The following is a 144,179-nucleotide window of genomic DNA, read 5'->3' on the forward strand; positions in this document are numbered from 1 at the left end:
TCAATTGATATTTAGGTAATTATATATTTTTACCCATTTAAATACCACCTAATTGTAATTAAACAGTTTTTTTGCAGCGAAATTAGAAAATAATTTTACCAAACCAAAAAAAGAAAAAAAAAATTGTTTGACGTAATTGATATTCCATTTTATAATTTCTCTTCTCAACAAATATTGGTTGGCTTTCTCCAGTCAACATCTTTTTTTGAATTTTCAACCAAATGTGGTTCTACAATAGAAGATCCATATATATATATATATAGATATATAAATATAAAACAATAATAATAAAAACAGAAATTCTATTGACAACCTAAATTTTGGATAATTTTCTTCTCTTACCATTGTCAAAAACTTTCCATCTTCATTCTCTAAATTTTGAAAACATCAGCCACTAGAAAATCTCTTAGAAAGTAAAAAATTGGGTCTCTTAATATATATAATTTCTTTCATAAATCAAATACAAAAATAAATACTAAAATCGTTTTAAGATTTCTTCTTCAACAGTAAAAAGACCCAGACAAAATTTTTGCGGGTTTAGATGTTGGAAATCTAATTTTGCTGAGATTATCCTAAAGATCTTTTGAAAAATATGATATCTAATTGTTGTGCAGCTTGCACGTATTTGAGAAGGTGATGTCCTTCAGATTGGTTTTTCTCCCCCTACTTCTCTTCTAATAATCCTAAAATATTTGCATGCATTCATTGAATCTATGGTGCTAACAATGCTGGGAAAATGCTCCATTTAATAGATGTTTTTACTTTTGTTTTTAAGAATAAATAATAGAAAATAAAATTTATAACATTTATTAGTTTTTTCAATTTATAATAGCTTTAACTTATTAAATGTTATATAAAGACAAAATTGTGATTTATAATTAAATTTAAATGGGTTGTAATAGGTACATAGTCATGTCGGGTTGAAACTAACATGTTTAATAAATAGATTATAACGGATCACTTTTGAGGTAAACGGATCAATTCGAAATGACAGACTAATAATCGTGTTAAATGTGTTAACCCAATTATGATCCGAACCCATTTAATATATACCCAAATCCGTTTATTCTGTGTCGTTTTTGAGTCCTATCACCTTATAGCCTTCCCCCCCCCCCCCCCCCCCCCCAAAAAAAAATTTAATATGATAGTCTGCTGTAGCTTAAGGACCCAATATATCTAATTGATGAATATGTTATATATATATATATTGAAGAACAAATATGTTTTATATTTGATAATAATATAAACATAAATTATGTTTTATTAGTGTCTTACATCTGAATACTTCTTTATATAGGTTGAATTTAAATAGAACTTGATATATAAACCTTAATTTTATATTGCTTTATGATTATTTTTATTATTAATATTGAAATAAGTCAAGAGATAATTCTTTTTACATATAGCTGCCAGCGAAATTAGAAAGTACTTTTACCAAACCAAAAAAAGAAAAACAAAAATTTGTTTAACGTAATTGACATTCCATTTTATAACTTTTGATGTCTACAAATATTGGTTGGCTTTTTCCAATCGACATCTTTTTTTGAATTTTCAACTAAATATTGTTCTACAATTGAAGATCCATATATATACACATATATAAAACAATAATAATAAAAAGATAAATTCTATTGACAACCTAAATTTTGGATAGTTTCTTTCTCTTACCATTATCAAAATCTTTCCATCTCCAAGATCTCTAAATTTTGATAAAAACTAGCCACTAGAAAATCTTTAAGAAAGCGAACAATAAGGTCTCTTAATATATATAATTTCTTTCACAAATCAAATCCAAAAATAAATGATAAAATCTTTTTAAGATTTCTTTTTCATGACCAAAAAGATTGAGGCAAAATCTTTGTGGGTTTAGATTTTGGAAATCCAATTTTGATGAGATTCTTCTAGTGATTATTTAAAAAATACGATTTCTGATTGTGCCACTTGCAAGTATTTGAAAAGGAGGTTTCCTTCGGATTGCTTTTTCTCTCCCTACTTCTCTTCGAATAATCCTGAAATATTTGCATGCGTTCATCGAATCTATGGTGCTAGCAATGTTGGGAAAATGCTCTGGTGAATAAATGTTTTTATTTTTGTTTTTAAGAATTGATATTAGGAAATTACTTTTATAACATTCAAAAGTTTTTTAATTTATAATAGCTTTACTTATTAAATATTATATTATGGATAAAATTGTAATTTATAATAAAATTAAAATGGGTTGTAATAAGTATATAATCATGTCGGGTTAAAGTTGATATGTTTAATAAATGAGTTATAACGGATCATTTTCATGTTAAACAGGCTAACCCGAAATGACATGATTAATAATCATGTTAAACGGGTTGATGTGATTATGACCCGAACCCATTTATAATAAACCCCAATCCCTTTACTCTTATCATTTTCTAGTTGTGAAACCTGCCACCTCTATCAAATAGTGTGTTGTAGCCTCTTTTTTTTTTCTCCCTCATTTTAATCGAATAGTTTGTTTTAGTTTAAAGACCTAATATATGTAATTGATGAATATGTTATATATATCTATATATTGAACAACAAATATGTTTTATATTCGATAATAATATAAATATAAATTGTGTTTTATTAGTGTCTTAAATCTAAATATTTTTTATATAAGTTGAATTTAAATAGACCTTGATATGTAAATCTTAACTTTATATTGTTTTATTATTATTATTGTTACTATTTAAATAAGTCGAAAGGTAATTCTTTTTGCATATAGCTACCGGCTTGAGCTTGCAATTCAATTGATACTTAGGTAATTATATACTTTTATCCACTTAAGTACCATCTAGTTGTAATTAAACAATTTTTGGCACTTACTTAACTTAGGTCGATTTGCTCCTAGACCCGTATTATACTATCTCAGATCGAAATTAAGTTTAGATTCTAATGGTCACCTTAGTCCCTAATCAACTTATGATTAGAAACCTTAATATATAATGAAAACACCACAATAGGTTATGGATGTCCTATTAATATGTCAAACTAAAACACTCGATCTTTATTCGAGGTATTAAGTGTTCAAAGAGAACAAAGAGAATTCTTCTCATGAATAATTTTTAATATAATAATCTAAGTTGCCGTACCATTAAAAAATAAGACTTTAAATTATTAAAGTTACAATAAATCAAACCCTAAAACAATTAGGTTAAATTCAGCCAACATAGAAAAAGAATAGGAAAGTGGTCGAATTTCAAAGTTTTTTCCTAAACTAGTTTTGAATAATTAATTCCTTAATTTTGAAATAGGAATTAATTAACTTACAATCAAAATAATAAAATATCAACCTTCCTAAATTGATTTGTCCAGCAAATAATTAAATAAAAACTAAAATAAAAGACTATTTTCTAAAACAAAAGTCAAATTTCAAATTAGGATATTAGTTGACTAGCTTGCACAATAAGCTGTTTTTGTCCAATCATCAGCTACTTTAAGCTCCAAATCAAATTCCATATGCCATCTAGGGTGCCAAATAGAATTAGAACTGGTTCCCACACTTTGCCATTGATTGGAATGATTAAAGCTTGCTTGGACTACAAGGAACCACCTTTCCAATGCCAAAACAAGCAAAACCGACCAATATTGAAATGTGTGCACAAATGTGGCACCTGAACAGCTTTGCTTCTACTTTGGCATGATTCCATGATCCCTTGGTGAGCTTAATCATGTTCACAAGTTAACAAATCCATCCCTTGCTGCCCGAAGTCCATAAATGCATCAAAACAGCTTCCTAGGTCCATTTCTACCTTCACAACTTGGATGCTCAGCGCAGACTTTGAATCTTTGGATATAATCATGCCTTCTTGAGATTTAATCATACCTTGTATGAAGCTAATCAGATTTTCCTGAAACCTCTTAGTTAGTGCCCTTGTAATTGGCCCGGTCTTCAATTGTATAGGATCAGCACTCCCAGCGGGTTGTAGGTTATGCAGGTGTAGGTAGATTCTCATCATTATTAATATTTAAATAAGTCAAGAGATAATTCTTTCTGCATATAGCTGCACACTTCAGCCTCCAATTCAATTGATACTTAGCTAATTATATACGTTTACCCATTTATACGTTTACCCATTTAAACACCATCTAGTTGTAATTAAACAGTTTTTAGTAGTGAAATTAGAAAATACTTTTACCGAACCAAAAAAAGAAAAAAAATTTGTTTAACATAATTGACATTCCATTTTATAATTTTTAATGTCTACGAATATTGGTTGACGTTCTCCAATTAACATCTTTTTTTTGAATTTTCAACCAAATGTGGTTCTACAGCTGAATACCCATATATATATAATTGTAATAATAAAAACAGAACTTCTATTGACAACCTAAATTTTGGATAATTTCCTTCTCTTGCCATTATCAAAATCTTTCCATCTCCATGATCTCTAAATTTTGAAAAAAACTAGCTGCTAGAAAATATCTAAGAAAGGCAACAATTAGGCCTCTTAAAATATATAATTTCTTAGTTAAATCAAAAAATAAATACTAAAATCTTTTTAAGATTTCTTCTTCGATAGCAAAATGATTGAGGCAAAATCTTTGTGGGTTTAGATTTGGAAATCTAATTTTGCTAAGATTCTCCAAAAGATCTTTTGAGAAATAATATTTCTTATCGTTGTGCAAGTGTTCGAGAAGGAGGTGTCCTTCAGATTGCATTATCTCTCCCTACTTCTCTTCCAATAATCCTGAAAGATTTGCATGCATTCATCAAATCTATGGTGCTAGCAATGTTGGGAAAATGCTCTAGTGAATAGATGTTTTTATTTTTGTTTTTAAGAATTAATAATGGAAAATTACTTTTATAATATTGATACGTTTTTTAATTTATAATAGCTTTTACTTATTAAATATTATATTATGGATAAAATTGTAATTTATAATTAAATTTAAATGGGTTGTAATATGTATATAATCGTGTCGGGTTAAAACTGACACGTTTAATAAATGGGTTATAACAGGTCATTTTCGAGTTAAATGAGTCAACTCGAAAGTAACACGAGTAATAATCATGTTAAGCGAGTTGACCCGGTTATGACCCGAATCCTTTTATAATAAATCCAAATCATTTTATTTCTTATCGTTTTCGATTCGTGCCGCCATGTATCATTACCCAAATTGCCCCCCTATCAAATAGTGTGTTGTAGCCTTTTTTTTTTTTTTTCCTCATTTTAATCGGATAGTTTGTTGAAGCTTAAAGACCTAATCTATTTGTTCAATTAATATGTTACATATATATATATATATATATATATATATAGATATGTATATTAACAACAAATATGTTTTATATTCAATAATAATATAAATATAACTTGTGTTTTATTAGTGTCTTAAATCTGAATACTTTTTTTTTATATATGTTGAATTGAAATAGATCTTGATATATGAATCTTAATTTTATATTGTTTTATTATTTTTTTTATTATTAATATTTAAATACGTCAAGAGATAATTCTTTCAACATATAGCTGTAGGCTTGAGCCTCCAATTCAATTGATACTTTGGTTCTTTCAACATATAGCTGTAGGCTTGAGCCTCCAATTCAATTGATACTTTGGTAGTTATATACTTTTACCCATTTAAGTATCATCTAATTGTAATTAAATAGTTTTTGGCAGTGAAATTAGAAAATACTTTTACCAAACCAAAAAAGGAAAAAGAATTTGTTTGACGTAATTGACATTCCATTTTATAATTTCTGATATCTATATATATTGGTTGACTTTCTCCAATCAACATTTTTTTTTTTAATTTTCAACCACATGTGGCTCTACAATTGAAGACCCATATATATATAAGACAATAATAATAAAATTAGAAATTCTATTGAGAAGCTAAATTTTAGATAATTTCCTTCTCTTACCATTTTCAAAATCTTTCCATCTTCATGATCTCTATATTTTGGAAAAACTAACTGTTAGAAACTCTCTAAGAAAGCAAACAACTAGGTCTTTCAATATATATAATTTCTTTCACAAATCAAATCCACAAATAAAAACTAAAATGTTTCTAAGATTTCTTCTTCGATAGCAAAAAGATTGAGACAAAATCATTATGGGTTTAGATTTTGGAAATCTAATTTTGATGAGATTCTCCTAAAGATCATTGGAAAAATATAATTTCTAGTCATTGTGCAGCTTGTAAGTATTCGAGATGGAGGTGTCTTTAGGATTGCAATTTCTCTCCCTACTTCCCTTCCAATAATCCTGAAAGATTTGCATGCGTTCATCAAATCTATGATGCTATCAATATGATTTCTGGTTATTTTATTATGTAAGTATTAATTTTAATTTTTTTGTATTTTTCTTATTTTGAATAAAACTAGTTTTTAATCCATATGTCGCAAAATTAAAGCACGCAAATTAAAAATAAAATAAAATAAAATAAAAGGCGATGATTTTGACTAAAAACGTTGCCTTAGATAAGAGATTGTTGCACTTTTAACAACGCTTTTCACAAAGTGGCTCATTTTTCTTGAAGTTTTTGTGACACTTTTTAAAAAGCATAGCTTTTTATCTAATATTTAGCGAGACTTTTGAAAAAACATTGCTAAAAGTCCAATCTTTTATTCATACTTTTCACCACGGTTTTTTAAAAACATCTGCTATTTTGCAAACTTTTAGCGATGCTTCACCAAAAGTGTTAGCTATTATCCAGACATTTAGCAATGCTTTTACTAAAAGCGACGGTAAAAGCCAACGTTTTTCACAAAAGTGTCACTAAAAATTTAAGCAATAGCTGATGCTTTTTGGAAAAGCATTGGCTTTTCTCCTATCTATTTTATGCTTTTAGCATTTTTTGTAAAAGCGTCGGATATTATTCAATATTTAGTGACGCTTATTTTAGGAAAGTGTCGATTTTTTTTTATATTTAGCAACGCTTTTTATTTTTAAAACATCAGCTTTTCTTCAATTTTAGGTGACACTTTGAAAGCATCGACTTTTGTGTGCATGACGCATTAATTGCGTTGGCTATCGTTGTGATTCTTGTGGTGCAATAAAAGTATCTTAAATCAAATTATAATTTATAAGCTATGTACAATCTCATATTGTTGATAGGCATACAGTATGTGATTGTTTAATTATATCTTTTTTGATTATGTGATGGGTCCAATAAAAAAAAAATGATAATAAAATTAACCTAGTAATAATTTTCAATAAAAAATTTAATCTAATAACAATCATTCAATAATCACCATATAAGCTATCTTGTTATTAGTGATTATCACCAATACTGAGAAGGAATTATAATATGTTTGTAATATGTTTGAAAGAAATATCACAAAAAGGAAAGAAATTGGATAGAGTAGTGTCAAGATTTTGCATCATAGAATTCATGGTATACGAATATTGAGTTTGTTTTACTTCAAAAGTTGATTTATGAGGTAATTAATATATATTTATAGACATCTAGTATACATATATAAAACTAATAAAAAATAATAAAAATTAAATATTCCAATTAAAATTTGCCATATAGAACTGTGATCATTATCAATGATGAAAAATAGTAAAATTATATAAGCATTTTTCATTATATATATACACATATTATTAACAAAGAGTATCCTCTTTACATTGGTAACTAATTAGTTAATTATAATTGTTAAATTGAAGATATTAGATAATTAGATAATTATTTAATTTGCTATATATATACATTGTACCGGACCTAGGTTGTAATCCAACTGTCCATGGTAATAAATTAAGTGTGTTTAAAATGTACACCTATCACATTTTATTACGCATTCTAATTTAGGTATGATTTGCCACCTAAGCTAATAAATCACTTATATATTAGGTATTTTTCCTATTTTCCTTTCCTACTTTTTATTGATAAATTAGCCTTCAGTTACGTGAACAATGCATTTCATCAATTTATGCAGAGTACTTTTTTTTTCTTTTTTCTTTTTTTTAAATATAGTGCTTTGGGTACTTTGAAACACGGAAATAAACTATATTTTTAACTTATATCTGTGGTCAAAAAATTTGAGAGTTTTAATTAAAATCTTCTCAACAGCCTTATTTAGATATTCTATTATTAGTAGAGTCTAATTAATTTTGATCGTAATCAGATAGGCACAATACTAAAAGAGAATATTGAAAAATATTTGGTTAGTCAAGAAGATCAGGAAATTAATTATACAGTGGACACTGAAAGTGCCACTGAAAAGTTAAAATGCTCTAGAAGTTTCCTCTTAATGAGAAGGAAGAGTTGGGAAGCTACTATAAAGTTATCACCCGTGTTTACTATCATATTAGCTGTTTTAAGAAGATAATTTGGCAATTTACTAGAGTGACATTCCTACATTGGTTAGGAGACAAGTGTTTAAATTGTTTATAACCAAACAAATCCCTAAAGCAAAGTTACAATGCCTAAACAGAGCAATTATGTTTAAGCAATAACTACCATGTAAGGTGATGTATGCCCCACTCAAACTCCCCTTTGTTATAATTTTGTATTTTGACATAAAAGTCCAAGTCAATAACAAAAAAATGGAGTAAACTTAAGTAAAAAGAACATCATATTGTTGATTCAATTTTATAAACATAAGGTAAAAACAATCTTTTATAAACAAAACAAAAATATCTAACATTAGTAATAAATATACAATTTCTAAATCTAATGACCATACACACATATTCCAATTAGTGGAAATTATATACATGATGATATGTTCTCTTGACTTTCAAGGTGTTTTGTTTTCGAATTAAAAAAGGAAACGTATTCTAATCTAAATAGGATCCTTTTTTGGTTTTGGGTTTCTTATATTATTATATATGCATACATATATATATATATATATATGTGTGTGTGTGTGTGTGTGTGTGTGTGTGTGTAACATATGCCAGTTCCAAATTGGCATGTTCTTTTCTTGAGTACTTTCTTCTTTTCAGCTGCTTTTATAAATTAGTGTAATTCCCTACAAATGGTTGTCAACCTCGAAGAGCTTCGATTCGGCAAAGGCCTTGTTCCAGTTTCTTCTTCAGATCGCATTACTCCTAAGCTAGTCATGCCAATGTTATTAACTCCTCAGGATTAACTCACTAGAGCGTTAGGGTTTAGACCTCAAATTACTACCATTGCTCAGCTCACCACACAATTAGTGGAAACTGCAAAGACTAAGAGATTGAATGAGGATGATGTTGTTGATGATGATGTTGGTTTTGTTGCTAATTTGGAGATTGCAACTCTTGATGACATTGAGATAAGTGATGGGGATATTATTATTGGAGAATATTTTGATGAAGAAGATGATTATTCGTTTGATGATGAGGAAATAATTACTACTGGGACATCGAGAATGGCCATTGAAAAATTAAAGGCTGAAAATTTTGTTGATGAGAGAGAAAAGCTGGGAAATTGCTGCATATGTTTGGAAGAGATGTGTGGTGGGAAAGAGCAGCTTGTGGGTTGGCCTAAATGCAAACATGTTTATATGAACACTGTATTATTCAATTTTAGCGACGCTTTTGGCAAAAGCATCGGGTTTTGTTCCACTTTTAGTGAAGCTTTTCAAAAAGTATCTCCTTTTTCTTGAAGTTTTAACGATGCTTTTTAAAAAGCATCAGTTTTTATCTAAATATTTTGTGACACTTTTGAAAAAAACATCACTAAAATTCCAAACTTTTGTTCATACTTTTAACAACAATTTTTCAAAGTGTCAGCTGTTATGCAAACTTTTAGCAACACTCTACCAAAAGTGTTGATATTACCTAGACATTTAGCGATGCTTACAAAAAACATCGCTAAAAGTCTAAGATAAAAGCCGATGCTTTTCACAAAAGCATGGCTAAAAATTTAAGCGATAGCCGGCGCTTTTTAGAAAAGTGTCAGCTTTTATCGTACCTTTTTTATGCTTTTAGCGACACTTTTTTCTAAAAGCATCGGATATTGTTCAATATTTAAAGATGCTTTTTTTTAGGAAATTGTCAATTTGTTTTGATATTTAACAATATTTTTTATATTTAAAACATGTGCTTTTCTTCAATATTAGGCAAAACTTTTAAAACCTCGGCTTTTCTTCAATATTAGGCAACACTTTTAAAGCATCAGCTTTTGTGTTATGCTTTTAGTGACACGATGTTAGGCGGTGCTTCGTAAAGCGTCGATTTTTATTTTGCATGATGCATTAATTGCATCGGATATGATTGCGATTCTTGTGGTGAATTAAATTGTCATGCAAGGAGATTGTATAAGATGGCCATGAAGAATTCAATGTAAATAAAAGTTGTTGCTAAAACTCTTCCTTTTCTTCCAAAAGCATGTTGACCAATATTTGACTCGCTTCTTGCTTTTGGATTCTTGTCTAAGCATTTCTCAAGTAAATTTGAACCATATGAACAAACCATCCCAAGTCCTCTTAGCACCAATCCTGAAATCCAACCTCCACTTTTTAGAGCATATGGAGTTGATAGTTGTCCCAAACTTGTAAAAAGATTAATGCGGATAATTATTTTGGATTATTTTTTAACAAAAATTATCACATCAGAATATCTTAACTTTATAATTAAAGTTTAGAATGTTGTAAAAATAAAGTATAAATAACCAATTTACCCTGATTGATTTGTATTGTATTTTAATTTTATGGAGTCTAGTAAACCCAAAATATTTTAATTTTAATGCATAAAAAATATAATAAATAATTATTTTACCTATGAGCATGCCAATCATATTGATGACAGCATGAATGAAAGAACAATTGGCCGCTTGGTTTCCATGGTGATGATCATCATCAACATTTGTAGTTTGAAGATCACACTTCCAAGCTTGGTTTTGCTCTACACAAACATTGCAGGTTGACAAATATTGCACTACCAAATCTGAACCATGAACTAATTCATGACTAGCAACTTGATGCTTCTGGTATGAAAGACAGTTTGATGAGCATAAGCATTTTGACCTGCCAATTATGGCTTTGCAAATTCTACTATTCATTTGCTCTCAAAAGTAGTAGTACTTCTAAAAAAGCTGTTAGTTTCAAAGCCTCTTTGTACCAAATAATGGGCTAGAGTTGCTAAGAAGTGAAAGGATGAATATATTTATAATATCCCAAAAAGAACTATACATATATTTAAATGTTAGATACTGTATATCAAAAACCATATGTTATAATTTTAGCATGGAATATAAAGGTACTTTGTAATAGTGGTCCTAGAAAAGAGGAGGGAAAAGAAAATGGTATATTTATCATACACACAACCCTTTTCCTGCCATTTGAAAGAATCTTTATTATTTTATTGAGATGTAATGTCTTTACCTAATTGATACTATGAAAAGTGGGATATTTTTTATGTGCATATGTTAATGGCTTAGTGGGTTTCCCATAATAGCTTATTGGGGAAATCTTGATATCAGAGTTGGCAAATGGAACAATTCACCAAAATGAAAGAGTTGGCAATGCTGCAATTTGCCAACTCCCACATCAAAATTGATATATATATATATATATACTTAATCACACTCAAATCAAGTCTTTAATATCATAATTAATGTTAGAATATTTTTTCAATTATTAGATCATGATTTAAAATTATATTTATCAATAGTTAAGTTCTAACATGGTTCATTTTCTCTAAAATAGAATTTTAATATATTATTAAATGAATATTTTATCATTTTTAAATTTCTAAATCCTAACCTTAATGATGTGATCAAAGGAGTAATTAAAGAAGATTTGATATTAAAAGCATTAAGTTAACATAAGTGCACATATCTATATATATATATATATATATATATATTTATATATATCAGTTTAAGGCCATCTAAATTAAATTTAGGGAATCACAAGATAGCTGTCACGTTTATGGAACCAAATATGATCCAATAGTAGTCACAAGTTTATTTTCTTTTTGTAATCAGTAAAGATATAGGCCGACATTGCATATAGAGGAGTGGTGCTGATAACTGATCTTATCAGAGCATATGTACCAGCCTATGACAGAAGCTTGGTTTTCTAACCTTGAAGCTTAGCCTCCACTTTCCTCTTTAAATCTTCATAAGCCTTAGTATTATTCCTTCCTAAAAACATTGGATTTCCAATGTATTTAGCATCCTTAGGTAATTCACTCAAACCCATGATTTTCTTGATACCAGCCTTGATCTTTCCTTAGACACTCTTGGAGAAAAAAAACACCCAGACTTCACTTAGTTCACCTTTTGACCCGTCCACTTGCAATAAAGGTTTAGGCAATCACTCAATTCCTTCACCTCACCGATATTGGCCCTGCAAAACAAGAGCATATCATTTACAAAGAAAATGTGGGATATGGCTGGACTGGTTCTACCAATTTAAATTCCATGAATTTTCCCCTCTCTTTGCAACTTCAAAAGCATCCTGGAAAGCAGTTCAGAATATTTTATGAAAATGATAGGGGAGAGAGGGTCACATTGTCTTAAATATCTTTCCATATCCACCTTGCCAAAGATGTTGCCATTCAAAAGCAACTCCACAGATTCTATTGAAATGCAACCAAGCACAAGAGCATTCATCTTACTAGAGAAACCAATCTTCGATATAATTCTTGTTAAGACTTCCCAGTCGACCAGATTATATGCTTTTATCATAGCTAATTTGAACCCCACAAGGCCATTTCGATTGTTCTTCCTCTTCATGGTGTGAATGATTTCATTTGCTAAAATTGAATTTTCTCCAATCCATCTGCCATGACCAAAGGACGCTTGGGAGGGGGAGATGATCTTATCCAGGACATGACTTATTCTTCCAACTAATATCTTGGAATTTTAATACCACATCAACATGCCACCTTAACATGGCCCAACATAACGTTAGAACATGTTCACAACAAAACATTTATCAATATCTATATATTTACATTTACAATATAATTTTTAGGTACACATTTGATATTTTTTTTGTACAGGGAAATTTTGCTAGGAAACCTCCTCATTTCTCTTTTTTAATCAAGGACAAAGGTTCTTTTTCCTTCTTAAGGAATCTTTACTAGCCCATTAGATCATTGTAGCTGAGAGAAAGAGAGGGAGAGAGAAAGTAAGTGGGGAATCCCATAGGGAGAGAGAGCATGGGGAATCCCATTTGGATCTTTTTCCTGGTTTAAATTGGGATAAAGGTGTCAAGCCTCTTCAGATGTCCATTTTCATACACTAAACTTTTAATTTTTATTCATCTTATTACCAAATATGGAAAGCAAACCATCCCAACCATTTTCTCTCTTTTTACAATCATTATTATCAAATTTCTACCTTTTTTTAATGGATAGTACAAATTTATTGGTTAAAAGAGTAGTTTTAGCTTCACTATTTAAGGGAAAGCCTCTCTTTAAAAAATGATCTCTTCTTATTAATCTTCTTGGAGCTATTACACATTAGCACAGCCAAGCTCAGCATTAAGATCATTTGGATGACCATTTGAACGACCCTATAGGCTTAGTGAATACCCATATTGCATTCATAAATTCATACACCCATGTTTTCCTGTGTAAAAGATGTATAGCTTCTCTTTGTGGTCATAGCATATCAAGTTATCATCTTCAGCTAATCATTCTAGAAAGCATCATTCTTGAACAGATTGTAAAGCTTTGTCCCACAATTTTTAAAACTATTTTCACTTATTTTGCTTGATTATGGATATAATCTGGTGTATGTTGACATTACGTAAACCTCCTTATTTTATATAAAGGAATAGTGTGCATTTCTACTATACCATACTAACCCTTTTTAGTGAGCTACACATCATATTACTTTTTTTCTTATTGTGTATGTGTTTTTTCTAAGTTTGTAATTAGATATTCTTTCAAAATTAATCTATGCTTCAACAGCTCAAAAAATTAAAAATTCAAAGAAGCTCAATCCTATTATATGAGATGACTATCCATACAAGCTAATACACAGACAAATGTATGAAGCCGAAATCAAATTTTTGCCCTCAATAGGTTTTAGACAATTTAATGTTTTAAAATTCCAAAGATTTTGCATACAATAGAAGTTTGTTATATTGTGTTTATTTCTTTTAAACATAGAAGTGTGTGCTTAGGTAATTTTAAGTCCATCAACATATCGTATTAAATCGTGTTCGTATCATATTATGTCATGTTCTTGTCGAATTTAATTAACCCAAATACGATCCGTTAAACTTTCGTATGAAAATGGATGAACCTGAACCCATTTGATATATTATTGTGTAACCCATTACCTAACCCACTAACCCATTAACAATAAGAACAAATTTGAAAATTTAAATTTGGCTTAACTTTCAAATAATAAAACAATATTTTTTAAAAAAACTTACAAAGATTTTGGTTTGTTTTTAGATCTTTTAAAAATTAAACTAAAAAAGAACAAATTAATACATGTTTAACAATAAATTAAGTAATTTTAATATTATAAAACTTGTGTGATTACAAATATCCTTTTAATGAGTCTAATGGATTTATCGTGTTTCATCTGTTAAAATTCGTTAATTTATTATGTCTTATTAAATGACACTGGTACAAACAAGATACGATATTATCAATTCAAACTCGTAAATTATTATGTGAATTTATACCATATTATTGTATCATGTGATATTTTATCATGCCTAGATATTTTATAAGATTATAAACATAGATATGTAAAATGGTCCAAATATATAAAAATGTTATGAATTTTCCCTTTCAAATAATAATTTTGTTCCAAAAAGAAAACTTTTTTCCTTCATTTATTTCAGTTACTTAATAAAATTATCATTTAAAAAAATTAATAGAATTACCATTTAAAAAAAAAATAAGAAAAAAATTTTATATATGGAACACGTGGCAGTAGCTGTTCATTTTTGGCCCAGCAAGTATCCTCTCCCGCGCGCCACCAGGTTTCCACCAACAGTCCAAAATCTACACTCCACAGCATCACTTCCCACAGATTCCTCTTCTTCTTCCTCTAAAACCCATTTCCATAAATTTATTAAAATTAATAAAAAAAGTGTTAATGTTTTCATAGAAATTTTGCATAAATTCATTGAAAGTGAAAAAGAGAGTGATTGGAAATTCTAACTCTGATTGAATTTCAATGGTCTCCCACTCTGCTCTTGCTCTGTCAATCCCATTCTCTTTCGTTCCTTGCCTTTCCTATCATCAAACACTTGGTGTGCGTACAAAACCTTCTTTCGCTCTCTTCAAGCTCGCCAATCCCCTCAACGGGGCGCTAAACCCACTGGATTTTCTTCAAACCACACCCTGTTTTTGAGGAGATTTCGCGCCCGGAGCTCCCTCGGAGATGCCGCCGACGATGAGCCGCCGCCGCTTGTAGGTGAGGACTCTGCGGTTTTTGAGCTGGCGAAGCAGAAGATAGCTTCTTGGGTTTACTTTTCTGTTATTTTGGGGACAGTTCTTTATGTTCTCGATATGGTTTGGATTGATAACTCTACTGGGTTCGGTAAGGCTTTCATCAATGTGGTTTCGGGACTTTCAGATAGCCATGAGGTTAGTTTGGTTACTGATGAGATGAGAAAATGAAATATGGAATTAGGAAATGAATCGGGTTTTTACTGATCAAAAGAGAAAAATAAATCATGGAGTCTCATATTTAGCATTGTTTTGGATAGGAACATAAATTTTGTGTTAAACTAGTTGGAAGTGTTGCTATAGGCTAACAAAATTCCTTATTGCTAGCTGAACTACTCGAGGCATATAATTGATCTACTAGGTTATTATGATTAAGACTGCATGAACTTGTGTTAAGAATAAGGGTAAACAAACAGTTGGCCATACGTCAGATGGCTGATATGAACACTATCTTATCCAATGGCTCGAATTGCCATCGGAGTGGAGCGTGTGAGAGATCTGGTGAATTTTTCAATATTGATAAAACACAAATATTTATACATGGATGGACATGGTATTGATGTGACGGATGCATAACTTGTTGTCAAGAGGTGACATGATAGTGCCCCACCAACATTATTGGCATGCAGCATCATGTTAGCTTTGTGGTCAGTGAGATGTCATTTCAGCATTGTGTCAATTGGAATAAAAATGCTTGTTGAATAAGTTGATTCTGTTGTATTATTCCTCCTGATCAATCTAAGTAGTAGTGTTGTTTGAGCTCTAATTAGTCATTTGGTTTAATAGTTTCCAAATTCGCTTTCTCTTATGGAATTTAGATGATTGTATTCTTTATATTTGTGTTGTGGAAGAAGACTTGAGTTGATGGATAATGTGGTGTGGAAAAGAAAAGAAAATTACCATCATAAAGAAATTTCTAGTACTTCTGAGATCCGGATGTTCAAATGGACCTTTACGTCTGTACATGGCCATTTGGTAATTAGATATAACCGATTATCTAGAGCAAAGAAAGCTATCAACTTTGATATGCATCCCTATTCTGAAATGCTTTATTTTAAGTTTTGACGTTACCACATATCATCTCTTAAAAGTTGAACATGGCCAATGGCAGACACTTAGGGGCCAAGAGCAGCTCTTGCCCAGCCAATGGTAGATGCTTAGAATCGTCTTCTATGCATATATATTCTTTTCTTTTGCAAACATTGTTATATTCGTCAGACTAAGATTTTGTTCGTTGGATTTTTTCGCACATGATACTAGACTTCTTTAGTTTTGCACTATGTTTAAAATTGAATTTTCATAATTAAAAGGAATTAGTGATCTTTCAAAACAGTGATAGATAAAAATAAATAAATAAATTTTAAATTTTTTTTTTTTTTTTTTAAAAAAGGAAGAAGATAAAGCTTACCTATATATTATGTGTGTGACATTTACACTAATCCTTCCTACTAGCTGCAACCCTCACTAAAGAAAGGCTACTTTTGCCCTTCATTTTGTGAAATAAATTGATCCAGTTGAATGAGAGATTAATGGATGAATGCTACTTTGGTTGCATATTTTGAGAAAATTGTTCAACAGCATTGATAATGAGTTTGGTATGCAAGAAGTTAAAAACATGGCAATTCATCACGTTTTTTGTGGATGTTGAGAAAAAAAAGTTATCAGCAAAAAATATAGTTTTTTATATCTTCATGTGTTCAACCACTTTTATGTTATCGCCCATAAGCGCCCCACTTTAAGTGAATTTTTGATTTCTTACATCCTCTCAGTTTGAACTCATTATTCCTGTTTTCATGCCTAAATCCATAGCCTGCTGATGTCTTTCATTTGAGCAAAGGAAGCCTAAATGAACTAATATGCTGCCCACATTAGACATGGAGCTGTTTTAATTGTAAAAGTTGATCAAACAGTATTTTCAAATTGGATAGCCTTTCAATTATCCTGGATCAAAACATGCAATGATCCAATATTTTTTGACCAGTATTGCTTAAAAACACATTTCTGCAAGTGAACCGAAATTTACCCTAGGTGGTCACTTGATAATTTTACCACTCTTTCTTCTTGCTTCAACTGAACAAGTTTATTGGGGAATATAATCAAGCAGTGACTGGGGCCATAGTAATCTGCTAATTTTCTAGTTGGTCTTTTAAGATTGGATTATGTACTTCATCAAAAAATTCACTTTATCCAGTTTTACAGAGCTTATTTACAAAAGCTTTTCCATGAAATACAAAAAATATGTTAGTGTCAATTATGGAACTCAGCAGTCTTAAATACATTTAACGGGTATGCTTCAAGTACCAAAATGCAGCTTGGGTCTTCTTGGCTCCATCTGAACTGTTTTAAATTTGAATATCTCTGTCTCTCTGCAAAATGTTATCATGAAAATTTAGCTTGGATTTTCAAGATTCAATATCTAAACAATTGTAGATGCATGTGATTTCATATGTATGAGAGGCATTGTGCATGATATCCATTGTTCTGCTCTGCATATGTTCACCGTGTCTTTTTTCCTATTTCTTTTTCCATTTCTACAGTGCAAAGCTGTTGATGAAATGTATAGGGGTTATGGTTTAGAAAGCTTAATTTTAAATATTATTTTGCAGGTTGTAATGTTGATCCTCATTATGATTTTTGCTACCGTGCATAGTGGTTTGGCCAGTCTAAGAGATTTGGGTGAGCAACTAATTGGAGAACAAGCATTCCGTGGTTTGTTCGCTGGGATATCTTTGCCACTGGTTGTCAGTACTATTGTGAGTTTTCCGTCTATTCTGGAGAAAAAATTTCTAGAAGAGCTGCTTTCTACAACTAATTGCTTTTACATTTCCTGTTTTGGATTCCTGGCTAACCAAATTGTTGACTTTTAAGAGTTTGTGATTCAGGTGTATTTTATTAACCACAGATATGATGGACAACAGTTATGGATGCTTCAGAATGTTCCTGGGGTCCATCAGTTGGTGTGGCTTTCTTCTTTTATCTCCTTCTTCTTCCTCTACCCATCAACTTTTAATCTATTAGATGTGGCAGCAGTTGACAAACCCAAAATGCATCTTTGGGAAACTGGAATCATGAGAATCACAAGGCATCCACAGGTAAAACTTCCAATCTTTTCTTATTTGGATATGTGCTTATATGGGTGGAGAATTCATTCACCAAACACTTGGAGAATCTCTACATATGGGATAAATGCTAGTGTGGTTTTTGATGAGCAGACATTCTTGAAATAGAATCAACCATAACCTGTAATTCCCTTCCATCAATTAAAAAATATATGTTTTTGCATAGCCAATGTTATATAAAAGTATACATGGTGCATGTTGTCTTTTCAAAGTCGGTGGATTTGTCAGTTTTCTTGTCAGAAAGATGCTTTAGGATTTTGGATTAGAAATGAAATAAAAATATTTATATTGTTTTCATAGTGGAGGTATGGGTGGTCCATTATTGAATGATATCTTTATGAAATCTCATATTTTGATTGCACGAAAAAAATAAAGGCACATGAAGTATTACCCCAAAAGAATGAGATCTTCCTTTTCCTGCTGTGTTTAGCTTTCTCAAAATTTTTTTTTTTCCCTTAAAATCTAATCTTGATTTTCTATTTCTTTTTAGATGGTTGGGCAGGTAATTTGGTGCCTGGCTCACACAGTGTGGATAGGAAATTCTGTGGCGGTAGCAGCCTCGGTTGGCTTAATTGGACATCATCTATTCAGTGCTTGGAATGGTGACAGGAGATTAGCCCTAAGATACGGTGAGGATTTTGAGGTCGTAAAAAGTCGACCAAGTATCATACCATTTGCAGCCATCCTTGATGGCCAACAAAAGTTGCCCAAAGAATGCTGTAAGGAATTTATCCGGTTGCCATATCTGGCAAGCACAGCACTAACATTGGGTGCATATTTTGTGCATCCGCTGATGCAAGCAGCAAATTTCCAGCTACATTGGTAATAAGGTTGAGAATCTACATATCTATCTCAGTAGATGTTGTGGATGATAAACATGGTTTTTGTACGTGAGAATGTTTTTAGATGCTGCAGGAGGTTCATTCGGATTGTCAGTCTTGATGTTCAAAGCATCCATCAGGAAATATAGGATCCATAAAAATTACTTTTCCAAGTCATTTGCAATGTTTAAATGCATAGTTTGTCAAACGACATTGGTAAATTTACTCTGAATGCCCAAGCGTTAATATACTAATGATCTGATGAATACTATGATTGTCTTCCTGGAAACAAAAAATGGAGCATGATAAAAGTATAGTTTTAATGCAGTAAGTGGAAAAGATTAATGACCAAAAGATAGAAGAATTGATAACGTGGGAGTTTTATTTCTTGATGATTTCTTATGCTTGGACTGCCTACTTACATCGAGTGAAATGAGCTTTCCTTGCATTGCATGTAAAATTTACAAATGGAGTTTTGCAGGTATCAAGGGTAACTTTTTCTGAGCTTCATCACGAAGAGTATTTGCCCTGTTATGCATGTGTTTTTGCAAACTTGTTACTTGATCATTGGACCAGCCTCTTTTTTCCTTACTTTTTGTATGTTTGTTTAATGTTGGAGAAAATATATTATGAAACACTTTTATGTTTGGCTACAAGGTCTGAAATTTTTAAGCTTGATCGTTCAACTTGAATATTCTGATCCTTTTGGCCTTGTGACACTCTCAGGAAGCAAAATGAATTGGAAGTCACTTTCACCAGTATCATCGACCAAAGCCTAAAAATGATAACAACGGTTGAATCTTAATTGGAAATCAGACACGTGGCTGACTCTTACTTCTATGTATTGCATATTTTATTATTTTTATGAATTTGGTAGTGAACAAAATCTTAAATGGATCCCACGATGCCTGATTTACTCTCATCTGGTGTCATTTTTCGTAATGAGGGAGGTTCCTATTGGTCGGTTGAAGGTTGAAAAAAAAAAAAAAAAAAAAAAAAAAACAATACAAAACAAAACTTTCTAATACAGTAAATAACTTCGAAGACAATTCATTAAATATACTCTATAAAGAAAAGAAATGCTTAAAAATGTTTATAATGTATTTATTTGTAAATAACTTCGAAGACAATTCATTAAATATACTCTATAAAGAAAAGAAATGCTTAAAAATGTTTATAATGTATTTATTTGTAACGAATAACAACAAAGGCTTAAATATAATAATTTTATTTCTAGTGGACAATCCAGTGGCAGCCGTACTGCTTATAAAGCTCTTCTAATGCAATTTTAAAACTTAACTATATTGCAAAGTGAAGGATCTCCTAAAGTTTTGCACAATGATATTAAAAATGTATTAATCTGAGCCGTGTTATTAAGTAAAAGACATATTAATGATTCTAGGTTGACTAGGGAGCTTGAAATTGAGACTACCCAATATTGCTGTGTCCCTGAATAAGATTGTTGGTGTTGGAATCCATTTCATGTGCATTAAAATTGAGGAAGGCAATCTGTGCTCTGACTTTTGCTACTTGACTCTCTGCATTATGTATTTGTTGATGTAATTGAGAAATAATCCCTGCACAACCATACACTGGATCTTCAATTCTACATTTTGCTTCATAATACAATGACTCTGCTGCTTCAGCTCGCAGATGAATTGGCAATTGCTGATCGATCAAAACAAAATCAAATTAATTAATTCAAAAAAAAATGTAAGAAAAATCTGTGAAATATAAAGTTCCGCTTTTTATGATGAGGTCTCATTTTTAACAGTAAAATAATTTATCATTAGAGTAATAAATAATTATTAATATTAATTTTATGTGGCATTAAAAATAGTTAGGATGATAAATTACCTGGAATATATTCCCAATATTGCTAGATTATAAATTACCTGGAGTGTATTCCTAATACTGTTAGCACCATAGATTTGATGAACACATGCATATCTTTCAGGATTATGAGAGTGTGTAGTACCATTTGCAGCCATCCTTGACGGCCGACAAAAGTTGCCGAAAGAATACTGTAAGGAATGTAATCGGTTGCCATCCATGTCTGGCAATCACAGCACTAATATTGGGTGCATATTTTGGGCATCCGCTGATGCAAGTGGCAAGTTTCTAGCTACATTGGTAATGAGGTTGAAAATCTACATATCCATCTCAATAGTTGTTGTGGCTGATAAACATGGTTTTTGTACATGAGATTGTTTTCAGATGCTGCAGGAGGTTCATTCCACGCAGAAAATTAAGTGCATGTTGTATGTGTATGTATTTTTTGTTTTGGTGAATATGTTGTATGTGTATGTATGTATGTAATTTTGAAAGACAATGATTCGGCTGACTATTAATTTTAAAAGCTAGCCAGCTTGGCAAATTAATGCCTTTGGCTTTCCTTGTATTGATTCATTCATTTTACATTGTTGCTTAGTTTATCTGTATGTGCCTAATATATGCTGCTTTCTGTGGTTCAAATTGATTTTTTCACTTTGGCCCAACAAGGCAGATGCAATTTATCGATTCATTTTTTACCCTTTCCTTCCAAATTTTTTATTTTCCTTTTTTTTATTTTTTATTTTTTTCTCTCATGGATTTTAAATTCCAAATATAGTTCCAAATTGTGCATACTCCATGGATTTAAAATTCCTAATTGCTATTACATTCAGTAATGCGATGAAAATTTTGAATGTTGATAAGGGTGAGATTGACAATAAAAACCATGGAACAATAATTTCTGAAAAAACAAAACGACACATAATTTTGTGAGAAAACTATTTTCTTTTCAATCTTTGTTAATATTTTTCAGACACCTGAAATTGTATTTTTCTAGGAAAATATTATATTTCAATCAACTTTTATTCAAACCAAACGGAATTTAAAACTAAACCAAAAGAGAAAAAAAAAAAAAAAAACAATTACCCAACTTTAGAATTGCGAACTTACTCAATCTTTAGAGCGAAGTAAAGTATCTAAAAATTTCAGCAAAAATAAAAAAAAGTTAAGTATCTGAAAGGTTTGGCATTACGTACATTCTGCTTATTTGTTAAATAATGAAGAGACCAAAAAAAAAAAAAAAAAAATTTCACCCCAAAAAGAATTGAAAAAAAAAGGACAATTAACGAATTTAAAGCTCTTTAAGTCAGGTTAAGACTCATTATTTCTCATGATCTCTTTTCCAAATAGTAATAATAACAAAAATAATAAAAATAAAATAATAACATATGATGCTAAGATATTGCTAGGCTTTAAATTCTGACTTCATTAATATATCTAATAAATTTTAATTACTATGAATGAATATTAATAATATTAAAATAAAAAAAATTATACACAGTCAATAAAAATAAATTTAAAAAAGTAAAAACTATTTGATAATTTTATTATTTTCGTCTGTAGTAAAGCTGGAAATATTAATTAAAAAAATTAATGAAAACAAAAAAGAGGGAAGCACATAAACACATGAACATGTTCACTTTGGATTGTCCCAAAATTCTTTTATACTGTAGCCATTTGGATAGACTCCACGACTATTGAAAATGACTTGATATACATATGAATGTGCAAAACAGTGTTGCAGAATAAGTTCTCCAAATTTTCTGGAAATACCTGACGTCACTCGGTGAATAAAAATAAATTGATATAAACACTTCATTTTCAACGTGTAACTTTGATTCCCATCAACACATCCTAGTATATTGTCCTTCATGAGCCATACATTTATATTTATGAGTATATACTTTAGGTATCTTTTCTTTTTTCTTTTCTGTTGCCAAATATTTTTTTTTTTTTGATCCTCTATTTGGAATCGCTTGTAGTTTACCTTAAACCTTAATTACATCAAATATTTTCTTGAAATGATATACCAATATTGGTTTGTGATTCTCATTGTGTTTAATTCCTTTACAAAGATATATATTATATTGATTACAGGACCATATAATATATATAATATATATCAATTCAAGATTGATACGTATATTTAGCTGCAATTGGTTACTTAGTTAATTAGTAGAGCTTGTTTGAAAATGAGTGTTTTTGGTTGTCATTTTTTCACTAGAGCTTTGACTATCTTTTGGTAAACTCTAAAGCTTTTGCTTTATTTAACATAGGTTAACATCACATTCTAATGATAGTAACTAGGTACTAATACTAGTTACAACACAAAATTGAAAACCATTTTGGTTTCCAATTTTGTATTAACGTTTTTCTTATTTGTTTTTGGTTTTTTTTTCTTTTTTTTTTCCTTTTCTTTTTTAAGATTATGAACTACTAACTAGGTTAGAATATCAAACTATCATGTAATAACTATAATTTATTTTCCCTTCCTCTCCAAAACAAAAACCATTATTTTTTAGACTTCATTTTTAATTTTTGAGAACATAGAGTTCGTAAATATATGTATGAAAAGTTCACAGTGGTACTCCATGAAGAAACTCCATGCTAATAGGATATTACAAATTAAAGTGTAAATAGGGAACATCCAAGAAAAGAAAAAACTATTATAAGTAAGTACGAGGAAAACACTAGTCATCGTGGATGCACCGTCTTCCTGCCAGCCTTTTATGTATCTACGTACTCTTACACTATTACAACACATATCATCATTCATCAGTCTCTTTTCAAATCGATATAATAAAATACTAATTATATATATAGGACATTTGATCATAATTTTTTTAATTTTTATCTCTCAGGTTGAGTGAGCTTTCATGGATGTCTTTATGAGAGATTTTGATGAAGAAATGGTTCCAAATGCCCCAAGAAAAGGACCAAATGCAACGAAAATGAGGCTAAAAACCAGAATAGATTTTGGTATCTGATCCCAATAGATCTTGATGTAGAAGACACAAGGTAGAATCAGGCATACTCCAACACTGTCCAATGAGCCTTACTGGCCAAGAACATGCTCAAAGTATGGCACAGAAAGGGCCAAAATAAGTATAATAAGAAGAAGAATTGAACCAACACTTCCGCGAATCATGCTGGTTCTTGAACTCATGAATTGGGGAAGAAGGTTGTTCTCAACTTGAATAGCAAAGGGTGCAAATTCCAATGCATATTTGGTCATTGGTGTTAGCACAGTTGCCCATAATGCAATCTTGGTTGCAATTAGATGCCCATAATGCAATCTTTGTCACAATTAGATGTGGAGGCATGCTAAGGGTAATTTGGGGATTTACTTCTAGTCCAAACAATTTTGCACCCATGAGAGCTAGCGGTGTGTAGAGTAGGATCACCTATAGTGAAGCTGACTATAGATACCTTCATGTAGGATTAATAAAAAAACCAATTATTCAAAAGAACTCATGTTACCATGTGTGGCCTTGAGAATCCAATTTAAATTGTCTGATAGAAATTTAATAGATAATTTTTTTGTGTGTATTACTATACAGATTTTTAGTTGTAACACGTTTTGTCACGTACAAAATTTATGTTTGGTTAATATACGACATATATATAACTAAGTTATACATTTGTATACACCTAAAGTTTCAATTAGATATTATGTTTTTTAATCAGTAACTTGTTAAACAAATGCTATATCTGTCATTGTTATAGAATTTTACAACAAAAAATTAGTTTCATCTAATAAAATATATCATCTTAAAAAAAAAAAAAAAGACTAATGAAATAAATTTTGACTACGAAAACTTTTACAAAAAATGGTATCACTTTTTATATCCTAGCTACAATATATATATAATAAATATAACTGTTAATCACAAAATTTTATATTTTAATTATCTCAAACTTAATCAGAACCTAAGATATTCTATTAATCACAAAATTTATATTTTAATTACCTCAAACTTATTCAGAACCTAAGATATTCTATCTTGTAGCTAAGACACATATACAAGAGAGAATATATGAGATCATATGAGCTTATTCTTTGTGGAAAGAAAAACAGAACAAACTTATATGTACTCACCTTGGTAGACTTTGAATGATCTTTCATGGCTTCGCACATGTCAGGAAAATAATATGTCCTGTATAGCCGAATATACAAAGCCTAGAAATTGAAGGAATATTGTGAAGATTAAGAGTTGGTATCTTATGGTTAGGTTTAACACCTCCAAAAACGGCAGTGCAAGCCATAGTTGAGAAAATTATAATTGACATGAGAATACCACCAAAAGAGAGAAAAGAAATGGAAGAAAGATTTCTCAGCCATAGACTTGGTAGTGCTATTAAAACTACAGTAAGAAGCTGGGAAGTGGACAATTTAGCCCAAGCCAAGTTTAGATGAGTTCCAAAAAAGACTCTAAAACAATTTGAGGGAAAGAATAAGGGAAAATCTTGATGGAAAATGAAATATTTGAAAAGTACAAGATATGGGAATGTTTCAATGCATGCTCTTTTAGTCACTTCACAAGGCATTATCATTATTATGTAAGGGCCACTTTGATGATCTTCGTAAATCCAGTTTTATATACAGGGGAACATATATGTGCATGTGCAATATTTATGCATAATTAATTAACTAAACGAAGGGAAAAAGTGGATGAATGAAAGGAATTTATGCATTTTATTTAATCTAAAATGGAAAGGACTATATAAAACTCGAGGTTTATATAGTTAATTTATTACCTACAGTTTAATTTAATTTGCAGTAGTTTTGGTTTATGTGGATGAACAGCAAAGTAAACTTAGATGCATACTCTTATTCTTAATTTCTTTCTTTTTTTATTCTTTTTTTTTTATTTAAAGGAATGAATAGGAGAAGTTTCTTAGTGATTCTTCTTAAGAATAAAAAATAATTAGAAAAAATAGCTCTATACAGATGATTGTCTAGATATTTAATTTATCTAATTAATTTTTGAATTTTTATATTATTTTGTCTCTGTCTTTGGGAGGAAAGATGTAGATGAAGAGGATATGACTAAGACGTTGCTACATATGCAGCAGATATGCACATCAAGCTCTAAGCTGAAAACTTTTTTTTTTCACAGCAAAAAAAGAAAACAAAAATGTTGTAAACATTGGCAATAACATATATAATAACATATTCTTATTATTATCTTAATCTGAAACACAATTTCTACTGAGAAAAGTACTGTTTTGAAAATTATGTCTAACTCAACCTATAGTTTGTCATTTCAACATCTAGACATACAAGACTTTTTTTTTTTTTTTTTATCTATTATACTACTTTGTAATTTAAATGATAATTCAACTCCGGCACCCCTTGGACAGTTTGGTCCTCAATTTGTCTTCCTCGTAACTTTTAAACGGTAGCTTCTTTTTTTATGTGCTACTAGTCTATAAACTCGGATCGATGTGTACTCCGCAACAGTGCCTCAGCCAATGTGAAATTCTATCCGGAACAAAAAGTCAAAATTGTGACCCACTCGGTCAACGATCAACCTTGGTCAATATGCAAAAATTCTGATGTATTTCGGGACATGGTGTTACAGTTATCATGGAGCACTATGATATAATGTAGGTTGAAGAAGCTTTGGCAATATATTGTCAATTGCATTAGTACTTTTTAAGAAGCCAAGCTGAAGAAAGAGCGACGCCCCAAAAATACAAAAGCTTAAGGATTTACATTTTTATCTTCATCATACCATCTTGATCCTCTTCCTGAAGAAAAATAATTAACCAAACATACATATATATATATAGCACATATTGGAAAAGAGTATATATATATATATATATAGTACATATTGGAAAAGAGTTATTTCAAGTATAGTACTTTATTTTAGTTGTGTTGAGAATCAAAACATTAATGATTCAATTTAATTATAACTTGCGAAAACTAATTATATCCAAAGACTTCAAAAAAATATATTTTTCAGTAGGTTGCTAAATCATTATATACATTTTGATTCTTTAGCTTTTAGAAAAACAAAATAATAATAATAAGTGGGATAGTAAAATCAAGAAAGCTATTATCTTGTATTGTTTCATGAGAGCCAATCTACTTGAAGTCTTTGGAATATTTTGAATTTGTAATTTTTTGTCTGCAGGTATATGGACTTCGATGCAAAGTTCATATTCCCAGTTCACACTATTATTATCCCAAAAAAATAAAAAATAAAAAAATAAAACTCTGTCCCCATCGCCTTGATATTTATTTAGAATTTATATACATATATTATCCGAAAGGCCCATCCAAGAATAAGCCCATTTAAATGTTGTATTTGCATTTTGACTAAACAAAGACAAATATATCAAATAGGCCCATAGCAATTTTAGAAAAATAGGCCCATGACCATAAGTGAATTAAGAAGCCCACCCATGACTATAGATCTCTTACTACGTATAATTTCTTTCACAAATCAAATCCAAAAATAAATACTAAAATCTTTTGAAGATTTCTTCTTCAATAGCAAAAAGATTGAGACAAAATTTATGTGAGTTTAGATATTCAAAATCTAATTTTGCTGAGATTCTTCTATAGATCTTTTGAAAAATATGATACCTGATCTTTGTGCAGCTTGCAAGTACTTGAGAAGGAGGTGTCCTTCAGATTCATGCGTTCATCAAATCTATATGCTAGCAATGCTGGGAAAATGCTCCAGGTAATTTATAATCCATACTATTTTTAATACCATATAAAATTAATGATAATATTTATTTATTACTCTAATGATAAATTATTTTGTTGTTAAAAATGAGACCTCATAATAAAAAACAGTGCTTTATAACTATAACTATAGCTTGCAATAAAAATGTTTTGCAAATTGTCCTTGCATTTTTTTTTCTTTTCTTTGGGTTAATTAATTTGATTTTGTTGTGATCTATAAACAATTACCAATCCATTTGAGGTTGAGGCAGCAGAGTCATTGTATTATGAAGCAGAATCTAGAATTAAAGATCAAGTGTATGGTTGTGTAAGGATTATTTCTCAATTACATCAACAAATATACAATGCATAGAGTCAAGTGGCAAAAGTCAGAGCATAGATTGCCTTTTGCACATGAAATGGAATCCAACACCAACAATTTTATTCAGGGACAGCAATATTAGGCAGTCTCAATTTCAAGCCCCTTGGTTAATCTGGAATCATTAATGTACCTTTTGCTCAATAACACGGTTCAAATTAGTGCATTTTTAATACTCATCATACAAAACTTTAGCAGATCCTATACTTTGCGATATAGTTTAAGTTCTAAAGTTGCATTAGTAGAGCCTTATAATTAAATCTAAACATAAATGAAAATCTATGCATATACATATTCAAATTACACAATAATTTATTTAGTGAACTTAAACGGCAGGCATACACGAAAAATACACTGTTAAAACATTACTAGTGTTCAAACATGAAAAAATAATAATAATAATAATAATTTATCAACTAGATTTACTGAGAATTTTTTCTAATTTAATTTTATCAAATTGTAAACTCATTGTAAAAAATAAAGTGATATTACATACAATTTCATCTTAATTTTGGAATGGACTCCAAACGTTTTGATGAGGACATGACCAAGAGCACTTCAAGATGGAGTCCAGATCCACTTCAAATCTCAACAGGACCAATAACCAGAGCATGAGCAAACAAATTTAAAGAGACACTAAATGATTTAATCTAGGAGGTATCTACAACCCAAGGAAGTAAGTTCATTATTGAAAATGACCTAAAATTGGTCCATATGATTGGAATGGTGGATGCCAACGTGAAAGAGAGCTTAACGCATGGACTCATACAATATGGTGATGTGGCACATTTTGATGACATGGATGGTGATGTGGCATCATATGGTGACATGACATCCAAACTAAGCTTGGCCGAATTTCATGATTAGGAAAACATTAATTTTTATTTATGTCTTGATTGGATTTTGGCATGTTGCCTATTTACTTTCCTAATTTAGTTTTATTAGAATTTTAATTTGCTTTCCTAATTTTATTAGAGTTGAATTGATCAAAAAAATAAAGGCCATTCAAATTAGGAAACTAGTAGCTACATTAGGTTTCCTAAACCTAACCAAATTAGGTTTCCTAAACCTAGTTTTCGGCCACCTTTATTTTTAGTAAATTTAGGAAAGCTTTGTAATTTGTTTTGCCTATTTAAAGGCACATAAGTAGGATCACCTTAAAATATTCAACTTTTGATAAAGAGCTATATGCATTGGTTAGAGCATTGGAGACATGGCAGCACTACTTATGGCCTAAAGAGTTTGTGATTCACATAAATCATGAGTCCTTGAAACACATAAACGGACAAGGAAAGCTAAATAGGCGCCATGGCAAGTGGATGGAATTCCTTGAGACGTTTTCATATGTCATTCGCTACAAGAAAAGTAAGGAAAATATTTTAGCTGATGCATTATCCCGCAGGTATGTATTACTTTCTACTTTTGATGCTAAACTACTTGGTTTTGAACAAATTAAAGAATTATATGCTTTAGATCACGACTTTGGTGAAATCTACAAACATTGTAAAAAGCATGCTAAGGGAAAGTTTTATAGATTTGAGGGATTCTTGTTTAGGAAAAATAAACTTTGTGTGCCAAGTTGTTCTTTGCGTGACTTACTTGTTAGAGAATATCATGGTGGGGGCTTAATGGGACATTTTGGAATAGCTAAAACCTTAGCTGTTCTACAAGAGAATTTTTATTAGCCACATATGAAAAGAGATGTAGAAAGAATTTGTGATAAATGCATTAAATGTAAGCAATCTAAATCACAACTGCAACCACATGGGTTGTACATGTCACTTCCTATACCTAACCACCATTGGATAGACATTTCTATGGACTTTGTTTTAGGGTTGCCTAGAACAAGGAAATGTAAAGAATCAATTTTTGTGGTTGTGGATAGATTTTTCAAAATGACACATTTTATTGCATGTCATAAAACCGATGATGCATCTCATATTGCTGATTTGTTCTTTAAAGAAATTGTTAGGTTGCATGGAATGCCTAGAACAATAATATCTGATAGAGGTGTAAAATTCTTGAGTTACTTTTGGAAAACATTATGGGCTAATTTGGATACTAAATTGTTGTTTTCTACTACTTGTCATCTACAAACTGATGGACAAACAGAGATAGTAAATAGAACTTTGTCTACTTTGTTGTGTGCATTGATAAGTAAGAATATCAAAACTTCGGAAGAATGTTTACCTCATGTTGAATTTGCTTATAATACATCTGTACATTCAGCCACTAAATTTTCACTTTTTGAAGTTGTATATGGTTTTAATCCTTTAACTCCATTGGATTTAACACCTTTACCTTTGAGTGAGCGTGCTAATTTAGATGGAAAAAAGAAAACTGATTTTGTTAGGCAACTATATGAGAAAACCAAAGCTAATATTGAGAGGAAAATTGAACAATCCATGAAGCAAGCAAACAAAGGGCGCCAACAAGTTGTTTTTGAGCCTGGAGATTGGGTTTGGTTGCATTTGAGAAAGGAAAGATTTCTGACACAACAAAAGTCTAAACTCATGCCACGTGGAGATGGTCCCTTCCAAGTGTTGGAGAGACTTAATGACAATGCCTACAAATTGGATCTTCCAGGTGAGTATAATGTAAGTGCTACCTTTAATGTCGCTGATTTATCTCCTTTTTATGTAGGTGACGATTCAAGGACAAATCTTTTTGAAGAGGAGGGAAATGATGAGGACATAACTAAGAGCACTTCAAGATGGAGTCCAGATCCACTTTAAATCTCTGTAGGACCAATAACCAGAGCACGAGCAAAGAGATTTAAAGAGGCACAAAATGGTTTAATCTAGGAGGTGTTTACAACCTAAGGAAGCAGGTTCATTATTAAAAATGACCTAAAATTGGTCCATATGATTGGTATGGTAGATGCCAATGTGAAAGAAAGCTTAACGCATGGACTACTGCAACATGATGATGTGGCGCATTTTGATGACATGGATGGTGATGTGGCATTATATGGTAACATGGCATCCAACTAAGCTTGGCCGAATTTTATGATTAGGAAAACATTAATTTTTATTTATGTCTTGGTTGGATTTTGGCATGTTGCCTATTTACTTTCTTTATTTAGTTTTATCAGGATTTTAATTTACTTTCCTATTTTTATTAGAGTTGAATTGGTCAAAGAATTAAAAGCCATTCAAATTAGAAAACTAGTAGCCACATTAGGTTTCCTAAACCTAAATACATTAGGTTTCCTAAACCTAACCAAATTAGGTTTCCTAAACCTAATTTTCAGCCACCTTTATTGTTAGTAAATTTAGAAAAACTTTGTAATTTATTTTGCCTATTTAAAGGCACATAAGTCATGAATAAAGATCATATTACAATTTTGATTTAAAGCAAAAGTGATTCTCTTCGTTCTCTAAGAAGTATATCGAACTTTTCAAGGTTTGCTTGTAGAGTTCAAATTTAACTTATCAATAGGTTATTCCGCATCTTATTGTGGTATCTTCACCATACCAAAGTTCTTACCTTAAATATAGGTAAAGGGTTGAAGTTTTCCATTGATAATTTGTAGTTAGATAGTTCAAATCAATCTTTGTTACGGGTTTAGGAATAGATCGTTCTAGGTTCGTATCAATTTTACTTTAACTTGCGGTGATAAATGATGATAATTTTATAAAATAGTTTCGTATTTATTAACAAAAATAAACAACCATAAAAAATAGTGACCTCCCATCTCAACACAGTGAATAAAATAAACCTCCTACCATTGTAGGATTTTTAGAAAATTTGAAGGGTTAATTATATTTTATACTTTTTAGTTTTGAAGTTAAATTTAAATGCTCAGTTTTAAAATTTTTATACCGATACATATTGATCAAATTGGTATGACATTGAGTTGACATGATATTAATAATTTAACATGAAAATTATATGGGTATGATTTATTTTGAGTAATAAACCCTTTCCTTAATTCAATAAAATCCTAAATAAAGTTTGATGGTGAGGTCTTGCTCTGTCAATCCCATTCTCTTTCGTTCCTTGCCGTTCCTATCATCAAACACTTGGTGTGCGTACAAAACCTTCTTTCACTCTCTTCAAGCTCGCCAATCCCCTCAACGCGGCGCTAACCCCACTGGATTTTCTTCAAACCCCACCCTGTTTTTGAGGAGATTTCGCGCCCAGAGCTCCCTCGGAGATGCCGCCAACGATGAGCCGCCGCCGCTTGTAGGTGAGGACTTTGTGGTTTTTGAGCTGGCGAAGCAGAAGATAGCTTCTTGGGTTTACTTTTCTGTGATTTTGGGGACAGTTCTTCATGTTCTCGATATTGTTTGGATTGATAACTCTACTGGGTTCGGTAAGGCTTTCACCAATGTGGTTTCGGGACTTTCAGATAGCCATGAGGTTAGTTTGGTTACTGATGAGATGAGAAAACGAAATATGGAATTAGGAAATGAATCGGGTTTTTACTGATCAAAAGAGAAAAATAAATCATGGAGTCTCATATTTAGCATTGTTTTGGATAGGAACATAAATTTTGTGTTAAACTAGTTGGTAGTGTTGCTATAGGCTAACAAAATTCCTTATTGCTAGCTGAACTACTGGAGGCATATAATTGATCTACTAGGTTATTATGATTAAGACTGCATGAACTTGTGTTAAGAATAAGGGTAACCAAACAGTTGGCCATACGTCATATGGCTGATATGAACACTATCTTATCCAATGGCTCGAATTGCCATCGGAGTGGAGCATGTGAGAGATCTGGTGAATTTTTCAATATTGATAAAACACAAATATTTAAACATTGATGGACATGGTATTGATGTGACGGATGCATAACTTGTTGTCAAGAGGTGACATGATAGTGCCTCAACAACATTTTGCTGGCATGCAGCATCATGTTAGCTTTGTGGTCAGTGAGATGTCATTTCAGCATTGTGTCAATTGGAATAAAAATGCTTGTCGAACAAGTTGATTCTGTTGTATTATTCCTCCTGGTCAATCTAATTTGTAGTGTTGTTTGAGCTCTTATTATTCATTTGGTTTAACAGTTTCCAAATTCACTTTCTCTTATGGAATGAAGATGATTGTATTCTTTATATTTGTGTTGTGGAAGAAGACTTGAGTTAATGGATAATGTGGTGTGGAAAAGAAAAGAACATTACCATCATAAAGAAATTTCTAGTACTTCTGAGATCCGGATGTCCAAATGGATCTTTACGTCTGTACATGGCCATTTAGTAATTGGATATAACCGATTACCCAGAGCAAAGAAAGCTGTGAACTTTGATATGCATCCCTATACTGAAATGCTTTATTTTGAGTTTTGAAGTTACCACATATCATCTCTTAAAAGTTGAACATGGCCAATGGCAGACACTTAGGGGCCAAGAGCAGCTCTTGCCCAGCCAATGGTAGATGCTTAGAAGTGTCTTCTATGCATATATATTCTTTTCTTTTGCAAACATTGTTATATTTGTCTGACTAAGATTTTGTTCATTGGATTTTTTCCTCACGATACTAGACATCTTGAGTTTTGCACTATATTTAAAATTGAATTTTCATAACTAAAAGGAATTAGTGATCTTTCAAAACAGTGATAGATAAAAATAAATAAACAAATGAATAAATATATTTATTTATTTTTTTTTTAGAAAAAAGGAAGAAGATAAAGCTTACCTATAATCCTTCCTACTAGCTGCAACCCTCACTAAAGAAAGGCTACTTTTGCCCTTCATTTTGTGAAATAAATTGATCCAATTGAATGAGAGATTAATGGATGAATGCTAGTTTGGTTGCATATTTTGAGAAAATTGTTCAACAGCATTGATAATGAGTTTGGTATGCAAGAATTTAAAAACATGGCAATTCATCAAGTTTATTGTGGATGTTGAGAAAAAAAGTTATCAGCGAAAAATAAATTTTTAAATCTTCATGTGTTCATCCGTTTTTATGTTGTTGTCCATAAGTGCCCCCCTTTAAGTGAATTTTTGATTTCTTACATCCTCTGAGTTTTCACTCATTATTCCTGTTTTCATGTCTAAATCCATAGCCTGCTGATGTCCTTCATTTGAGCAAAGGATGCCTAAATGAACTAATATGCTGCCCACATTAGACATGGAGCTGTTTTACTTGTAAAGGTTGATCAAATAGTATTTTCAAATTGGATAGCCTTTCAAATATCCCGAATCAAAACATGCAATGATCCAATATTTTTTTTACCAGTATCGCTTAAAAACACATTTCTGCAAGTGAACCGAAATTTACCCTAGGTGGCCATTTGATAATTTTACCACTCTTTCTTCTTGCTTCAACTGAACAAGTTTATTGGGGAATATAATTTTACCACTCTGATGGACAAACAGAGGTAGTAAATAGAACTTTGTCTACTTTGTTTCATGCATTGATAAGTAAGAATATCAAAACTTGGGAAGAATGTTTACCTCATATTGAATTTGCTTACAATACATCTGCACATTCAGCCACTAAATTTTCACCTTTTGAAATTGTATATGGTTTTAATCCTTTAACTCCATTGGATTTAACACCTTTACCTTTGAGTGAGCGTGCTAATTTAGATGGGAAAAAGAAAGCTAATTTTGTTAGGCAACTACATGAGAAAGCCAAAGCTAATATTGAGAGGAGAATTGAAAAATACATGAAGCGAGCAAACAAAGGGCGCCAACAAGTTATTTTTGAGCCTGGAGATTGGGTTTGGTTGCATTTGAGAAAGGAAAGATTTTTGACACAACGAAAGTCTAAACTTATGCCACGTGGAGATGGTCCCTTCCAGGTATTGGAGAGACTTAATGACAATGCCTACAAATTGAATCTTCTAAGTGAGTATAATGTAAGTGCTACCTTTAATGTCACTGATTTATCTCCTTTTTATGTAGGTGACGATTCAAAGACAAATCCTTTTCAAGAGGAGGGGAATGATGAGGATATGACCAAGAGCACTTCAAGATGGAGTCCAGATCCACTTCAAATCTCTATAGGACCAATAACCAGAGCACGAGTAAAGAGATTTAGAAAGGCACAAAATGGTTTAATCTAGGAAGTGTTCACAAAATGGTTTAATCTAGTAAAGAAATCTTTATTTATTTCTTGATTGGATTTTGGCATGTTGCCTATTTACTTTCGTAATTTAGTTTTATCGGGATTTTAATTTACTTTCCTATTTTTATTAGAGTTGAATTGGTCAAAGAATTAAAAGCCATTCAAATTAGAAAACTAGTAGCCACATTAGGTTTCCTAAACCTAAATACATTAGGTTTCTAAAACCTAACCAAACTAAGTTTCCTAAACCTAATTTTCGGCCACCTTTATTGTTAGTAAATTTAGGAAAGTTTCGTAATTTATTTTGCCTATTTAAAGGCACATAATTCATGAATAAAGATCATATTACAATTTTGATTCAAAGCGAGAGTGATTCTCTTGGTTCTCTAAGAACTATATCGAACTTTTCAAGGTTTGCTTGTGGAGTTTAAATTTCACCATACCAAGGTTCTTACCTTAAATGTAGGTAAAGGGTCGAGGTTTTCCATTGATAATTTGTAATTAGACAGTCCAAATCAATCTTTGTTACGGGTTTAGGCGCAGGTTGTTTTAGGTTCGTATCAATTTTACTTTGACTTGGGGTGATAAATGATGATAATTTTATAAAAAATTTTCGTATTTATTAACAAAAATAAACAACCATAAAAAATAGTAGCCTCCCATCTCAACATAGTCAATAAAATAAACCTCCTACCATTGTAGGATTTTTAGAAAATCTGAAGGGTTAATTACATTTTATACTTTTTAGTTTTGAAGTTAAATTTAAATGCTCAGTTTTAAAATCCATAATATTGAACCTTCTATTCTTAAATTGGTACATATTGATCAAATTGGTATGACATTGAGTTGACATGATATTAATAATTTAATATGAAAATTGTATGGGTATGATTTATTTTGAGTAATAAACCCTTTCTTTAATTCAATAAAATCCTAACTAAAGTTTGATGGTGAGGTTTTGAGAGAAGTGAAGACTAAGCAAATGATTATTCTGAGAAGACTATCCAAGAGCAATGTCTGAGAAACAATTTACAATTGCTTCATCATGACTTATATTGGAGCTGGCATTTGTAAAAGCATCGCTAAAAACTTAATTGAAGCTGGCATTTTTTCTTAAAAACATCAACTTTTCTTATCTTAGGTGACGCTTTTAGTCAAAAGCATCGCCTTTTATTTTATTTTCAATTTGCATTTTTTAATTTTGTGAAATATGGATTAAAAGCTAGCTTCATTCAAAAGAACTAAAATACAAAAAAATTAAAATGAATATTTACATAACAAAATAATTTCAAATAAATTAGTTATTAACTCGTGTAATATTTTTACAATTTTGTAAATCATTTTATATGCAAAAGAAAAAGCAATATTAAATAAACATCCATCGATACATAATCGATGCCCATTTAGCTTTAGATTGGTTAACATCCTATTGTTGACGAAATTACACCCTCATACTGCACATGTAAAAATTATGTTAATAAATTATTAACACATATGCAAAATAAATAACTATTACTTATTATGAAGTAATTTAGTAAATAAAAATTTTAAAATTACCATTATTTTTGACGAGGCACATTTATCCTAAGAATGGGAAACACATAATATGGAAGGAACAAAAAATTAATTAAATGAATAGTAATAAATGTAATTAAATAATATATTAATTAAGCACAACTTCATCAAACACTAATTAATTGACAACATTACCAAAAAAATTAGTCTAATTGCTATTAGGGTTATGGGTAAATATATGCATAATTAGGGCAATGAACAAGTAAAGTATGGCAATAGTACTCTGCAACCTACTGGGATCTATAATCCCTGCTCAAGTTTCCAATACTTGATCATCATCATTAATATGTATCAATCTTCTTCTTTCTTTCTTTCTTTTTTTCTTTTTTTTTCTTTTTTTTTATATGAACCAAAAGGATTCAAAATCATAATATTGTTCAAACAAAATAATTTTTACCATTGGGCTTTCCTTGCAGGGACAAATACATACAAAATCGTGAAGTTTCCAAACCATTGCCATACATATATGTAGAAACAAGGCAGCATAGAAGCCGTGAACTATGAACTTAGAGATATGTATCATGTATCTCTATATAACATTACAAAAATTCACAACCATTTGATGATCATAAAAATAATTTATAATAAAAATATTATCTGCTTTGATGCTTTGTTGCAGGATTGGGAATATTTCATGGATTCCTTGGTGAATGCAGAGTGAGAACCAAGCAAAAATAGATTATCTGAAATAGTTCTAGTCAGAAAAATTTAACCAAACATAGTAGCTTTATTGGATTGGTAGTACTTACCATATGTAAGGGATTATAATATAGGATATCACCAAAAAAAAATTTGATTCTAATATAGGAAGCCTACTTTGTTCAAACAATTTTATTTTTTTCCAAAAGATTAGGTTGTCATTTTCAAATAGGGTGTTGTGGCCTTCATCCCCCCCCCCCCCCCCTCCTCTTGTTGTAGCTTAAAAGGCCTAATATATCTAATTGATTAATATGTTTTATATATATATATATATATATATTTTTTGAACAACAAATACATTTTATATTTGATAATAATATAAACATAAATTGAGTTTTTTTATTGTCTTAAATCTAAATATTTTTTATATAAGTTGAATTTAAATAGGACTTGATATATAAATCTTAATTTTATAATCTTTTATTATTTTTTTCAATGATATTTAAATAAGTCAAGAGATAATTCTTTCTGCATATAGCTACAGGTCTGAGCCTTCAGTTCAATTGATACTTAGGTAATTATATACTTTTACCCATTTAAGTACCATGTAATTGTAATTAAACAACTTTTGGTAGTGAAATTTGAAAATACTTTTACCAGACCAAAAAAAGAAAAAAATTTGTTTAACGTACTTGGCATTCCATTTTATAGTTTCTTATATCTACAAATTTTGGTTGAAAATCTCTAAGAAAGAAAACAATTAGGCCTCTTAATATATATAATTTCTTTACAAATCAAATTTAAAAATAAATACTAATATCTTTTTAAAATTTCTTCTTCAATAGCAAAAAGATGAGACAAAATCTTTATGTTTTTAGATTTTCAAAATCTAATTTACTGAGATTCTCTTAAAAATCTTTTAAAAAATATGATTTCTGGTCGTTGTGCAATTTGCAAGTGTTTAAGAAGTAGTTTTCTTTCAAATTGCATTTTCTCTCCCTGCTTCCCTTCCAATAATCTTGAAAGATTTGCATGTGTTTATCGAATCTGTGGTGCTAGCAATGTTGGAAAAATGCTTCAGGTAATTTAGGATCCATACTATTTTTAATACCACGTAAAATTAATGTTCATAATTATTTATTACTCTAATTATAAATTCATTTGAAAATGAGACCTCATCATAGAAAGCAAAGCTTCATAAATGTAGCTATAGCTTACAATAACAATGTTTCGTAGATTTTCCTTGCCTCTTTTTAGGTTAATTAATTTGATTTTGTTGTGATCGTTCAGTAATTACCATTCCATCGTAGAGCTGAAGCAGCAGAGTCATTGTATTATGAAGCAAAATGTAGGATTGAAGATCCAATGTATGATTGTGTAAGGATTATTTCTCAATTACATCAACAAATACGGAATACAGAGAGTCAACTAGCAAAAGTCAAAGCAGAGATTGCCTTCCTCAAGTCTAATGCACTTGAAATGGAATCCAACACCAACAATCTTATTCAAGGACATAGCAATATTGGGTAGTCTCAATTTCAAGCCCCTTGGTTAATCTAGAATAATTAATGTATCTTTTGTTCAATAACATGGTTCAAATTAGTGCATATTTAATTTTCATCATACAAAACTTTAGCAAATCTTTCACTTTGCGATATAGTTAAATTCTAAAGTTGCATTAGAAAAGCCTTATAATAAAATCTAAACATGAATGAAAAGTTATGCATATATATACTTTCAATGAATTTATGCAAAATTTCAATGAAAAAAATTAACAATTAACAATTTTTTATTAATTATTTTTTGTTTTTAATAAATTTATGGAAATGGGTTTTAGAGGAAGAAGAAGAGGAATTTGTTGGGAAGTGATGTTGTGGAGTGGAGATTTTGGATTGTGGGTGGAAACTTGGTGCGCAGGAGTGGTTACTTGGTGGGCCAAAAATGAATAGCTACTGGGACGTGTCCCATATATAAAATCTGTTCCTTATTGTTTTATTATTAAAAATGGTAATTCTATTAAGCAATTTTTTTTTTCTTTTTGGTAATGATAACTTTATTAAGTAATTGAAATCAATGAAAGAAAAAAGTTTTCTTTTTTGGAACCAAATTATTATTTGAAAGAGAAAATTCATCAGTATCTCTATAGTTGGACCACTTTACAATCTACGTTCATAATTTTATAAATTATCTAAACACACACTTCTATGTTTAAAAGAAATAAATACAACGTCGCTATAATTTCCTTCTCTTACCATTTTCAAAATCTTTTCATGTCCATGATCTCTAAATTTTGAAAAAACTAGCTGTTAGAAAATCTATAAGAAAGCAAACAATTAGGTCTCTTAATATAAATAATTTCCTTCACAAATCAAATCCAAAAATAAATACTAAAATCTTTATAAGATTTCTTCTTCAATAGCAAAAAGATTGAGACAAAATCTTTGTGGATTTAGATTTTGGAAATCTAATTTTGCTGAGATTTTTCAAAATATCTTTTGAAAAATATGATTTCTAATCGTTGTGTAGCTTGCAAGTATTTGAGAAGGAGGTGTCCTTCAGATTGCATTTTCTCTCCCTACTTCCCTTTCACCAATCTTGAAAGATTTGCATGCGTTCATCGACTCTATGGTGCTAGCAATGCGGGGAAAATGCTCTAGGTAATTTATAATCCATACTATTTTTAATACCATATAAAATTAATGTTAATAATTATTTATCACCCTAATGATAAATTATTTTATGTTGAAAATGAGATGTCATCATAGAAAGTAGAGCTTTATAAATGTAACTATAGCTTGCAATAAAAATGTTTTGCAGAATTTCCTTACATTTTTTTCTTTTCTTTGGGTTAATTAATTTGATTTTGTTGTGATCGATAAACAATTGCCAATCCATCTGAGAGTTGAGGTACCAAAGTCAAAGCAAAATGTAGAATTGAAGATCCAGTGTATGGTTGTGTAAGGATTATTTCTCAATTACATCAACAAATATACAATGTAGAGTGTGAAATAGCAAAAGTCAGAGCAGAGATTACCTTCCTCAATTCTAATGCACATGAAATGGAATCCAACACCAACAATCTTATTTAGGGATACAGCAATATTGGGTAATCTCAATTTCAAGCCCTTTGATTAATCTAGAATCATTAATATACCTTTTGCTTAGTAACACGATTCAAATTAGTGCATTTTTAATATTCATCATGCAAAACTTTAGCAGGTCCTTCACTTTGTGATATAGTTAAGTTCTAAAGTTGTATTAGAAGAGCCTTATAATAAAATCTAAACAGAACTAAAAAGTTATGCATGTACCTATTCAAATTACACAATAATTTATTTGGTGAACTTAAACGGTAGGCATATACGAAAAATACATGTTAAAACATTACCAGTTTTCAAACATGAAAAGGTAATAATAATAATAATAATAATTTATCAACTAGATTTGCTGAGAATTTTTTAAATTTAATTTAATCAAATTGTAAACTCATCGTAAAAAATAAAGTGATATTACATACAATTTCATCTTAATTTTGAAATGGACTCCAAAACTTTTACTTTGACTTGGGATGATAAATGATGATAATTTTATAAAAAGTTTCGTATTTATTAATAAAAATAAACAACCATAAAAAATAGTGGCCTCCCGTCTCAAGACAGTCAATGAAATAAGCCTCCTACCATTGTAGGATTTTTAGAAAATCTAAAGGGTTAATTACACTTTATACTTTTTAATTTTGAAGTTAAATTTAAATGCTCGGTTTGAAAATCCATAATATTGAACCTTCTATTTTTAAATTGGTACATATTGATCCAATTGGTATGACATTGAATTGACATGATATTAATAATTTAATATGAAAATTGTATGGGTATGATTTATTTTGAGTAATAAATCTTTCCTTTAACTCAATAAAATCCTAAATAAGGTTTGATGGTGAGGTTTTGAGAGAAGTGACAACTAAGCAAATGATTATTCCGAGAAGACTATCCAAGAGCAATGTCTGAGAAGCAATTTACAATTGCTTCATCATGACTAATATTGGATTTGGTTTGTATGAGAAAATGTGAAATCCATGTGTTGGTTGGTCTCGAATGTTGGTTGGGTATTAAATTCCATGAACTTCATTCAACAAGCTCTATCAAATTGTTCAAATTAGGAAAGTTATCACTTTCCTAACTTGAATATGTCAAGTGTACCAGATATAACAATTTAAATTTGTGTAATCACAAATATAAAATCGTACACTGATTACAATTTACCATAATCGTACACTGATTACAATTTACCATAAGAATCACAATGATAACCGATGATAATTAATGCATGGTGCAAAATAAAACCCAATGCTTCACGAAGTGTGGCGTAACATCGTGTTGCTAAAAGCACAATCCAAAAGCCAACGCTTTAAATGTGTCGCCTAATATTGAAGAAAAGCCGACGTTTTAATTATAAAAAGCATCATAAATATCAAAACAAACCAACACTTTCCAAAAAAAAGCATCGCTAAATATTGAATAATATCCAACCCTTTTGCAAAAAAATGTCGCTATAAAAAAGATAGGAGAAAAGTCGACGTTGGTTGTTGCTTAAATTTTAGCGACGCTTTTGTGAAATGTGTTGGCTTTTATCTTAGACTTTTAGCTACGCTTTTACAAAAGGCATCGCTAGTAGTCTGAGTGATACCGATGCCTTAGGTAAAGCATCGCTAAAAGTTTGCATAATAGCCAACGCTTTTGAAAACTGTCACTAAAAGTTTGAACAAAATTTTGGACTTTTAGCGACATTTTTCAAAATCCTCACTAAATATATAAATAAAAACCGATGCTTTTTAAAAAAGAGGAGATGCTTTTTAAAAATGTCCTTAAAAGCACAACAAAAGCCGACTCTTTTGCTAAAAGCGTCGCTAAAATTGAATAATATAGTTTTCATATAAACATGTTTGCATTTAGGCAAACCGACAAGCTGCTCTTTCCCACCACACATCTTTTTCAAACATACGCAGCAATTTCCCAACTCTTCTCATCGACAAAACTTTTAGCCTTTAATTTTACAATGGCAATTCTCGATGTCCCAATAGTAATTACTTCCTCATCATCAAACGGATAATCATCTTCTTCATCAAAATATTCTCCAATAATAATATCCCCATCTTTAATCTTAATCTCATCCTCATTAGCAATCTCCAAATTAGCAACAAAACCAACATCATCATCAACAAAATTGTCCTCATTCAATCTCTATGTTTTTGCAATCCCCACTAATTGGGTGGCGAGTTGAGCAATGGTAGTAACTCGAGGCCTAAATCCCAACACTCTAGCGAGTTCCTCTCGAATATGGAATCCGCAAAGCAAAGGGTCTTGAAGCACTTGGGAAGTGAATAACATTGGCATGACTAGCTTTTGAGCAAGGTAATCTGAAGAAGAAACTGGAACAGGGGCTTCACCAGATCGAAGCTCATCGAGGTAGATAGCCATTTATAGGAAATCACACTATATTGTAAAAGCAGTTGAAAAGAAGAAAGTACTTAAGAAAAGAACAACTAATTTGGAACCAGCATATGTTACACATATATGCATGCATATATAATAATATAAGAAACCCAAAACCAAAAAAGGATCCTTTTTAGATTAGAATACGTTTCCTCTTTTGATTTGAAAATAAACCACCTTGAAAGTCAAGAGAACATGTCATCATATTTTGTTGTTATTGACTTGGAGTTTTATGTTCAAAATACAAAATTATAACAAAGGGGAGTTTGGGTGGGGCCTATGTCACTCTACATGATAAGTATTGCTTAAACATAATTGCTTTGTTCAGGCATTGTAACTTTGCTTTAGGGATTTGTTTGGTTATAAACAATTAAACACTTGTCTTCTAACCAATGTAGGCAATGTTACTCTAGTAAATTGCCAAATTATCTTCTTAAATAAGCTAAATATGATCGTAAACACTGGTGATAACTTTTATAGTAGCTTCCCAATTCGGCCTTCTTATCAACGATGAAACTTCAAGAGCCTTTTAACTTTTATTGTGTCTATCTGATTACGATCAAAATTAATTAGAATCTCCAAATCAACAATAATAGAATCTCTAAACAAAGTTGTTGAGAAGATTTTGATTAAAACTCTCAAACTTTCTGACCATGGATATAATTTAAAAATATAGTTTATTTCCTTGTTACAAAGCACCCAAAGCACCATATTTAAATAATAAAAAAAAAAAAATACTCTGCATACATTGATGAAATGCATGGCTCACATAACTGAAGGCTAATTTATCAATAAAAAATAGGAAAGGAAAATAGGAAAAATAATTAATATATAAATGATTCATTAGCTTAGGTGGCAAATCATACCTACGTTAGTATGCATAATAAAACGTGAGTGGTGTACATTTTAAGCGTACTTAATTTATTACTTTGGACAGTTAGACTACAACCTAGGTCCGGTACAATATATATATATATATATAGCAAATTAAATAATTATCTAACATCTTGAATTTAAAGATTATAATTTATTAATTAGTTACCAATGTAAAAAAGGATACTCTTTGCCAATAATATATATATATATATATATATATATAAAATGAAACATGCTTATATAGTTTTATTATTTGTCATCATTGATAACCATCACTGTTCTATGTGGGAAATTTTAGTTGAATATTTAATTTTTATTAGTTTTGTATATGTATACTATATATATATAACCTCATAAAATCAACTTTTGAAGTGAAAGAAACTCAATGTTCACAAACATAATATAATTCCTTATCATTACTGGTAATAATCATTAATAACAAGATAGCTTCTTATGTGGTGATTATTGAATGATTGTTATTAGATTAAATTTTTTATTGAAAATTATTATTAGATTAATTTTATTATCATTTTTTTTATTGGACTGATCACATATTGACAAGAGACATAATTAAACAATCATATATTGTATCCCTATCAACAATATGGGATTGTACATATAAATTAAAGTTTGATTTAAGATACTTTTATTGCATCACAAGAATCGCAATGATAGCCAATGCAATTAATGCGTCATGCAATACAAAAATTGACGTTTTAAAAGTGTCGACTAATATCGAAGACAAGTCGATGCTTTAAAAGTGTCGCCTAAAGTTGAAGAAAAGCCGACGTTTTAAAAATAAAAAGCGTCGCTAAATATAATAAAAACTGAACTTTCCTAAAAAAAGAGTAGCTAAATATTGAATAATGTCCAGCGCTTTTATAAAAAAGTGCCACAAAAAGCATAAAAAGATAGGAGAAAAGCTTACGCTTTTCTAAAAAGCTTCGGCTATTGTTGTGAAAAGCATTGGCTTTTATCATGGACTTTTACTGACACTGTTTGCAAAAACATCACTAAATATCTGGATAATAGCTGATGCTTTTGGTAAAGCATCTCTAAAAGTTTGCAAAATAGCCGATGCTTTTGAAAAACCATCGTAAAAAATATGAACAAAAGATTGGCCTTTTAGCAACATTTTTTCAAAAGCATCGCTAAATATTAAGATAAAACCGATGCTTTTTAAAAAAGATTGCTAAAACTTCAAGAAAAAAGAGGCACTTTTTGAAAGGCATCTCTAAAAGAGCAACAAAAACTAACGCTTTTGCTAAAAGCATGGCTAAAAACTTAATTGAAGCAAGCATTTTTTCTTAAAAACATCGACTTTTCTTATCTTAGGCAACTCAAAAGCCTCGCCTTTTATTTTAATTTTAATTTGCATGTTTTACTTTTGTGAAATATGGATTAAAAACTAGCTTCATTCAAAAGAACTAAAATACAAAAAAATTAAAATGAATATTTACATAACAAAATAATTTCAAATAAATTAATCATTAACCCATGTAATATTTTTATAATTTTGTAAATTATTTTGTATGCAAAAGAAAAAGCAATATTAAATAAACATCCATGCATACATAATCAATGCCCGTTTAGTTCTAGATTGGTTGACATCGTATTGTTGATGAAATTACACCCTCATACTACACATGTAAAAGTTATGTTAATAAATTACACCCTCATATAGCTTAAGGCTTGAGCCTCCAATCCAATTAATACTTAGGTAATTATATACTTTTACCCATTTAAAAACCATCCAATTGGAATTAAACAGTTTTTGGTAGCAAAATTAGAAAATACATTTTACCAAACCAAAAAAAGAAAAAAAAAATTCTTTGACATAATTGACATTCCATTTTATAATTTTTGATATCTACAAATATTGGTTGACTTTCTCCAATCAACATCTTTTTTTGAATTTTCAACCAAAATGTGGTTCTACAATTGAAGACCCATACATATATAAATATATATATATATATATATATAACAATAGAAATTCTACTAAGAACTAAATTTTGGATAATTTCCTTCTCTTACCATTCTCAAAATCTTTCCATCTCCATAATATCTAAATTTGAAAAAAACTAGCCGCTAGAAAATCTCTAAGAAAGCAAACAATTAAGTCTCTTAATATATATAATTTCTTTTACAAATCAAATCCGAAAATAAATAATTAAATATTTTTAAGGATTTCTTCTCCAATAGCAAAAAGAATTAGACCAAATATTTATGGGTTTAGATTTTGGAAATCGAATTTTGTCAAGATTCTTCTAAAGATCTTTTGAAAAATATGAAACTTGCAAGTATTTGAGAAGGATGTGTCCTTAAGATTGCATTTTCTCTTCGTACTTCCCTTCTAATAATCCTAAAAGATTTCCATACGTTTATCAAATCTATAGCGCTAGCAATGTTGAGCGAAAGGTTACCCTATGGGTTAGGTCAAACCTACTCCACTAGTACCAATAGGGGGCATAGTGGAAGAGGCACCACTATTTAGTTACTCCATTTAATTTATTTTTTTTTCCAACAAATTCTGATTTTTCTAATGATCTAGATTCATATCAGAATCAATAAGTGTAAAGGCTAAGTACAAGAGTAAAATAAAGAAAAACGAACTGTTGGTGAGGCAATAGCTTACCAAGGCGATGATCAGTAGTTGGTCCGAGAGGATGATCAGCCACACTGGGACTGAGACACGGCCCAGACTCCTACGGGAGGCAGCAGTGGGGAAGAAAAAAAAAAGAAGGGCTTTTTTCAAGCCTTATTTTTGTGATGTAACATAGTAATTACCTCCTTTCAATTGGGGAAGAGATGGCTGAGTGGACGAAAGCGTCGGATTGCTAATCTGTTGTACGAGTTTTTCGTACCGAGGGTTCAAATCCCTCTCTTTCCGTTTTCATCGATATCATCTCTAGTGGACCTCTTAGTAGGATTCGAACCCAGATGAAGTTCTGACCATCTGTCAGAGAAAAAATAACGAATGGATCTTCTAGGATTCCCAAGAAATTCTTCGATTTCTTCCAGATAACTTTTGTTTATACACCTTATTTTGCTTATTCGGACCCACCACCTAGTTACGATATCACATTGATAGCCTCTACTCATGTCCTAGCTCGTCTGAGAGCGAGATTTACTTCAATTGTTTGTCTCTTGCCTTCAGCTTTCCTCAAGTTAGCTTCTGCTATTTCAAGAGTTTGTTGAGCTTCTTGTGGATCAATGTCACTACCCTTCTTCGCATCATTTACTAAAATAGTGATCTCATTATTGCCTATTCTAACAAAACCACCCATCAGAACCATCGTTAACCATTGGTCGTTAAGGCGTATTCTCAAAACACCCCACAGCTTCGGCAGATCGCTTAGCCCCGTTCATCTTCGGCGCAAAAGCGCTCGATCAGTGAGCTATTACGCACTCTTTCAAGGGTGGCTGCTTCTAGGCAAACCTCCTGGCTGTCTCTGCACCCTTGCCTCCTTTATCACTGAGCGGTCATTTAAGGGTTTTAGCTCCACTGAATAGATGTTTTCAGTTTTGTTTTTTAAAAAAAAAATGAAAATTACTTTTATAACATTTACAAGTGTTTTAATTCATAATAGCTTTTACTTACAAAATATTATATTATGGAGAAAATTGTAATTTATAATTAAATTTAAATGGATTGTAAAAGGTATATAATCTTGTCCGGTTGAAACTGACATGTTCAATGAAAGAGTTATAACATGTCATTTTCGAGTTAAACAGGTGAATCCGAAAATGACACAATTAATAATCGTGTTAAATGGGTTGATCCGATTATGATTTTTAACCCATTTACAATAAAGCCAAACCCCTTTAGTCTGTGTCATTTTCGAATCATGTTGTCTTGCCACCCTTATCAAATTGTGTGTTGTGGACCCTTTTTTTTTTTTTCTCCTTATTTTAATCGGATAGTTTGTTGTAGCTTAAAGACATAACATATCTTATTGATAAATATGTTATATATATATATATATATATATATATATATATATATATATATATGTATGTATACATATATATTATGAAACAACAAATATGTTTTGTATACGATAATAATATAAATATAAATTGTGTTTTATTAGTGCCTTAAACCTGAATACTTCCTTTTATAAGTGTAATTTAAATAGACCTTGATACATAAATCTTAATTTTATATTGTTTTATTATTATTTTTATTATTAATATTTAATTAAGTCAAGAGATAATTCTTTCTAAATATAGCTGCATGAGCCTCCAACTCAATTGATAGTTAAGTAATTATATACTTTTACCCATTTAAGTACCGTCTAGTTGTAATTAAACAGTTTTTGGTTGCGAAATTAGAAAATACTTTTACCAAACAGAAACAAAAAAAGAAAAGAAATTTGCTTGACATAATTGACATTCTATTTTATAATTTCTGATTTCTACATATATTGGTTGACTTTCTCCGATCAACATCTTTTTTTGAATTTTCAACCAAATGTGGTTTTACAATTGAAGACCCATATATATATATATATATATAAAACAATTGTAATGAAAACAGAAATTCTATTGAGAAACTAAATTTTGGATAATTTCCTTTTCTGAATATTCTCAAAATCTTTCCATCTTCATGTTCTCTAAATTTTGGAAAAACTAGGCGCTAGAAAATCTCTAAGAAAGCAAATAATTAGGTCTCTTAATATATATAATTTCTTTCACAAATCAAGCCCAAAAATAAATAATAAAATCTTTTCAAGATTTCTTCTTCAATAACGAAAAGAATTAGACAAAATCTTTGAGGGTTTAGATTTTTAAAATCTAATTTTGTGAGATTCTCCTAGAGATTTTTTGGAAAATATGATTTATGGTTGCTGTCCAGCTTGCAAGTATTTGAGCATGAGATGTCATTCAGATTGCATTTTCTCTCCCTACTTCCCTTCCGATAATCCTGAAAGACTTGCATGCATTCATTGAATCTAGAGTGTTAGCAATGTTGGGAAAATACTCCAATGAATAGATGTTTTTGTTTTTCAGAATTAATAATAGAAAATTACTTTTATAACATTTATAAGATTTTTAATTTACAATAACTTTTACTTATTAAATAATATACAATGGATAATATTGTAATTTATAATTAAATTTAAATGGGTTGTAATATATATATAATCGTGTCATATTAAAATTAAAATGTTTAATAAATGGGTTATAATGGTTACCTTCGAGTTAAATGGGTCAACTCAAACAATAGTGTTAAACAGGTTCACACGATTATCATTTGAACCCATTTATCATAAACTCAAATATATTTATTGTATGTCTTTCTTGAGTCCTTTCGCCTTGCCACCACTATCAAATAGTGTGTTGTAGCCTCTTTTTCTCCTCCCCCCTGCATTTTAATCAAATAGCTTTTTGTAGATGAAAGACCTAATATATCTAATTAATGAATATGTTATACATATATATATATATATATATTAAACAACAAATATGTTTTATATTTGATAATAATAGGTCTCTTATTTTTGTTATTAATATTTAAATAAGTTAGGAGATAATTCTTTCTGCGTATAGCTGCAGGCTTGAGTCTCCAATTCAATTTATATTTAAGTAATTAGATACATTTACCCATTTAAGTGCCATCTAATTGTAATTAAACTGTTTTTGGGAGCAAAATTAGAAAATATTATTACCAGACCAACAAAACAAAAAAAAATTTGTTTGACATAATTGACATCCCATTTTATAATTTCTATTGTCCATAAATATTGGTTGGCTTTCTTCAATCAACATCTTTTTTTGAATTTTCAACCAAATGTTGTTTTACAAATGGAGACCCAAATATACATATATATATATATATATATATAAAACAATAATAATAAAAACAGAAATTCTATTGACAACCTAATTTTTGGATAATTTCCTCCTTTTACCATTATCAAAATCTTCCCATCTCCATGATCTCTAAATTTTGAAAAAACTAACTCTAGAAAATATCTAAGAAAGTAAAAAATTAGGTCTCTTTTATGTATAATATATTTCACAAATCAAACCCAAAAATAAATACTAAATGTTTTTAATATTTCTTCTTCAATACCAAAAAGATTGAGATAAAATCTTTGTGGGTTAAGATTTTGGAAATCCAATTTTGCTAAGATTCTCCTAAAGATCTTTTGAAAAATATGATTTCTGATCGTTGTACAGCTTGCAATTATTTAAGACGGAGGTGTCCTTTAGATATCATTTTCTCTCCCAACTTCCCTTTCAATAATCCTAAAATATTTGCGTGCGTTAATCGAATCTATAGTGCTAGCAATGTTGGGAAAATGCTCCAATGAATAGATGTTATTATTTTTCTTTCTAAGAATTAATGATAGAAAATTACTTTTATAACATTTATAAGTTTTTAATTGATAATAGCTTTTACTTATTAAATATTATGTTAAGGATAAAATTGTAATTTATAATTAAATTTAAACGGGTTGTGAAAGGAATATAATAATGTTGGGTTAAAACCAATACATTTAATAAATGGGTTATAGTAGGACATTATCAAGCTAAATGAAACAATCTGAAAATGACACAATTAATAATCATGTTAAACGGATTGACTCGATTATGACCTAAACCTATTTATAATAAATCTTAACCCGTTTATTTGTGTCATTTTCAAGTCCCATCACCTTGCCACCCCTATCAAATAGTGTGTTGTAGCCTTTTTTTTCCCCCTCATTTTATTCGGATAGTCTATTGTAGCTTAAAGACCTAATATATCTAATTGATGAATGTGTTATATATATATATATATATATTAAACAACAAATATGTTTTATATCCGATAATAATATAAACATGTATTGTGTTTTCTTAGTGTCTTAAATATGAATACTTCTTTGTATAAGTTGAATTTCAATAGACCTTGATATATAAATCTTAATTTTATATTATTTTATTATTACTTTTGTTATTAATATTTAAATATGTCAAGAGATAATTCTTTCTGCATATAGCTGCAGCCTTGAGCTTCCAATTCAATTGATACTTAGGTAATTACATACTTTTACCCATTTAAGCACCATCTAATTATAATTAAATAGTTTTTGGTAGAGAAATTAGAAAATACTTTTACCAAACCAAAAGAAGAAAAAAAAATTTAACGTAATTGACATTCCATTTTTTAATTTCTGATGTCTCCAAATATTGGTTGGCTTTCTCCAATCAACATCTTTTTTTGTATTTTCAACAAAAGGTTGTCCGATAATTTAAGACCCATATATATATATATATATATATGTGTGTAAAACAATAATAATAATAATAATAATAACAGAAACTCTACTAACAACCTAAATTTTGGATAATTTCCTTCTCTTAACATTATCAAAATCTTTCCTTCTCCATTCTCTAAATTTTGAAAAAACTAGCCGCTAGGAAATCTCTTAGAAAGCAAACAATTTGGTCTCTTGATATATATATAATTTCTTTCACAAATCAAATCCAAAAATAAATACTAAAATCTTTTTAAGATTTCTTCTACAATATCAAAAAGAATGAGACAAAATCTTTGTGGGTTTAGATTTTGGAAATCTGATTTTGCTAAGATTCTCTTAAAGATCTTTTGAAAAATACAATTTTCGATCGTTGTACAGCTTAAAATTATTTGAGAAGGAGGTGTCCTTCAGATTGCATTTTCTCTCCCTACTTCCTTTCGAATAATCCTGAAAGATTTGCATATGTTAATTGAATCTATGGTGCTAGAAATGTTGGGAAAATGCTCTAGTGAATAGTTATTTTTATTTTTGTTATTAAGAATTAATTATAGAAAATTACTTTTATAATATTTATACGTTTTTAATTTATAATAGCTTTTACTTATTAAGTATTATATTACAGATAAAATTGTAATTTATAATTGTCGGTTGAAACTGAAACATTTAATAAATGGGTTATAATGGGTCATTTTTTAGTTAAACGGATCAACCCTAAATGACATGATTAATAATTTTGTTAAATGGATTGATCCGATTATGACTGGAACCAATTTATAGTAAACCCAAACCCATTTATTCTGTCATTTTCAAATCTTGCGCCTTGCCAACCCTATCAAAGGGTGTGTTGTAGCCTCCTTTCCCCTCACCACCGCCGCCCCCTCCCCCCCACAATTTTAATTGGATGGTTTGTTATTGCTTAAAAACCTAATATATTCAATTGATGAATATGGTATATATATATATATATATAGATATATATATATATATATATTGAACACAAATATGTTTAATGTTTGATAATAATATGAACATAAATTTGTTTTATTAGTGTCTTAAATCTGAATACTTCCATATAGAAGTTGAATTTAAATAGACCTTGACATATAAATCTTAATTTTATATTGTTTTATTATTAATATTTAACTAAGTCAAACAATAATTCTTTCTGCATATAGCTGAAGGCTTGAGCCTCCAATTCAATTGATACTTAGGTAATTATATACTTTTACTTATTTAAGCACCATCTTGTTGTAATTAAACAATTTTTGATAGCAAAATTAGAAAATACTTTTACCAAAGAAAAAAAGGAAAAAAATGTGTTTGACATAATTGACATTCCATTTTATAATTTCTAATATCTACAAATATTGGTTCACTTTCTCCAATCAACATATTTTTTGAATTTTCAACCAAATGTGATTTTACAATTGAAGACCCATATATATATATATACATATAAAACAATAACAACAAAAATAGAAATTCTATTGAGGAACTAAATTTTGGATAATTTCTTCTCTTACCATTCTCAAAATCTTTCCATCTCCATGATCTCTAAATTTTGAAAAAACTTACTGCCAGAAAATCTCTGGGAAAGCAAATAATTAGGTCTCCTAATATATATAATTTCTTTCACAAATCAAATCAAAAAATAAATAATAAAATCTTTTTAAGATTTCTTCTTCAATAGCAAAATGAATTAGACAAAATATTTGAAGGTTTATATTTTCGAGATCTAATCTTTTTTAGATTCTCCTAAAGATTTTTTGAAAAATATGATTTATAATTGTTGCGCAGCTTGCAAGTATTTGAGCATAAGGTGTCATTCAGATTGCATTTTCTCTCCCTACTTCCCTTCTAATAAACTTAAAAGATTTGTATGCATTCACTGAATCTATGGAGCAAGCAATGTTGGAAAAATGCTCCAGTAAATAGATGTTTTTATTTTTGATTTTAAGAATTAATAATAGAATATTACTTTTATAACATTTATAAGTTTTTTAATTTATAATAGCTTTTTCTTATTAAATATTATATTATGGATAAAATTGTAATTTATAATTAAATTTAAATGGGTTGAAATAGATATATAATCGTGTGGGATTGAAGTTGATACCTTTAATAAATAGGTTACAACGGAACATTTTCGAGCTAAACTAAAAAACCCGAAAATGACATGATTAATAATCGTATTAAATGGATTGAAGCAATTATAACCCGAACCCATTTATAATAGACCAAGATCCATTTATTCTGTGTCGTTCTCGAGTCTTGTTGCCTTCCTACCCTTATTAAATAGTGTGTTGTTGCCTCTTTTTTTTTTCCCATTTTAATCGGATAGTTTGTTATAGTTTAAAGACCTAATATATCTAATTGATGAATATGTTATACATATATATTTATATTGAACAACAAATATGATTCGATAATAATATACGTATAAATTGTGTTTTATTAGTGTCTTAAATCTTACTACCTCTTTATATAAGTTGAATTTAAATAGACTTTGATATATAAATCTTAATTTTATATTGTTGTACTATTATTTTGATTATTACTAAGTCAAGAGATAATTCTTTTTGTACATAGCTGCAGGCTTGAGCCTTCAATTCAATTGATATTTAGGTAATTATATATTTTTACCCATTTAAATACCACCTAATTGTAATTAAACAGTTTTTTTGTCGCGAAATTAGAAAATAATTTTACCAAACAAAAAAAGAAAAAAAAATTGTTTGACGTAATTGACATTCCATTTTATAATTTCTCTTCTCAACAAATATTGGTTGCCTTTCTCTAGTCAACATCTTTTTTTGAATTTTCAACCAAATGTGGTTCTACAATAGAAGATCCATATATATATATATATATATATATATAAAACAATAATAATAAAAACAGAAATTCTATTGACAACCTAAATTTTGGATAATTTTCTTCTCTTACCATTGTCAAAAACTTTCCATCTCCATTCTCTAAATTTTGAAAACATCAGCCACTAGAAAATCTCTTAGAAAGTAAAAAATTGGGTCTCTTAATATATATAATTTCTTTCACAAATCAAATACAAAAATAAATACTAAAATCGTTTTAAGATTTCTTCTTCAAAAGCAAAAAGACCAAGACAAAATTTTTGTGGGTTTAGATGTTGGAAATCTAATTTTGCTGAGATTATCCTAAAGATCTTTTGAATATGATATCTAATTGTTGTGCAAGTTGCACGTATCTACTTCTCTTCTAATAATCCTAAAATATTTGCATGCATTCATTGAATCTATGGTGCTAACAATGCTGGGAAAATGCTCCATTTAATAAATGTTTTTACTTTTGTTTTTAAGAATAAATAATAGAAAATAACTTTTATAACATTTATTAGTTTTTTCAATTTATAATAGCTTTAACTTATTAAATATTATATAAACACAAAATTATGATTTATAATTAAATTTAAATGGGTTGTAATAGGTGCATAGTCATGTCGGGTTGAAACTGACATGTTTAATAAATGGATTATAACGGATCATTTTTTAGTTAAACGGATCAATTCGAAATGACACGACTAATAATCGTGTTAAATGTGTTAACCTAATTATGATCCGAACCCATTTAATATATACCAAAATCAGTTTATTCTGTGTCGTTTTCAAGTCCTATCGCCTTGTAGCCTCCCTCCCCCCCAAAATTTTAATATGATAGTTTGCTGTAGCTTAAGGACCTAATATATCTAATTGATGAATATGTTATATATATATATTGAAGAACAAATATGTTTTATATTTGATAATAATATAAACATAAATTATGTTTTATTAGTCTCTTTCATCTGAATACTCCTTTATATAGGTTGAATTTAAATAGAACTTGATATATAAACCTTAATTTTATATTGCTTTATGATTATTTTTATTATTAATATTTAAATAAGTCAATAGATAATTCTTTTTACATATCGCTGCTAGCGAAATTAGAAAGTACTTTTATCAAACCAAAAAAAAGAAAAACAAAAATTTGTTTAACGTAATTGACATTCCATTTTATAACTTTTGATGTCTACAAATATTGGTTGGCTTTTTCCAATCGACATCTTTTTTTGAATTTTCAACTAAATATTGTTCTACAATTGAAGATCCATATATATACACATATATCGAACAATAATAATAAAAAGATAAATTCTATTGACAACCTAAATTTTGGATAGTTTCTTTCTCTTACCATTATCAAAATCTTTCCATCTCCATGATCTCTAAATTTTGATAAAAACTAGCCACTAGAAAATCTTTAAAAAAGCGAACAATAAGGTCTCTTAATATATATAATTTCTTTCACAAATCAAATACAAAAATAAATGATAAAATCTTTTTAAGATTTCTTCTTCACTACCAAAAAGATTGAGGCAAAATCTTTGTGGGTTTAGATTTTGGAAATCCAATTTTGATGAGATTCTTCTAGTGATTATTTAAAAAATATGATTTCTGATCATTGTGCCGCTTGCAAGTATTTGAAAAGGAGGTTTCCTTTGGATTGCTTTTTCTTCCCTACTTCTCTTCGAATAATCCTGAAATATTTGCATGCGTTCATCGAATCTATGGTGCTAGCAATGTTGGGAAAATGCTCTGGTGAATAAATGTTTTTATTTTTGTTTTTAAGAATTGATATTAGGAAATTACTTTTATAACATTCAAAAGTTTTTTAATTTATAATAGCTTTACTTATTAAATATTATATTATGGATAAAATTGTAATTTATAAAAAATTAAAATGGATTGTAATAGGCATATAATCATGTCAGGTTAAAGTTGACATGTTTAATAAATGAGTTATAACGGATCATTTTCAAGTTAAACGGGCTAACCCGAAATGACATAATTAATAATCATGTTAAACAGGTTGACGCGATTATGATCCGAACCCATTTATAATAAACTCCAATCCCTTTACTCTATATCATTTTCGAGTTGTGAAACCTGCCACCTCTATCAAATAGTGTGTTGTAGCCTCTCTTTTTTTTCTCCCTCATTTTAATCAAATAGTTTGTTGTAGCTTAAAGACCTAATATATGTAATTGATGAATATGTTATATATATATATATATATATATTGAACAACAAATATGTTTTATATTCGATAATAATATAAATATAAATTGTGTTTTATTAGTGTCTTAAATCTAAATATTTTTTTATATAAGTTGAATTTAGATAGACCTTGATATGTAAATCTTAACTTTATATTGTTTTATTATTATTATTGTTACTATTTAAATAAGTCGAAAGGTAATTCTTTTGGCATATAGCTACAGGCTTGAGCCTGCAATTCAATTGATACTTAGGTAATTATATACTTTTATCCACTTAAGTATCATCTAGTTGTAATTAAACAATTTTTGGCACTTACTTAACTTAGGTCGACTTGCTCCTAGACCCGTATTATACTATCTCAGATCGAAATTAAGTTTAGATTTTAATGGTCACCTTAGTCCCTAATCAACTTATGATTAGAAACCTTGGTATATAATGAAAACACCACAATAGATTATGGATGTCCTATTAATAAGTCAAACTAAAACACTCGATCTTTATTCGAGGTATTAAGTGTTCAAAGAGAACAAAGAGAATTCTTCTCACAAATAATTTTTAATATAATAATCTAAGTTGCCATACCATTAAAAAATAAGGCTTTAAATAATTAAAGTTACAATAAATCAAACCCTAAAACAATTAGGTTAAATTCGGCCAACATTGAAAAAGAATAGGAAAGTGGTCGAATTTCAAAGTTTTTTTCCTAAACTAGTTTTGAATAATTAATTCCTTAATTTTGAAATAGGAATTAATTAACTTATAATCACAATAATAAAATATCAACCTTCCTAAATTGATTTGTCCAGCAAATAATTAAATAAAAACTAAAATAAAAGACTATTTTCTAAAACAAAAGTCAAATTTCAAATTAGGATATTAGTTGACTAGCTTGCACAATAAGCTGTTTTTATCCAATCATCAGCTACTTTAAGCTCCAAATCAGATCCCATATGCCATATAGGGTGCCAAATAGAATTAGAACTGGTTCCCACACTTTGCCATTGATTGGAATGATCAAAGCTTGCTTGGACTACAAGGAACCACCTTTCTAATGCCAAAACAAGCAAAACCGACCAATATTGAAATGTGTGCACAAATGTGGCACCTGAACAGCTTTGCTTCTACTTTGGCATGATTCCATGATCCCTTGGTGAGCTTAGTCATGTTCACAAGTTAACAAATCCATCCCTTGCTGCCCGGAGTCCATAAATGCATCAAAACAGCTTCCTAGGTCCATTTCTACCTTCACAACTTGGATGCTCAGCGCAGACTTTGAATCTTTGGATATAATCATGCCTTCTTGAGATTTAATCATACCTTGTATGAAGCTAATCAGATTTTCCTGAAAGCTCTTAGTTTGTGCCCTTGTAATTGGCCCGGTCTTCAATTGCATAGGATTAGCACCTCCAGCGGGTTGTAGGTTATGCAGGTGTAGGCAGATTCTCATCATTACTAATATTTAAATAAGTCAAGAGATAATTCTTTCTGCATATAGCTGCACACTTCAGCCTCCAATTCAATTGATACTTAGCTAATTATATACGTTTACCCATTTATACGTTTACCCATTTAAATACCATCTAGTTGTAACTAAACAGTTTTTAGTAGTGAAATTAGAAAATACTTTTACCGAACCAAAAAAAGAAAAAAAAATTGTTTAACATAATTGACATTCCATTTTATAATTTTTAATGTCTACGAATATTGGTTGACATTCTCTAATTAACATCTTTTTTTTTGAATTTTCAACCAAATGTGCTTCTACAGTTGAATACCCATATATATATATAGTTGTAATAATAAAAACAGAACTTCTATTGACAACCTAAATTTTGGATAATTTCCTTCTCTTACCATTATCAAAATCTTTCCATCTCCATGATCTCTAAATTGTGAAAAAAACTAGCTGCTAGAAAATCTCTAAGAAAGGCAACAATTAGGCCTCTTAAAATATATAATTTCTTAATTAAATCAAAAAATAAATACTAAAATCTTTTTAAGATTTCTTCTTCGATAGCAAAATGATTGAGGCAAAATCTTTGTGGGTTTAGATTTGGAAATTTAATTTTGCTAAGATTCTCCAAAAGATCTTTTGAAAATTAATATTTCTTATGGTTGTGCAAGTATTCGAGAAGGAGGTGTCCTTTAGATAGCATTATCTCTCCCTACTTCTCTTCCAATAATCCTGAAATATTTGCATGCGTTCATCAAATCTATGGTGCTAGCAATGATGGGAAAATGCTCCAGTAAATAGATGTTTTTATTTTTGTTTTTAAGAATTAATAATGGAAAATTACTTTTATAATATTGATAATTTTTTAATTTATAATAGCTTTTACTTATTAAATATTATATTATGGATAAAATTATAATTTATAATTAAATTTAAATGGGTTGTAATATGTATATAATCGTGTCGGATTAAAACTGACATGTTTATAAATGGGTTATAACAGGTCATTTTCGAGTTAAACGAGTCAACCAGAAAATAACATGATTAATAATCATGTTAAGCGAGTTGACCCGGTTATGACCCGAACCCTTTTATAATAAACCCAAATCAATTTATTCCTTATCGTTTTCGATTCATGCCGCTATGTATCATTACCCAAATTGCCCCCTATCAAGTAGTGTGTCGTAGCCTTTTTTTGTTTTTGTTTTTTTTTTCCTCATTTTAATCGGATAGTTTGTTGCAGCTTAAAAACCTAATCTATTTGTTCAATTAATATGTTACATATATATATATATATATATATATGTATATTAACAACAAATATATTTTATATTCAATAATAATATAAATATAACTTGTGTTTTATTAGTGTCTTAAATCTGAATACTTTTTTATATATGTTGAATTGAAATAGATCTTGATATACAAATCTTAATTTTATATTGTTTTATTATTATTATTTAAATACGTCAAGAGATAATTCTTCCAACATATAGCTGCAGGCTTGAGCCTCCAATTCAATTGATACTTTGGTAGTTATATATTTTTACCCATTTAAGTACCATCTAATTGTAATTAAACAGTTTTTGGCAGTGAAATTAGAAAATACTTTTACCAAACCAAAAAAGGAAAAAGAATTTGTTTGACGTAATTGACATTCCATTTTATAATTTCTGATATCTATATATATTGGTTGACTTTCTCCAATCAACATTTTTTTTTTTTTTATTTTCAACCACATGTGGCTCTACAATTGAAGACCCATATATATATAAGACAATAATAATAAAATTAGAAATTCTATTGAGGCTAAATTTTGGATAATTTCCTTCTCTTACCACTCTCTAAGAAAGCAAACAACTAGGTCTTTCAATATATATAATATCTTTCACAAATCAAATCCACAAATAAAAACTAAAATGTTTCTAAGATTTCTTCTTCGATAGCAAAAAGATTGAGACAAAATCATTATGGGTTTAGATTTTGGAAATCTAATTTTGATGAGATTCTCCTAAAGATCGTTGGAAAAATATAATTTCTAGTCATTGTGCAGCTTGTAAGTATTTGAAATGGAGGTGTCTTTAGGATTGCAATTTCTCTCCCTACTTCCCTTCCAATAATCCTGAAAGATTTGCATGCGTTCATCGAATCTATGATGCTATCAATATGATTTCTGGTTATTTTATTATGTAAGTATTAATTTTAATTTTTTTTGTATTTTCTTATTTTGAATAAAGCTAGTTTTTAATCCATATGTCGCAAAATTAAAGCATGCAAATTAAAAATAAAATAAAATAAAATAAAAGGCGACGTTTTTGACGCTTTTGACTAAAAACGTCGCCTTAGATAAGAAATTGTTGCACTTTTAGCGATGCTTTTCACAAAGTGGCTCATTTTTCTTGAAGTTTTTGTGACACTTTTTAAAAAGCATAGCTTTTTATCTAATAATTAGCAACACTTTTGAAAAAACATCGCTAAAAGTCCAATCTTTTATTCATACTTTTCACCACGATTTTTTAAAAACATCTGCTATTTTGCAAACTTTTAGCGATGCTTCACCAAAAGTGTTAGCTATTATCCAAACATTTAGCAATGCTTTTACTAAAAGCGACGGTAAAAGCCAACGTTTTCACAAAAGTGTCACTAAAAATTTAAGCAATAGCTGATGCTTTTTGGAAAAGCATTGGCTTTTCTCCTATCTATTTTATGCTTTTATCACTTTTTGTAAAAGCGTCGAATATTATTCAACATTTAGTGACGCTTTTTTTAGGAAAGTGTCGATTTTTTTAATATTTAGCGACGCTTTTTATTTTTAAAACATCACCTTTTCTTCAATTTTAGGTGACACTTTGAAAGCATCGACTTTTGTGTGCATGACGCATTAATTGCGTTGGCTATCGTTGTGATTCTTGTGGTGCAATAAAAGTATCTTAAATCAAATTATAATTTATAAGCTATGTACAATCTCATATTGTTGATAGGCATACAGTATGTCATTATGTGATGGGTCCAATAAAAAAAAATGATAATAAAATTAAACTAGTAATAATTTTCAATAAAAAAATTTAATCTAATAACAGTCATTCAATAATCACCATATAAGCTATCTTGTTATTAGTGATTATCACCAATACTGAGAAGGAATTATAATATGTTTGTAATATGTTTGAAAGAAATATCACAAAAAGGAAAGAAATTGGATAGAGTAGTGTCAAGATTTTGCATCATAGAATTCATGGTATGCGAATATTGAGTTTGTTTTACTTCAAAAGTTGATTTTATGAGGTAATTAATATATATTTATAGACATCTAGTATACATATATAAAACTAATAAAAATTAAATATTCCAATTAAAATTTGCCACATAGAACTGTGATCATTATCAGTGATGAAAAATAGTAAAATTATATAAGCATTTTTCATTATATATATACATATTATTAACAAAGAGTATCCTCTTCACATTGGTAACTAATTAGTTAATTATAATTGTTAAACTGAAGATATTAGATAATTAGATAATTATTTAATTTGCTATATATATACATTGTACCGGACCTAGGTTGTAATCCAACTATCCATGGTAATAAATTAAGTATGTTTAAAATGTACACCTATCACATTTTATTCCGCATTCTAATTTAGGTATGATTTGCCACCTAAGCTAATAAATCATTTATATATTAGGTATTTTTCCTATTTTCCTTTCCTACTTTTTATTGATAAATTAGCCTTCAGTTATGTGAACAATGCATTTCATCAATTTATGCAGAGTACTTTTTTTTTTCGTTTTTCTTTTTTTTAAATATAGTGCTTTGGGTACTTTGAAACACGGAAATAAACTATATTTTTAACTTATATCTGTGGTCAAAAAAATTTGAGAGTTTTAATTAAAATCTTCTCAACAGCCTTATTTAGAGATTCTATTATTAGTAGATTCTAATTAATTTTGATCGTAATCAGATAGGCACAATACTAAAAGAGAATATTAAAAAATATTTGGTTAGTCAAGAAGATCAAGAAATTAATTATACAATGGACACTAAAAGTGCCATTGAAAAGTTAAAATGCTCTAGAAGTTTCCTCTTAATGAGAAGGAAGAGTTGGGAAGCTACTATAAAGTTATCACCCGTGTTTACTGTCATATTAGCTGTTTTAAGAAGATAATTTGGCAATTTACTAGGGTGACATTTCTTACATTGGCTAGGAGACAAGTGTTTAAATTGTTTATAACCAAACAAATCCCTAAAGCAAAGTTACAATGCCTAAACAGAGCAATTATGTTTAAGCAATAATTACCATGTAAGGAGATGTATGCCCCACTCAAACTCCCCTTTGTTATAATTTTGTATTGTGACATAAAAGTCCAAGTCAATAACAACAAAATGGAGTAAACTTAAGTAAAAAGAACATCATATTGTTGATTCAATTTTATAAACATAAGGTAAAAACAATCTTTTATAAACAAAACAAAAATATCTAACATTAGTAATAAATATACAATTTCTAAATCTAATGACCATACACATATATTCCAATTAGTGGAAATTATATACGTGACAACATGTTCTCTTGACTTTCAAGGTGGTTTATTTTTGAATTAAAAAAGGAAACGTATTCTAATCTAAATAGGATCCTTTTTTGGTTTTGGGTTTCTTATATTATTATATATGCATATATATATATATATATATATGTGTGTGTGTGTGTGTGTGTGTGTGTGTGTAACATACGCCAGTTCCAAATTGGCATGTTCTTTTCTTGAGTACTTTCTTCTTTTCAGCTGCTTTTATAAATTAGTGTAATTCCCTACAAATGGTTGTCAACCTCGAAAAGCTTCGATTCGGCAAAGGCCTTGTTCCAGTTTCTTCTTCAGATCGCATTACTCCTAAGCTAGTCATGCCAATGTTATTAACTCCTCAGGATTAACTCACTAGAGCGTTAGGGTTTAGACCTCAAATTACTACCATTGCTCAGCTCACCACACAATTAGTGGAAACTGCAAAGACTGAGAGATTGAATGAGGACGATGTTGTTGATGATGATGTTGGTTTTGTTGCTAATTTCGAGATTGCAACTCTTGATGACATTGAGATAAGCGATGGGGATATTATTATTGGAGAATATTTTGATGAAGAAGATGATTATTCGTTTGATGATGAGGAAATAATTACTACTGGGACATCGAGAATGGCCATCGAAAAATTAAAGGCTGAAAGTTTTGTTGATGAGAGAGAAAAGTTGGGAAATTGCTGCGTATGTTTGGAAGAGATGTATGGTGGAAAAGATCAGCTTGTGGGTTGGCCTAAATGCAAACATGTTTATATGAACACTGTATTATTCAATTTTAGCGACGCTTTTGGCAAAAGTGTCGGGTTTTGTTCCACTTTTAGTGAAGCTTTCCAAAAAGTATTTCCCTTTTCTTGAAGTTTTAGCAATGCTTTTTAAAAAGCATTAGTTTTTATCTAAATATTTTGTGACACTTTTGAAAAAACATCACTAAAATTCCAAACTTTTGTTCATACTTTTAACAACAATTTTTCAAAGTGTCAGCTGTTATGCAAACGTTTAGCAACACTCTACCAAAAGTGTTGATATTACCCAGACATTTAGCGATGCTTACAAAAAGCATCGCTAAAAGTCTAAGATAAAAGCCGATGCTTTTCACAAAAGCATGGCTAAAAATTTAAGCGATAGCCGGCGCTTTTTAAAAAAGTGTCAGCTTTTATCTTACCTTTTTTATGCTTTTAGCGACACTTTTTTCTAAAAGCATCGGATATTGTTCAATATTTAGAGATGCTTTTTTTTAAGGAAATTGTCAATTTGTTTTGATATTTAGCAACATTTTTTATATTTAAAACATCTGCTTTTCTTCAATATTAGGCAAAACTTTTAAAACCTCGGCTTATCTTCAATATTAGGCAACACTTTTAAAGCATCAGCTTTTGTGTTATGCTTTTAGTGACACGATGTTAGGCGATGCTTCGTAAAGCATCGATTTTTATTTTGCACGACGCATTAATTGCATCGGCTATGATTGCGATTCTTGTGGTGAATTATATTGTCATGCAAGGAGATTGTATAAGATGGCCATGAAGAATTCAATGTAAATAAAAGTTGTTGCTAAAACTCTTCCTTTTCTTCCAAAAGCATGTTGACCAATATCTGACTCGCCTCTTGCTTTTAGATTCTTGTCTAAGCATTTCCCAAGTAAATTTGAACCATATGAACAAACCATCCCAAGTCCTCTTAGCACCAATGCTGAAATCCAACCTCCACTTTGTAGAGCATATGGAGTTGATAGTTGTCCCAAACTTGTAAAAGATTAATGCAGATAATTATTTTGGATTATTTTTTAACAACAATTATCACATCAGAATATCTTAACTTTATAATTAAAGTTTAGAATGTTGTAAAAATAAAGTATAAATAACCAATTTACCCTGATTGATTTGCATTGTATTTTAATTTTATGGAGTCTAGTAAACCCAAAATATTTTAATTTTAATGCATAAAAAATATAAATAAACAATTATTTTATCTATGAGCATGCCAATCATATTGATGACAGCATGAATGAAAGAACAATTGGCCGCTTGGTTTCCATGGTGATGATCATCATCAACATTTGTAGTTTGAAGATCACACTTCCAAACTTGGTTTTGCTCTACACAAATATTGCAGGTTGACAAATATTGCACTACCAAATCTGAACCATGAACTAATTCATGACTAGCAACTTGATGCTTCTGGTATGAAAGACAGTTTGATGAGCATAAGCATTTTGACCTGCCAATTATGGCTTTGCAAATTCTACTATTCATTTGCTCTCAAAAGTAGTAGTACTTCTAAAAAAGCTATTAGTTTCAAAGCCTCTTTGTACCAAATAATGGGCTGGAGTTGCTAAGAAGTGAAAGGATGAATATATTTATAATATCCCAAAAAGAACTATACATATATTTAAATGTTAGATACTGTATATCAAAAACCATATGTTATAATTTTAGCATGGAATATAAAGGTACTTTGTAATAGTGGTCCTAGAAAAGAGGAGGGAAAAGAAAATGGTATATTTATCATACATGCAACCCTTTTCCTGCCATTTGAAAGAATCTTTATTATTTTATTGAGATGTAATGTCTTTACCTAATTGATACTATGAAAAGTGGGATATTTTTTATGTGCATATGTTAATGGCTTAGTGGGTTTCCCATAGCTTATTGGGGAAATTTTGATATCGGAGTTGGCAAATGGAACAATTCACCAAAATGAAAGAGTTGGCAATGCTGCAATTTGCCAACTCCCACATCAAAATTGATATATATATATATATATATATATACTTAATCACACTCAAATCAAGTCTTTAATATCATAATTAATGTTAGAATATTTTTTTAATTATTAGATCATGATTTAAAATTATATTTATCAATAGTTAAGTTCTAACATGGTTCATTTTCTCTAAAATAGGATTTTAATATATTATTAAATGAATATTTTATCATTTTTAAATTTCTAAATCCTAACCTTAATGGTGTGATCAAATGAGTAATTAAAGAAGATTTGATATTAAAAGCATTAAGTTAACATAAGTGCACATATCTATATATATATATATATATTTATATATATCAGTTTAAGGCCATCTAAATTAAATTTAGGGAATTACAAGATAGCTGTCACGTTTATGGAACCAAATATGATCCAATAGTAGTCACAAGTTTATTTTCTTTTTGTAATCCGTAAGGATATAGGCCGACATTGCATATAGAAGAGTGGTGCTAATAACTGATCTTATCAGAGCATATGTACCCACCTATGACAGAAGCTTGGTTTTCTAACCTTGAAGCTTAGCCTCCACTTTTCTCTTTAAATCTTCATAAGCCTTAGTATTATTCCTTCCTACAAACATTGGATTTCCAATGTATTTAGCATCCTTAGGTAATTCACTCAAACCCATGATTTTCTTGATACCAGCCTTGATCTTTCCTTGGACACGCTTGGAGAAAAAAAACATCCAGACTTCACTTGGTTCACCTTTTGACCCGTCCACTTGCAATAAAGGTTTAGGCAATCACTCAATTCCTTCACCTCACTGATATTGGCCCTGCAAAACAAGAGCATATCATCTACAAAGAAAAATGTGGGATATGGCTGGACTGGTTCTACCAATTTAAATTCCATGAATTTTCCCTTCTCTTTGCAACTTCAAAAGCATCCAGGAGAGCGGTTCAGAATATTTTATGAAAATGATAGGGGAGAGAGGGTCACATTATCTTAAATATCTTTCCATACCCACCTTGCCAAAGATGTTGCCATTCAAAAGCAGCTCCACAGATTCTATTGAAATGCAACCAAGCACAAGAGCATTCATCTTACTAGAGAAACCAATCTTCGATATAATTCTTGTTAAGACTTCCCAGTCGACCAGATTATATGCTTTTATCATATCTAATTTGAACCCCACAAGGCCATTTTCGTTGTTCTTCCTCTTCATGGTGTGAATGATTTCATTTGCTAAAATTGAATTTTCTCCAATCCATCTGCCATGACCAAAGGACGCTTGGGAGGGGGAGATGATCTTATCCAGGCATGACTTATTCTTCCAACTAATATCTTGGAATTTTAATACCACATCAACATGCCACCTTAACATGGCCCAACATAACGTGAGAACATGTTCACAACAAAACATTTATCAATATCTATATATTTACATTTACAATATAATTTTTAGGTACACTTTTGATATTTTTTTTTGTACAGGGAAATTTTGCTAGGAAACCTCCTCATTTCTCTTTTTTAATCAAGGACAAAGGTTCTTTTTCCTTCTTAAGGAATCTTTGCTAGCCCATTAGATCATTGTAGCTGAGAGAAAGAGAGGGAGAGAGAAAGTACGTGGGGAATCCCATAGGGAGAGAGAGCATGGGGAATCCCATTTGGATCTTTTTCCTGGTTTAAATTGGGATAAAGGTGTCAAGCCTATTCAGATGTCCATTTTCATACACTAAACTTTTAATTTTTATTCATCTTATTACCAAATATGGAAAGCAAACCATCCCAACCATTTTCTCTCTTTTTACCATCATTATTATCAAATTTCTACCTTTTTCTAATGGATAGTACAAATTTATTGGTTAAAAGAGTAGTTTTAGCTTCACTATTTAAGGGAAAGCCTCTCTTTAATATTACACATTAGCACAGCCAAGCTCAGCATTAAGATCATTTGGATGACCATTTGAACGACCCTATAGGCTTAATGAATACCCATATTGCATTCATAAATTCATAAACCCATGTTTTCCTGTGTAAAAGATGTATAGCTTCTCTTTGTGGTCATAGCATATCAAGTTATCATCTTCAGCTAATCATTCTAGAAAGCATCATTCTTGAACATATTGTAAAGCTTTGTCCCACAATTTTTAAAACTATTTTCACTTATTTTGCTTGATTATGGATATAATCTGGTGTATGCTGGCATTACGTAAACCTCCTTATTTTATATAAAGGAATAGTGTACATTTCTACTATACCATAATAACCCTTTTTAGTGAGCTACACATCATATTACTTTTTTTCTCATTGTGTATGTGTTTTTTCTAAGTTTGTAATTGGATATTCTTTCAAAATTAATCTAAGCTTCAACAGCTCAAAAAATTAAAAATTCAAAGAAGTTCAATCCTATTATATGAGATGACTATCCATACAAGCCAATACACAAACAAATGTGTGAAGCCGAAATCAAATTTTTGCCCTCAATAGGTTTTAGACAATTTAATGTTTTAAAATTCCAAAGATTTTGCATACAATAGAAATGTTGTTATATTGTGTTTATTTCTTTTAAACATAGAAGTGTGTGCTTAGATAATTTTAAGTCTGTCAACATATCGTATTAAATCGTGTTCATATCATATTGTGTCATGTTCTTGTCGAATTTAGTTAACCCAAACACGATCCGTTAAATTTTCGTATGAAAATGGATAAACCCGAACCCATTCGATATATTATCGTGTAACCCATTACCTGACCCACTAACCCATTAACAATAAGAACAAATTTGAAAATTTAAATTTGGCTTAACTTTCAAATAATAAAACAATATTTTTTAAAAAAACTTACAAAGATTCTGGTTTATTTTTAGATCTTTGAAAAATTAAACTAAAAAAGAACAAATTAATACATGTTTAACAATAAATTAAGTAATTTTAATATTATTAAACTTGTGTGATTACAAATATCTTCTTTAATGAGTCTAATGGATTTATCGTGTTTCATCCGTTAAAATCCGTTAATTTATTATGTCTTATTAAATGACACTGATACAAATCAGATACGATATTATCAATTCAAACTCGTAAATTATTGTGTGAATTTATATCGTATTATTATATCATGTGATATTTTATCATGCCTAGATATTTTATAAGATTATAAACGTAGATATGTAAAATGGTCCAAATATATAAAATGTTATGAATTTTCCCTTTCAAATAATAATTTTGTTCCAAAAAAAAAACTTTTTTCCTTCATTTATTTCAGTTACTTAATAAAATTATCATTTAAAAAAATTAACAGAATTAGCATTTTTAATAAAAAAACAATAAGAAAAAAATTTTATATATGGAACACGTGGCAGTAGCTGTTCATTTTTGGCCCGGCAAGTATCCACTCCCGCGCACCACCAGGTTTCCACCAACAGTCCAAAATCTACACTCCACGGCATCACTTCCCAACAGATTCCTCTTCTTCTTCCTCTAAAACCCATTTCCATAAATTTATTAAAATTAATAAAAAAAGCGTCAATGTTTTCATAGAAATTTTGCATAAATTCATTGAAAGTGAAAAAGAGAGTGATTGGAAATTCTAACTCTGAGTGAATTTCAATGGCCTCCCACTCTGCTCTTGCTGTCAATCCCATTCTCTTTCGTTCCTTGCCTTTCCTATCATCAAACACTTGGTGTGCGTACAAAACCTTCTTTTGCTCTCTTCAAGCTCGCCAATCCCCTCAACGGGGCGCTAAACCCACTGGATTTTCTTCAAACCCCACCCTGTTTTTGAGGAGATTTCGCGCCCGGAGCTCCCTCGGAGATGCCTCCGACGATGAGCCGCCGCCGCTTGTAGGTGAGGACTCTGCGGTTTTTGAGCTGGCGAAGCAGAAGATAGCTTCTTGGGTTTACTTTTCTGTTATTTTGGGGACAGTTCTTTATGTTCTCGATATGGTTTGGATTGATAACTCTACTGGGTTCGGTAAGGCTTTCATCAATGTGGTTTCGGGACTTTCAGATAGCCATGAGGTTAGTTTGGTTACTGATGAGATGAGAAAATGAAATATGGAATTAGGAAATGAATCGGGTTTTTACTGATCAAAAGAGAAAAATAAATCATGGAGTCTCATATTTAGCATTGTTTTGGATAGGAACATAAAATTTGTGTTAAACTAGTTGGAAGTGTTGCTATAGGCTAACAAAATTCCTTATTGCTAGCTGAACTACTCGAGGCATATAATTGATCTACTAGGTTATTATGATTAAGACTGCATGAACTTGTGTTAAGAATAAGGGTAAACAAACAGTTGGCCATACGTCAGATGGCTGATATGAACACTATCTTATCCAATGGCTCGAATTGCCATCGGAGTGGAGCGTGTGAGAGATCTGGTGAATTTTTCAATAGTGATAAAACACAAATATTTATACATGGATGGACATGGTATTGATGTGACAGATGCATAACTTGTTGTCAAGAGGTGACATGATAGTGCCCCACCAACATTATTGGCATGCAGCATCATGTTAGCTTTGTGGTCAGTGAGATGTCATTTCAGCATTGTGTCAATTGAATAAAAATGCTTGTTGAATAAGTTGATTCTGTTGTATTATTCCTCCTGATCAATCTAAGTAGTAGTGTTGTTTGAGCTCTAATTAGTCATTTGGTTTAATAGTTTCCAAATTCGCTTTCTCTTATGGAATTTAGATGATTGTATTCTTTATATTTGTGTTGTTGAAGAAGACTTGAGTTGATGGATAATGTGGTGTGGAAAAGAAAAGAAAATTACCATCATAAAGAAATTTCTAGTACTTCTGAGATCCGGATGTCCAAATGGACCTTTACGTCTGTACATGGCCATTTGGTAATTAGATATAACCGATTATCTAGAGCAAAGAAAGCTATCAACTTTGATATGCATCCCTATTCTGAAATGCTTTATTTTAAGTTGTGACGTTACCACATATCATCTCTTAAAAGTTGAACATGGCCAATGGCAGACACTTAGGGGCCAAAAGCAGCTCTTGCCCAGCCAATGGTAGATGCTTAGAATCGTCTTCTATGCATATATATTCTTTTCTTTTGCAAACATTGTTATATTCGTCAGACTAAGATTTTGTTCGTTGGATTTTTTCGCACATGATACTAGACTTCTTTAGTTTTGCACTATGTTTAAAATTGAATTTTCATAATTAAAAGGAATTAGTGATCTTTCAAAACAGTGATAGATAAAAATAAATAAACAAATAAATAAATAAATTTTAAATTTTTTTTTTTTTTAAAAAAAGGAAGAAGATAAAGCTTACCTATATATTATGTGTGTGACATTTACACTAATCCTTCCTACTAGCTGCAACCCTCACTAAAGAAAGGCTACTTTTCCCCTTCATTTTGTGAAATAAATTGATCCAGTTGAATGAGAGATTAATGGATGAATGCTACTTTGGTTGCATATTTTGAGAAAATTGTTCAACAGCATTGATAATGAGTTTGGTATGCAAGAAGTTAAAAACATGGCAATTCATCACGTTTTTTGTGAATGTTGAGAAAAAAAAGTTATCAGCGAAAAATATAGTTTTTTATATCTTCATGTGTTCAACCACTTTTATGTTATCGCCCATAAGTGCCCCACTTTAAGTGAATTTTTGATTTCTTACATCCCCTCAGTTTCAACTCATTATTCCTGTTTTCATGCCTAAATCCATAGCCTGCTGATGTCTTTCATTTGAGCAAAGGAAGCCTAAATGAACTAATATGCTGCCCACATTAGACATGGAGCTGTTTTAATTGTAAAAGTTGATCAAATAGTATTTTCAAATTGGATAGCCTTTCAATTATCCTGGATCAAAACATGCAACGATCCAATATTTTTTGACCAGTATTGCTTAAAAACACATTTCTGCAAGTGACCCGAAATTTACCCTAGGTGGTCACTTGATAATTTTACCACTCTTTCTTCTTGCTTCAACTGAACAAGTTTATTGGGGAATATAATCAAGCAGTGACTGGGGCCATACTCAGTGGACCGGCCTCTTTTTTCCTTACTTTTTGTATGTTTGTTTAATGTTGGAGAAAATATATTATGAAACACTTTTATGTTTGGCTACAAGGTCTGAAATTTTTAAGCTTGATCGTTCAAGTTGAATATTCTGAGACACTACATTACTTTTGGCCTTGTGACACTCTCAGGAAGCAAAATGAATTGGAAGTCACTTTCACCAGTGTCATCGACCAAAGTCTAAAAATGATAACAACGGTTGAATCTTAATTGGAAATCAAACACGTGGCTGACTTTTACTTCTATGTATTGCATATTTTATTATTTTTCTCAATTTGGTAGTGAACAAAATCTTAAATGGACGATGCCTGATTTAGTCTCATCTGGTGTCATTTTTCGTAATGAGGTTCCTATTGGTCGGTTGAAGGTCAGATTTTGTACCATGAGAGAGGGGGGGGGGGGGGGGGGGGGGGGGGGGGGGCGCGGGGGGAGAAAAAAAAAAAAACAAAACAAAACCTTCTAATACAGTAAATAACTTCGAAGACAATTCATTAAATATACTCTATAAAGAAAAGACATGCTTAAAAATGTTTATGATGTATTTATTTGTCACGAATAACAACAAAGGTTTAAATATAATAATTTTATTTCTAGTGAACAATCCAGTAGCAACCGAACTGCTTAAAAAGTTTTTCTAATGCAATTTTAAAACTTAACTATATTGCAAAGTGAAGAATCTTCTAAAATTTTGCATAATAAATATTAAAAATGTATTAATCTAAACCGTGTTATTGAGCAAAATATATATTAATTATTCTAGATTGACTAGCGAATTTGAAATTGAGACTCTCCAATATTGCTGTGTCCCTGAATAAGATTGTTGGTGTTGGATTCCATTTCATGTGCATTAGAATTGAGGAAGGCAATCTGTGCTCTGACTTTTGCTACTTGACTCTCTGCATTGTGTATTTGTTGATGTAATTGAGAAATAATCCCTCCACAACCATATACTGGATCTTCAATTCTACATTTTGCTTCATAATACAATGATTCTGCTGCTTCAACTCTCAGATGAATTGGCAATTGCTGATCGATCAAAACAAAATCAAATTAATTAACCCAAAAAAAGGAAAAAAAATGTAAGAAAAATCTGCGAAATATAAAGCTTTGCTTTCTATGATGACGTTTCATTTTCAACGATAAAATAATTTATTATTAGAGTAATAAATAATTATTAACATTAATTTTATGTGGTATTAAAAATAGTTAGGAATATAAATTACCTGGAGCATTTTCCTAATATTTTTAGCACCATAGATCCGATGAACACATGCAAATCTTTCAGGATTATTGGAAGGGAAGTAAGGATAGAAAATGCAATCAAAACGACACTTCTTTTTCAAATACTTGCAAGCTGCACAATTAACAGAAATCATAGTTTTCAAAAGATATTTAAGAGAATCTCAGCAAAATTAGATTTTCAAAAGCTAAACCAAAGATTTTGTCTCAATCTTTTTGCTATTGAAGAAGAAATCTTAAAAAGATTTTAGTATTTTATTTTTGGGTTTGATTTGTGTAAGAAATTATATATATATATATATATCTTAAGAGACCTAATTGTTTACTTTCTTATAAATTTTCCAACGGCTAGTTTTTTTAAAATTTAAAATCATAGAGATTGAAAGATTTTGAAAATGGTAAGAAAAGGAAATTATAATGATATTGTGTTTATTTCTTTTAAAAATAGAAAAGTGTACTTGGATAATTTATGAAATTAGAAACATAGATTGTAAAATAGTCCAAATATAGAGATGCTGGTGAATTTTCCCTTTCAAATAATAATTTGGTTCCAAAAAAGAAAACTTTTTTCTCTCATTTATTTCAATTACTTAATAAAATTATCATTACCAAAAAAAAAAAAAAAGAAATTGCATAATAGAATTACCATTTTTAATGATAAAACAATAAGGAAAAAAAATTTATATATGGGACACGTGGCAGTAGCTGTTCATTTTTGGCCCACCAAGTATCCACTGATACTCCCGCGCACCATGCTTCCACCAACAGTCCAAAATCTCCACTCCACAGCATCACTTCCCAACAGATTCCTCTTCTTCTTCCTCTAAAACCCGTTTCCATAAATTTATTTAAAATAAAATAAAAAAAAATTAATAAAAAATTGTTAATTTTTTCATAGAAATTTTGCATAAATTCATTGAAAGTGAAAAAGAGAGTGATTGGAAATTCTAACTCTGATTGAATTTAAATGGCCTCCAACTCTGCTCTTGCTCTGTCAATCCCATTGTCTTTCGTTCCTTGCCGTTCCAACCATCAAACACTTGGTGTGCGTACAAAACCTTCTCTCGCTCTCTTCAAGCCCGCCAATCCCCTCAACTCGCCGCGTTTCGGAACTAAACCCACTGGATTTTCTTCAAAATATTTATAATGTATTTATTTGTAACGAAGAACAACAAAGGCTTAAATATAATAATTTTATTTCTAGTGGACAATTCAGTAGCAGCCGTACTGCTTATAAGGCTCTTCTAATGCAATTTTAAAACTTAACTATATTGCAAAATGAAAGATCTTCTAAAATTTTGCATGATGAATATTAAAAATGTAGTAATCTGAACCGTGTTATTAAGCAAAAGATACATTAATGATTCTAGATTGACTAAGGAGCTTGAAATTGAGACTGCCCAATATTACTGTATCTCTGAATAGGATTGTTAGTGTTGGAATCCATTTCATGTGCATTAGAATTGAGGAAGGCAGTCTGTGCTCTGATTTTTGCTAATTGACTCTCTACATTGTGTATTTGTTGATGTAATTGAGAAATAATCCCTGCACAACCATACACTGGATCTTCAATTCTACATTTTGCTTTATAATACAATGACTCTGCTGCTTCAACTCGCAAATGAATTGGCAATTGCTGATCGATCAAAACAAAATCAAATTAATTAACCCAAAAAAAGGAAAAAAAATGTAAGAAAAATATGCGAAATATAAAGCTTTGCTTTTTCTAATGAGGTCTTATTTTTAATAGTAAAATGATTTATCATTAGAGTAATAAATAATTATTAATATTAATTTTATGTGGTATTAAAAATAGTTAGGATAATAAATTACCTAGAGTATATTCTCAATATTGCTAGATTATAAATTACCTGGAGTATATTCCTAATATTGTTAGCACCATAGATTTGATGAACACATGCATATCTTTCAGGATTATTGGAAGGGAAGTAGGGATAGAAAATGCAATCTGAACGACACCTCCTTCTCGAATACTTGCAAGCTGCACAACGATTAGAAATCATATTCTTCAAGAGATTTTTCCAAAAATTTTGGCAAAATTAGATTTTCAAAATCCAAAACCACAAATATTTTGTCTCAATCTTTTGGCAGTTGAAGAAGAAATCTTAGAAAAATTTGAGTATTTATTTTTGGATTTGATTTGTGAAAGAAAGTATAAATACTAAGATACCTAATTGTTATTCTCTAACGGCTAGTTTTTTGAAAATTTAAATATCATGGAGATGGAAAGTTTTTGAGAAGCTACTTATTACAAAATAAATTTAAGAAAAAATCTGAATTTTCTGATTTTTATTTCGTGGCATTTGCTAAATAGCTTAAAATGAATTTTTAATTAATAAAATAAGAATTTAAGTACTTTTTAAAAGGATTTTAAACAAAATGATTTAAACATATAATAAGAAAAATGTATATTGAGTTCAAAATAGCTTTCAAAATTATAATAAACTAATATTTAAATGTTAGTTGGGTTAAGACAATTCATATAAAATAATAATAAAAATTTTCTTTCAAAAATATTAACTATGAAGAGAATAACATAGGAATATTTTCTAGCCTTAATTGTATATTATCTATAGTGATATGAATGGTGTATCATGTATAGAAAATTAATTTTTGCTAAACAAGAGGATTAATAAATTCGTTAATGCAATAATTTAAATTTTAAAATTTTTACCTCATTAACGTCATTTATGAGAGTGTGTAGTACCATTTGCAGCCATCCTTGACGGCCGACAAAAGTTGCCGAAAGAATACTGTAAGGAATTTAATCGGTTGCCATCGATGTCTGGCAATCACAGCACTAAAATTGGTGCATATTTTGGGCATCCGCTGATGCAAGCGGCAAGTTTCCAGCTACATTGGTAATGAGGTTGAAAATCTACATATCCATCTCAATAGTTGTTGTGGCTGATAAACATGGTTTTTGTACATGAGATTGTTTTCAGATGCTGCAGGAGGTTCATTCCACGCAGAAAATTAAGTGCATGTTATATGTGTATGTATTTTTTGTTTTGGTGAATATGTTGTATGTGTATGTATGTATGTAATTTTGAAAGACAATGATTCGGCTGACTATTAATTTTAAAAGCTAGCCAGCTTGGCAAATTAATGCCTTTGGCTTTCCTTGTATTGATTCATTCATTTTACATTGTTGCTTAGATTATCTGTATGTGCCTAATATATTCAAATTGATTTTTTCACTTTGGCCCAACAAGGCAGATGCAATTTATCGATTAATTTTTAACCCTTTCCTTCCAAATTTTTTATTTTCCTTTTCTTTTCTTTTTTTAATTTTTTTCTCTCATGAATTTTATATTCCAAATATAATTCCTAATTGTGTATAGTCCATGGATTTAAAATTCCTAATTGCTATTGCATTTGGTAATGCGATGAAAATTTTGAGTGTTGATAAGGGTAAGATTGACAATAAAAACCATGGAACAATAATTTCTGAAAGGACAGAATGACACATAATATTTTAAAAAAATTATTTTCTTTTTAATCTTTGTTAATATTTTCCAAACAGCTAAAATTGAGGAAAATATTATAGCCCAATCAATTTTTATTCAAACCAAATGTAATTTAAAACTAAACTAAAAGAGAGAGAAAAAAAAAAAAAAAAAAACAATTACCCAACTTTAGATTTGCGAATTACTCAATCTTTGAAATGAAGTAAAGTATCTAAAAATTTCAGCAAAAATAAAAAAGTAAAGTATCTAAAAGGTTTGGGATTATGTAGATTCTGCTTATTTTATTAAATAATGATGAGACAATAAACCAAATTTATCCCAAAAAATTTTTAAAAAAAAGGACAATTAAGTTTTTTGAGTCAGTTTAAAATGCATTATTTCTCACGATCTCTTTTCCCAGTAATAATAATAATAATAATAACAATAATAATAAAATAATAACATATGATGCTAAAATATTGCTAGGCTTTAGATTCTGACTTCATTAATATATCTAATAAATTTTAATTACTACGAATGAATGTTAATAAGTTTAAAATAAATAAATTATGCACAGTTGATAAAAATAAATTAAAAAAAGAAACAAGTAAAAACTATTTGATTAATTATGCACAGTTGATAAAAATAAATTAATTTTATTATTAGTTTAAAATAAATAGTAAAGCTGGAAATATTATTTAAAAAAAAAAGTAATGAAAACAAAAAAGAGGGAAGCACATAAACACATGAACATGTTCACATTGATTTGTCCCAAAAGTCTTTTATACTGTAGCCATTTGGATAGACTCCATGACTATTGAAAATGACTTGATATATATATGAATGTGCAAACACAGTTGCAGAATAAATTCTTCAAGTTTTCTGGAAATACCTTACGTCACTCAGTGAATAAAAATAAATTGATATAAACACTTCATTTTCAACTTGTAACTTTGATTCCCATCAACACATCCTAGTATATTGTCCTTCATGAGCCATATATTTATATTTATGAGTATATACTTTAAGTACCTTTTTTTTATTTTTTATCCTCTATTTGGAATCACTTGTAGTTTACCTTGAAACTTAATTGCATCAAATATTTTCTTGAAATGACATACCAATATTGGTTTGTGATTCTCATTGTGTTTAATTCCTTTACAAAGGTATATATTACATTGATTACAGGACCATATAATATATATACATATATATATTCAAGATTAATGCGTATATATAGCTGTAATTGGTAACTTAGTTAATTAGTAGAGCTTGTTTGAAAATGAGTGTTTTTGGTTGTCATTTTTTCACTAGAGCTTTGACTATCTTTTGGTAAACTCTAAAGCTTTTGCTTTATTTAACATAGGTTAACATCACATTCTAATGATATTAACTAGGTACTAATACTAGTTACAACACAAAATTGAAAACCATTTTGGTTTCCAATTTCGTATTAACGTTTTTCTTATTTGTTTTTGGCTTTTTTTTTTCCTTTTTTTTTTCTTTTCTTTTTTAAGATTATTAACTACTAACTAGGTTAGAATATCAAACTATCATGTAATAACTATAATTTATTTTCCCCTCCTCTCCAAAACAAAAACCATTATTTTTTAGACTTCCATTTTTAATTTTTGAGAACATAGAGTTAGTAAATATATGTATGAAAAGTTCACAGTGGTACTCATGAAGAATCTCCATGCTAATAGGATATTACAAATTAAAGTGTAAATAGAGAACATCCAAGAAAAGAAAAAACTATTATAAGTACTAAGAAAACACTTATCATCGTGGATGCACCATCTTCCTGCCAGCCTTTTATATATCTACGTACTCTTACACTATTAAAACTCATATCATCATTCATCAGTCTCTTTTCAAATCGATCTAATAAAATACTAATTATATATATGGGACATTTGATCGTAATTTTTTGATTTTTGATCTCTCAGGTTGAGTGAGCTTTCATGGATGTCTTTATGAGAGATTTTGATGAAGAAATTGTTCCAAATGCCCCAAGAAAAGAACCAAATGCAACAAAAATGAGGCTAAGAACCAGAACAGGTTTTGGTATCTGACCCCAATAGATCTTGATGTAGAAGACACAAGGTAGAATCAGGCATACTCCAATACTGACCAATGAGCCAGTAAGGCCAAGAACATGCTCAAAGTATGGCACAGAAAGGGCCAAAATAAGTATAATAAGATGAAGAATTGAACCAACACTTCCACTAATCATCTTGGCTCTTGAACTCATGAATTGGGGAAGAAGGTTGTTCTCAAGTTGAATAGCAAAGGGTGCAAATTCCAATGCATATTTGGTCATTGGTGTTAACACAGTTTCCCAATGCAATCTTTGTCACAATTAGATGTGGAGGCATGCTTAAGGTAATCTTGTAGCTAAGACACATATATAAGAGAGAATATATGAGATCATATGACCTTATTCTTTGCTGAAAGAAAAACCGAACAAACTTATATGTACCCGCCTTGGTAAACTTTGAATGATCTTTCATGGCTTCGTACATGTCAGGGAAAAATATATGTCCTGTATAGCCGATTATACAAAGCCCAGAAATTGAAGGAATATTGTGAAGATTAAGAGCTAGTATCTTATGGTTAGGTTTAACACATCCAAAAATGGCAGTGCAAGCCACAGTTGAGAAAATTATAATTGACATGAGAATACCACCAAAAGAGAGAAAAGAAATGGAAGAAAGATCTCTCAGCCATAGACTTGGTAGTGTTATTAAAACTACTGTAAGAAGCTGGGAAGTGGACAACTTAGCCCAAGCCCAGTTTAGATGAGTTCCAAAAAAGACTCTAAAACAATTTGAGGGAAAGAATAAGGGAAAATCTTGATGGAAAATGAAATATTTGAAAAGTACAAGATATGGGAATGTTTCAATGCATGCTCTTTTAGTCATTTCATAAGGCATTATCATTATTATGTAAGGGCCACTTTGATGATCTTCGTAAATCCAGTTTTATATACAGGGGAACATATATGTGCATGTGCAAGATTTATGCTTAATTAATTAACCAAAAGAAGGGAAAAAGTGGATGAATGAAAGGGCTTTATGCATTTTATTTAATCCAAAAAGGAAAGGACCATGTAAAACTCGAGGTTTATATAGTTAATTAATTACCTCCAGTTTAATTTAATTTGCATCAGTTTTGGTCTTTGTGGATGAACAGAAAAGTAAACTTAGATGCATACTCTTATTCTTAATTTCTTTCTTTTTTTTTCTTTGTAGGGATCATTTAGATTTATTTAAAGGAATGAGTAGGAAAAGTTTTTCAATGATTCTTCTTAAACGTACAAAATAATTATAAAAAATAATAGGTTTTTAAAACATTGGGTCAAATGGAATCAAAATGTGGGGATGAATATAGCTATATATATATATATATATATATATATATATAATTGTCCAGATATTTAATTTATCCAATTAATTTGAGAATTTTTATATTATTTTGTCTGTCTTTGGGAGGAAAGACTTGGAGAAGAGGATATGACTAATGATGTTGCTACATATGTAGCAAATATGCACATCAAGCTCTGCTGCTGCTCGTTTCTTTTGCATTAATATATATTTGCTCATTTATACGTATGGTCAACTAAAGCTGAAAACATTTCTTTTTCAGCCAAAAAAAAAAACTATATAATAACATATTATTATTATCTTGATCTGAAACACAACTTTTGCTGAGAAAAGTACCGTACTACTGGATAGGGTCAGTAAAATTTGCTCAGCATAAGTTGAAATATTTCACTAACACATTTAAGTTTGGAAATTATGTCTAATTCAACCTATAGTTTGTCCTTTCAACATGTAGAAATATAAGATTTTTTTATCTATTTATACTACTTTTTAATTTAAATGATAATTCTATTCCCATGGTAATAAAATTTACGGTCCTCTTTATATCCAATTTATATATGATCAATATTATATACTCTGCAACTCATGACAAAAAATAAAATTTTTATTTTTGATAATTATCATGGAGCGCTAGGATATAATCTAGGTTGAAGAAGCTTTGGCAATACATTTTCAGCTACATTACTAGTTTTTAAAAAGCCAATCTAAAAAAACAGCGATGCCCCAAAAATACAAAGGCTCAAGGATTTACATTTTCCATCTGCATCATACCATCTTGATCCTCTTCCTGAAGAAAAATAATTAACCAAACATATATACATATATATATATATATAGCACATATTGGAAAAGAGTTATTTCAAGTATAGTACTTTATTTTAGTTATGTTGAGAACCAAAACATTACTTATTGAATTTAATTATAACTTGTGAAAACTAATTATATCCAAAGACTTCAAAAAATAATTTTTTTAGTAGGTTGCTAAATCATTATATACATTTTGATTCTTTAGCTTTTAGAAAAAAATAATAATAATAAAAATAAAAATAAGTGGGAGAGTAAAATCTAGAAGTCATTGGAATGTTTTGAATTAGTAATTTTTTGGCTGCAAGTACGTGGACTTCGATACAAATTTCATATTCCAAGTTCACATTATTATTATAACAAAAAAACAAAAAATAAAAAATAAAATAAAACTCTGTCCCACCGTCTTTATGGGCGTGTTTGTTACACCGGACAGGCCACGTCACGACAGACCACAGCCCCAGTCGGGTGTTTGGAAAGCAAATTGGAACGGCGGGACAACTTATCCCGTTACTCAGTTTATCCCACTAGAAGGGGACTGAGCTGACCCATTGAAATACTTGGGTCACTTTTGTCCGAGCGCCCTTCGAAGCATCTCTGGCCGTCATTCGAAGGTGTCTCTGGCCGACCGTTCACCACGTCTCCTCCGATTTCTCGCCGGACCGATCTACGGGTCTCTCCGATTCGAAAACCCCGGTGAGTACTGCTCTTCTTCTTCTTCTTCTGCGTTCTGCTGCTTCTTATTCTTCTTCGAACTTCCATCTTCTTCTTCTTCTTATTATTATTATTATTATTTTTTTTTCTGTTTTTTGTTTTTCTTGCGGATATTCAGATTTGGATGGTTTTGCTTTGAGTCAGGTAGTTGATTCAAAAGCCAATATGCAGAACGAGGAAGGAGCTATCACTGAGCTTTATATGTTCCCAGAAAATGTTTTTTTTTTTTTTTTTTTTTTTTTTTAATTTGGTAATGGTTTCTTAATTCTGAAATTCTTTTAATTTTTAAGCTAATTTTTGGTATTGTCTATGCAGCTCTGCCACTAACAGGCTGATAACTTCAAAGGACCACCCTTCAGTCCAGATTAACATTGGACATCTGGATGGGAATGGTGTCTACTGTCTACACCGGCCAGTTCTCTACCTTTGCTCTTTGTGGTTTTGTTGCATTTTCATTTTGGCCCAAAAACGAAGGCAAATATATCAAATAGGCCCATAACAATTTTACAAAAACAGGCCTAGGTAAATTAAGAAGCCCAGCCCACGTGACTTACAATTGCAGAGAGCTTTAGCTGCAAAGTATCGTGCATTCAAAACCCTAGAGATGAAACAACGTAACCATGACATCAGCTTCTCCTCCGAGCTCGAAGTCGCTCGTGGGCTCGTCCTCCTGTTCAGCCTTCGCATTCCCAGGTACAATCCGAACCCAATCTTCAATCTTTTCGGTTTCTTACATCACGAAGACAAGATTTAACCTTCACTGATACCCACTGGTTTTGTTCCTCGCTTCTTCGCGAACACCATTAACCCGACAAATCCCTCCATTTTTTTTCTCGGAGTTTCTCATCCGAACCGGCCCCTGAACTTAAGGATTCCGATCACGCTATCATATCCGATATTTTCTCCAAACACAGGGGTGTGGACTGGATGCTAAGGATTTAAAAATAAAAAATAAAAAAAATGCTTAGGAGAAGACTTGGTTCGATACTATCAACCGCGATTCTCAGCACCGCAGGTCGGACCAAACCCGTTTTTGCTACATCGATCCCCGTCCGACCCGTTCAGGTCTTACAGTGCCATTATTGCCCTAACGAAAATCGAGGGTCTGGGTCTCAGGGTGGACTCAGAGCGTACAGTCTGCTTAGCTTGAACGATCTGAGACCCAAGTTGCCGAGGAAGCAGAAGACCCGGAAGGGCCGTGGAATTGGGTCCGGGAAGGGGAAGACTGCTGGTAGAGGTCATAAGGGTCAGAAGGCCAGAGGGTCCGGAAAGCTTGGTTTCGAAGGTGGTCAGACTCCATTACGACGTCGGTTGCCCAAGCGAGGGTTTAAGAACCCCTTTAGCCTCACGTTTCAGGTGCTTTTTTTATGTTTTTTTTTTTTTTTTTTTAAATAATAATAATTTGTTTGGTTGCAGAGAAAATGTAGGAAAATGGACTTTCTTTATGATTTTGCTAAGCCGAAATAGTCATGAAGTTTATAGTGATCCTCTGATTTTTTTTTTTTTCTTTTTTCAAAGAAAAGAGAAAACTGAAGCCAAGCATTTGTCAATTATGCGAGATAATAGGAGTCTTAATGATCTGATGAATACTATGGTTGTCTTCCTGAAAACAAAAAATGGAGCATGATAAAATTATAGTTTTAATGCAGTAAGTGGAAAAGATTAATGACCAAAAGAGAGAAGAATTGATAACGTGGGAGTTTTATTTCTTGATGATTTCTTATGCTTGGACTGTCTACTTACATTGAGTGAAATGAGCTTTCCTTGCATTGCATGTGATACTTACTTTTAAATTTATAAGGAAGAGCTAGTAAGAAACTGGAATATGATATGGGGAATCAATCCCAATAGCTTTGATTACCTTCCTGGTTCTACCATTACTCCATGTTGATATTTCAATTATAAATGCAGGAAAGATCGATTCTTCTGATGATTATAAAATGTATATGTTTTAATTGTCTAACAATTCTTTCAAGTTAAATCTTCTGATGATTCTAAGTGTATATGTTTCTTGACAGCCAGTAGGGTTGGGAAAGATTGCCAAACTTATAAATGCAGGAAAGATCGACTCTTCTGAGTTGATTACAATGAAAACACTCAAGGTGAAATTAAATACCTTCTCCGACAAGCAAAATTGAAGCATATTAATCATTGCCATTGGCTTATTCTGATAATCATCATTTCAATAGGATACAGGGGCAATAGGGAAGCAAATAAAAGATGGAGTGAGATTGATGGGGCGTGGTGCTGAGCAGGTCCAGTGGCCAATTCATTTGGAGGTAGATCGTCTTATGATAGTGTTTTAAATTATTATTTGCACTGACATTGACAGAATTAGTTGATCATGAATCGGCTTTCCTTTTGCCTCCTTCACTGTTTATTGATTTGAAATTGCTCTTCCTCTGTTATGCTATTCTTTTCTCTTGTATGCTGGATGGTGAGGCTACGTCAATCTGGTAGCTTGGATTTTTTGTGAAGTGCTGATTTGTTGTAGAATGTACTAGTACTTACTGACAGAAGTTATGAGTCAAATTGGAAGCACGTAACTTTCTCACTTTGTCCTTTAAGAGTGGACTCACAAATGGAATTTTACAGGTATCAAGGGTAACTGTTAGGGCAAAGGAAGCAGTTGAAGCTGCAGGTGGATCTGTGAGAAGAGTGTATTACAACAAGCTAGGTTTGCGAGCATTGCTAAAGCCTGAGTGGTTTGAAAATAAAGGGAGGTTGTTGCCTAAAGCCGCTAGACCTCCACCAAAGCAGAGGGATAAAGTTGATAGCATCGGCCGCCTGCCAGCTCCAACCAAACCTATTCCATTTTTGGTTGAAGAAAAGGAGGCAGTTCCCCCTTCACTCACCTCATAACTAAGCAAATCAAATTCTTTTTTTTTGGTATCAGAATTTTGTATTTTTAGATGCATTTTGATCCCTTTAATTGTTGTTCTGAGCTTCATCACGAAGAATATTTACCCTGTTATGCACGTGTTTTTGAAAGCTTGTTACTTCATCAGTGGACCAGCCTCTTTTTTCCTTACTTTTTGTATGTTTGTTTAATGTTGGAGAAAATATATTATGAAACACTTTTATGTTTGGCTACAAGGTCTGAAATTTTTAAGCGTGATCGTTCAAGTTGAATATTCTGAGACACTACAGTACGTTTGGCCTTGTGACACTCTCGGGAAGCAAAATGAATTGGAAGTCACTTTCACCAGTATCATCGACCAAAGTCTAAAAATGATAACAACGGTTGAATCTTAATTGGAAATCAAACACGTGGCTGACTTTTACTTCTCTGTATTGGATATTTTATTATTTTTCTCAATTTGGTAGTGAACAAAATCTTAAATGGACGATGCCTGATTTAGTCTCATCTGGTGTCATTTTTCGTAATGAGGGAGGTTCCTATTGGTCGGTTGAAGGTTGAACTATTCAGATTTTGTACCATGAGGGGGGGGAAAAAAAACAACAAAACAAAACAAAACTTTCTAATACAGTAAATAACTTCGAAGACAATTCATTAAATATACTCTGTAAAGAAAAGACATGCTTAAAAATGTTTATGATGTATTTATATGTCACGAATAACAACAAAAGCTTAAATATAATAATTTTATTTCTAGTGAACAATCCAGTAGCAGCCTAACTGCTTGTAAGGTTTTTCTAATGCAATTTTAAAACTTAACTATATTGCAAAGTGAAGAACTTCTAAAATTTTGCATAATAAATATTAAAAATGTATTAATCTAAACCGTGTTATTGACCAAAATATATATTAATTATTCTAGATTGACTAGGGAGTTTGAAATTGATACTATCCAATATTGCTGTGTCCCTGAATAAGATTGTTGGTGTTGGATTCCATTTCATGTGCATTAGAATTGAGGAAGGCAATCTGTGCTCTGATTTTTGCTACTTGACTCTCTGCATTGTGTATTTGTTGATGTAATTGAGAAATAATCCCTGCACAACCGTATATTGGATCTTCAATTCTACATTTTGCTTCATAATACAATGACTCTGCTGCTTCAACTCTCAGATGAATTGGCAATTGCTGATCGATCAAAACAAAATCAAATTAATTAACCCAAAAAAAAGAAAAAAAATGTAAGAAAAATCTGCAAAATATAAAGCTTCGCTTTCTATGATAAGGTCTCATTTTCAACGGTAAAATAATATATTATTAGAGTAATAAATAATTATTAACATTAATTTTATGTGGTATTAAAAATAATTAGGAATATAAATTACCTGGAGCATTTTCCTAATATTTTTAGCACCATAGATCCGATGAACACATGCAAATCTTTCAGGATTATTGGAAGGGAAGTAAGGATAGAAAATGCAATCAAAATGACACTTCTTTTTCAAATACTGGCAAGCTGCACAATTAACAGAAATCATATTTTTCAAAAGATATTTAGGAGAATCTCAGCAAAATTAGATTTTCAAAAGCTAAACCAAAGATTTTGTCTCAATCTTTTTGCTATTGAAGAAGAAATCTTAAAAAGATTTTAGTATTTTATTTTTGGGTTTGATTTGTGTAGTAAATTATATGTATATATATATACATATTAAGAGACCTAATTGTTTACTTTCTTATAAATTTTCCAACGGCTAGTTTTTTCAAAATTTAAAAATCATAGAGATGGAAAGATTTTGAAAATGATAAGAAAAGGAAATTATAATGATATTGTGTTTATTTCTTTTAAAAATAGAAAAATGTACTTGGATAATTTATGAAATTATAAACATAGATTGTAAAATAGTCCAAATATAGAGATACCGGTGAATTTTTCCTTTCAAATAATAATTTGGTTCCAAAAAAGAAAACTTTTTTCTCTCATTTATTTCAATTACTTAATAAAATTATTACTTAATAAAATTATCATTACCCAAAAAAAAAAAAAAAGAAGAAATTGCATAATAGAATTACCATTTTTAATGATAAAACAATAAGGAAAAAAATTTTATATATGGGACACGTGGCAGTAGCTGTTCATTTTTGGCCCACCAAGTATCCACTCCCTCGCAACATGCTGCCACCAACAGTCCAAAATCTCCACTCCACAGCATCACTTCCCAACAGATTCCTCTTCTTCTTCCTCTAAAACCCGTTTCCATAAATTTATTTAAAATAAAATAAAAAAAATTAATAAAAAATTGTTAATTTTTTCATAGAAATTTTGCATAAATTCATTGAAAGTGAAAAAGAGAGTGATTGGAAATTCTAACTCTGATTGAATTTAAATGGCCTCCAACTCTGCTTTTGCTCTGTCAATCCCATTGTCTTTCGTTCCTTGCCGTTCCAACCATCAAACACTTGGTGTGCCTACAAAACCTTCTCTCGCTCTCTTCAAGCTCGCCAATCCCCTCAACTCGCCGCGTTTCGGAGCTAAACCCACTGGATTTTCTTCAAAACCCACCCTGTTTTTTAGGAGATTTCGCGCCCGGAACTCCCTCGGAGATGCCGCCGACGATGAGCCACCGCCGCCTCTTGTGGGTGAGGACTCTGCGGTTTTTGAGCTGGCGAAGCAGAAGATAGCTTCTTGGGTTTACTTTTCTGTGATTTTGGGGACTGTTCTTTATGTTCTCGATGTGATTTGGATTGATAACTCTACTGGGTTGGGTAAGGCTTTCATCGATGCGGTTTCGGGACTTTCAGATAGCCATGAGGTTAGTTTTGTTACTGATGAAATGAGAAAATGAAATATGGAATTAGGAAATGAATTGGGTTTTTACTGGTCAAAAAAGAAATAAATCATGGAGTCTCATATTTAGCATTGTTTTGGATAGGAACATAAATTTTGTTTTAAACTAGTTTGTGTGTTGCTATAGGCTAACAATATTCCTAATTGCTAGCTGAACTAGTTGAGGCATATAATTGATCTACTTGGTCATTATGATTAAGACTGTATGAGCTTGTGTTAAGAATAAGAATAAACAAACAGTTGGCTGATATGAACACTATCGTATCCAATGGCTCGAATTGCCATTGGAGTGGAGCGTGTGAGAGATCTAGTGAATTTTTCAATATTGATAAGACACAAATATTTATGCATGGATGGACATGGTATTGATGTGGCGGATGCATAAATTGTTGTCAAGAGGTGGCATGATAGTGCCCCACCAACATTACTGGCATGCAGCATCATGTTAGATTTGTGACCAATGAGATGTCATTTCAGCATTTTTTCAATTGGAATAAAAATGCTTGTTCAATAAGTTGATTCCGTCGTATTATTCCTACTGATCAATCTAATTAGTAGTGTTGTTTGAGCTCTAATTAGTCATTTGGTTTAATAATTTCCAAATTCGCTTTCTCTTATGGAATTTAATGATTGTATTCTTTATATTTGTGTTGTGGAAGAAGACTTGAGTTGATGGATAATGTGGTGTGGAAAAAAAAAGAACATTACCATCATAAAGAAATTTCTAGTACTACGGAGATCCCAGATGTCCAAATGGATCTTTAGGTCTGTACATGGCCATTTAGTAATTAGATATAACTGATTACCTAGAGCAAAGAAAGCTCTCAACTTTGATATGCATCCCTATACTGAAATGCATTATTTTAAGTTTTGAAGTTACCACATATCATCTCTTAAAAGTTGAACATGGCCAATTGCAGACACTTAGGGGCCAAGAGCAGCTCTTGCCCAGCCAATGGTAGATGCTTAGAAGTGTCTTCTATGCATGTATATTCTTTTCTTTTGCAAACATTGTTATATTTGTCTGACTAAGATTTTGTTCATTGGATCTTTTGCACATGATACTAGACATCTTGAGTAGCACTCTATTTAAAATTGAATTTTCATAATTCAAAGGAATTAGTGATCTTTCAAAATAGTGATAGATAAAAATAAATAAACAAATAAATATGAAAAATTTAAAAATAAAAAATAAAATAAAAAAAATAAAAATTAAAAAAAAAAGAAGAAGACAAAGCTTACCTATATATTATGTGTGTGATATTTACACTAATCCTTCCCACTAGCTGCAACCCTCACTAAAGAAAGGCTACTTTTGCCTGTCATTTTGTGAAATAAATTGATCCAATTGAATGAGAGATTAATGGATGAATGCTAGTTTGGTTGCATATTTTGAAAAAATTGTTTCAACGGCATTGATAATGAGTTTGGTATGCAACAATTTAAAAACATGGCAATTCATCAAGTTTATTGTGGATGTTGAGAAAAAAAGTTATCAGCGAGAAATGTAGTTTTTATATCTTCATTTGTTCAACCATCTTTATGTTATCATCGATAAGTGCCCCCCTTTTAGTGAATTTATGATTTTTTACATGCTCTGAGTTTCAATTCGTTATTCCTGTTTTCATGCCTTAATCCATAGCCTGCTGATGTCCTTCATTTGAGCAAAGGAAGCCTAAATGGATTTCAAATTGGATGGCCTTAATTATCCTGGATCAAAATATGCAATGATCCAATATTTTTTGACTGGTGTTGCTTAAAAACACATTTTTGCAAGTGAACTGAAATTTGCCCAAGGTGGTCACTTGATAGTTTACTGCTCTTTCTTCTTGCTTCAACTGAACAAGTTTACCGGGGAATATAATCAAGCAGTGACTGGGGCCATCGTAATCTGCTAATTTTCTACTAGGTCTTTTATGACTGGATTATGAACTTCATAAAAAAATTCACTTTATCCAGTTTTACAGAGCTTATTTACAAAAGCTTTTTCATGAAATCGGAAAAATTTGTTAGCGTCAATTATGGAACCCAGCAGTCTTAAAATACATTTAAAGGGTATGCTTTAAGTACCAAAATGCAGCTTGGGTCTTCTTGGCTCCTTCTGAACTGTCTTTTAAATTTGAATATCTCTGTCTTCCTGCAAAATATTATCATGAAAATTTTGCTTCGATTTTCAAGATTCAATATCTAAACAATTATAGATGCATGTGATTTCATATGTATGAGAGGCATTGTGCATGATATCCATTGTTCTGCTCTGCATATGTTCACCGTGTCTTTCTTCCTATTTCTTTTTCCATTTCTACAGTGCAATGCTGTTGATGAAATGTATAGGGGTTGTGGTTTAGAAAGCTTAATTTGAAATATTATTTTGCAGGTTGTAATGTTGATCCTCATTATGATTTTTGCTACCGTGCATAGTGGTTTGGCCAGTCTAAGAGATTTGGGTGAGCAACTAATTGGAGAACGCGCATTCCGTGTTTTGTTTGCTGGGATATCTTTGCCACTTGCTGTCAGTACTATTGTGAGTTTTCCATCTCTTCTGAAGAAAATTTTTCTAGAAGAGCTGCTTTCTACAACTAATTGCTTTTACATTTCCTGTTTTGGATTCCTGGCCAACCAAATTGTTGACTTTTAAGAGTTTGTGATTCAGGTGTATTTTATTAACCACAGATATGACGGACAACAGTTATGGATGCTTCAGAATGTCCCTGGGGTCCATCAGTTGGTGTGGCTTTCTTCTTTTATCTCCTTCTTCTTCCTGTACCCATCAACTTTTAATCTATTAGAGGTGGCGGCAGTTGACAAACCCAAAATGCATCTTTGGGAAACTGGAATCATGAGAATCACAAGGCATCCACAGGTAAAACTTCCAATCTTTTCTTATTTGGATATGTGCTTATGGGTGGAGAATTCATTCACCAAACACTTGGAGAATCTCTACATATGGGATAAATGCTAGTGTGGTTTTTGATGACCAGACATTCCTGAAATAGAATCAACCATAACCTGTAATTCCTTTCCATCAATTAAAAAATATATGTTTTTGCATAGCCAATGTTATAAAACTATACATGATGCATAGTGTCTTTTCAAAGTCGGTGGGTTTTTCAGTTTTCTTGTCAGAAAGATGCTTTAGGATTTTGGTTTAGAAATGAAATGAAAATATTTATATTGTTTTCATAGTGTAGAGCATCGGTGGTCCATTATTGGATGATGTCTTTATGAAATCTCATATTTTGATTGCACGAAAAAAATAAATGCACATGAAGTTTACCCCAAAAGAATGAGATTTTCCTTTTCCTGCTGTGCCTAGCTTTCTCTCTTTTTTTTATTTTTTTATTTTTTTTTAATCTAATCTTGATTATCTATTTCTTTTTAGATGGTTGGGCAGGTAATTTGGTGCCTGGCTCACACAGTGTGGATAGGAAATTCTGTGGCGGTAGCAGCCTCGATTGGCTTACTTGGACATCATCTATTCGGTGCTTGGAATGGTGACAGGAGATTAGCCCTAAGATACGGTGAGGATTTTGAGGTCGTAAAAAGTCAAACAAGTATCATACCATTTGCAGCCATCCTTGATGGCCGACAAAAGTTACCCAAAGAATTCTATAAGGAATTTATTCGGTTGCCATATCTGGCAATCACAGCACTAACATTGGGTGCATATTTTGCGCATCCGCTGATGCAAGCAGCAAGTTTCCGGCTACATTGGTAATAAGGATGAGAATCTACATATCAATCTCAATAGTTGTTGTGGCTGATAAACATGGTTTTTGTGCATGAGAGTGTTTTTACATGCTGCAGGAGGTTTATTCCACGCAGAAAATTAAGTGCATGTTGTATGTGTGTGTATGTATGTATGTATGTATGTATGTATGTTATTTTAAAAGACAATGATTCGGCTGACTAGCTTGGCAACATACCATTGTCTTTCCTAGTATTGATTCATTCATTTTACATTGTTGGTCAGATTATCTGTATTTGCCTAATATATGTTGCTTTTTCAGGTTCAAAGTGATTTTTTTCACTTTGATTAACTTTTAACCCCTTGCTTGAAATTTGGATTCCTCTCGAGCAGACAAGGATAAAATAAAAGAAAATATTTGTTTATTTTCATGAAACACCATATTACATTTTTTTATTTTTTATTTCTCATTAAGACCATGTATTGTTTTTTATTTTCTTTTTTTTTCTCATGGATTTTAAATTCTAAAATGTACATACTTCATGGATTTTAAATTGCTAAGTGCTATTATATTCTGTAATACAATGAAAAGTTGGAATATTAATAAAGGTGAGATTGACAATAAAAACCATGGAAAAATAATTTCTAAAAGAATAGAATGACATATAATTTTTTAAGGAAACCATGTTTTTTTCAATTTTTGTTAATATTTTCCAGACATCTAAAATTTTATTTTATTTTTTTAAAAAAATGTTGTATCCCAACCAACTTTTTATTCAAACCAAACGGAATTTAAAATTAAATAAAAGAGACAAAAATAAACAATTACCAAATTTTAGATATGCTAAATTACGAATTACTTAATCTTTGGAGCTAAGTTAAATATCTAAAAATTCCAGCAAAATATAAAAAAGTAAAATATCTAAAAAGTTCAGTGTTATGTACATTGTGTTTATTTGTTAAATAATAAGGAGACAATAAATGAAATTCACCCCAAAAAGCCAAAAAAGAAATGATAATTAACGAATCATAAGACCTTTCCACATTTGTGGCACGTCAGGTTAAGACTTTTTTCTTTTTGTTTTTTTCCTCTGAAAGTCAGTCTAAGACGCATTATCTCTCATAACCTCTTTTCCAAAAGAATAATAAAATTAACAAAACAATAACATATGATGAAGTTAGGCTTTAGATTTTAACTTATATAGTTCATTGATATCTTTAATAAATTCTAATTATACAATAATCAATATTAATAATCAATTAAAATAAACATATTACACACAGTTTATAAAAATAAATTAAAAAAAACTATTGATTAATTTTATTATTTTGCTCCGTTGTAAAGCTGAAAATATTATTTAAAAAAAAAATAATGAAAACAAAAAAGAGGGAAGCACATAAACATGGGAACATGTTTTCTTTGATTTGTCCCAAAATCAATATATACTGTAGCCATTTGTATAGACTTTTTGACTAAAGAAAATGACTTGATATATATATCTACATGAATGTGCACACGCAGTTGCAGAACAAATTCTCCAAGTTCTGTGGAAATAGCTGATGTCACTCGGTGAATAAAAATAAATTAATATAAACACTTCATTTTCACATTGTAACTTTGATTCCCATCAACACATTCTAGTATATTGTGCTTTAAGTATCTTTTCTTTTTTTCTTTTCTATAACCAAAATTTTCTTTTTTGATCTTCTATTTGGAATCACTGGTAGTTTAGCTTGAGATTTGATTACATCATATATTTTCTTGAAGTTATATACCAATATTGGTTTGTGATTCTCATTGTGTTTAATTTCTTTTATGAAAATATATATTATATTGATTATAGGACCATATATTATGTATAATATATATAATTCAAGAATGGTACGTATATATAGCTGCAATTGGTAACTTAATTAATTAGATAGAGCTTGTTTGAATACGGGTGTGTTTTTGCTTGTCATTTTTTTTACTAAACCTTTAACTATCTTTTGGTAAACTCGATCTTAACATATGCTAGCATCATATATTCTAATGATAGTAACGAGGTACTAATACTAGTTGCAACACAAAATTGAAAAAGTTAAAATGGTTTTCGATGTTGTATTAATGCTTGCTTTTTTATTTTGTTTTTGGCTTTATTTATTTATTTATTTTTATTTTTTATTTTTTATTTTCACTTAAGATTATAAACTACTAAGTTAGAATATCTAGCTATCATGAAATAGCTACAATTTATTTTTCCTTCCTCTCAAAAACGAAAACCATTATTATTTGAGACTCCATGAAGAATCTCCATGCTCATAGCATATTACAAATTAAAGTGTAAATAGAGAACATCCAAAAAAGAAAAAACTATAATGATTAAGTACAAGGAAAACACTCTTTATCACAAGTGCACTGTCTCCTGCCAGCCTTTTATGTATCCCCTCTTGTACTATTGAAACACATATTATCATTCACATTTTATCATTCATCAGTCTCTTTTCAGTTCGATCTGATGAAATACTGATCATATATTTATAGGGCAACTGATCATAATCTTTGGATCTTTTGATCTCTTAGGCTGAGTGAGCTTTCATGAATTTTTTTATGAGAGACTTTGATGAAGAAATGGTTCCAAATACCCCAAGAAAAGAACCAAATGCAATGAAAATGAGGTTAAGAACCAGAATAGGTTTTGGTATCTGACCCCAATAGATCTTGATGTAGAAGACACAAGGTAGAATCAGGCATACTCCAGTACTGACCAATGAGCCAGTGAGGCCAAGAACATGCTCAAAATATGGCACAGAAAGGGCCAAAATAAGTATAATCAGAAGAAGAATTGAACCAACACTTCCTCTAATGATCATTTTGGTTCTTGAACTCATGGATTGAGGAAGAAGGTTGTTCTCAAGTTGAATAGCAAAGGGTGCAAATTCCAATGCATATTTGGTCATTGGTGTTAGCACAGTTGCCCATAATGCAATCTTTGTCACAATTAGATGTGGAGGCATGCTAAGGGTAATTTGGGGATTTACTTCCGGTCCAAACAATTTTGCACCCATGAAAGCTAGCAGTGTGTAGAGTAGGGTGACTATGGTGAAGCTGACTATAGTTACCTGCATGTAGGATTGAAAAAACCAATTATAAAAAAGAAAGTTTTTGTATGGATATATATTTATAAATACTACACTGCTCATGGTTTTTTGCACCCAATGTAAATTGTTTGATAGAATCCAATGGATAACTTTTTTTGTAAGTATATATACAAAATTAAAAATAGAATTTTTTTTTTTTTTTGTGACACATTTTGTCACATACCAAATTTATGTTTGGTTAATGTGCAACATGTAACTAAGTTATACATTTGGTTACATATAAAGTTTCAGTTAAATATTATGTTTTTTTATTAGTAACTTGTTGACCAAATGCTACACTTGTCATTGTTATAGAATTTTACAACAAAAAATCAGTTTCAAGCAATAAAATATATTATATTAAAAAAAACTAATAAAATATATTTTGACTGCAAAAACTGGTATTACTTTTTATTATCCTAGCTACAATATATACAATATATGTAACTATGAATCACAAATTTTTTTAATTTTAATTACCTCAAACATATTTAAAACCTAAGACCTTCTTTCTTGTAGCTTAAGAAACATATATAAGAGAGTATATGAGATCATATGAGCTTATTATTTGTGGAAAGAAAAACAGAACAAACTTATATGTACCTACCCTGGTAAACTTTGAAGGATCTTTCATGCCTTTGTACAAGTCAGGGAAAACAATATGTCCTGTATAGCCGAATATATAAAGCCCAGAAATTGAAGGAATATTGTGAAGATTAAGAGCTGGTACCCTATGGTTAGCTTTAACAACTCCAAAAATGGCAGTGCAAGCCACAGTTGAGAAAATTATAATTGACATAAGAATACCACCAAAAGAGAGAAGAGAAATGGAAGAAAGATCTCTCAGCCATAGACTTGGTAGTGCTATTAAAACTGCAATCAGAGTAAGAAGCTGGGAAGTGGACAATTTGGCCCAAGCCAAGGTTAGATGAGTTCCAAAGAAGACTCTAATTATATTGTCATGCAATGAGATTGTGTAAGAGACAAGGGCCATGAAGATTTCAATGTAAATGAAAGTTGTTGTTAAAACTCTTCCTTTTCTTCCAAAAGCATGTTGACCAATATCTGAATAGCTTCTTGCTTTTGGATTCTTGTCTAAGCATTTCCCAAGTAAATGTGAACTATATGCACAAACCATCCCAAGTCCTACTGACAAGAATGCTGAAATCCAACCTCCACTTTGTAGAGCATATGGAGTTGATAGTTGTCCCAAACCTGTAAAAAGATTAATATAGATAATTATTTTGGATTATTTTTGGACAATAATTATCACATCAGAATGTCCTAACTTCATAATTAAAGTCAGAATTTAGTAAAAACAAATTAGAATGAAGTGTAAATAACCAGTTTATCCTAGTTAATTTGCATTATATCCTAATGTTATGAAGTCTAATAAATCCAAATTTTAGTTTTAGATTTTAATTCATAAAAGATATAAATAAGTAATTATTTTACCTATGAGCATGCCAATCATATTGATGACAGCATGAGTGAAAGAACAATTGGCCGCTTGGTTTCCATGGTAATGATCATCATCAACATTTGTAGTTTGAAGATCACACTTGCAGACTTGGTTTTGCTCTACACAAACATTGTAGGTTGACAAATATTGCACTGCCAAATCTGAACCATGAACTGATTCATTACTGGTAACTTGATTCTTCTGGTGTGAAAGACAGTTTGATGAGCATAAGCATTTTGATTTGCAAATTCTGCTATTCATTTGCTCTCAAAAGTAGTAGTACTTCTAAAAAAGCTGATTAGGTTCAAAGCTTCTTCGTACCAAATAATGGGTTGGAGCTGCTGAGAAGTGATTCAGATGGATACATTTATAATATCCCAAAAAGAACTATACATATATTTAAATGTTGGATACTATACATAAAAAACCATATGTCATAATTTTTTTTTTTTTGGGTAAATACCATACGTCATAATTTTAGAATGGAATATAGAAATGCTTTGTAATAATAGTCCTACAAAAGTGGAGGGAAAAGAAAATTTATGGTATATTTATTATACACGCAACCCTTTTGCTACCACTTGAAAGAATCTTTACTGTTTTAGTGAGATGTATGTAATATCTCTACCTGATAAATATTATGAAGAGGGGATATTTTTGATGTGTATATGTTAATGGCCTAGTGGGTTTCCCATTATAGCTTATTTGATATGGGAGTTGGCAAATTGAACAATTCACCAACATGAATTTTGGAAGAGTTGGCAACAGTGCAACTGTTTAAAATTGATATATATATATATATATATATATTTAATCAGGCTCAAATTAAATTTTTAATATCATAATTAATGTTAGTATTTTAATATATTATTAAATTTATTTTTGTATCATTTTTAAATCCTTGCATTAATAATCTGATCAAAGAACTAATAAAAAAAATTAATATTAAAAATATCAAATTGTACTAATGTGCATATATATATATATATATACATATATGTATATATATATATATATGCATCATTTTAAGGCCATCTAAATTAGATTTAAGGAATCACAATAGTCGTCATAAGTGTATTTTCTTTTTGTAGTCATTAAGGATATAGGAGTTGTAACTTAAAATACTATTTGAGAAAACAATAATGTTGTCACTGGATAATTTTTAAAAGCAAAATAATGGTGATCAAAGTTAATATTTTAATTTGAGCAAATGTATAAAAAAGTTGACCATTCATTACAAATTTAGATTATTAAAAATATATAAATTTAAACTCTCACGAAAAGTTCTAAAGCAGTGCTTGAACATGGTGTATAAATACTAGAGCTGCATGAATCTATGTTTCACATATATATGTATGCTGCTTTGGTATAGATATTGGGTTTTCCTCTGAAATCAAGGTCTAGATTTTTCTATCATTTATGGGAAAATGGAGTATTGTTACACTAATAAGAAGCAAATATTGTAGTAAGGTTTGGTTCCATTTGAAAGGTATCATAGCTGGCTGCTGATAAAAGGAAGGAAATTTTAACATGTTATAATAATAGAAATTTCTTATACTCTTTATGTATATATATATGTATGTATATTCTAAAATTTCTTTCCCATTTTCTTTCTTTGATATGGGTATCCAAGTGGGAAATTCTCTTATTAAAGTGAGAAAGGAAAAGGAAGGATGCCAAACGAACCGTATAAACTTTTGAGTGTGGTATGACATATAGCCTTGCCTACCAGAAAGATACCAATAGATCCAAAATAATAATAATATTAAAATGGAAAAAATAAAAAAATAAAAATGCCCTTGCTAGTTGAAGAAAGCATGGACATGACAAGATTGAAGTAGTAGAAGCAGTCAGGATGCCAAAAGAATCTTGTTCAGCTCAGGAACCACTTCTTTTTTTTCTTTTTATAATTACAATAAATCTTAATTTAAAGGGAAAATAATATTTCAAATATGATTATGGCTGTGAAGAGTATGCTATTTAAATTAATTTATATACATACACTTTTGTAGCTTGCCATACCTTATATATATATATATATATTGATATTAAATAATAAATGGGAGGATATAGGATTCTGTAATTTTCTGTAATTTTCTACTTAAAATGTAAGTTTATATATATATATATATATATTAAATAATAAATGGGATGATATAGGATTCTGTAATTTTCTACTTAAAATGTAAGTTTATATATATATATATATATATAATGTTATTTGTCACCATTAGTTGATGAAAAGATATATATGATAAATAATAATTTAAATGATTATTATTACAAAATTCAATTTTAAAATTTTAGTATAAAAATAATAAAATTAAATATTTCAATTAAATATATAATCATCACTATAATAATAAATAGTAAGATTATATATATATATATTCTCTCTCTCTCTCTCTCTCTCTCTCTCTATATATATATATATATATATAGCATATAAGAAAAATGATCAGAATGTCTCACTTATCTCTATTAATGTATATTATTATAATAAAATATCTTTTTCTCTAGTAAGTAAATTAGAATATCAATGATAAATAATGTGGATATAATAATCATATCACTAAAAAAAAAGAATTTTTAATTGTACTAGCATTTGAACTTTATACAGTCTCATTATTGATTTAAATTTTTATTCCCATTTAAAATTATTATTAAGGACATTTATTAACTATATCTATTTAAATAATCTATTTATATAGTTTTATTTTTCCTCTCAAATAATATGTTACATATTCATCTAACTTACACTCTGTTATAAACTAAGGTTGCAGATACAACACTTATTCACAAATTATGGAAGCCCAAAAAATATGAAAATAGTAAGATGTATTTAATTTTTCTTTTTTTTATTTTTTATTTTGTGATAATTATTTTAATTTGGATTTTTTTTTTCTATCACTTATCAAGCACCAGGTCAAAACAACACTCTTATATTTTATCCTGATATATTAAAATTCATTTTTTATTTAAGAATTTAAAACTGAACATTTTTTAATTGTTCAGAAACGTCTATTTGAATATTCTTAACATGTTTAGCTTTTATCTATCGAATATTTTTGTTAACTTTGTTGTTGTTATAGTTGTTCATGGTACCGGGATGTCCTATGCCACCAATTGCTAATAAATTGTGTAGACATCATCAAATATGTGTCCAAAGATGGGAAACACCATATGCATTTCAAATAAAAGCTTTCAAGAACTTAATTTCAGATGATGTGACCACTTAGGAGATGATAGATTTACACAGTCTATAGTTTTGAACAAATTAGTTTTTGATCATGACACTAAATGCAATCTCAAAATGATCTTTTTGTATTTTTATTTTATATAATCGATATAAGGCATATTCATTGTAGTTTTGCATTTTTTTCTCTAACTAAAATTAGGATGTCGTTAATTTAGTTCATAATTAAATATCTCTAAATCTAGTTTGAGCATTACAATCGAACAATTTTAACATGTTCAAAAGTATACAAACGAACGTTTTAAACCTGTACAAAAGTTTGCAACCAAGCATATAAAAATGTATCTATGTGGAATTGAATGTTCAGAAATATACAATTAAACAAAATGACAACGTTCAAAAGTTTTTGACAAATATTTGAAAATTTGGACAGAAGTTTATAATCTAATGCCCCAAAATAATAAGTTGTAATTTTGAAAATATTCAGAAGTATAAACTGAAAAACTTTAATATGTTCAGAAGTTTACAACTGAACATATTCAGTTGTACAAAATTTTACAATCAAACTACTCAAAAATATATTATTAAAAAAAATTGGAATTGTTGGATTGAATAAATTTAATATGTTCAGAAATATACAAATGAACACACTTCAAAATAATACCAAAATAATAAGTTACAACTTTAAATATGTTCAGAAGTACGAATGAACTACTTTAAATGACGTACGAATCTTTGTTTAATAAGTTACTCTCTCTCTCTCTCTCTCTCTCTCTCTCTCTCTCTCTCTCTCTCTCTCTCTCTCTCTCTCTCTCTCTCTCTTCTTTATTTATTGCAATTTTGAATTTAAAAAAATTAAAATAAAAACCGTAAAGCCATAATTAGTTATAAAATTAATTTGCTTTTGTAGATAAATCGTAATTTGCAACAATTGATCGACCATTAATATGCGATGAACTCCTTAAAAGATTTCTCATGGAAAAGGTATGTGGAAAGGATATTAAGAAAATTTTTATCGAGATTTATCTTTTAAGTTAACTGCATCATATGGGTGAAGAATTAGAATGTTCTTAAATCTGAATCAATCTTAATCGCTGCTGAGCTCATTGCCAGTAAGGAGGATATGGAGGGGTCATATCCATTCTTACTCATAACAAAGTGGGTCTATGCTTAAAGAATATATGGGTTTTATTCCATTTTTTAAAAATTTTTGATTATTTATAATAATCTTTTTCTTTATTTGGATGTTTTAAACTCATAAATTTTCTATTGTGATTGTAAGTGTGAATGTAAAATTTCTTTAATGAAGGATTAATGCTTTGTCATTAAGAATGATCTTATCCTTTAGAAAGGTTTCAGAATTTTTCCGTGTCTTATTCTTCTAGAGTACTGGTACGGTGGCTCATGCATCGGCAAAAGCATGGTTTGAATTGTAAATTATTATCCTTTTGGGTTGGGGTGGGCCTTTGTTGGCTCAAATCTCTGCCTGATGAGGATGTCTTGCTATGAGTTCTCAATACAATATTCTCTTACTTTCAAAAATAATATATATATATATATATATATATATACTTTAGTAAATTCTAATATATACATATATATATATATATATAAATTTTATCCTGTTAGGATATTTTATTTTTATAAAGTCAAATATGATTTATATTAATCAGGATAAATAGATCATTTTCATTTTATTTTTTACCATATTCTCATAAAATCAGAATATTTTAATTAAATAATTATTTTATATATATATATACAGTCCATTATGGTGCGGACGGTCTTCATGCGGACCACAGTATTGGTGACGGTTTTTCATAGTATTGGTGATGATTTTCTAAAAAATCGTCATTAATACTATGAAAAACCGTCACTAATACTGTGGTCCTCATACGGACCGTTTTCACCATAAAATTTCCGTATATATATGTATTTTGACAAATTTGTAAAGCATGCACGCATATATACCATGGAGAGGCAGCCGGCTAGCTACTTAAATATTGTCTGCGCTTTATTATTCATGAATTAATCCATTATGCCTTTGATTACGTGCGTGTCACCTTGCAAATCATGAGGAATAAGCATCTTTGTTGATTAGTCTTTAATAACACACCAAGACAAGTCAATCCTAAGTATATTGTTTTGTTTAACTTACTTGATAAGTCAGTTATAAATTTGAAATATCAAAAAGAAATTATTTTAGATATTAAAATAATTAAAAATTTTGAATTCAAATCTCCAAAAAAAAAAAAAAAAATTAAATATCATTATTTTTTATTTTTTTTGTTTGCTTCCAAAATCATATATCATATTACTAATTTTATGTATATATATTCAAAATCTCTTAGATGTGCACTATATATATTGACCTTTAATTAATTAGTGTAAGAAAATATAAAGGGATAAGGGGAAAAAAAAAAAAAAAACTTATGAATATCATTCGGTTTTGGGGATGTAATATTAGCATGTGATTGACATGTAATTAAATGCAAATATATATTTATACGTGTAAGTAAATATATGATTCTTCCACCAACAGATATTTGACATGAAAGTTATCACGTCATTATCATATCAAATTCATTTCCTTATCAAACTTTGCCATCGTCATCTAATTTTAGTTAGCCATTCTAATAATATGTTTACACAAGATTACAAGTTAAGCACTATGTAGAATCTTACAATTTTGTTAAGCAACTGATGCGAATTATTATTTGTAATTATTATAAAAATCATTCCTTTATTTAATTTTTTGTGTTGTACCTCTCAAATATTTGACCTCTAATTTCTTTTCTAAGCAATATGCATCCTGAAAATGTTGTTCTTTCTTTCTCTCTCTTTTCTTTTCTTTTTTTTTTTTTTCCCTACTTTGAGTTTTTGATAGTAAAAATTGATTATTTTACAATTCATATACATAAACAAGTTAACAAAATATTTGTGCTTGAATCATTAATATCTCCTTGAAAGTCAAAAGATTAATTAGTTTTTGTCAAATATCAATAACCAAACAATAGTCTTTACTTGACATAATCTTACAGTGATTATAATTAACTAACCTTTTAGTTCACATAATAAAAATAATAATAAAGATCAGATTAAAACACAAACAAAATAAAGAAAAACAGAACAAACTTATATGTACCCACCCTGGTAAACTTTGAAGGATCTTTCATGGCTTTGTACAAGTCAGGGAAAACAATATGTCCTGTATAGCCGAATATATAAAGCCCAGAAATTGAAGGAATATTATGAAGATTAAGAGCTGGTATCCTATGGTTAGCTTTAACAACTCCAAAAATGGCAATGCAAGCCACAGTTGAGAAAATTATAATTGACATAAGAATACCACCAAAAGAGAGAAGAGAAATGTAAGAAAGATCTCTCAGCCATAGACTTGGTAGTGCTATTAAAACTGCAATCACAGTAAGAAGCTGGGAAGTGGACAATTTGGCCCAAGCCAAGGTTAGATGAGTTCCAAAGAAGGCTCTAATTATATTGTCATGCAATGAGATTGTGTAAGAGACAAGGGCCATGAAGATTTCAATGTAAATGAAAGTTGTTGTTAAAACTCTTCCTTTTCTTCCAAAAGCATGTTGACCAATATCTGAATAGCTTCTTGCTTTTGGATTCTTGTCTAAGCATTTCCCAAGTAAATGTGAACTATATGCACAAACCATCCCAAGTCCTACTAACAAGAATGCTGAAATCCAACCTCCACTTTGTAGAGCATATGGAGTTGATAGTTGTCCCAAACCTGTAAAAAGATTAATATAGATAATTATTTTGGATTATTTTTGGACAATAATTATCACATCAGAATGTCCTAACTTCATAATTAAAGTCAGAATTTAGTAAAGTCAGAACTAACCAATTTATCCTAATTAATTTGCATTATATCCTAATGTTATGAAGTCTAATAAATCCAAATTTTAGTTTTAGATTTTAATGCATAAAAGATATAAATAAGTAATTATTTTACCTATGAGCATGCCAATCATATTGATGACAGCATGAGTGAAAGAACAATTGGCCGCTTGGTTTCCATGGTGATGATCATCATCAACATTTGTAGTTTGAAGATCACACTTGCAGACTTGGTTTTGCTCTACACAAACATTGCAGGTTGACAAATATTGCACTGCCAAATCTGAACCATGAACTGATTCATTACTGGTAACTTGATTCTTCTGGTGTGAAAGACAGTTTGATGAGCATAAGCATTTTGATTTGCAAATTCTGCTATTCATTTGCTCTCAAAAGTAGTAGTACTTCTAAAACAGCTGATTAGGTTCAAAGCCTCTTCGTACCAAATGGGTTGGAGCTGTTGAGAAGTGATTCGGATGGATACATTTATAATATCCCAAAAAGAACTATACATATATTAAAATGTTGGATACTATATATAAAAAACCATATGTCATAATTTTTTTTTTTGGGTTAATACCATACGTCATAATTTTAGAATGGAATATAGAAATGCTTTGTAATAGTAGTCCTACAAAAGTGGAGGGAAAAGAAAATTTATGGTATATTTATTATACACGCAACCCTTTTGCTACCACTTGAAAGAATCTTTACTGTTTTAGTGAGATGTAGTATCTCTACCTGATAAATATTATGAAGAGGGGATATTTTTTATGTGTATATGTTAATGGCCTAGTGGGTTTCCCATTATAGCTTATTTGATATGGGAGTTGGCAAATTGAACAATTCACCAACATGAATTTTGGAAGAGTTGGCAACGGTGCAACTGTTTAAAATTGATATATATATATATATATATTTAATCAGGCTCAAATTAAATTTTTAATATCATAATTAATGTTAGTATTTTAATATATTATTAAATTTATTTTTGTATCATTTTTAAATCCTTGCATTAATAATCTGATCAAAGAACTAATAAAAAAATTAATATTAAAAATATCAAATTGTACTAATGTGCATATATATATATATATATATATATATATTTATTTATATGCATCATTTTAAGGCCATCTAAATTAGATTTAAGGAATCACAAAATAGCTGTCATGTTTATGGAATCAAATATGATCCAATAGTAGTCATAAGTATATTTTCTTTTTGTAGTCATTAAGGATATAGGAGTTGTAACTTAAAATACTATTTGAGAAAACAATAATGTTGTCACTGGATAATTTTTAAAAGCAAAATAATGGTGATCAAAGTTAATATTTTAATTTGAGCAAATGTATAAAAAAGTTGACCATTCATTACAAATTTAGATTATTAAAAATATATAAATTTAAACTCTCACGAAAAGTTCTAAAGCAGTGCTTGAACATGGTGTATAAATACTAGAGCTGCATGAATCTATGTTTCACATATATATGTATGCTGCTTTGGTATAGATATTGGGTTTTCCTCTGAAATCAAGGTCTAGATTTTTCTATCATTTATGGGAAAATGGAGTATTGTTACACTAATAAGAAGCAAATATTGTAGTAAGGTTTGGTTCCATTTGAAAGGTATCATAGCTGGCTGCTGATAAAAGGAAGGAAATTTTAACATGTTATAATAATAGAAATTTCTTATACTCTTTATATATATATATATATATATATATGTATGTATATTCTAAAATTTCTTTCCCATTTTCTTTCTTTGATATGGGTATCCAAGTGGGAAATTCTCTTATTAAAGTGAGAAAGGAAAAGGAAGGATGCCAAACGAACCGTATAAACTTTTGAGTGTGGTATGACATGTAGCCTTGCCTACCAGAAAGGTACCAATAGATCCAAAATAATAATAATATTAAAATGGAAAAAAAAAAAAAAAAAAAAAGCCCTTGCTAGTTGAAGAAAGCATGGACATGACAAGATTGAAGTAGTAGAAGAAGTCGGGATGCCAAAAAGAATCTTGTTCAGCTCAGAAACCACTTCTTTTTTTCTTTTTATAATTACAATAAATCTTAATTTAAAGGGAAAATAATATTTCAAATATGCTAACTAAATTAATTTATATACATACACTTTTGTAGTTTGCCATACCTTCTATATATGTATATGTATATATATATATATATATATATATATATTGATATTAAATAATAAATGGGATGATATAGGATTCTGTAATTTTCTACTTAAAATGTAAGTTTATATATATATATAATATTATTTGTCACCATTAGTTGATGAAAAAATATATATGATAAATAAGAATTTAAATGATTATTATTACAAAATTTAGTTTCAAAATTTTAGTATAAAAATAATAAAATTAAATATTTCAATTAAATATATAATCATCACTATGATAATAAACAGTAAGATTATATATATATATTCTCTATATATATATATAGCATATGAGAAAAATGATCGGTATGTGTCACTTATCTATGTTAATGTATATTATTATAATAAAATATCCTTTTCTCTAGTCACTAAATTAGAATATCAATAATAAACAATGTGGATATAATAATCATATCACTAAAAAAAAAGAATTTCTAATCATACTACCATTTGGACTTTATATAGTTTCATTATTGATTTAAATTTTTATTTCTATTTAAAATTATTATTAAAAAGATTTATTAACTATATCTATTTAAATAATCTATTTATATAGTTTTATTTTTCCTCTTAAATAATATGTTACATCGTCATCTAACTTACACTCTGTTATAAACTAAGGTTGTAGATACAATACTTATTCACAAATTATGGAAGCCCAAAAAATATGGAAATAGTAAGATGTATTTACTTTTTCTTTTTTTTTATTTTTTATTTTGTGATAATTATTTTAATTTGGATTTTTTTTTCTATCACTTATCAAGGACCAGATCAGAACAACACTCTTATATTTTATCCTGATATATTAAAATTCGTTTTTTATTTGAGAATTTAAAACTGAACATTTTTTAATTGTTCAGGAACGTCTATCTAAATATTCTTAATATGTTTGACTTTTATCTATCAAATATTTTTGTTAACTTTGTTGTTGTTATAGTTGTTCATGGTACCGGGATGTCCTATGCCACCAATTGCTAATAAATTGTGTAGACATCATCAAATATGTGTCTAAAGATGGGAAACACCATATGCACTTCAAATAACTTCAAATAAAAGCTTTCAAGAACTTAATTTCAGATAATGTAATCACTCAGGAGATGATAGATTTACACAGTCCATAGTTTTGAACAAATTAGTTTTTGATCATGACACTAAATGCAATCTCAAAATGATCTTTTTGTATTTTTATTTTATATGATCGATATAGAGCATGTTCATTGTAGTTTTGCATTTTTATCTTTAACTAAAATTAGGATGTTGTTAATTTAGTTCAGAATTAAATATCTCTAAATCTAGTTTGAGCATTACAATCGAACAATTTTAACATGTTCGAAAGTATACAAACGAACGTTTTAAAGCTACACAAAAGTTTGCAACCAAGCATATAAAAATGTATCTATGTGGAATTGAATGTTCAGAAATATACAATTAAACAAAATGACAAGGTTCAAAAGTTTTCTACAAATATTTGAAAATTTGGACAGAAGTTTATGATCTAATGCTCCAAAATAATAAGTTGTAATTTTGAAAATGTTCAGAAGTATAAACTGAAAAACTTTAATATGTTCAGAAGTTTACAACTGAACATCTTCAATTATACAAAATTTTACGATCAAACTACTCAAAAATATATTATTAAAAAAAATTGGAATTGTTGGATTGAATAAATTTAATATGTTCAGAAATATACAAATGAACACACTTCAAAATAATACCAAAATAATAAGTTACAACTTTAAATATGTTCAGAAGTACGAATGAACTACTTTAAATGACATACGAACCTTTGTTTAATAAGTTCTCTTTCTCTCTCTCTCTCTCTCTCTTGTTCTTCTTTCTTTATAGCAATTTTGAATTTAAAAAAATTAAAATAAAAACCGTAAAGCCATAATTAGTTATAAAATTAATTTGCTTTTGTAGATAAATCGTAATTTGCAACAATTGATCGACCATTAATATGCGATGAACTCCTTAAAAGGTTTCTTATGAAAAAGGTATGTGGAAAGGATATTTAGAAAATTTTTATACGAGATTTATCTTTTAAGTTAAATGCGTCATATGGGTGAAGAATTAGAATGTTCTTAAATCTGAATCAATCATAATCGCTGCTGAGCTCATTGCCATTAAGGAGGATATGGAGGGGTCATATCCATTCTTACTCATAACAAAGTGGGTCTATGCTTAAAGAATATATGGGTTTTATTCCATTTTTTAAAATTTTTTGATTATTTATAATAATCTTTTTCTTTATTTGGATGTTTTAAACTCATAAATTTTCAATTGTGATTGTAAGTGTTAATGTAAAATTTCTTTAATGAAGGATTGATGCTTTGTCATTAAGGATGATCTTGTCCTTTAGAAAGGTTTCAGAATTTTTCCGTGTCTTATTCTTCTAGAGTACTGGTAGGGTGGCTCATGCATCGGCAAAAGCATGGTTTGAATTGTAAATTATTATCCTTTTGGGTTGGGGTGGGCCTTTGTTGGCTCAAATCTCTGCCTGATGAGGATGTTCTCGCTACGAGTTCTCAATTAAATATTCTCTTACTTTCAAAAATAATATATATATATATATATATATATATATATATAGTCCGATATGGATTACAGTATTGGTGATGGTTTTTCATAGTATTGGTGACGATTTTTTAAAAAACCATCGTTAATATTATGAAAAACCATTACTAATACTGCGGTCTTCATACGGACCGACCTCACCATAGAATTTTCATATATATATACAAATTTTATCCTGTTAGGATATTTTAATTTTATGAAATCAAATATGGTTTAAATTAATCAGGACAAATAGATCCTTTTCATTTCATTTTTCATTATATTATCATAAATTCAGAATATTTTAATTAAATAATTATTCTATATATATATATATATATATTTTTTTTTTTTATGTATTTTGACAAATTTGTAAAGCATGCACGCATATGTACCATGGAGAGGCAGCCGGCTAGCTACTTAAATATTATCTGCGCTTTATTATTCATGAATTAATCCATTATGCCTTTGATTATGTGCGTGTCACCTTGCAAATCATGAGGAATAAGCATCTTTGTTGATTAGTCTTTAATAACACACCAAGACAAGTCAATCCTAAGTATATTGTTTTGTTTAACTTACTTGATAAGTCAGTTATAAATTTGAAATATCAAAAAGAAATTATTTTAGATATTAAAAAAATTAAAAATTTTGAATTCAAATCTCCAAAAAAAAAAAATTAAATATCATTATTTTTTATTTTTTTTTGTTTGCTTCCAAAATTATATATCATATTACTAATTTTATGTATATATATTCAAAATCTCTTAGATGTGCACTATATATATTGACCTTTAATTAATTAGTGTAAGAAAATATAAAGGGACAAGGAAAAAAAAAAAAAAACTTATGAATATCATTCGGTTTTGGGGATGTAATATTAGCATGTGATTGACATGTAATTAAATGCAAATATATATTTATGCGTGTAAGTAAATATATGATTCTTCCACCAACAGATATTTGACATGAAAGTTATCAGGTCATTATCATATCAAATTCATTTCCTTATCAAACTTTGCCATCGTCATCTAATTTTAGTTAGCCATTCTAATAATATGTTTACACAAGATTACAAGTTAAGCACTATGTAGAATCTTACAATTTTGTTAAGCAACTGATGTGAATTATTATTTGTAATTATTATAAAAATCATTCCTTTATTTAATTTTTTGTGTTGTACCTCTCAAATATTTGACCTCTAATTTCTTTTCTAAGCAATATGCATCCTGAAAATGTTTTTTTTTTTTTTTTTTTTCATACTTTGAGTTTTTGATAGTAAAAATTGATTATTTTACAATTCATATGCATAAACATTAATATCTCCTTGAAAGTCAAAAGGTTAATTATTTTTTGTCAAATATCAATACCCAAACAATAGTCTTTACTTGACATAATCTTACAGTGATTATAATTAACTAACCCTTTAGTTCACATAATAAAAATAATAATAAAGATCAGATTAAAACATAAACAAAATAAAGAAATAGTGTTTATAACTATACCCTAAACAAATAAAAAAACAAAAAACAAAAATAATTATGTATTTTAATTTTGTAACACTTTTTATCATAGTACCTTAGTAACCCAAAAAAAAAAAAAATTATAATATTAATACTACACAAAAAAAAAAAAAGGTTGAATATTTAGGTGACGTTTGTTCATGTGTTTAATTTTTATTTTTTGATTTTGTATTTTTTTTTAATTTATATGCAATTTTCTCATTTCAATGATTTATTAATATTAGTTGATAATAGTTAAACATTTATAAATATATAAAACAAAACATAAAAATAAAATGAAATACAATTTAAAATTGTGTTAATTTTTATTTTTTTTTCTTTTATAACATTTGTAGTTAATTGATATATCTAATGAATTTTAATTATTACTAAATAACATCAATAAACAATTAAAATAAACAAATAATATATAAATTACAAGAAAAAAAAAAAACAAAAACTGAATACGTTAATAAATGACACATTATTTATTTATTTGTAATATGCATTAATATCAAAAGATGATGCATCTAACTGTAAGTGTAAAAACGATGATAGAGCCATCAAGAAAGTGCATATTTTGCTGAAGAATAAGCCACTAGTGAGAAATGGATAGATGATCAAAACAGTGGAATGCTCAGTTATAAACCATAAAATGTGCTTTCTAAATTTCTTCCTTTTTTTTTTTTTATTTTTTTTTTTGGGTGTTTGTTATAAACCATGTTTTGCTGATGAAGAATGAGCCACTAGTAAGTACATAACATTTTTTTGTTAAACACAACCAAGTGTTTTCACCCAAAAAAAAAAAAAAAGAGCCCAAATGTCTCAAATTTTTGACAGCATATTTTGAAATTTTAAAAACACCCTTTTCGTTTTAAATTTTATAAGAGAGCACCACTTCAAGAACCAATATTGAAAAAACATGGTTTCAAAATAATTTCCATTTAAATAAAGCAATATAGTAAATAAAAAAAAAGAAGTGTTGACCGTTTCCATACACACCAGAAAACGACAGGTTTCAAAATTTTCTCAAGTAAATGAATAATGTCACCTCAAATCAATGATTAAAACCTAATAACAGAAACACAAACCATAAAAATTATCATTTCATTTGATATCAAAAAAAAAAAAAAAAAAAAAGAAAGTAAAAACCTCAAGATTTAGGATGCTGTTAACATTTTCCAAAATGAAAATGATTAGCACTTGCTTTTAGTTCACTGAGAAAATCGACCATGATCAGCACAACCACTTCATCATCACATAAGAGTGATAGATCACAGAAAAAATAAGCACTTTTATTAACTTTACAAATCTGCAAATGAAACACCATATAAAAGAACAAAAAAGGTTCATACATTACATATAAAATATCCACACACTTTGATCTTTTGGAAACAAATAAATATCAAAATCTACAGCCAACAACAGAGAGTAGCAATAACTAAATGAAACACATTATACATTAACTGGGCAGTTTAGCTTCAATGATCCATAGAGTCGAAAATGATTGTATGGAAGCTGCTTCTTCACCAACCCTTATTTTTTCCACTTTGGAGAGTATCAATTCCCACACATTAACGTATAGTTTTCTTAGGATGGAATAGGCTATCTAACACCATTATATAAAGCTCAAGAAGATGATGTGGCAGGGGCCACGGTGGCTGGGTTGAAGGCACCCTGCTCAGCACAGGATAGCACTTCATTCGGCCCTGCCTCCTCACGGCCAACACCCATCAGATCAAGGTAGTAGAGGTAATGGGAAATGATGGTGTTCATGGGATCAATATCACCCTGTCCGCAAGTCATCTCTCCATAAAGAATATTCATTGTGGCGCCAAATCCAGGAACCCGCTTAGCCAAAGTATCATTCTTGGTAGGTTTCCATCCACCAACAAAGACTTCATGAGCAGAAGGCTGTAACTTTTTTATTGGGGTCATCCACCTCCACATGGCGGCCATGAATGCAAGTGTAGCATTCTGCTCAATGTATTCTGGGTGGTTCAATAGATCCACATCCAACGCTTTTCCAACAGCACCATAATTGAAGTTCCTACAACAATTACTCCAACAAAAAAACATCAGCAATCACAGTATTGACTCGAGAACATCATAAACGAGTTAATGCCAAAATGCAAAAATGGAAGCCACTATTTAGTAGTAGCAAGATAAATAAAGCATCTAGTCATAAAGCATTTTGTCCAACTAAAAGTTGATGATTCAACCACATAGTTTCCCCAAAAATGTAATGTATCCTGATTCAACTAAATGTAGCAATTAAACTGTAATGTATCCTGATTTCTAATATTGAAGATGAAAAGCTGTTTTTTTTATGAGTATCTGGATGTTTCGAAGATTGTGAAAAGACCTTTTAATCTATGAGGATTCTTCTTCATACAAACAATATCTTTTTAAGTTCCAATTTCCAAGGCAAACAAAGTTAAGTAGAGAAAGAAAGAAAATAGGGCCAGAAAATAATTGAATAGAAACAAATTAAAATGACAATTCAAACAATACACACCAGTAGATGGGTATGGCACCGCGGCCATAGTATTGGGCTCCAGGAGTGCAGGGGAATTCAAATTTGTAAGAGTCATCACAATACGACTGACTAGGACTCATTTCCTTGTTGTAACAAAGACCCCAGGCCAATGGTCCTCCTGTGGCAACTCCATAACCACCTGGAAAATCATCAGCAAGATTAGCCATCAAAATCACAAAATAATAATAATAATAATAATAAAATAAAAATAAAAACAATGGGCATAGTAGCAGCCCAATCAAAATCACAATCAAATCAAGCACACCAATTATCCATACCCATTTGAACTTCCATAGTTTTTCCTAGTTGAGGTCTACATCTCAAACAACTCAAACAAATTGAGAATCGCTGAATCCAATCCAATCAAATCCGGTAAATGCATTCCAAAACCAAATGAATCTTAGAAACTAAACTCTAGCAATCCAAACCCAATATGCAATAAAACTCAGCAAGCTAGAAAACTCATTTCTTCAGAGTCAGGTTCCAATTTCAGCTCTCGTCCAACCCAAAAGAGTTATATACAAGACCCAAATTCAGAGACAAAAACCAAACACAAAATCCACAGGAAATTTTTACTCACAAGATGTTTTAGCGCCGACATGGGCGAGGAAAGCAGCGACCTCCTTCATCTGCATGAGTTTCCCACCAGTGGTGCCGAAGCCTAACGGCTGGTAAATAGCAGAGGCGATGATGAAAGACTGGTAATCCCAGAATCCGACGGCATGGGCCACCGGAGAGTTGCGCTTGGAGAAAAGGTTCTCAAACTGGTAGACTTGGAAGTTTTCGGAAATGGTTTGGTTACAACAGAATTTAGACCATCGATTGCATTCCCAATCTTTGATACAAACCTTGACCCCCTTCACCTTCTTCACCAACCTCGTCGAATCATCGCTATTGATACCCACCACCAGATTCACAACCAGCAGCCCAATTAACAAAGCAACTCCTCGAGTGGTCCACATTGTTCTTTGCCTGAAAAAACCCAGATCCCAGAACCCAAAAACAACCCAGCAAAAAACATAAATAAATAAAAACAGCAGCTTTTCCTTTTTCTTTTTTTTTTTTTTCTTTTTTTTTTTTTTTGGGGGGGGGGGGGGGGGGGGGGGGGGGGTTCGTTTATTGTTAGGATAGAAAGAAAAAAGGAAAGAAAACTGAAAAACCCAAAGTCGAAATTCACTTACCTGTGAACCAGAGAAGCTTACAAACTTGAAAGAAAGTCTTAAGTCTTTCAGATCCCCAACTGGGTATTTTTTTTCTCTTTCTTTTATTTGATTTGTTGGGTATGATTTTCTATTAAGAGTTGGAATGCGAGAGGGAGAGAGGGACAAGACCCAACCGACGAAGAAGAGGAACCCAAAAATTTGAGAAATGTGTGTTAGACGGAACGTCGTTTTCAGGCCTGACGTCCTTGCTTTTGGTTAAAGATCTTACAGGTTTGATGAGGTTGGACGATGGAGATTGGTTTATGCGTGTGAGAGTGAGGAAGAAGATGTTCGATGTTTAAAGGAAGAACAGGCTGGATTTAAGAAATGGAACCTCTTTGATTCTTAAAGGAAGACGACCCCACCATGCTCCACCGACACACATGGACCAACAGTGTGTGTGTGTGTGTGTGTGTGTGAGAGTGCCAGTGGGTTTGACTCCAAATTTTGTATCCTTTGCATACAAAGTCCAGCCCAACCCAATTCTGGATTCGGAAGTCTAATTATCTGGAGTGCTGCTATTTACACAACCCAATTTGCTGTGATTTCCTATCTAAAATTACTTAAAACCCCTTTTATTCTTATGTTTTTTTTCCTTATGAAATTTTTAATTTTTGATTTTTAGTTATTATTATATCTCTTGAACTTATTTGTCAACGTTTCATTCCCTCCAACATTGCAGTACCATCGCAAGCCATTGAGACTTAGGAACAAAGTTAAGTTTCAACACAAGAAACCATTTTTACTCTTTTAGAGTAAAACAAATCTTACTTTTTGAAAACTAAGATTTTGTTTGGTGATGTTTTTTTCTTTTAGTTTTCAAAATATTATTTTGAAAATAAAAAAATTTATTTTTATTTTGTTTTATGAAAATAAAAAGTGTTTGACCAGTGATGTTGAAAACAGTTTTCAAGATTAAAAAGTAAAAAACAGAAAATATCATTTTAATATTTTCTAAATTTTTTTTTTAATTTGTTTTCTAAAATTGTTTTTAAAAACTGATGGTCAAACAGATAATTTTTTTGTTTCGAAAACAATTTCTATTTAGAACATAAAACTGTTTAAAATCTTAATGGCCAAATATGTCCTAATTTTCTATAAAAAAAAATATGAAAAAAAAGTTCTAGCTGAAGGAATTTGCACCCCTGTTTGATTCATTTGGATAGTTCATGGAATTAAAAGACTAAATATTGTGAAAATTTAAGATTTTTTCTTCTATAAGAGAGAATAACCATCTATCTCTATCTCTCTCTTTCTCTATATTTAATATTCCCTTGCCCTTTCCTTTCAAGAAACCCTAGAAACAAAAACCATCCAAAAATTAAAGCACTAATTTTCAAGGTTGCCATGGTCAAGAAGCGAAATTTGTGAAATTCTAACTCCAAAACCATCAAAGTCCAAGAGCTTCAAAAGCCTAACTTTGCATCAAAGAAACATTTATATACTCGATACATGTCTTGGTACACTTAGATGTGTCCCTAACATTATTCTTTTCCCTTAAACAAGATAAGGTAAACTTAGGAAATAAAAAAAAAAAAAAAACAAAAAAACAAAAAGATAATAGTTACTTGAATAAAATTTGGGTTTGAAATGATACAAGAGAGTCAACCTGAGAGTGGGTTGACTCCAGCCCAAACCCAAAATGGCAAACAAGTCCAACTGTCTGTTTGGCTTGCGAGAGACTGTTTCGCCCCCCTTGCCCGGTCCAAGAGAAAATAAAAAGAAAAGAAAAGAGTTGGGAAATGGAAAAAATGAGAAAGGCGGGTAAATAACAATTATATATTCATAATTTATAACAACACAGAGAGAGCATAGAGGGCAGGAAGAAGGAAGAAGAAGACTGAAAAAGCAGCATCTCACACACTCTTCTATCATTCTTTCAAAAGTTTCAAAGCTTTGTTGGTTGCTATGGATTTGGACCCTGATGATATCTTCCGAGATGACGAGGACGACCTCGATAATGATTTCCATCTGGTTTTCTTTTCTTTCTTTTTTTGTGTGTTTTATTATTATTATTATTATTATTATTATTATTATTATTTTGTTTTCGATAAATTGATAGTTTTCACAAGATTTTTTTTTTTTTTTGACTTCTTATGTATTCCTGTAATTTTTTCTTTCTGGGTTTAATGAAATGCAGAAAAAAAAAAATGATTTTGTATGTAATCTTAATTAGGAAAAGGAGGCAACCAAAGAGTTTTTGGTGATCTTGGTCGATGCTTCCCCCAAAATGTTCAACACTACTTCTCCTTCTGTAAGTTTTTTTTTTTTTTTTTTTTTTTTTTCAAATTGTTGGGTTAAATTTCTTTAACTGAAATTTGACATGCAATGTTGAACTTGATTATCTATTTTCAGTTTATTTTATACCCATTTGTTTGTATGTATGTTTTGGCTGTTATAATGGTTGTATAATATTTGAGCTACAGTGGCACAATGAAAGTTAGCAACCAAACTGTTTTGTTGAGCTTATGGTGTTGATAATGTTTGGGACTCTTGATTCTTGTCTAATTGTGGTTCGGTTGGCAAAGACTTTGATAAGTGTAATTTGGCCAAACAGTGATTGACTTTTTAGAAGCTGCCTGTCTTGAAGTTAGTTTGTGCTTGTATCTTGCAGTACCCATGCAGTTAGACTGAATTCTGTTAAAATCTATTGTTCCTGATCAATAAATGGGATGGTGTTTTACAGCTACTTAACTGGGTTTTTAGCTTCTTGAGTTATCACTTATTGGTAAGAAAATCAATCGACCACACCTTTTCACATGATATGCTCTAAACCACTAGTTTTTATTCTTCTAAATCATGATTTTCGTTTCATGGTTAACATATTATCCTACGTGGCTCAGTCTCATACTTCCATGTTAGTTTCATATGCATGCAGGTTTTGTTGTTCTAGTCATGTGAGGTGTAGTACAAATTTTAAAATATTAAAAATATGGTTGCTTTAACAAAAATGAAAACCCACATTAGAGCAAAATCTTAATCTTACAACAAGAAAGTCCCAAAGGAGTTTTAATTAAGTTGTAAATTTTAGCAAACATGATTTGACTATCTTCTTCACCTTTGACTGTTGAACAGTTCATTTCAGGATGCAGAAATGAAGGAAAATCAAAATCTCCTTAAGTGAACTCCCAATGATTGATGATTATTTTATTAATTATCAAACAATTGGTTTACTTCTTTGTTTGGAAAAACTCAACATGTATTCTTTACATGAAACTTTCCACTGGTGTGATGATGTTTGTAGTTTATTTCTGCCAAAAGTAATCCAAACAGCGATGTCATTTTGACAGACTGTTGCTCTGACTTTCTGAAAATATTTTAATAAGTTTTTTCCACTGGTCTGTTTTGGCAGGAAGATAACAAGGATGAAACTCATTTTCATATTGCTGTGAGTTGCATATCTCAGTCATTAAAGACTCAAATCATCAATAGATCGTATGATGAAGTTGCTATATGCTTCTTTAACACGGTGAGATATGTTGACAACATTAAACTTAAATTGTATGATTTCTTAGATCAATTTTTTCAGTTTTATGTTGAAATTGTTCAACCTTGAATCATGTGGGGCCATCTGGAGATGAAGTGATAGTCATGGTTTTGAAGGTTCTGTGCTCTCTTTGAAGAGCATCTCTTACACACTTGGAGTATAGAATCATCAAAAAAATATATTCCAAGTTCCAACAAACTTTTAATCTGCTAAGCTACCGTCAATCTCTAAATGGTTTAAGTCGTTAAGAAGTGGCTCCAATTATGTTCCTTGAGAGAGGAAGGGGTTCAACTACCTTTGACTCCTACTCTCTTCATACAAGAAATTCTATGGAGGGGGCAGAGTGAATAAAGGAAAGGAACAAGGGCTGTCTTGCTTGGCATAAAGGTTGGTTAAAAAAAAAAAAAAAAAAAGAAAAAAAAAGAAAAAGATTGAATGGAACGATGCATAGACAAGTAAATCCCTTATGAATTCTAAGGCACTCCTTTACTATAATTAAGGGATTTGTCATTCAAAGGGAAGTAGACTACTCAAGAATTTCACATTTCATTTATTTTATTTTATATCATAATTGATTATTAAACAAAGAACTCAGAGTAAACACAAACATACATTAACACATTTAATTCTTCAAACGATCTGTAACTCGCTATTTTGAAATTTTATCAAGAAGGTTCCTACTGAAAAGATGATCTCCAAAGTAGAAAGCCATACTGGAGCTGCTTTAACAACTTTAACTGAGTATTATATACTTTTCACATTCTCTCCTTTTCTTGTTTAAACTATCAAATCTCTGAAATTTCAGTTTTTTTTTTCTCCTTATTTTATTATTTTTTGTTTTAGTGGTTTTTTTTTTTTTAATTTTTTAATTCCCAACGTGTACTCACGCTGTTCTCTTGATGAAAATTGTTATTGTGACGAAGGAATGATTTGCATATGAAAGTACCTTTTTCTCCAGGAAATATTCTTGACAATGATCCTATATTTACTTTTGTTTTCATGCTTATTATGTTACCGGTTCATTATGAAGATCTGTACTTTAGAATCAAGTACTTCCAAGACAATTGTTATTCCCAACTGTAATTAATTCTCATCTGAATATATTTGTACAATTGCAGAGGGAAAAGAAAAATTTACAGGACTTAAATGGTGTCTTTGTTTTCAATGTAGCTGACCGAGATTATTTAGACAGGCCTACTGCAAGGCTAATAAAAGAGTTTGACCTTATAGAGGGTATGTCCCGGAATGAAAAGTGTATTTATCTTTATCGATAAGTGGAAACTTTATTGTTGTATTTGTTTTTCTTTTCTTGGACTCTATATATTTGTTGCATTGTTGTTTTAGGGTTTTATTTGGTATTCCTGAAGTGTGCTGGATTATGCTAGAAGTTATGAAGCTATCCATGTGAATAACTCAAGAATATGGTTTTAAAAATTGGTTGAGTTCTAAGAGAAATTCTGAAATTATTTGCATAACTCTTGTACCAAGGACATATTCCTTTCTATTATTATAATTGCTTATTAATTTTTCTCTTATTGAATACACATCATATTTAAGCTTTGCATTAGTGGTTTTAGATTTTAAGGGTATGAGAATACATGCTACTTCTCTGTCTTATGATAAGAAAGGAATTCTTTGACAATTTGCCCTTCATGGGAATACTTATAGAGAAGTTCTTGCAGATTCATTTATGAGAGAAATCGGAAGTCAGTATGGTATTGTTTCTGGGTCTCGAGAGAATTCTCTTTACAATGCACTCTGGGTAGCACAAGCTTTATTGCGCAAAGGGTAAGATGATATTTTAATCAATATATTTTTCCTGTTGAATTATTTACTTCCTGCTAAAGTACTGAGCCTAAAAGAAAATTAATAAATAAAAAGAAAGAAGAAGAAGAAGAAGATCTTCTGACTTGGTCCCCTTATCATTGTTTCTGGTAGTAATTATCAATGATACTTGTCAGATCAACAAAGACAGCTTATAAGCGGATGCTATTGTTCACAAATGAAGACGATCCATTTGGGAGTATCGAGGGAGCAGCAAAGGCTGATATGAGAAAAACAACAATGCAGCGGGCTGAAGTATAATTTGCACAAAATCATAATTCATTGTTTCTATAAACAAAAATTCATTGTTATGAAGTAACTTTTGCCTTTTCTTTTCCTTTTTCTTCATTAAAGGATGCACGGGATCTTGGCATCTCAATTGAACTTCTCCCATTGAGTAGGCCTGATGAAGAGTTCAATGTTTCTCATTTCTATGCTGTATGTATCTTCCTTTACTGTTTTGTACTCTGTTTTATTGATTAACTTCCATGGCAGGCTACATCTCACCACTTTAAACACTTTGTATTCCAGGATCTAATGGGGCTGAAAGGTGATGATCTTGCTCAATTTATTCCCTCAGCAGGACAGAAGTACGGCTTTGTCTTTTTCTGTTGACATTTATTACGAGTATTATTTTCTTATTTGGTATAAGTAAGACCATCACATATAATATCAGAATTTGGGGGCTGATATGGTGTTTAATTGCTTGAATAGTTAGTTTTAAGCTTTAACATTTCCAATTTTTTTTTTTTTTGGGTATTAAGTCACCCCTTCAATGTCTTATAGGAATTATCTATTGGATATTGTAGCCCATATAGATATTAGAATATACAAATTATCCTCAACTAACCTCCTACAAGCTTGTGGCTTGGGTTTAAACATTCAACTGAAACGTGGTAAATTGCAGATGTACATACATGTGCCCCAAAGAATGCCTCACAATTTAAGGCACACGTAAGTAAAGTGTGTTAAAGTATATATACCATCCTTAATCCACTTTTACAAGCTTGTGCTTTTAGGAAAAAGAGTACTATGACAATAGATAAGAGATATGCTAAATGTATTTGAAGATGCATTGAATTGGGTTGTGGGATTTTCTGCATTTTATATTTTAAGGCAAGTCGCCAAGTATATCACTTACTTTATATGCTCTATTCTTGGGCTACAGACTGTTCACAGCCATGAAACAATCCTGCAGTCATTCATCTTCTTAACTCTTTTAGAGTATCATTGGTATGGGAAGAGACATTGACCCCTTTTGGGATGCTAAACTGCACTTAATTGAGCTGGACAATTTTAATTTTATTGGATCAAACTTGAAATAGTCTAGTCTGATCCAGTGCAGTGTAGTCCAACTCAAACGAGCCATATATGTCTATTGGAAACAATTATATATTCATGGGAGATGCCTTTCTTTATTCTTTTGTTTGCATTCCAATGTAAACACTAATCACCAATTCTCCGAAGTCTTAAATGGGAAGAAAAAGAAGAAAGAGAAAGAAAGCAGATGAAGAGGAATTTGGGGAAGAGGGATATAAGGGAGAAGAAGAACAACATAGGGGAGGCAAGTAAGGGTTTCTATAGGCGTGTCCAATATCAGAGTTGAGACGAGGCTACAGTAGACGTATATAGGCAGTCCATGGCCCCTTAAAAAAAAAAAAAAAAAAAAAACCTAAATGGTAATAGAACTCTATGAACCACTCAATATTTTTACAGAATGATTGAAGAGATTGACTTTTCTACAAATGAAATTTATCTGTAAGATGGATAAAGTTTTAAGCAGGATTTCAAATTAAGTTAAAGAGAGTAAATGCTCAATTTTAGTGGGATACCAAGTTTTTTGGCCTAGTCCAATGATTTTCAATTTATGTATCTGTATTCTAATTTCAGGGTCGAGGATATGAAATTTCAGCTTAGAAAGCGTATGTTCACAAAACGAGTAGTTAGAAAAATCAATTTTTCAATTGCTAATGGATTATCAATTGAGCTTGGCTCATATGCTTTGATTCGACCAGCTGTTCCAGGTATGGCCCTGTCATCATCTTCAGATAAAACCAGCTGTACTGAGAACTAAGCTTCTTTATATGCCATTAATAACTGTGTTCTTTGTTATTAATTTGAAGGAGCAACTACCTGGCTTGATTCAGTTACCAATCATCCTCTAAAGGTGAAGTTACAATATCACATTTCGTTTCCTTCATAATATTTGTGTTTATATTTACTAGTTTACATTATTTTTGGCAGCAAATATCAATGTGTTTTTGGGCATTAATGATTATTTATTAAAGGATTTTGTAGGGATTTTTTGTTTAACATCTATAATGCAACCATGCCTCAATGACCATTGTGGTTTAGATCATGACACAGGATATCTGTGAGGGAACACTGTATCTTTAGAGAATTGACAAACCTTGAGTGTGTCAAGTTGTTTCTTCTGTTTTATTTACTATTTATTTACATAAATGTATTTTTGGCACAAACTCTGGAGGTCATAGTGTTTTATCTATGTCAATGGAAAAAATGAAGGAGGTTTTTAGATTGAAGGCATGAAGTTCGATGGGTATGTGGAAGGGAAAAAATGTAGCAAGAATTTTTATAAATAACGAAAATATTTTTATGATTGTAAGTAAGTATTTTCTTTTGAGTTGGTTGTCATATCTTTGTAACATTCCAATGTCTTATTTATTTTTTAGTTTGACAATATCCATCAGCTTTAAGTTCCTAATGTTTGGTGTTTCTGTACATGTTACAAAGATTTCACTTATTGGACTTGTAATTTAGTTCTTGTTGCTGTATCAGAATTTCAGTCAAGTCATAAAATAATTCTGAGCAGTTCCATCCTTTGATTTCTTATTTTGATTTTGATTTTTTTTGGTAAATTTGTATATGAGTTTCTTTAGCAGACTGTGATAATATGATATACTCTGATCAATTATCTAATTGAGATTTCCATTTCAAACGTTCAGCCTCTTAGAGAAACTTCTGCATTTTAAATTGTCTTCTATTTATAATACTTTCGTGTTTCTATTTCAGAATTTCAGTTAAGTCAGAAAATAATTGGGAGCAGTTCCATACTTTGATTTCTTTTATTTTATTTTATTTTTTATCTTTTTTATTGTTAATATTATTAATTTTATTTTTTAAATTTTGTGTTTTTTGGAAACTTTGTATATAAGTTTCACCTGCAGAATGTGGTAATTTAACATGCTCTTGGATTAATTATCTGTGTAAGATCTCCATTTCAAAAGTTCAGCCTCTTGCAAAAGCTTCTTCTGCATTTTAAATTGTCTTCTATTTATAATATTTTAAGGTGATGCCAAATCTCCTCTGATTATTCCTTAACCTTAGTCCTCAAGTTCAACCTCTCCAAATGTACACATGCCAATCCTCTCATTACTTTGAACCTTATCGACTTCACAATCTTGATGAATACATTGATGCTGATTAAAACTTGTTTTCTTCTGATTTTGCTTTAACTTGTGAAAAAGATTATGAAAAATTCCCTCCTACCAAACGAAAAAATAAAATAAAAAGAAAACACAGATATATAATAATGGACCAAGAACTGCAAAAGATTGTGGCAGTGATATCCAAGAAAATCTCATTATGGATATTACTTTGTGTGCTTCGATTGGAATAACACTTCAGGGCCAAATTTAAGATAACCAAGTTGTGTGTGTTAATGCTTTGCAGACTGAGAGAACTTTAATCTGCACAGATACTGGTGCATTGCTATCTGCATCTACCAAGCACTTTCAGCCTTACAAAAAGTAAGCATGTTATAATGGTTGTGCATTTTAATATGTATGTTCTGCTCATGTTTTCCTACCTGATAAATTTGTTACTTTAAGCCTTAAAAAAGCAAGCATGTTATAATGGTAGTGCATGATAATTTGTATATTCTGCTTCAGGTGTACTTACCTGATAAACTTATTTGCCACCAAACCCATGTAATTATTCTCCCAATCCTAACCCATCCTTTCACTGCCCATGCAAAGCATGGAAGCAATAGTGTTATTGTTATATGTCTGTGTCAATTTAGTTCTACTCTTTGTTTTCTCTCTCGACTATTTGTTTTATATTTAATGTATATAATGTCGTAAATAATCTGACGCAATATCTCAACTTTTTACGTGATTCTAATACATATATGTATATATGTAGTTCCATTGTCCTCGGTGATGGAGCCCAGAATATGCTGGGCAACCATGTCTTGCAAAATAATGTTGCAGGATGCTGTGTTGCCTAGCATATCATAGGCTCCATCACTCAGTAGAATATTTTCCTATATATATATATATGCTTTGCATTCTGCTAATATTTTACTCTCTAAATAGTTTTCTTGCTAAGTTTATAGATAGTTAGATTAAAATAAATGTTCATTGAGATAGATAAGCAGTGGTCTTGTAATCAGTTACATGTCAGGTTTATTAACTTAGTGCTGAAATATTATGCAATGCATCTGTCAACCATGCTTGTTGTGTTGGTGCATCATGCTTCTTCTTGTATAGATCTAGCCTTTTTACACTTTAGTTATAGATGTTTGCAAGTTAGTTTTCTTAATGGAAGTTCTTAACTGTCCCATGTACTTTTCAGTGAAAATATCAAGTTTTCAGTGGAAGAGCTATCAGAGATAAAAAGAATTTCAACTGGAAATCTCCGTCTTTTAGGATTCAAGCCATTAAGTTGTTTGAAAGATTATCACAACTTGAAGCCATCAACATTTCTATATCCTAGTGATGAGGTTGTTATTGCTCTTATAGTACTGAAAATATACTCTCTTGGTTATTATTGTTTTTGCTTTAGATAATAACTATTTGAGGTTAATGGCATATTAGGAGTCTTGAATGTTCAGAGATTTGGTAGATGCCCTGCAGCTTTATAATGTATCCATGAGAAATAAGAAATGCTTTTATGAACGCAATTGAGGAAACACGAAGTAGAATTTCTTTAGGGAAGTTTATCATCCTTTCATTTTTAAATTTTTTTCCCTGTTAATGGATCTTTTACTAAATTTATTTTTTTTGAAAAAAAAAAGGAAAAAGAATTTCTTGGTGGATTTATAACAGAAAATACCACTCTGGCTGGTCAAATCAGATTAAAAGTAATTCTAAATAGTTGTAACACAATGTAGTAGCTTCATCTCAAGTAAAATGGTGCATCACACCTGCACCCAAGTCGAAGCAACATAGGAAAGATGTCTATTTCTAGGATCTGAGATGCCATATAAAAGACCAATGTTCTTATACGATGTAAACTTTATGTACATGTACTGTTTGGTATTTTGGTAATCGTATTTTTTATTTCCTGCATTTTCTTTATTGTTTAGAGTTTAAAGTAGTTCACTCTTGAGTTTACTTTTCAATACAGGAAGTGAGTGGTAGCAGATGCATTTTTATTGCTCTGCATAGGTCCATGCTGCGGCTTAAGCGGTTAGTGCTGATAATGTTCATTGTCTCTAGTATTATCTTTATCACATGACTACCTTTTCATATATACAATTTGTTTCAATTAGAGCATGTTTGACACAGTGCATTTGTTTGAAAACCATGATAGCTTTGTTATTTCATTTATAATAACTTATCTGGACTTCTATGGCTGTTTAATATTCGTGATGCCCTCCTTAATAATAGCAATTTTTTTGTCTTGACTTGCTGATTAAAGTATTTTATATGGTGAGAAATCCTAGTTGAGACTGTTCATATGCTTTTGACATCGTATATTACTTTCATTCTTCATCATGTTAGCTGAGAGTGGATAGTTTAAAATGTCTTCCGAATTATCCATTATCGTAAAATGAGTAGCTGATAGTAACAATGAAACCCCTGAGGGACATGTAGTTTCCTTTTGTCACTGCAAATTTTGTACCTTTTCTGGTTCCTTATGTTCTTCTTTCTCTATTTATTTCTTTGTAAAAGATAAATGTTTTTGACCAGCACAATAAAGCTTTTCCATTCTTGATGGCCTGGCTGGAGTTCATGGTATAATTTTATCTAATGGCTGATTTTAACTGAATTTGAAGCTTGGGTCCAAAGCATTTGTGGCATGGTAATTAAACTTTGGTGGGCTTTGTGGCTTATTGTTATTATTTTTCTTTACAGTTTTGCAGTTGCATTTTACGGAATTTCATCTTGTCCTCGATTGGTTGCCCTTGTTGCTCAAGTAAGCTTTTAATTACATACACTCATAGCAGTTTCTTTTTTTATTTTTTTATATTGATGTATATATACTTGAAAAGTGGGCAAATAGTGAAATGTAGTTCAGGAAATTACACTGCATAATCATTTCATTATCTATATAAACATGGCAAGTTGCTATTAAACAAGCTGCAATGAAATTCTCTTGCTTTTTTCTATTATTGGTTCTTTCTTTCTTCCCATCATATCCTCTGGTAAATCTGAGACTGAATAATTTCACTTCAATAAATTGTTACTTGCTCTCTGTTACCTTTGACACCACAGACAGTTTTTGTGGCTTCTAAATTATTGGTTTCCTTGACTAAGTGGTTTATACTGAGGCACTGTGCTAGGAATCTGTACTTTCCACTGCACGAACATCAGGCTTTTTCTTTGCATTTATGATCATTGATGAAAAGGTTACTAGGAACACAAAATGATTGTTTGCTTGAAATTAGAAAGATACTATTGGACTATCTTATTTTATTTCTTCTGTCTTTAGATACCCTATATTGATTTTTGTGACATTTGCATCTGAAAATACTAGCTAGGAATCTATGGGGGCACATGATCAAATTTGTTATTATTCACTCCCGAGAGGAGGGGGAAAAAAAAAGAAAAAAAAAAGGAAACTTGATAACAAAAAATGAACACACAAGTTATGTAATTAGTTTTTTATTGCATAGAAGGACGTAGTAGAAGATCTGGTCAGCTTATCTTTCTAAAAACTTTAGATCTTTGTGTGGCTTTCTCAATTTTAGTTCATATAGCATACTCTTATAAATTCCATGCAAAAAACCACTTTTATGGTGCTTAATTATCTGATTATCAAAGTAAGAATTGAAACTACTAGGTTTAACTATATTAAATTAAACTTCCAGCAGATCTTATTAAATAGTATTTTTATGTCATTTTTCTAATGTAATAGTATTTAAAAAAAAATGTTTTACATGTAAAATTAGACTCACTAATCTCCCTGAAATGTACAGGATGAAATAATTCGTGATGGTGGTCAGGTTGAGCCGCCGGGAATGAACATGATTTATCTTCCATATTCTGATGACATCAGAGATATTGATGAGGCAAGAGAGATATTAATATAATATAAGTAGGTTTGTCGCTGAGACTTGTCCCTAATATCTACTGTTAAGTCTACAGGTTCTTCCAGATTCAGATGCTGCAACACCTCATGCAACTGACGAGCAAATCAGAAAGGCTGCTGCTTTAGTTAAACGAATTGACTTGAAAGAATTTTCAGTATGCCAATTTGCCAACCCTGGTAGGTCATCACGAGTTATCTGGTTTTCTATAGAAATGTTGGAAATAATATTGCGTGCACTTTATGTATGCATTAGCCATTAGTCTGTTGACACCTGAGGTTTTCACTATTCCACAAAACAATGGTCCCTATTCTGGTAGTCTACTAGATAGCATCAATATTCTTAGACAACAAAGAATTAATTTGTGCATTTACATAAATCTGTCAGTAATTTTGGTAATTTTTTTCAAGCAAAATAGATATAACAACTTCAAAATATTTTTCTTTGTCACTTTTCCTCTAAAAGAACCAACTAGTCCTAAAATATGTCAAAACAGTTTGAGATAAATTAATCCTACTTTTTTGACATATTTTATTTGATTTCCATAGAAATCCTCAACCTTTGTAGTTCCATATTGCATCCAACACATCCCCCCTGTTTGTCAGTTTGTACGACTAGAAAACATCAATCACACTTTTTCTCCCTACTTTTTATCTCCCACCATCTTTTTATTTTTCAGTAATACTAGCAATTTATTTTATCTCATTGAATCCCACATGGTTTTAGCAAATAATTTAATGCCATATAAACTGAGATGTTAGTAAAATTATTTGACAGCTTTCGTGTTGTCAAAATTTTTTCTGTTGTCTATCACTTCATACTGGCAACCATATTCAGCTGCTAGTATGGTTTAATTAGCTTTCCATAATTCATTTATTTATTTCACTTCTCTTTTTGGATTAACGTGTGGTTGTTGTAAATGTAGCATAAAATTTTTTGCTTCTAATTGTGGGAGATTGTAACATCAAGTTGATTATGATGTAATTTTCAGTTTTTTTAATAATCAGGTGTTTCATTAGCTATATTGTAACTTTCTTGCAGCCTTGCAGAGGCATTATGCAGTGTTACAGGCCTTAGCTTTGGAGGAGGATGAGATGCCAGATATCAAAGATGAAACATTGCCAGATGAAGAAGGCATGTCTAGGTAAGGAAAAAGTACATTATTGTCTTTGCTTGAATATGCATTTTGCTTCTGCTTAATTACCGAAAAATGCTGTTTGTCATCGTTGGTGATTATCACCAGTGGGACTCATATGCTATGTGGCAATTTAATCGGCTGCCGAAAAGGGTTCACTTTCATATATTAGGTTATATTATAAAAAGTCGAAGCATAGTTAGATGCATTAAATTAGTGTTTGCCATCTCAGCTGTTGGTCACGCTAGTGCTCATCACTACTGATGACAAATAGCAAAACCCGTTATTTGCCATTCCTGCCTTGCTTTAATAAACAAAATACCTTATCTCAAAATAGAGAACTGCATATTATATGCATTGCACTTGAGAAAAGTAAAAATAAGAACAGAAAATTGGTTTTGTCTTCTTTTACAATCTCAATCGTTGTTTATTTTTGTCATGTTTTGGACCTTTGCATAACAGACCAGGTGTTGTTAGTGCTTTGGAAGATTTCAAGCTTTCTGTTTATGGGGACCATTATGATGAGGAATGTGAAGGAAAAGCCAGTGGAACATCCAGAAAACGAAAAACACCTGCTGAAAATGCAGTTAAGGAATGTGCAAGCTACAATTGGGGTGACCTTGCAGACAACGGACAGGTGAAATTGAGATTTTTTATAGCTGTTTTGCTCTGTTATTATTGTTCTGTCTGGATCACAAATGGATCAATGGTAAGAGGATGGTTGGCTAGGTCCTAGCTTATTTTTCAAATCCTACGGGTCAAAATAATTATCAAAAAATTGTGCTTGAATAGATTTTTGGTGGAAATACAGCATTGCATAAAATAAGCTATCATTTGTTTTAACAAAAAATAATTGTAGGAAATTTTCCAGAAAGAAATGAATAAATAAATAATTGTGAGAAATTTTCTGGTTCATTAATTTTTGCTAAAAGGAATTTCTAAGAGAAACCACAATCCTAAATCGAAATTGAAGGGAATAGCATTGTACAAATTTTTTAAAAAATGATTTTCCATTCAAATATATTGATTGTGTACAAAACAGTAATATATAGTGGTGTGTGGTTTGTTTTATGAATTTTTTCTATCATTATTATCTGAATATCAAATGCTTAGTCGAAAAATGAGAGCATAAAGATATTTAACACGCTCAATTTTGAGAACTGAAATAGTAAAGAGATGAGCCGACTGACTGCAGTACTTCAGATTTAGGGATAGTTTAAATAAAATTAAAATCTTTAAAGACAGTCCTCAGAATTGATAATGTTAAAAGGTCACAATCTGTTTACTTTAATTTAGAAGTTGCTAGTTTCTAGGATTTTGATGAACACTGCACTCAACTAAAAAACTGACCATTATTGTTTTGCAGCTGAAGGATTTGACTGTAACAGAGTTGAAGTACTACTTGGCAGCTCACAACCTTCCTGTTGCGGGAAAGAAAGAAGCTTTGATTAGTAGGATACTAACTCACATGGGAAAGTGACAAGTTAGAGGCTGACTTTATGTCGCAAATAGCAGTCTAAAACTTGTCAAACATTCTGGTACATTCCTTTTTGATACAATCTGATGGATGACTTTGTATTGCCAGTTTGTGAGATAAACTCAGGATTTTGTTTAGAAAAAGGTTTCTTGCATGTATATGGTGTTCCCACTGTCAAATTCAATGAAGAATTTATGTTGTGGGAGGCTTCTAGTTAGTGTTGAAATTTCAGTATAAAAACCGTAGTGTTACATATTTTGTAAAGAAGTCTAGTCACAAGTAGTACATTTACCAGGTAAGCTCTGCCTTTAGATAATGTATATTTCAAGCAAGTAGCTTGAATTTTGCTGGTCAAATTGGATGTGTATCTATTTGAGGTTTTTTAACTTGTCTATGTGATACATATTTGATAAATTTTTCCATTTTTATTTTGCAATTTGTTCATAAAATGGAAGTCATTGAAATGTTAAAAGAAAAAAGAATGCAAAATTTGCAAGGTGATATAAAAAGAATAGAAAAATATTATTTTTCATCATTAGTATCCATTATTAGTGAAATCTATATATGATATGATAATTTAATTTGGCTGTTGGAGAATGTTTTCATTCTAATATTAGGTTTTTAGATTAAAATGTCCAAATATAATTAAGTGCAGTTAATTAACAGTTGTTATACCAACAATGTGGCAAATAACATTCTTTTGTGGCAAATAACAAACTCAAAAGACAACCTCCAAATTCACTTGGCCCGTTGATCAGGCAAGTGTAGGCTTATGTCAAGGCTTTCTTTCCCAACTGGGTCAAAGATAAGTTCAGAACATTCCTACACAATCTTTATATTCTTCACCACTTAACGATCCCCTATTGGGCTTGGAGAAAAATAACTTTTGCCATTTGTTTTTACCATGTAAGGAAAGAAAAAAAAAAAAAAAAAGGAAAAAATTCTTACACTATGTTTGGATTGAAGGAATAGGAAGAAAAGGAATAGAAAAGATTTAATTCCTTTGTTTGCATTGTTAAAATGAAAGGAAAGAAAAGAACAAGGAAATGGAAAGAAAAGGAAGATTTAAATTATGTTAATTTTAACTATCCAGATTTTTATTCAAATTTAAGAGGAAATAAAATTTTTAAATATTTCAGTATTATCCTTATTAATTAAAAACTAATTGATTGAGATATTTTATACATAGAATATTTTATTAAAAAAATATAAATTACATTACTTATTTTTTACGTTTCCTTTCCTTTCCATTAGTAAAAAACAATAATTATAAATATTTTATTTCTTTTTTTATCATTTTCTTTCCTCATTAAATTTATCCTTTATCCTTTATTTTCCTTCCATCCTCCAATCCAAACATGGTGTTAATGTTTACAATGTCAATAGATTCCCAATATATTTCAATGGGTCCTTACGATTTGTTATAATACCATGCAATCCATCACAACTAATGGGTCCTCATGTTTCCTGGCAAAGTCTTCAACTTTCCTTTTCCACGTCATTGGCGGACGTAGATAGATATATTCTCTAATTTTTCATTAAACCTACTCTAAACAATACATCAGCGCGCGTCAGCTGTTAGTCACTAAACCTATCATGATTTATCATAGTGACTTCCATGTCTTCCATTAAAGAAAGGGCTAGGACTTTCATGCCATGCATATAATACAATTATGTAACAACTATATATGCAAGATTAGAGTGGTGATCATGCCATGCATATAATACAATTATGTAACAACTATATATGCAAGATTAGAGTGGTGATTATAGTTAGTCTCTGATTAGCAGAGTTTTTTTTTTTTTTGCTTAAAAGTTCTACTTGAAAGCCAAAAGTTTTTTTATAAAAAATAAAAATATTTGGCAAAAATTAATAAATACTTATTGACAAAAAAATGAATTTTTTTAAACTGTTTTAGAGAAGCTCAAATTTGAGCTTCTTTAAAAAAAGTTTTTTTTTTATTTTATATGGAAATTTAGTAAGCATTAAATACAATTTAATGAATATTTAATGCAGTTTTTATTTATTTATAACCAAATGCTTATTAGTTTTTTAATAAAAATTCTTTTTTAAAAATATCTATTATACAAAACTTTACATATTAAAATTCTACTTTCATCAACTATACCAAACAGACCCTTAGCATCCTTCCAAATCTTATTTGGTATCGAAAAAAAATATCCATCTTAAGTCAATAAACTTGTTTGGTCCCTAGTGTTTAAATAGCTTTTTGAAATTTGATTCATTTAACAAAAGAACACTAAACCAATCGATCTCCACTTGCTTTACAATTATTAAAAATCACTTTTTCAATAATCACTTCAGTCTTACCTGTATATATGTAAAGTCATGTTCATACAAGGTTATTATCAAATTTTTAGGTTGAAAATAAATAGATTTAATTATATAACCATGTAGATTACATATCACATCAAATTTGTCATAATATAATTGAATGATTTTAAATAATTAAATTCATTTAGTTTTAAGTTTTTAAGTTGAAGTTATCTCCATCTGAGTTTAATTGCATACATATATATATATATATATATATATATATATATATATATATATATATATATATAGCTTTTGTTTTTATAATTAAGAGATGATGAAGGTTGGCTTTTCTTAATCAGTTTTTGCACTTTTCGTGGAACCCATTAGTTTAGTTTCCACATAGTTGTCATCTCTAAAACAGTTAGGTGCATTATTTGACACTCATAACTTTATTAGATGCCATGAAATTTCTCCAAGACAGCATAAACTCATCAACTACTTTTTCATAAATAATCATTAATTGTTAATTAAGTTTGATTTGATATATACAATACTATATAATTAATTTTTTTTTATCTACTTGACCTAGTATCACAACCCGCATACAGACTTTTTGTGTCTAGGTATTTAAAATAAGTAATAAACGCATATTTAACATTATTAATTGTTCAATTCATTGGCTTTTGTACATAATCAACCTCATCTCCTATGGACTAAAAGTTTAGAATTATCTATAATTTAACAAGACATTGAAGCACTAGAATTGTTAAATGTTTTTGGTTATTGGATGTGACAATCTTTGATTGGGTTAATTGTAACGTAACAATATTTAATAAATAATATCGAAAATTATCAAATTAATTCTTACCAAAATATAGAGTACTCCTGCAGAATATTCCAAATACTTCCTGGTTTTTGCCAGCTACAGGCAAATATATATAGTCCAAAAAATTAAAAAAAGGAAGAAGCAAATATATACAACCAACAGTCTTATCACTTATTGAATTAATTCAATCTCAAATCAATTTGATTGATACATGTCTAAATTCCAAGCTTGCTGCAACCCTATAATATTGGTACTATAAATCCGTGACCATATTATTGAGTTACTTTTTTCATGTAACAAACATTTCTGTTTCCAATATTTCCGAACACTTTCTTAATGGAAGTACTTGTACTGCTAATTCTTTATATAATACAATTATATTATACCGTTATATAATATTGCTATAGACTTAAAGCACTTTCAAGAAGAAACTGGATTATATATGCACGAACATGATGGGAATATTCTAAAGGAACCAATTGGATTTTTGTATTCTAATTAAAGTTTTCACCTTTTCACATTGAGAGTCCAAAGAATAAAGAAAAAGTGAATATAGAAGGTGCTCACCACTATGCTTTATAGTAATTGATTATTGGGTGAGAGAAATTTATATTAATTAAATTTTGTATGAGCTAAAAGAGAAACAGATAAAGGGGTCTGGTCCCTATGAGGTTGACCCTTCAAGTTTCAACACCTCATTACTGAAAGAAGGCTCTTCCTTTCGAGTGCAACCTAGCACCTAACTGTGATAACACATATTTATATATATATATATATATATATATATTTCAAAAGATAGGCTTTGCGTGTTTATAAACATGTATAAAGATCTATATACATATATATATATATATATACATATATCTTGTATGCATCATTATTGGTAGCTAGATATGACTCAACAAAGCTAGCTATTAACTAAGCATTTTCCTTGAGACTGTACCGACCATAAATTTTTCATGATTGTATCTCATCGGTACTTCAGGATGCTTCTTTTTTTGTACTTGCTATGTAAGGACGTTGAACTGGTTTCACATTCATGAACACGTACGTACAATTAATGGTCCTATGGTGAGAATATCTTCAAGATTTTAAATTGAAGATAAATAAATTTTGATCATTTAGAGTTTTTGAATTTGATGAGTGATACTATATTATATCAAATTCAAAGGTTCTAAATAATCAAAAGCCCATTTATTCTCAATTCAAAAAATTAAGTATGTTCTCACTGGAACCTTAGTGTACATACACACACACACACACACACACACAAATGAATCGACACATTTTTTTTTTTTTCTTTTGTCTTTTCATGATTTCTTATCTGTACTTGATGATAAGAAAATATATGATTGAAGAGAGTCCATTTAGAAGGAAACCCTTCATAATGAATTTGTGGATTTTATTGCATTAAGAATATTTGTATTTTTGTGGGTTTGACTTAGTAGTAAAAACCATTACGTATATATTTTTAAAATCTAAGGTTAAAACCTTTATTTGAGTAAAATCTCCTTTCCTAATTCTAATGAGTTTAATATTGTCGAAAAAAATAAAAAACATAGAGACTGCTTAACTTGCAAAATTGTCAAATAAAAGTAAAACCATCATGAGCTCTTTACATGTTATTTATCGTTATTCTATTCTAAATCTTTATACAAGATGAAGTAGTAATTTTGCTACTAAATTGTCTTTATGTTGCAATGGAAATATTATCATCTTTTAACACTTTCTCGAATATAGGCCCGATAGCATAAAATATAAATTTGGATTAAAATTTACGGAAAGAGTACATAATAAATGTGAGCAATAGAGAATCCAACATTATTTTGAATAGTATTTAGTTTAAAACTACAAATTCAGACCTTGTGAAAAACCGATTATATATATGCAAGGAGTTTCTTATTAGGTAAATTTGATAAAATTATATTGAAAATCTATGAAAATCAACTTTTAAGATTTCCTTTTATAAATAGGCCAAATCTAGTTAAAGAAATTCAATCATCATGATTAAAGACCACAATATAATACTATTAGGTTGACATATTATTAAGAGTAGTGACTAGTCCCCAAAAAAATCTAAGATTTAAAATTTTTAAGCCGTTTGATCATGGTTGATCAAGTTTGATCAAATTGAAATTTTAAGTGGAACCAAATTTAACTTTTTCTTGGAGATCAACTTTGACTTTGACTTTAACTTTTGCACCATTATATAGAGTTCTTCGATATGAAGTCGTAGATTGGTAGCACACCTGATTTTGAGTCATGATTAAAAAATTATAACTTTGAAAAGTTTTTGAGTATTAGTATTTGTCAGCAGTGACCCAAAGTTCTATAAATGTATGGGAACATGCATCCTCATTAGACAAATCTTGAAATTCCCTTGTTGTCTCTAAAAAGCCCAAAAAAATAGAGATCCAGTCAGACCAAACCTGACTCATTTGCAATCGTGAACCAACACTACCCATCACCAAAAATCACTTTGATTTAACCTTTTCTCCTTCGAGTTAAGCTATAAATGCCTAATGGATGGATTACCCATGGAATTTTCATCCAAAACCCTAAATTTCTCACTAACACATCTGGATCGGCCATTTTTTGGTGACGGTGGCAAAATCTCAATCAATCCCAATTTGGCTAGGTTCCGGCCATTTCAAGCCATGGGTCTTGTGTTTCCCCCTTAGTTTGGACCATATGAATTCGTTTTCAACCTTTGCTCATTGAAATTCCTCACGGTTTGAAAGATTCATCAATGGGATTCCAACCACCACTGTCAACGATTGACCAAGGTGAGTACACCACTCTATTATCCATCTCTTGTGCTTTCCATTGATATAAAGTTTATGAATTTTGGATGTTATTTATTAATTTTCTATTTTTGAGTAAATTAGTTTAATACCGGAAATTGGATTGTGTTTGGATAACATAGGATTGAATTGAAATTGGTTTTGTGTAATTAAATGTTGATAAAACCCTTTGTAATATTGAATATTATGGGCTTGCAGTATCATTAGATCAGTTGGCGATTAATTTTGGTAATCAAAGAGTTGTAAAAAGTTATTTTGAGACATTTAATATACATCAATGTTTAATTTTTGAAAGCCTATGTAGTGTTCTTCTTTATTTTAGGCTTTGTTACTGAGACCGGAGGTGATCCGACAGCTGATCAAGATTAAGCTATGATTTGTGAGCGGATTTTTCTTTTCATAAATATTTTGGGCATGTTAAATTTATAATTTCTTGAGTTTCAAGTTCTTTTGAAATTTTGATAAGTTATGGCTTCATAATTATATATGTTCATATGCATGAATATATATAAAAGTTATCATTTCATGTGATTTTTACTAAGATTTCAAATGTTTTCAAACTTAATATGCTCATGGTAAAGTTATGGATCTTGGTATTTAAAAAGTTTTGTAATTGCATTAATTATTACAATATAACTTTATATAATGATATTTTTGGCATCAAAGAAATACTTATGATTTGATTATTTTATTTAACTTATTATATATGATTTGCACATAATATGCCAAAATAATTTATATTGAGTATTTGGGGATGAATAAAAAAGAATAAGTGATATTTTTATTATGGCATAAATGTGAAATTGTGATATTGTGTGCCAACCAATACCATGGTTACATATATGGATATGATATAGTTATGGATATAGTTGTAATTATATATATATATATATATTCTTTAAACCTCTATTACTATCATGTGATATAGAGGCTGGTTGAGACGTCTCAACTCTACGACTATGGAGGTATGATTTATCATGGTTGATAAATTGGCATTCCAAGACATAGCCTTTCCCTTGAGAGGTGGTTGATATCTTAGATATGTACAAGCTTAAGTCTCAGTCACCCCTAACATTTCTATGGAAGAAGGATTTCTATATTAATAATTAAGACGTTGGTTGCCCATTCAAGGAGAGGACTGTCTAAAACATATCTACATTCTTAAGCATTTTCATTTGCCTCGTTATGTACTTCACTTTTGTAATGCTATAATGAATGATCTTACCTCACAATATATGTAAAATTTTATCTTTAGGCTAGATTATTTATGCCTCGGAGTGGTCGAGATGTTGTATGAGATGTAAAGACTAAACTTTATTTGTATGGACTATTACACGGAACAAAGATACAATGTTGTTTTGGGTAAATTCCTCAAGGTAACCCTACTTCACTAAAATATAGCTTTGTGGTCCAGCCTATTTAGGTATGTGTCCTGGTTTCCTTGTTCTACATAGAAACCTAGTGTCAAAGGAGATAAAAGCTTCAATATGTTCATCCAAAATGTACGCCATTGACAATAACCTAAAAGGCTCTTTGGCAACTAAAACACTCTCATTGATTTGAGTATTAAAGTGTCTTTGACCAGCGCTATGTCGGTCCCCTAAGTGTCTTCATGCTTCTTACTCTTTTGCAGGTAAGGTTCAGGATCTAGATTTGACATGTATGATGGTGTGAAAAAGCGCTTTTATAGTTTGGCATGCGAAGTAAGGGACTCTCACTTATATCAATGTGATTTGTACCCAGAAAAAGAACTAAAGAACCTTGCTTATTTAAGGTTCAACTGTAGAAAGCATTTAAACCATCACCTTGGCAACGAATCTAGATAAGTTAGCTTCCCACCCTACACCAAAAGAACAAATTGCCACGGTACATGCGGTGTATGATAATCTAAAAGAGCAGACATTTGCAATGCTTTCGATTATAGGGCAATCTAGTCAAATCAACTAAGATTTGGTCCAGTGGCTATTTAGTCGATTGCCCTAGACCTTAAATCTGGACTAGAGTACCTTATTTGGCCCCAGGCTGCCTATAACTTGGATTTAACATCCTTGGGTCAAAATATGCGAAGGATTAATCAAACTAATCTAGATCAGTTACCACTAAGCATCCATATGTAGGCGATCATGACCAGACCATCAACGTTGATCACCCAAAAAACCTGAACAATCAAAGGGAACTTCAATCATCTAGGGGAACGTTCATAGTGAACTTAAAGTTTTAGAATGGTTTGGAAATCTTCAAAGGGTATAAAGAAACGGTGTTTATGGGAGAGAAGATTTAAGGGTCAATGATTCCAAATACGTTGCTAGGCAAGATAGAACCTTAACAAATCATGCTCGAAAGAGGACAAGGAGAAACCAAAATTAGCATCTAGAAAGGGAAAACTTAAGCCAAGTTGTCTAATGGGAACTATAGAAGCATGAAAAAGTCGTAGATATGATAATGCATGGATCAAGAAGCTGGTTCATACTCCATTTACGTGGTGGATAATTGACATAAACCCACATTCCAGATTTATGACATCGATATTTGACTAGTTTGATGGAATGTTAGATCTTAAGAAGCATGTGCAACAACATTTTAATAAGGTGTTGCAATTTGGCATTCGGAGGAAAAAAAAAGGAAGCATTGATGTTTAAGATGTTCTGGACTAGCCTGAAAGGAACAACTTTAGCATGGTTTTATGGTCTAGGGCCCAGTTCATCAATCCCTTTTAAAAGTTAGTAAATATGTTTTAAACCAATTCGCTTCAAACATTAAACTGAAGAAAGAGGTGAACCATTTATCCACTGATAGATAAAGGAAAGGAAAGCCTTTGAAAGCTTTCACTCAGAGGTTTAACATGGAGAAAATGGGAATATCAAATTGCAATGAGTCCATTACAGTAAAGGCATTTTGTAAGGGATTATCTCATATAAAATTAGAGGAGGATAGGATGGAGGACAGAATAGAAAGAGGTAAGATAGACCATAAAGGATTGTCAAAGACCAACATTTGGCCTCGACTTAAATTTCCCCAATAAAGAAATTTAAGACTCGACATGGAAAAACCAGCTATGGATCCTTTCAAGCAGTGTTCTTTTAAGTATTTCACCTGATTGTATGGAAGAATATATGTGAAGTGACTAAGTCAATTATATTTGATATTGCAGCTTCCATAATGTTATGGACACTTGATCGAGGATTGTTGGTAGCTAAAATGGGAGATTGAATTGAACATCTAATTAAAAGGGGGCATATTTAAGAGTTTTTATCTAGAAAAAGAAGAGTAGATGGTCATTCCAAGGGTAACCAAAGGAATGATAAAAGGAGAAAGGATGATTTAAGGCAATCGACAAGAGATGAACAGCATGAAAAATCAAAGGATGATTTAAGGCAATCAAGAAGAGATGAGCAGCATGAAAAATCCCCTTAGCGCATCATCCCTACCATTCATGGAGGACCTGCAAGTAGAGAAGAAATACTAGTTGCAAGGAAGAGCATATCAAACAAGCTGAGGTAGCCTCTATCATAATGGGAGAAACTCGACCCTTTTGAATTCCATAAATCACCTTCACAAAGTAAGATAAGAGAGAACTTCATATGCCTCATGACAAAGTGTTGGTCATAAAATTGTCTATATTCAAATGCCTGGTCAATAGGGTGCCAATTTATAATGACAATTTCACCGACATCATCTTCCTATCTACCCTAAGGGAAATGAGTTTTGATGAAAGGAAGGTGAAGAAAGTGACGATTAATCTGGTAAGCTTTAATGGAGAGCTAAATGCAGTTATTGGCAAGGTAATCATGCCAACAATAGTCGGAGGAGTTACGATTTATTCAACGATGATTGTCGCTAAGGTAAATTTAGCATACAATGTAATTCTTTGTTGACTATGACTCTATGACATGAAGGTAATGCCCTTTACTTACCATCAGATGTTGAAATTTTCTAATGGAAAGAGAGTGGAAGTACTTAATATCAGTTATTTGAACAAGGCATGCCTAAAAGATAGTTTCCCTTTACCAATTATCGATCAGTTGGTAGATGCAACCATTGGATATCAAATCATGAGTTTCCTTAGCACATTCTCATGTTATAATCCAATCTTGATGCATCCAGATGACCAAGAAAAAAACGATGTTTATGACTAAGCATGGGGTTTATTATTATAAAGTTATGTCATTTGGATTGAAGAATGTTAGAGCCACGTATCAAAGACTAGTCAACAAGATGTTCAAGGAAAAAACAAAAAGACTATGGCAATTTTCACCAATGATATGCTTGTTAAGTCTCTGAAAACAAAGGATCACATCAAAAAAATTCCAGAACCATATATCAAAGACTAGTCCACAAGATGTTTAAGAAAAAAATCGAAAAGACTATGGAAGTTTATGTTGGTGATATGCTTGTTGAGTCTCTGAAAGTTGAGGATCACATTAAACACCTGAGACAAACAAACCAAATTCTAGAAAAGTACCAGACGAGGCTAAATCTCACCAAATGCACTTTTTGTGTCTCAATTAGTAAATTTTTAAGATACATGGTGACTAAATTAGGCATAGAATCTAATCCCGAGTAGATTAAGGCATTGCCAATATGCCTTTGCCTCAGAGTAAAAAAGATGTGCAAAGATTAGATGGAAGAGTAGCAGCACTTAACCGATTCGTCTTTTAATCATCCAGTAGGCATCACAAAATTTTCAATGTGCCCAAAGGCTGTAAAGATTTTGTTTGTACTTAGGAATGTGAGGAAGTTTTTTAAGACCTTAAGAGATACCTAGGTTCCTTGCCATTGTTGGTTAAGTCAAAGTAAAGAGATGTCCTATAGTTATAGTTAACTATCTTGGACAAAGTAGTCAGTTCTATACTAACCAAGACAAAAGAGAAACAATAGTATCCAATTTTTACATTAGCGAGATACTCTTAGACACCAAGTCAAGATACATTTTAATGAAAAAGCTTGTTTATTCCCTCATCATGACAACAAGGAAACTCAAGTCCTACTTCCAATGCCATACGATAAAGGTCATTACAGGTTACCCCTTGAAGGACTATAATGTGTAAAATTGATTTGGATGGAAGAATGGCATTATGGGCCATAAAGCTAGAGAAGTTCAATGTCCAGTATGTACTTTAAACATCCATGAAGTCTTAGATACTTGCCAATTTCATTAATGATTTTACTATTTCTTTCGAAGAGGTGAGCGAAAAGGAAGAAGGATTTAGGTTGGAGTGGATCCTTTATGTTGATGGCTCATCCAATGCCAAAGTATGCGGTGCATAATTATATTACTAAAAAGCCTAAATTATGACTTGGTAAAAATATGCCTTGATGTTCAAATTCAAAGTGTTAAATTATGATTCAGAGTATGAGGCTTTAATAACATGATTTGGTTTAGCTCGAAAGTTCTGAGCTACATCACTGAGGATCTTTACCATTCCTAGTTGATGGTGAATCAAGTGAATGGTTCTTACATAGCAAATGATTCTTCTATGATTTCTTTCCTTGAGAACGTTAAAGAACTAATGTAAAACTTTGAAAAGATCGAGCTTCAGTAGTTGGAGAAGGATGAGATAGTTATGCAAATACCTTGGCTGATATAGCATCAGTGGTCCATTAGACGTAAAAAGATATATTCTTGTAGAATTTCTGTCCGAACGGAGCATTGCAATTGAAGAAAAGTTTTTGCCATAGAAGAGGAAAAGGAAACACGGATGAAAGAAATAATCGATTATTTATTAAATGGAAAGTTGCTTGAAGATAAATTTAAGGCAAGGAAATTACAGATGAAAGCTACCAAATATTGTATGCTTGGTGATAAATTGTATAGACGATTGTACTCAGGTCCATTATTGAAATGTCTTTGCCTTGGAGCCGCTATGAAAGTTATAGCAAAGGTACACGAAGGAGATTGTGGATATCACTTAAGAAAAAGAATCATGGCTAGGAGAGTCATACTTCAAGGATTCTACTGGCCTACTCTACTTAAGGATTTTAAAGCCTACGCCAAAGGATGTGACATATGTCAGAGGTTCACCCCAATACATCATATACATTCTAATGAACTTACATCTATCTTAAGCCCTTGACCGTTCATCTAGTAAGATTTAGATATAGTAGGACCATTGCTTATCACCCCGAGGTAAAGAAAGTTCATTATGGCAGTGATGGATTATTTCTCCAAGTGGTGGACGCTGAAGTTTACTCAAACATCGAAGATTCTGATTTTGTCCAATTTGTCTAGAGAAAAATTGTTTATAGGTTCGGGTTCCCAAAAACTATCATCGCCGATAATGGCTCTCAATTTATCAACTTGAAATTCAATGACTTTTGCTTTAAATGGGAGAGTGGGATTTGATATTTTATCTTGACGAATCCTTAAAGGAATGGACAGGTTGAAGCCACAACTAAGGCCATACTGAACACATTTTCACTAGTATATGGAAATGTGGCAGTCACCCCAGCTGCAATCACAGAAAGTAGCTAACAAACTAGTGGAGTCCTCAATGATTTAAATGATTAGATTATGGACCAATCATTGGACGGGTGATGAAAAAAGAGAAGCTGTAACCATATACCTCAAATAATGCCCTTGGCTTGCTGCCTAGTATTACCATACTAGAGTGAAAGCTAGACAATTTCAGATCGGTGATCTCCTTCTCAGGAAGGTCTTCTAGAACATTTAAGAGTTGTCAACAAGCTCGAACCTAACAAAGAAGGATCTTATTAGGTCATTGAAATCCCTAAATTTAGTGACTACGAATTACAATATCTAGAAGGAAAGGTAATTCTTAGAAGTTGGAACTCTAAACATTTGCGAGTTTACCATTCTCATTTTTTTTTAAAAGTTTTTTAGCATAGCATTTCATTTTTTCTTTTCATTAAAAGTATTCTATTTTGGCTGAAATGATCAATTGTTTCTGACTTTTTGATTTTCAATAAAATTTCATTCATTCTTCTTTCCATGTTTTATGTTTATTTTTTGGTTCAAACCCTTCCATAGCGACTCAATACTTCACTATCTAGCTTGATAGTAGGGTAAAGTCTATCAGCTGTACGTATATAGTGAAGTCTATAAGCCGATCTAGGACCGAAACGACTACAACCCAGCCTCAAGCTGGAAAGATGACAAGCTAGAAGCGTTGATGAAAATCCATCTGACAAGTAATGATTAAAAGCCTAGTCTTGTACCAGTGAAGCTTAAAACCATATTCATTATGGGGCTTGCCTATGCCCTTTTTGGTTCTCAACCCTAAATTAGGCTCGAGCTTATATGGGTAGATAATGGAATGTAGATTAGTCATTTCGGAACAAACATTCTCCCTCGGTCGTGAAGACTAATGTCTCGGTCATTTCTTAGCATTTTGTGACAATTAAACTTTGGACATTGGGAATTCTCAAGTTTAGGAACAAACACTACGGTTATAGTTAGTATTCTCTCAATGATTTTAGTTCATCGTACCTTCATTGAAACAAACATTCTTTCTTGAACTTGCTCATATATCACAACCCAAGTCAAATATAGAAAGGTCAAAAGACTACGTAGTAATTAGTAAGGATAGAGAAAGAATAAAATCCATTTATTAAAGAGGAAAAGTGTACAAGCAAAATTAAAAGTTCAATTAAAATGAAGATACATGAAGCACAGATAAGAGAAATCAAAGATGGATTGGTTGATCTACCACAAAAAAAGTCTGTTGGGAGTGGAAAGACTTGGACTCAGCTATGAGGTCCACAGTCGAAGCTCGATCGGCACTAGATCCTGGATTGTTAGCTAACTCATTGATGTTGTCAATGTCGACATCAGCCTATTAGAAACCTCAGCTTCCGTGGTCCTCGTAATCTCATCCACGATATTAGGTTGGTCCCTAACAAGCTCATCTTCTTCCTCCTCTGTTTAATATATGTTCAACAAGATTCAAGGATCGTGGTGGAGAGAGGCTTCGAGGTCTAACAAGTTAGCCTTCGTATCATAGTGTTTGTTTTTGGCTTTATAATAGCCTTGGTAACAAAGGGATTTTTAGTTTCATTTTTTGACCGTATAGTCCTTGGTGGCCATCTTTCGACTAGCCTCTGCTTTCACTAAAGTTGCATTCCTCTAGGCCATGAGATTTTTCATCCAAGCATGGAGTCTCGACTTGCACTCCACTACCATCTCCTTCTCTCTTTTCAATAGGTGCACCTCCTGCCTAGCCTCATGAAGCTTGGCATCTACCTTGGTTTGAGCCTTTGATGCCCGTTTGAAATTTTTGAAAGGTTGTAGATGTCTTTTCTTCAATACCTTAACATTCGTTGCCAACTACTTATTTTCATTCCTTAGCAGATGGTATGCTTGAGAGGCAAACATCATGTCTTAGGTAGCCTATAGAGAACCCAAGTAGTTTACGTTAGATTGGCACATAAAAAAACTATGAAACAGTCATTGGCCTTATAGTGAAGGCTCAGAAAACTGATCCTTCCATAAGGTTGGTTGAAGTCATATGCTTCACTTGGGTGACATCCTTCTAGGAGGTCGATACAATAAGCAGCTCTTTTTGTCCTCCTTGAAGGACATGTCTTTAGGGTAAGAGATTTTGATATCATTGACCCCAGTGATGGTATGCGTTTCCTCCTCATCCTCCTCCATCCTTGCCACTTTTCCTAGAGGCTTGGGTGCATCCATGGTCAGGTCGATCGCTTCGACATAAAGGCTTTTGCCTCTGTCTTTTAATACAACCTACTGTTGCGTCATACCAACAAGTATAGGAGGCGAAGTAGATTTTTTACAAGCAAGCTCTCCCCTTCCTTTTCCTCTTCTTATCATCGTTCTTTTGCACATTTCACCTCACTTAGGAGGAAAAAGTTAGGTAGTCTTTAAGATCTTTTTCTCCATGGCTTTAAATTGTTCATCTATCAAGTTCAACTAAACCATGAATCCATGTATCAGGGAAAGGACCCGAAGTTAGCGATATACAACATTTAAGCCAATAAAATTGATCAATGTAAGTGTAGGAAGTTGAGAGAATAGGAGTACTAACAGGAATATCGGGTAAACTAGTGATGGCAAGATCGAACAGAATTTGCACTTGTAGGGGAGCAAAGGTCTCTTCCTTGAATAACTTTTTCAAGCTCGGGCCGAAGGCATCAAACTTATTTATTATATCTTTCTTTGACCTAAAGAAAGATCTTGGTTTTTTTTTTAGTCAATAATCTACAAAAAATGAATGGAATGTCAGTTTGATGAAGGGGAAGGTGAAGCTCAGACATTTGATGAAGAGACTAACGATCCTTTGAAAAAAAAGAATTTTGTTTGCCATCTTTTGTCAGAGGAAGAGGCCTTTAATAATAGCTTATGTCAGGTTGTCAGTTGGTACCTATGTTTTTCAATGAAATTTTTGCTGATACTTATTAAAGTGGAGAGAATAGGAATAGAAAGAACGAGTTCATGACACTAGACTAGAATACAAAGATAGACCAATACTCTCCAGCAATTAAGCATGAATGGCACTAGAGAAAGATTGTTGTATAAGAGGACAAATCGAATAAAATTTGGGATGGGAAGTAAAAACCACGTTTGAATGTAATGTCGTGGAAGCATGTTCAACACATTCTTGGGAAAAGGGCATATTCATGTTCATCAGGAGTTTCCAGTTCAACTTGATGGAGGTTATATAGTTTGACAATCTTGAAGAGCTTGTTGTGGTCAATGGTGGACCTATGAAGTGAGGGATCCTTTTTTGCATTGCTTTTCTTTAATGGTGAGATGCAGTAAGACCTATTGGTTATGAGAAGAAAAGGTCGATCTTGGTTTATCCGCTTGGTCAGCTAGGGGCTCGTCCCTTTGGAAATGAGTGGAATTTCATTCCTCAACATTGGATGCATTGGACGTAGGAGTCATACTAGCATCTAAAAGGCACTATACATTTGGCTCTAGTCCTGTCAGCAACCCATGGGTATGTATCTTATCTATAAATGAGTTTGGATTTTCGGGTTAATCTTTTTCTATTGGTCTAATGTGAGAGGGAAAGTGATCGACTAATTGCATTTGGGATGACCCACTCTCGGTTTCAGAAGACATAACTATCTAGCATAAATATGTTCAAGAGAAAAACTTGGTACAAATTAAGGTTTTTCAAGAATCCAAAGTCTTTTTTGCAGCATTATTGAAGTAAAAGAGGAATGCAAAAGGGATTAAAAGAAATTCAACTGAAAATTTAGATCAAATATGGAAACTACTTAGGAAGCTGAAGAACAATAAAGAACTTTGGGAAATGAAGTTTGCAAACACCCAGATAAGAAAATTCCAGAGAAGACAACAAAAACAAAACTTAGAATGACATCGTTGTGTGATTTTTAACCAAAATGATTGAAGAGCCAATATTAGATAGGCCAATTTGGTGTCGAAATGGAGAGGTTTTTATTGAGAATTCTCTCTGGTTTGGAAAAGTTTTAAGAGTGTTTTTTGAGTTTGAGAGAAAAAATAAGAAAAAAAAGGAAGTTTGGGAAATTTCATAGATTACATTTAATGACTAGGATTTCAGATCCAAGTTTTAAGTTGATGGTTTATATCAAAAGACTCTTAATGTGAAAATGGGAAATAACTATTAGATTTTAAGGATTGCACAGTTTGCCACATGTCTCCATTACCGTATTTAGTGTCTCATGCCATTTAATGCTGAAATGATGGAAATCTTTGAAATTGATGCTAGATTATATCACGGAATACTCTTTCAACTACTCCATTAAGCAAACTCTTCATTTGATGGCGTAAAGGGACTAACTGTGGAGGTACGATTTACCATGGCTGATAAATTGACATTTTAAGAGGTAGCCTTTCCTTTGAAAGGTGGCTGATATTTCACACTTGTATGAGCTTAGTCTCAATCACCTTGATGGTTCCACAGTAAATGGATTTCTATCTTAGTAATTAAGACATTGCTTGCCCATCCAAAGAGAGGGTTGGACTGGTCGAGACATATTACCTTGCTTAGGGGTTTTCATTTGCCTCATTCTGTACTTCATCTTAGAATGGGTGAGTCTCGACTATAGTAAATGAGCTTAGCTTTTAATATACTTAAAATTTTATCTTTGGGGCATGGCATTTATGTATTGGGATGGCCAAGATGTATGTTTGAGACATAAAGAATAAACTTTTTTCATATAGACTCTTACATGGAACAAGGATACGACATCGTTTTGGAAAAATTCCTCAAGTTAACTTTATTTTTCTAAGATATAGCTCTATGGTCAAGCCCATTAAAGATTGGAGCTGCTTTTCTAGGTTTACATGCAAGCCTAATGTCAAAGGATATAAAAGCTGCATTGTGTTCATCCTACAGGTGCACTGTTGACAATCACCTAAAGGGCTCTTTGGCACCCAAAAAATTTTCATTGATTTGAGTGTTAAAGTATCTTTGGTTGGCACCACACTGGTGCCCCACTGGTCTTCATGCTCCTTGTTGTTTTGCATGTAAGTTTCAGTCTGCAAATTTAACTTATATGATGGCGTGAAAAAGCACTTACCTTAGAGATACGAACAATTTTCCCCTCCCCCACTAGCTTGGTGATGCTTTGGAACTTTAAGGGTTATATGACAG

At 30.6% G+C, this 144,179-nt stretch overlaps 11 protein-coding genes and 1 pseudogene across 17 annotated transcripts; 4 read left to right on the plus strand and 8 right to left on the minus strand.

Moving 5' to 3' along the window:
- Positions 1–15,047: 15,047 nt before the first annotated feature.
- Positions 15,048–19,565, plus strand: LOC107406004 (15-cis-zeta-carotene isomerase, chloroplastic; the record flags this gene model as incomplete). The annotated part of the gene is made up of 4 exons (XM_060815326.1): positions 15,048–15,464; positions 17,933–18,079; positions 18,209–18,418; positions 18,936–19,565. Coding segments are annotated over 4 exons (1,110 nt in total), but the record flags the coding sequence as incomplete, so codon positions are not given.
- Positions 19,566–20,694: 1,129 nt separating this feature from the next.
- On the minus strand, positions 20,695–21,257 carry LOC132803088 (LOB domain-containing protein 24-like). The gene is made up of 2 exons (XM_060815327.1): positions 21,162–21,257; positions 20,695–20,934 (listed from the first exon to the last, which is right to left on the minus strand). Exons 1-2 carry the CDS (start codon positions 21,255–21,257, stop codon positions 20,695–20,697), a joined length of 336 nt encoding a protein of 111 aa, XP_060671310.1.
- A 2,699-nt stretch (positions 21,258–23,956) lies between these two features.
- On the minus strand, positions 23,957–64,381 carry LOC132803089 (amino acid transporter AVT1H-like; annotated as a pseudogene).
- Positions 64,382–71,408: 7,027 nt separating this feature from the next.
- Positions 71,409–72,374, minus strand: LOC132803300 (LOB domain-containing protein 24-like). The gene is made up of 2 exons (XM_060815960.1): positions 72,108–72,374; positions 71,409–71,910 (listed from the first exon to the last, which is right to left on the minus strand). The coding sequence occupies exons 1-2, from the start codon at positions 72,258–72,260 to the stop codon at positions 71,650–71,652; spliced, it is 414 nt and encodes a 137-aa protein (XP_060671943.1). The 5' UTR covers positions 72,261–72,374; the 3' UTR covers positions 71,409–71,649.
- A 1,124-nt stretch (positions 72,375–73,498) lies between these two features.
- On the minus strand, positions 73,499–74,864 carry LOC132803090 (LOB domain-containing protein 24-like). Its single transcript, XM_060815328.1, has 3 exons — positions 74,852–74,864; positions 73,995–74,125; positions 73,499–73,759 (listed from the first exon to the last, which is right to left on the minus strand). The coding sequence occupies exons 1-3, from the start codon at positions 74,862–74,864 to the stop codon at positions 73,499–73,501; spliced, it is 405 nt and encodes a 134-aa protein (XP_060671311.1).
- Positions 74,865–77,538: 2,674 nt separating this feature from the next.
- On the minus strand, positions 77,539–78,529 carry LOC107422227 (amino acid transporter AVT1H). Its single transcript, XM_016031647.4, is given in 2 exon segments — positions 77,539–77,938; positions 77,940–78,529. Coding segments are annotated over 2 exon segments (990 nt in total).
- A 1,559-nt stretch (positions 78,530–80,088) lies between these two features.
- Positions 80,089–83,526, plus strand: LOC107422239 (uncharacterized). 3 transcript variants are annotated; one of them, XM_016031659.4, is made up of 6 exons: positions 80,089–80,479; positions 80,642–80,713; positions 80,813–81,853; positions 82,516–82,599; positions 82,687–82,776; positions 83,093–83,526. In XM_016031659.4, the coding sequence occupies exons 3-6, from the start codon at positions 81,458–81,460 to the stop codon at positions 83,357–83,359; spliced, it is 837 nt and encodes a 278-aa protein (XP_015887145.2). In that variant the 5' UTR covers positions 80,089–80,479; positions 80,642–80,713; positions 80,813–81,457; the 3' UTR covers positions 83,360–83,526. The 3 variants fall into 3 exon arrangements, with proteins under 3 accessions (XP_015887145.2, XP_024931662.2, XP_024931663.2); XM_025075894.3 differs by having other exon boundaries at positions 80,089–80,713; XM_025075895.3 differs by lacking the exon at positions 80,642–80,713.
- A 518-nt stretch (positions 83,527–84,044) lies between these two features.
- Positions 84,045–85,866, minus strand: LOC107422242 (LOB domain-containing protein 24-like). Of its 3 annotated transcripts, XR_007242076.2 has the most exons (3): positions 85,727–85,866; positions 85,428–85,598; positions 84,557–84,873 (listed from the first exon to the last, which is right to left on the minus strand). XR_007242076.2 is itself a non-coding variant. In XM_060815859.1 (2 exons), exons 1-2 carry the CDS (start codon positions 84,893–84,895, stop codon positions 84,306–84,308), a joined length of 393 nt encoding a protein of 130 aa, XP_060671842.1. In that variant the 5' UTR covers positions 84,896–85,392; the 3' UTR covers positions 84,045–84,305. The 3 variants fall into 3 exon arrangements, 1 of the variants encoding a protein (XP_060671842.1); XM_060815859.1 differs by lacking the exons at positions 85,428–85,598; positions 85,727–85,866 and adding an exon at positions 84,045–84,545 and having other exon boundaries at positions 84,743–85,392; XR_009638341.1 differs by lacking the exons at positions 84,557–84,873; positions 85,727–85,866 and adding an exon at positions 84,412–84,545 and having other exon boundaries at positions 85,428–85,551.
- On the plus strand, positions 85,576–90,194 carry LOC107422240 (15-cis-zeta-carotene isomerase, chloroplastic-like). Its single transcript, XM_048477418.2, has 4 exons — positions 85,576–86,167; positions 88,580–88,726; positions 88,856–89,065; positions 89,585–90,194. Exons 1-4 carry the CDS (start codon positions 85,742–85,744, stop codon positions 89,918–89,920), a joined length of 1,119 nt encoding a protein of 372 aa, XP_048333375.2. The 5' UTR covers positions 85,576–85,741; the 3' UTR covers positions 89,921–90,194.
- Positions 90,195–92,082: 1,888 nt separating this feature from the next.
- LOC107422237 (amino acid transporter AVT1H) lies at positions 92,083–102,020 on the minus strand. Of its 2 annotated transcripts, none has more exons than XM_048477413.2 (3): positions 101,651–102,020; positions 100,818–101,425; positions 92,083–92,992 (listed from the first exon to the last, which is right to left on the minus strand). In XM_048477413.2, the coding sequence occupies exons 1-3, from the start codon at positions 101,916–101,918 to the stop codon at positions 92,450–92,452; spliced, it is 1,419 nt and encodes a 472-aa protein (XP_048333370.2). In that variant the 5' UTR covers positions 101,919–102,020; the 3' UTR covers positions 92,083–92,449. The 2 variants fall into 2 exon arrangements, with proteins under 2 accessions (XP_048333370.2, XP_060671546.1); XM_060815563.1 differs by lacking the exons at positions 100,818–101,425; positions 101,651–102,020 and adding exons at positions 93,618–94,225; positions 94,466–94,838.
- A 7,022-nt stretch (positions 102,021–109,042) lies between these two features.
- On the minus strand, positions 109,043–111,712 carry LOC107422238 (chitinase-like protein 1). The gene is made up of 4 exons (XM_016031658.4): positions 111,491–111,712; positions 110,890–111,281; positions 110,289–110,448; positions 109,043–109,820 (listed from the first exon to the last, which is right to left on the minus strand). The coding sequence occupies exons 2-4, from the start codon at positions 111,269–111,271 to the stop codon at positions 109,400–109,402; spliced, it is 963 nt and encodes a 320-aa protein (XP_015887144.3). The 5' UTR covers positions 111,272–111,281; positions 111,491–111,712; the 3' UTR covers positions 109,043–109,399.
- Positions 111,713–113,163: 1,451 nt separating this feature from the next.
- Positions 113,164–127,146, plus strand: LOC107422251 (ATP-dependent DNA helicase 2 subunit KU70). Of its 2 annotated transcripts, XM_016031673.4 has the most exons (19): positions 113,165–113,485; positions 113,688–113,765; positions 114,864–114,980; positions 116,117–116,231; positions 116,681–116,786; positions 116,960–117,077; positions 117,177–117,260; positions 117,354–117,412; positions 118,713–118,846; positions 118,946–118,989; positions 120,516–120,592; positions 121,419–121,566; positions 122,193–122,254; positions 122,924–122,984; positions 123,988–124,080; positions 124,157–124,277; positions 125,140–125,242; positions 125,696–125,870; positions 126,600–127,146. In XM_016031673.4, the coding sequence occupies exons 1-19, from the start codon at positions 113,420–113,422 to the stop codon at positions 126,711–126,713; spliced, it is 1,875 nt and encodes a 624-aa protein (XP_015887159.3). In that variant the 5' UTR covers positions 113,165–113,419; the 3' UTR covers positions 126,714–127,146. The 2 variants fall into 2 exon arrangements, with proteins under 2 accessions (XP_015887160.3, XP_015887159.3); XM_016031674.4 differs by lacking the exons at positions 121,419–121,566; positions 122,193–122,254 and having other exon boundaries at positions 113,164–113,485.
- The last annotated feature ends 17,033 nt before the right edge of the window (positions 127,147–144,179 follow it).

This window comes from Ziziphus jujuba, chromosome 3 (assembly GCF_031755915.1).
Source record: "Ziziphus jujuba cultivar Dongzao chromosome 3, ASM3175591v1".
Lineage (NCBI taxonomy): Eukaryota > Viridiplantae > Streptophyta > Magnoliopsida > Rosales > Rhamnaceae > Ziziphus > Ziziphus jujuba.

Bases quoted from the DNA above. Each gene is read 5' to 3' on its own strand.
- LOC132803300 (XM_060815960.1), bottom strand. From the start codon at position 72,260: ATGATTTCTGTTAATTGTGCAGCTTGCAAGTATTTGAAAAAGAAGTGT. The intron at 71,911-72,107 runs GTAATTTATATT...TTGATCGATCAG, and splicing joins ATATTAGGAAAATGCTCCAG to CAATTGCCAATTCATCTGAG.
- LOC107422240 (XM_048477418.2), top strand. From the start codon at position 85,742: ATGGCCTCCAACTCTGCTTTTGCTCTGTCAATCCCATTGTCTTTCGTT. The intron at 86,168-88,579 runs GTTAGTTTTGTT...ATTATTTTGCAG, and splicing joins GACTTTCAGATAGCCATGAG to GTTGTAATGTTGATCCTCAT. The intron at 88,727-88,855 runs GTGAGTTTTCCA...TTTGTGATTCAG, and splicing joins CACTTGCTGTCAGTACTATT to GTGTATTTTATTAACCACAG.
- LOC107422242 (XM_060815859.1), bottom strand. From the start codon at position 84,895: ATGATTTCTGTTAATTGTGCAGCTTGCCAGTATTTGAAAAAGAAGTGT. The intron at 84,546-84,742 runs GTAATTTATATT...TTGATCGATCAG, and splicing joins ATATTAGGAAAATGCTCCAG to CAATTGCCAATTCATCTGAG.
- LOC107422238 (XM_016031658.4), bottom strand. From the start codon at position 111,271: ATGTGGACCACTCGAGGAGTTGCTTTGTTAATTGGGCTGCTGGTTGTG. The intron at 110,449-110,889 runs GTGAGTAAAAAT...ATGATTTTCCAG, and splicing joins TGTCGGCGCTAAAACATCTT to GTGGTTATGGAGTTGCCACA. The intron at 109,821-110,288 runs GTGTGTATTGTT...TAATTGTTGTAG, and splicing joins GGTGCCATACCCATCTACTG to GAACTTCAATTATGGTGCTG.
- LOC132803088 (XM_060815327.1), bottom strand. From the start codon at position 21,257: ATGGCTGCAAATGGTACTACACACTCTCATAATCCTGAAAGATATGCA. The intron at 20,935-21,161 runs GTAATTTATAAT...TTGATCGATCAG, and splicing joins GTATTAGGAATACACTCCAG to CAATTGCCAATTCATCTGCG.
- LOC107422251 (XM_016031673.4), top strand. From the start codon at position 113,420: ATGGATTTGGACCCTGATGATATCTTCCGAGATGACGAGGACGACCTC. The intron at 117,078-117,176 runs GTATAATTTGCA...TCTTCATTAAAG, and splicing joins CAACAATGCAGCGGGCTGAA to GATGCACGGGATCTTGGCAT. The intron at 122,255-122,923 runs GTTAGTGCTGAT...TTTTCTTTACAG, and splicing joins TCCATGCTGCGGCTTAAGCG to TTTTGCAGTTGCATTTTACG.
- LOC107422239 (XM_025075894.3), top strand. From the start codon at position 81,458: ATGCTTAGGAGAAGACTTGGTTCGATACTATCAACCGCGATTCTCAGC. The intron at 81,854-82,515 runs GTGCTTTTTTTA...GTTTCTTGACAG, and splicing joins CCTTTAGCCTCACGTTTCAG to CCAGTAGGGTTGGGAAAGAT. The intron at 82,600-82,686 runs GTGAAATTAAAT...TCATTTCAATAG, and splicing joins TTACAATGAAAACACTCAAG to GATACAGGGGCAATAGGGAA.
- LOC132803090 (XM_060815328.1), bottom strand. The intron at 73,760-73,994 runs GTAATTTATAAT...TTGATCGATCAG, and splicing joins ATATTAGGAATATACTCCAG to CAATTGCCAATTCATTTGCG.
- LOC107422237 (XM_048477413.2), bottom strand. From the start codon at position 101,918: ATGAATAGCAGAATTTGCAAATCAAAATGCTTATGCTCATCAAACTGT. The intron at 101,426-101,650 runs GTAAAATAATTA...ATCTTTTTACAG, and splicing joins TATGATTGGCATGCTCATAG to GTTTGGGACAACTATCAACT. The intron at 92,993-100,817 runs GTGGGTACATAT...TCCTACATGCAG, and splicing joins ATCCTTCAAAGTTTACCAGG to GTAACTATAGTCAGCTTCAC.